The sequence below is a fragment of the Melanostigma gelatinosum genome, assembly GCF_949748355.1.
Source record: "Melanostigma gelatinosum genome assembly, chromosome: 20".
Lineage (NCBI taxonomy): Eukaryota > Metazoa > Chordata > Actinopteri > Perciformes > Zoarcidae > Melanostigma > Melanostigma gelatinosum.
The window spans coordinates 18,603,107-18,742,910 of record NC_136653.1 but is presented as its reverse complement, the minus strand read 5'-3'; the positions used below and the strand labels follow the sequence as shown (position 1 = coordinate 18,742,910).

At 42.1% G+C, this 139,804-nt stretch overlaps 4 protein-coding genes across 4 annotated transcripts in view; 3 read left to right on the top strand and 1 right to left on the bottom strand.

The window, feature by feature from the left end:
• LOC306794356 (uncharacterized protein) overlaps positions 1-3,655 on the top strand; it is a 47,921-nt gene extending 44,266 nt beyond the window's left edge. The window contains 7 exon segments of the mRNA XM_079292389.1: positions 151-279; positions 893-922; positions 924-944; positions 1,041-1,103; positions 1,606-1,803; positions 1,896-2,011; positions 2,113-3,655. Of these exon segments, the coding sequence (XP_079148515.1) occupies positions 151-279; positions 893-922; positions 924-944; positions 1,041-1,103; positions 1,606-1,803; positions 1,896-2,011; positions 2,113-2,314 (759 nt within the window). The 3' untranslated portion in view covers positions 2,315-3,655.
• A 14,946-nt stretch (positions 3,656-18,601) lies between these two features.
• On the top strand, positions 18,602-19,565 carry apoda.2 (apolipoprotein Da, duplicate 2; the record flags this gene model as incomplete). Its single annotated transcript, XM_079292388.1, has 4 exons — positions 18,602-18,730; positions 18,892-19,013; positions 19,145-19,233; positions 19,309-19,565. The coding sequence occupies 4 exons, from the start codon at positions 18,602-18,604 to the stop codon at positions 19,563-19,565; spliced, it is 597 nt and encodes a 198-aa protein (XP_079148514.1).
• A 35-nt stretch (positions 19,566-19,600) lies between these two features.
• ggh (gamma-glutamyl hydrolase (conjugase, folylpolygammaglutamyl hydrolase)) lies at positions 19,601-21,545 on the top strand (the record flags this gene model as incomplete). Its single annotated transcript, XM_079291805.1, has 9 exons — positions 19,601-19,670; positions 19,836-19,944; positions 20,029-20,079; positions 20,418-20,502; positions 20,580-20,718; positions 20,808-20,914; positions 21,014-21,104; positions 21,192-21,326; positions 21,430-21,545. Exons 1-9 carry the CDS (start codon positions 19,604-19,606, stop codon positions 21,543-21,545), a joined length of 900 nt encoding a protein of 299 aa, XP_079147931.1. The 5' UTR covers positions 19,601-19,603.
• A 1,805-nt stretch (positions 21,546-23,350) lies between these two features.
• LOC306794381 (A-type potassium channel modulatory protein DPP6-like) lies at positions 23,351-131,695 on the bottom strand (the record flags this gene model as incomplete). Its single annotated transcript, XM_079292416.1, has 26 exons — positions 23,351-23,919; positions 24,275-24,348; positions 24,428-24,500; positions 24,604-24,662; positions 25,278-25,377; positions 25,985-26,039; positions 26,550-26,744; positions 31,219-31,288; positions 31,555-31,662; positions 33,370-33,441; positions 34,855-34,973; positions 35,100-35,147; positions 36,244-36,335; positions 36,573-36,680; positions 36,782-36,820; positions 36,920-37,043; positions 37,529-37,626; positions 37,717-37,871; positions 43,990-44,110; positions 47,931-48,012; positions 48,926-48,978; positions 49,836-49,910; positions 50,388-50,482; positions 61,028-61,126; positions 67,791-67,905; positions 131,531-131,695. The coding sequence occupies 26 exons, from the start codon at positions 131,693-131,695 to the stop codon at positions 23,770-23,772; spliced, it is 2,544 nt and encodes an 847-aa protein (XP_079148542.1). The 3' UTR covers positions 23,351-23,769.
• Positions 131,696-139,804: the final 8,109 nt, after the last annotated feature.

Genomic DNA, 139,804 nt, shown 5'->3' with positions numbered 1-139,804 from the left:
TCTGGCCATGTTGTGGAACTACACACAAATGACACACCAGCAAGCTGTAAACATTTGTATGAGGACACACCAGGTAGCTGTTAGATCAGTGTCACAACAATAGCAACAGTTCCAGAGGTAAAGTTCTTCTCCTCTTTGTTTGTTCCTCAGCTGAAAACATTTGCTTCCCGTGAGAGGATGATGCAGCACACCGCTCGGGAGGCAGAGGGGACTCTGATGTACGTCACGGCCACAGGAAGTCTCTTCCTCAAGGTCTCCCAGGGATGGAAAGAGATCCAGGTACTGGCTTGGGCTCGTCTTGTGTATTTATAGGTTCGGTAAATCTGAAACCTGCAAAATGAAGCTGCAGCATACAGCTGCTCGTAAATGTTTAAAACGTAATGCGTGTATGTCAGAGCTTGACCGATGTAAATGGTGTAACAGCAGTTTCATTACTTTTCTGTTCATTACTTTGACGTTTTCATGGTCAGCGTTGCATTGAGTGAGTTTTCTGATTTGCCTCCTTTGCAACCTGTCTGAATCCATCTGGTTGTGTCTTATTCACTGGCTGTAAATCAGCACTCCAACATCACCACTGGCTTTTTGAAGGCCAATCGGTCTCTCTGTTTGAGAAGACGATCAATGATTATTCAACCACGGTGCAGCAATATTTGACGAAATGCTCTTCATTGCTGAGAACAAGGTTGTAAAAGTGAAATGCTCCCACATTCCTGAAGAATCAGTGAATCACATGATTATTCATGAACTTAATAAAGTCTGCGTCTGCAATGTAACAAACAAACTGGTTGTTGGGACATATTGTTTTTTGTTGTTTGTTGTTTTTGTACATCCAACAACATGAGGTCAAATACAACATAATCCATCCGATTTACAGTCAGTTTTGTCTCCACAGCTCGGCAGTCTGATCTACCTCTCCTCTCAATAACATTGTTCCACAAGATGAGGTACTTATTTTTATGGCTTTTTGTTTCGTAAAAAAAAAGTTATTGTTCTGTGTAGTATTTAATCCATTTAACATCTCTTTTCAACGATTTATTTAGCCCCGGGCTTCATATCAGATAAGAGGAGACACGATGGAAAGAATACGTTCAGTCAACGAAAGGGTGAGTGTCAACAAGTTTGTGTTATTTTATGTATTTTAAATCTCTTGATTTGGGGTTAGAATATTCAATATTCTGCCACATTGAATTTGCAGAGGAATGCTACGAAACATGAATTATTGATTATTATGTAACACATGATTCTATGAAACATTTAGGACATTTAATATACATTATCTCCACCAGGGGGATTGTGCGATCGGCCAATTGTATGCATTCTTGAGGGAAGTGAGAGAGTGAGGAAGGGAGGGATAGAGTGAGGGAGTGAATGAGTTTGTGTGTGAGTTTCTGCGTAAGTGAGTGACTGTGCACCTCTGTGTCTGTCCACAACTAATTTCACATTCTGCTGCATAATAACTGCATAATATTTTTGTGTGGGTGGTTCATGTACGTTCATCAATGCAGACTACCCCTTGCAGGGGTCACTCAAGATGAAATATTCCGGCTTCTTACCCGTATCCTAGAGTGGACTAACTCCGATCTGTTGCCTCCTCTCCCCCTCCAGCTCACCCTCGTGGCCTTGAACCAGCCCCACTCAGGCGACATGATGGGGCTCGAAGTAGCCGACCGGATGTGTTACGAGCAAGCCAAGGCGATGGGTTTGGCTCCAAACTACCGCGCCTTCATTTCTTCCCACAGGCAGGACCTGGTCCACGTGGTCTATCCCAGTCTCCGGGAAACTCTTCCAGTTACCAACCTCAGGGTGAGTCCGCTCTCCTGCTTTTTATCATGCAGGACTCCTCAACGTACAAAGAACTTCTGGCTGCATCCAACCCACTATGTGTCTTCGTTTAGGGGGACGTGATGTTTAGGAACTGGCGGTCAATTTTCAACGGCAACGGTGGGCCATTGGATGCCAGGATACCAATCTACTCCTTCGACGGCCGAGATGTTTTAGCTGACCCCTTCTGGTCAGTTAACGTGATTGACTTACTACTTATTTGTTTGTGTCTGTCTGTTGTTATTCTGCTATTTCCTGTCGTGTTGATGTTCTCTGTCATCCACTTGTCAGGCCTCAGAAGAGTATCTGGCACGGCTCCACCAGCGGGGGTCTCCGGGTGGTGGACAAACACTGTGAGACGTGGCGAGCGGACCACATGTCTGTCATGGGCCAGTCATCGAGCCTGACCTCAGGTCTGCTCCTGGGCCAGCAGACGAGGAGCTGTTCCAACCAGCACATCGTTCTTTGCATCGAGACCCACAAAAACCTTTAAACCCCCCCCCCCCCCATACCACTCCACCATGCCAGCCACCGTAAACGTTAAACACTCGGGGAAAACATTTGGTGCTACGTGTAGCATTTTGTGGTTTTAAAAACAGAGGACCACATTTCACGCAATTTCTTGGATGTTACAGTACAAATTGCTCTACTCCTTTTTCTGACACCCCTCCGTGTTATTTCTGAGGAGCGAGAATATTGTTAAGAGGCGGCAACAAAGCCTTGACAACAGCCAAGATAAAATCCTGGAAGGTAAACCAACAGAAAGTCAATACGTTCTTTCGTGTTGTGAAGCAATCCGGAAGATTTCTTCTTTTATTCAACCTGGTGGCACATAATGTAAAATGCAACATTGAGGCTTATGGAGGCTGCCAGTCTCCTCGGCAGCAGTTGTACATGTTCATGACAACAATGCTAACATCTCAAAGAGAATGTGGAATGATTCATTAATGGTAAAATGATACACGAAGCACCTTTAACCTTAATTCAAAGAAAGTTGACTCATTTGCAACAAGATGCATCTTTGTCATTTCACAAGAATCAAACAAAACAGCGCAAATGGCTTTTCAGCACATCGTCACAGTTTTGAGGTCTTTGTTGTATGAGACTGAAGATGCAACGGCTGCAGGAGTCTGCGGCTGTCTTTAAACGTGGCAGTTTTTCTTGGGGATTTCCAAAGACTTTTATGATGGAAGCATAAATAAATGGCTACTGTCACTGTTTTGTTTACAGGTTGTCATGGAGAGTGTTTTAAAAAAGTGTGTAGAGATGTTTTAAGGACAAGAAATCTGTTTGCGTAACTTACATAGTCCCTCGTCCAACAGTGGGAAGACCAGACAACCAGTGTTGCCACAAAGTCATTTTTGATGCACTGTACTTTATTTTGAAAAAAATATTTTGTAGTTTAACATCGTTTGTGTTGTAGCTTTTCATACATCTTGGTGATCTCACATCTTAGCAGCTCTTTCTCTCAATAGGCTATTTAATTTAAATTCAATGATTTATTTATACCGTCACAGCACATAACGTGAAATCAGATGATTAAAGTTAAGAATGTAATTTATAGTTTTTTTGTTTGTCAAATGACTGTTTCTTCTCACTTTTTGCCTCTTTTCTATCTTTTTGTACAGTTTTTTTTTTTACGTTTCCAGATTTCTGGATAATGGTGACAGCAGTCAAAATTAAATTCCCCCTAATGTAGTGATACAATTCAAAAGCTAAATATTTTCATCCTGAAAAAATAAGAATACAATAAAAATAAATTCCAAGGGGGAAAAGTCACATGTTTTTGTGTAAATATTGGTGCTTTGTTGAATAAAGTTTTCTCTTTTCATAATCTGCTCTTCTTTCATTCTCAATTCAGTGCAGAAAAAAAACCTCTGACTGTAATAGAACTGTTTACTGTTTGTTCTGCTGGACCAAGTTGGCCCAAAATATTATTATTGCGATTATTTGGTTATAGAGAATTAAGCCCACAGACGTTCTGAGCCGGAACTTTTTCAGCTGAAAAGTAAACTTTTCGTTTGTCCTCTCTGGACTTAAAGCACCATGACTAAATTGTCTCAAACCTACCTTTGGTATTTTCTTTGCAGCAATTTTGTGACACTTACTGATCATCATAGATTATACACCCATTCCAATACATCTGTGATATATATAAAAAATATATAGGCCATGTAAATCTACTAACTTCTCTCTCGTCTCAATCTTTCTAAACTCCAGAGAGAGAAACAAATATTCCGATTTATTCTTTCTCTGTCAATCTGTTTCAGTGTTCCAGCAAAATGCAAATGCAAAATGGAAAGCTTTTATTTTGAATGAAGTAGGCCGGAAGTGATGCAATCAACCCTGTAACAGCTGGAATGGAGACAGGCTACCAGCGTGCTCAGTGCTACTTCTACAAACAATGTTGTATACTATGACTTTTTTCGACATGCTATACTATGACTTTTTATGACTTTCTTCGACATGTTATACTATGACTTTTTTATGACTTTTTTCGACATGCTATACTATGACTTTTTATGACTTTTTTCGACATGTTATACTATGACTTTTTTATGACTTTTTTCGACATGCTATACTATGACTTTTTTCGACATGTTATACTATGACTTTTTTCGACATGCTATACTATGACTTTTTACGACTTTTTTCGACATGCTATACTATGACTTTTTTCGACATGTTATACTATGACTTTTTTCGACATGCCATACTATGACTTTTTTCGACATGTTATACTATGACTTTTTACGACTTTTTTCGACATGCTATACTATGACTTTTTTCGACATGTTATACTATGACTTTTTACGACTTTTTTCGACATGCTATACTATGACTTTTTTCGACATGCTATAACGATCACTTTTTTATGACTTTTTTCGACATGCTATACTATGAATTTCTTATGACTTTTTTCGACATGCTATACTATGACTTTTACGACTTTTTTCGACATGCTATACTATGACTTTTTTCGACATGTTATACTATGACTTATTTCGACATGTTATACTATGACTTTTTTCGACATGCCATACTATGACTTTTTTCGACATGTTATACTATGACTTTTTTCGACATGCCATACTATGACTTTTTTCGACATGTTATACTATGACTTTTTACGACTTTTTTCGACATGCTATACTATGACTTTTTTCGACATGTTATACTATGACTTTTTACGACTTTTTTCGACATGCTATACTATGACTTTTTTCGACATGCTATAACGATCACTTTTTTATGACTTTTTTCGACATGCTATACTATGACTTTTTACGACTTTTTTCGACATGCTATACTATGACTTTTTTTCGACATGTTATACTATGACTTTTTTCGACATGCTATACTATGACTTTTTTCGACATGTTATACTATGACTTTTTTCGACATGCTATACTATGACTTTTTTCGACATGCTATACTATGACTTTTTTCGACATGTTATACTATGACTTTTTTCGACATGCTATACTATGACTTTTTTCGACATGTTATACTATGACTTTTTCGACATGTTATACTATGACTTTTTTCGACATGCTATACTATGACTTTTTACGACTTTTTTCGACATGCTATACTATGACTTTTTTCGACATGTTATACAATGACTTTTTTCGACATGCTATACTATGACTTTTTTCGACATGCCATACTATGACTTTTTTCGACATGTTATACTATGACTTTTTTCGACGTGCCATACTATGACTTTTTCGACATGTTATACTATGACTTTTTACGACTTTTTTCGACATGCTATACTATGACTTTTTTCGACATGTTATACTATGACTTTTTTCGACATGCTATACTATGACTTTTTTCGACATGCTATACTATGACTTTTTTCGACATGTTATACTATGACTTTTTTCGACATGCTATACTATGACTTTTTTCGACATGCTATACTATGACTTTTTTCGACATGTTATACTATGACTTTTTTCGACATGCTATACTATGACTTTTTTCGACATGTTATACTATGACTTTTTTCGACATGTTATACTATGACTTTTTTCGACATGTTATACTATGACTTTTTATGACTTTTTTCGACATGCTTTACTATGACTTTTTTCGACATGCTATACAATGACTTTTTTCGACATGCTATACTATGACTTTTTCGACATGTTATACTATGACTTTTTTACGATTTTTTTCGACATGTTATACTATGACTTTTTTCGACATGCTATACTATGACTTTTTTCGACATGCTATACTATGACTTTTTTCGACATGCTATACTATGACCTTTTTCGACATGTTATACTATGACTTTTTTATGACTTTTTTCGACATGCTATACTATGACTTTTTACGACTTTTTTCGACATGTTATACTATGACTTTTTTCGACATGCTATACTATGACTTTTTTCGACATGCTATACTATGACTTTTTTCGACATGCTATACTATGACTTTTTTCGACATGCTATACTATGACTTTTTATGACTTTTTTCGACATGTTATACTATGACTTTTTTATGACTTTTTTCGACATGCTATACTATGACTTTTTATGACTTTTTTCGACATGTTATACTATGACTTTTTTATGACTTTTTTCGACATGCTATACTATGACTTTTTTCGACATGCTATACTATGACTTTTTCGACATGCTATACTATGACTTTTTTCGACATGTTATACTATGACTTTTTCGACATGCTATAACGATCACTTTTTTATGACTTTTTTCAACATGCTATACTATGAATTTCTTATGACTTTTTTCGACATGTTATACTATGACTTTTTTCGACATGCTATACTATGACTTTTTACCACTTTTTTTGACATGCTATACTGACTTTTTTCGACATGTTATACTATGACTTTTTTCGACATGCTATACTATGACATTTTATGACTTTTTTCGACATGTTATACTATGACTTTTTTCGACATGCTATACTATGACTTTTTTCGACATGTTATACTATGACTTATTTCGACATGCTATACTATGACTTTTTATGACTTTTTCGACATGTTATACTATGACTTTTTTCGACATGCTATACTATGACTTTTTTCGACATGTTATACTATGACTTATTTCGACATGCTATAACGATCACTTTTTTATGACTTTTTTCGACATGCTATACTATGAATTTCTTATGACTTTTTTCGACATGTTATACTATGACTTTTTTCGACATGTTATACTATGACTTTTTCGACATGCTATACTATGACTTTTTTCGACATGTTATACTATGACTTTTTACGACTTTTTTCGACATGTTATACTATGACTTTTTTCAACATGCTATACTATGACTTTTTTCGACTTTTTTCGACATGTTATACTATGACTTTTTTCAACATGCTATACTATGACTTTTTACGACTTTTTTCGACATGTTATACTATGACTTTTTTCGACATGCTATACTATGACTTTTTACGACTTTTTTCGACATGTTATACTATGACTTTTTTCAACATGCTATACTATGACTTTTTTCGACATGCTATACTATGACTTTTTTCGACATGCTATACTATGACTTTTTTCGACATGTTATACTATGACTTTTTTGTGACTTTTTTCGACATGCTATACTATGACTTTTTATGACTTTTTTTCGACATGTTATACTATGACTTTTTTATGACTTTTTTCGACATGCTATACTATGACTTTTTTCGACATGCTATACTATGACTTTTTTCGACATGTTATACTATGACTTTTTTCGACATGCTATAACGATCACTTTTTTATGACTTTTTTCGACATGCTATACTATGAATTTCTTATGACTTTTTTCGACATGTTATACTATGACTTTTTTCGACATGCTATACTATGACTTTTTACGACTTTTTTCGACATGCTATACTATGACTTTTTTCGACATGTTATACTATGACTTTTTTCGACATGCGATACTATGACTTTTTATGACTTTTTTCGACATGTTATACTATGACTTTTTACGACTTTTTTCGACATGCTATACTATGACTTTTTTCGACATGTTATACTATGACTTTTTTCGACATGCTATACTATGACTTTTTATGACTTTTTTCGACATGCTTTACTATGACTTTTTTCGACATGCTATACAATGACTTTTTCGACATGCTATACTATGACTTTTTTCGACATGTTATACTATGACTTTTTTACGACTTTTTTCGACATGTTATACTATGACTTTTTTCGACATGCTATACTATGACTTTTTTCGACATGCTATACTATGACTTTTTACGACTTTTTTCGACATGTTATACTATGACTTTTTTCGACATGCTATACTATGACTTTTTACGACTTTTTTCGACATGCTATACTATGACTTTTTTCGACATGTTATACTATGACTTTTTTCGACATGCTATACTATGACTTTTTACGACTTTTTTTGACATGCTATACTATGACTTTTTTCGACATGCTATAACGATCACTTTTTTATGACTTTTTCGACATGCTATACTATGAATTTCTTATGACTTTTTTCGACATGTTATACTATGACTTTTTTCGACATGCTATACTATGACTTTTTACGACTTTTTTCGACATGCTATACTATGACTTTTTTCGACATGTTATACTATGACTTTTTTCGACATGCTATACTATGACTTTTTATGACTTTTTTCGACATGTTATACTATGACTTTTTTCGACATGCTATACTATGACTTTTTTCGACATGCTATACTATGACTTTTTTCGACATGCTATAACGATCACTTTTTTATGACTTTTTTCGACATGCTATACTATGACTTTTTTCGACATGCTATACTATGTCTTTTTACGACTTTTTTCGACATGCTATACTATGACTTTTTTCGACATGTTATACTATGACTTTTTTCGACATGCTATACTATGACTTTTTACGACTTTTTTCGACATGCTATACTATGACTTTTTTCGACATGCTATAACGATCACTTTTTTATGACTTTTTTCGACATGCTATACTATGAATTTCTTATGACTTTTTTCGACATGTTATATTATGACTTTTTTCGACATGCTATACTATGACTTTTTACGACTTTTTTCGTCATGCTATACTATGACTTTTTTCGACATGTTATACTATGACTTTTTTCGACATGCTATACTATGACTTTTTATGACTTTTTTCGGCATGCTTTACTATGACTTTTTTCGACATGCTATACAATGACTTTTTTCGACATGCTATACTATGACTTTTTTCGACATGTTATACTATGACTTTTTTACGACTTTTTTCGACATGTTATACTATGACTTTTTTCGACATGCTATACTATGACTTTTTTCGACATGCTATACTATGACTTTTTTCGACATGCTATACTATGACTTTTTTCGACATGCTATACTATGACTTTTTTCGACATGTTATACTATGACTTTTTTCGACATGCTATACTATGACTTTTTATGACTTTTTTCGGCATGCTTTACTATGACTTTTTTCGACATGCTATACAATGACTTTTTTCGACATGCTATACTATGACTTTTTTCGACATGTTATACTATGACTTTTTTACGACTTTTTTCGACATGTTATACTATGACTTTTTTCGACATGCTATACTATGACTTTTTTCGACATGCTATACTATGACTTTTTTCGACATGCTATACTATGACTTTTTTCGACATGCTATACTATGACTTTTTATGACTTTTTTCGACATGTTATACTATGACTTTTTTATGACTTTTTCGACATGCTATACTATGACTTTTTTCGACATGCTATACTATGACTTTTTATGACTTTTTTCGACATGTTATACTATGACTTTTTTATGACTTTTTCGACATGCTATACTATGACTTTTTTCGACATGCTATACTATGACTTTTTTCGACATGTTATACTATGACTTTTTTCGACATGCTATAACGATCACCTTTTTATGACTTTTTTCGACATGCTATACTATGAATTTCTTATGACTTTTTTCGACATGTTATACTATGACTTTTTTCGACATGCTATACTATGACTTTTTTCGACATGCTATACTATGACTTTTTTCGACATGCTATACTATGACTTTTTTCGACATGCTATACTATGACTTTTTATGACTTTTTTCGACATGTTATACTATGACTTTTTTATGACTTTTTCGACATGCTATACTATGACTTTTTTCGACATGCTATACTATGACTTTTTATGACTTTTTTCGACATGTTATACTATGACTTTTTTATGACTTTTTCGACATGCTATACTATGACTTTTTTCGAGATGCTATACTATGACTTTTTTCGACATGTTATACTATGACTTTTTTCGACATGCTATACTATGACTTTTTACAACTTTTTTCGACATGCTATACTATGACTTTTTTCGACATGTTATACTATGACTTTTTTCGACATGCTATACTATGACTTTTTATGACTTTTTCGACATGTTATACTATGACTTTTTTATGACTTTTTTCGACATGCTATACTATGACTTTTTTCGACATGTTATACTATGACTTTTTTATGACTTTTTTCGACATGCTATACTATGACTTTTTATGACTTTTTCGACATGTTATACTATGACTTTTTTATGACTTTTTTCGACATGCTATACTATGACTTTGTTCGACATGCTATACTATGACTTTTTTCGACATGTTATACTATGACTTTTTTCGACATGCTATACTATGACTTTTTACGACTTTTTTCGACATGCTATACTATGACTTTTTTTGACTTTTTTCGACATGCTTTACTATTTTTTATGACTTTTTTCGACATGCTATACTATGAATTTCTTATGACTTTTTTCGACATGTTATACTATGACTTTTTTCGACATGCTATACTATGACTTTTTACGACTTTTTTCGACATGCTATACTATGACTTTTTTCGACATGTTATACTATGACTTTTTTCGACATGCTATACTATGACTTTTTATTACTTTTTTGACATGTTATACTATGACTTTTTATGACTTTTTTCGACATGCTATACTATGACTTTTTATGACTTTTTTCGACATGTTATACTATGACTTTTTTATGACTTTTTTCGACATGCTATACTATGACTTTTTATGACTTTTTCGACATGTTATACTATGACTTTTTATGACTTTTTTCGACATGCTATACTATGACTTTGTTCGACATGCTATACTATGACTTTTTTCGACATGTTATACTATGACTTTTTTCGACATGCTATAACGATCACTTTTTTATGACTTTTTTCGACATGCTATACTATGAATTTCTTATGACTTTTTTCGACATGTTATACTAGGACTTTTTTCGACATGCTATACTATGACTTTTTATGACTTTTTTCGACATGCTATACTAGGACTTTTTTCGACATGTTATACTATGACTTTTTTCGACATGCTATACTATGACTTTTTACGACTTTTTTCGACATGCTATACTATGACTTTTTTCGACATGTTATACTATGACTTTTTTCGACATGCTATACATGACTTTTTATGACTTTTTTCGACATGCTTTACTATGACTTTTTTCGACATGCTATACAATGACTTTTTTCGACATGCTATACTATGACTTTTTTCGACATGTTATACTATGACTTTTTTACGACTTTTTTCGACATGCTATACTATGACTTTTTATGACTTTTTTCGACATGCTTTACTATGACTTTTTTCGACATGCTATACAATGACTTTTTTCGACATGCTATACTATGACTTTTTTCGACATGTTATACTATGACTTTTTTACGACTTTTTTCGACATGTTATACTATGACTTTTTTCGACATGCTATACTATGACTTTTTTCGACATGCTATACTATGACTTTTTTCGACATGCTATACTATGACTTTTTTCGACATGTTATACTATGACTTTTTTATGACTTTTTTCGACATGCTATACTATGACTTTTTACGACTTTTTTCTACATGTTATACTTTGACTTTTTTCGACATGCTATACTATGACTTTTTTCGACATGCTATACTATGACTTTTTTCGACATGCTATACTATGACGTTTTATGACTTTTTTCGACATGTTATACTATGACTTTTTTATGACTTTTTCGACATGCTATACTATGACTTTTTCGACATGCTATACTATGACTTTTTTATGACTTTTTTCGACATGCTATACTATGACTTTTTACGACTTTTTTCGACATGCTATACTATGACTTTTTTCGACATGTTATACTATGACTTTTTCGACATGCTATACTATGACTTTTTATGACTTTTTTCGACATGCTATACTATGACTTTTTCGACATGCTATACTATGACTTTTTATGACTTTTTTCGACATGTTATACTATGACTTTTTTATGACTTTTTCGACATGCTATACTATGACTTTTTACGACTTTTTTCGACATGCTATACTATGACTTTTTACGACTTTGTTCGACATGCTATACTATGACTTTTTTCGACATGTTATACTATGACTTTTTTCGACATGCTATACTATGACTTTTTACGACTTTTTTCGACATGCTATACTATGACTTTTTTCGACATGTTATACTATGACTTTTTTCGACATGCTATACTATGACTTTTTATGACTTTTTTCGACATGCTTTACTATGACTTTTTTCGACATGCTATACTATGACTTTTTACGACTTTTTTCGACATGCTATACTATGACTTTTTTCGACATGCTATACTATGACTTTTTACGACTTTTTTCGACATGCTATACTATGACTTTTTTCGACATGTTATACTATGACTTTTTTCGACATGCTATACTATGACTTTTTATGACTTTTTTCGACATGCTTTACTATGACTTTTTTCGACATGCTATACAATGACTTTTTTCGACATGCTATACTATGACTTTTTTCGACATGTTATACTATGACTTTTTTACGACTTTTTTCGACATGTTATACTATGACTTTTTTCGACATGCTATACTATGACTTTTTTCGACATGCTATACTATGACTTTTTTCGACATGCTATACTATGACTTTTTTCGACATGTTATACTATGACTTTTTTATGACTTTTTTCGACATGCTATACTATGACTTTTTACGACTTTTTTCGAGATGTTATACTATGACTTTTTTCGACATGCCATACTATGACTTTTTTCGACATGCTATACTATGACTTTTTTCGACATGTTATACTATGACTTTTTTCGACATGCCATACTATGACTTTTTTCTACATGCTATACTATGACTTTTTTCGACATGCTATACTATGACTTTTTTCGACATGCCATACTATGACTTTTTTCGACATGCTATACTATGACTTTTTATGCCTTTTTTCGACATGCTATACTATGATTTTTTATGACTTTTTTCGACATGTTATACTATGACTTTTTTATGACTTTTTCGACACGCTATACTATGACTTTTTTCGACATGCTATACTATGGCTTTTTTATGACTTTTTCGACATGCTATACTATGACTTTTTTCGACATGTTATACTATGACTTTTTTATGACTTTTTCGACATGCTATACTATGACTTTTTTCGACATGTTATACTATGACTTTTTCGACATGCTATACTATGACTTTTTATGACTTTTTTCGACATGCTATACTATGACTTTTTTCGACATGCTATACTATGACTTTTTATGACTTTTTTCGACATGTTATACTATGACTTTTTTATGACTTTTTCGACATGCTATACTATGACTTTTTACGACTTTTTTCGACATGCTATACTATGACTTTTTACGACTTTTTTCGACATGCTATACTATGAATTTTTTCGACATGTTATACTATGACTTTTTTCGACATGCTATACTATGACTTTTTACGACTTTTTTCGACATGCTATACTATGACTTTTTTCGACATGTTATACTATGACTTTTTTCGACATGCTATACTATGACTTTTTATGACTTTTTTCGACATGCTTTACTATGACTTTTTTCGACATGCTATACTATGACTTTTTACGACTTTTTTCGACATGCTATACTATGACTTTTTTCGACATGCTATACTATGACTTTTTACGACTTTTTTCGACATGCTATACTATGACTTTTTTCGACATGTTATACTATGACTTTTTTATGACTTTTTCGACATGCTATACTATGACTTTTTTCGACATGTTATACTATGACTTTTTCGACATGCTATACTATGACTTTTTATGACTTTTTTCGACATGCTATACTATGACTTTTTTCGACATGCTATACTATGACTTTTTATGACTTTTTTCGACATGTTATACTATGACTTTTTTATGACTTTTTCGACATGCTATACTATGACTTTTTACGACTTTTTTCGACATGCTATACTATGACTTTTTACGACTTTTTTCGACATGCTATACTATGAATTTTTTCGACATGTTATACTATGACTTTTTTCGACATGCTATACTATGACTTTTTACGACTTTTTTCGACATGCTATACTATGACTTTTTTCGACATGTTATACTATGACTTTTTTCGACATGCTATACTATGACTTTTTATGACTTTTTTCGACATGCTTTACTATGACTTTTTTCGACATGCTATACTATGACTTTTTACGACTTTTTTCGACATGCTATACTATGACTTTTTTCGACATGCTATACTATGACTTTTTACGACTTTTTTCGACATGCTATACTATGACTTTTTTCGACATGTTATACTATGACTTTTTTCGACATGCTATACTATGACTTTTTATGACTTTTTTCGACATGCTTTACTATGACTTTTTTCGACATGCTATACAATGACTTTTTTCGACATGCTATACTATGACTTTTTTCGACATGTTATACTATGACTTTTTTACGACTTTTTTCGACATGTTATACTATGACTTTTTTCGACATGCTATACTATGACTTTTTTCGACATGCTATACTATGACTTTTTTCGACATGCTATACTATGACTTTTTTCGACATGTTATACTATGACTTTTTTATGACTTTTTTCGACATGCTATACTATGACTTTTTACGACTTTTTTCGAGATGTTATACTATGACTTTTTTCGACATGCCATACTATGACTTTTTTCGACATGTCATACTATGACTTTTTTCTACATGCTATACTATGACTTTTTTCGACATGCTATACTATGACTTTTTTCGACATGTTATACTATGACTTTTTTCGACATGCTATACTATGACTTTTTACGACTTTTTTCGACATGCTATACTATGACTTTTTTCGACATGTTATACTATGACTTTTTTCGACATGCTATACTATGACTTTTTATGACTTTTTTCGACATGCTTTACTATGACTTTTTTCGACATGCTATACTATGACTTTTTACGACTTTTTTCGACATGCTATACTATGACTTTTTTCGACATGCTATACTATGACTTTTTACGACTTTTTTCGACACTCTATACTATGACTTTTTTCGACATGTTATACTATGACTTTTTTCGACATGCTATACTATGACTTTTTATGACTTTTTTCGACATGCTTTACTATGACTTTTTTCGACATGCTATACAATGACTTTTTTCGACATGCTATACTATGACTTTTTTCGACATGTTATACTATGACTTTTTTACGACTTTTTTCGACATGTTATACTATGACTTTTTTCGACATGCTATACTATGACTTTTTTCGACATGCTATACAATGACTTTTTTCGACATGCTATACTATGACTTTTTTCGACATGTTATACTATGACTTTTTTATGACTTTTTTCGACATGCTATACTATGACTTTTTACGACTTTTTTCGAGATGTTATACTATGACTTTTTTCGACATGCCATACTATGACTTTTTTCGACATGCTATACTATGACTTTTTTCGACATGTTATACTATGACTTTTTTCGACATGCCATACTATGACTTTTTTCTACATGCTATACTATGACTTTTTTCGACATGCTATACTATGACTTTTTTCGACATGCCATACTATGACTTTTTTCGACATGCTATACTATGACTTTTTATGCCTTTTTTCGACATGCTATACTTTGACTTTTTATGACTTTTTTCGACATGTTATACTATGACTTTTTTATGACTTTTTCGACACGCTATACTATGACTTTTTTCGACATGCTATACTATGGCTTTTTTATGACTTTTTCGACATGCTATACTATGACTTTTTTCGACATGTTATACTATGACTTTTTTATGACTTTTTCGACATGCTATACTATGACTTTTTTCGACATGTTATACTATGACTTTTTCGACATGCTATACTATGACTTTTTATGACTTTTTTCGACAGGCTATACTATGACTTTTTTCGACATGCTATACTATGACTTTTTATGACTTTTTTCGACATGTTATACTATGACTTTTTTATGACTTTTTCGACATGCTATACTATGACTTTTTACGACTTTTTTCGACATGCTATACTATGACTTTTTACGACTTTTTTCGACATGCTATACTATGACTTTTTTCGACATGTTATACTATGACTTTTTTCGACATGCTATACTATGACTTTTTACGACTTTTTTCGACATGCTATACTATGACTTTTTTCGACATGTTATACTATGACTTTTTTCGACATGCTATACTATGACTTTTTATGACTTTTTTCGACATGCTTTACTATGACTTTTTTCGACATGCTATACTATGACTTTTTACGACTTTTTTCGACATGCTATACTATGACTTTTTTCGACATGCTATACTATGACTTTTTACGACTTTTTTCGACATGCTATACTATGACTTTTTTCGACATGTTATACTATGACTTTTTTCGACATGCTATACTATGACTTTTTATGACTTTTTTCGACATGCTTTACTATGACTTTTTTCGACATGCTATACTATGACTTTTTATGACTTTTTTCGACATGCTTTACTATGACTTTTTTCGACATGCTATACAATGACTTTTTTCGACATGCTATACTATGACTTTTTTCGACATGTTATACTATGACTTTTTTACGACTTTTTTCGACATGTTATACTATGACTTTTTTCGACATGCTATACTATGACTTTTTCGACATGCTATACTATGACTTTTTTCGACATGCTATACTATGACTTTTTTCGACATGTTATACTATGACTTTTTTATGACTTTTTTCGACATGCTATACTATGACTTTTTACGACTTTTTTCGAGATGTTATACTATGACTTTTTTCGACATGCCATACTATGACTTTTTTCGACATGCTATACTATGACTTTTTTCGACATGTTATACTATGACTTTTTTCGACATGCCATACTATGACTTTTTTCTACATGCTATACTATGACTTTTTTCGACATGCTATACTATGACTTTTTTCGACATGCCATACTATGACTTTTTTCGACATGCTATACTATGACTTTTTATGCCTTTTTTCGACATGCTATACTATGACTTTTTTATGACTTTTTCGACACGCTATACTATGACTTTTTTCGACATGCTATACTATGGCTTTTTTCGACATGTTATACTATGACTTTTTTCGACATGCTATAACGATCACTTTTTTATGACTTTTTTCGACATGCTATACTATGACGTTTTACGACTTTTTTCGACATGCTATACTATGACTTTTTACGACTTTTTTCGACATGCTATACTATGACTTTTTTCGACATGTTATACTATGACTTTTTTATGACTTTTTTCGACATGCTATACTATGACTTTTTTCGACATGCTATACTATGACTTTTTCGACATGTTATACTATGACTTTTTTCGACATGCTATACTATGACTTTTTTCGACATGCTATACTATGACTTTTTTCGACATGTTATACTATGACTTTTTTCGACATGCTATACTATGACTTTTTTCGACATGCTATACTATGACTTTTTACGACTTTTTTCGACATGTTATACTATGACTTTTTTCGACATGCTATACTATGACTAACTTAATACAGTGAAAATCAATTCTCAGCTTTGAAATTCACAATAAAACAGATCAGCAATAAAAACACTGAATATAACACGCAGGAAATTGTTTCTTTTTAGAGTAACATTATATAACGTCAACTGATCCAGTTGACGAGACTGGTGTCTCCGTCACAATACTATGTCAATATGACCATGTGGACCTGAGCTATCAGGGCTAGTGCTGCATAACCTCTTAACATGCACTGAAAGCTGGCTAACAATAACTGTGTATGCTGCTCTTTTGGTTGTAGAGTTTATGTCCGAGATGCGTTCAGAGTCTGACTTTTTCCAGTTGAAAAATGAACTTGTTTGCCCTCTCTGGTGGACATATTATCGCCATGTCTTACGACTTATTTTGGGTTATTTTTTCGTTCCTGTAATTTTGACACTTGTCTGACACGACTGTCTTTGATACTCTGATAGCTGGACGACAGTTTGAATCCATGGTAGCTGCTGTTATCTGTGAAGGAGCAAGGGCCAAAGGGTAAAGGTTTTGTAAACAGATCTTGAAATGTGTTTTCCTTCCAAAGGGCATGAAAAAAAACCACTTTAAACAAAAACCCAAGCTGTTTGTCCCACACTGATACCTTAGACTAGAGTACATGACTGCAGTAGAGCAGCGCGCTGTGCTGTTACTTTACAACATAGAAGTCTTTTTTCTTTTTTTCTTTTCAGAACATCTTTTGTGAGTCTTTTTCCCCACCTGGACATGAAGGCATACCAGGTACTGTAAGAATTTTTCCACCATTTGTAACATGCATCCGTCATTGGGTGGCCTGCTGTTGCACTCTTACTCTGACACTGGACCGTATTTAACCACATGAACTACTCTAACGTCAATGTGAAGGTCCTGCTCGTCCTCCTGACCGCTGCGGCAGCTGACGCTCAGTCGTTCCACCCTGGCAAATGTCCCCGTCCATCTGTTCAAGAGGATTTCGATGTTACGAAGGTAAAAATACTGTTAACTTACCTCAATAAAGGTAATCTATGAAGTGTTGCCATTCTTTCCATTTTGAGTATTCACTTAATATGAACAGAGCGTCTTATTGAAGGAGATGTCACGAAAACACAGCTGCTGATTAACAAGCGTTGTGCTTTTCTCCTTTTTAGTATTTGGGCACCTGGTATGAAATCGAGAAGCTGCCAGCTGTGTTTGGAAGAGGGAAATGTAACCAAGCTACATACAGTATGCTCGCTGATGGGACGGTCAAAGTTCGCAATGCAGAGCTGATGTAAGGACTGAACTGGCCTGCTCTCTCAATTGAGATTCATTTCAGCTTTCAGCATTCCAACGCATTTTCAGCAGGAAATGCATTTTCCAGTTGACGTGAGTCATACTTTTCTCCCATTCTTCTCTGCACAGGTCTAATGGGAAGAGAAACACAATTGAGGGTGTTGCCAGAGTTAAAAACGCAACTCAACCTGCTATTCTGGGTGTCAGCTTCTTTCAAGGTAGTTTTAAACTAGTTGTTACTGTTCTAATACAATCCAGAATATGGATTTATTTCACACCATCTCTGTGTCCAGGTGTTCCAGATGATCCCTACTGGGTGCTCTCCACAGACTACCAGTCATATTCTCTGGTGTACTCTTGTACTGACCACTTCCTTTTCCACGTTGACTTCGCCTGGATCCTGGCTCGCACTCGGGTGTTGACTGAGGATGTCATTAGCCGGTTACGCGATAAGCTGGCTTCTGCCGGTGTAAACGTAAACCGCCTTAAAGTCAGTGATCAGTCTGGGTGTGAACGGACCAAAGGTACGATATGTAAAAAAGGGGAATAAAGTGCTAAATCCCCGTGTGCAATATACCAGACGGCATTATGGGCAGTGATTCAACGCGTCTGCTGTTTTATTCTTCAGGCAAGAGGAATGACAGACCCGTCATTGGTAAGTCTATTCACTTAATTAAATATGGCTTACCTTGCATTTTGACATCGGCTAAAGCTTCCAACTAACTGTATTATTGTTTTAGTTTTCAAAAGTGAAAACATGTGAGCAGAAGTGGCATTACTGCCTGAACCGGTTAAACTAATTGTGTTTTTCTCTCAATAGGAATACTGGCTCAAGAAGTGCGTTCCCCGAAACCAAATCAAACGTCTTACATTGCCGCCTCTTACGTCAAGTCCCTGGAGTCGGCAGGAGCGAGGGTCGTGCCTGTCATGTGAGTTATCATCAGACATTTCCTTCACTGTCATTCCTTTACATAAGAGCTGAAACCTTCAACTTCTCCTTTCTATTTCTGCAGGATTAACCAGTCACGGGAGGAGTATAAGAAACTGTTCAACTCCATTAACGGGTAACTGGGTTCTCATATGTTCACAACCTCTGTGCTGTAGGTTTGGGGGAGTTTGTTTCAAAATGAATCATGAGATACAAAAGTATTGTTTTTTTTTCTTAATGTACACATCTACACACAGATGTACAAGGAAGCTGTCTAGTAAGCACCGGCTGAATATGTTGGGCATCACATGCAAACACAGTTTTATAACGTGGAAACTCACAAAGCGACATTGTCCTTAAAACATGTCACTGACTTCAATCACCACCTCCAAAGGCCTGTGGACATTTTCTATTATTTTGTCCAGCCCCCTGATAAGTATTTTTTTTCAGAACACTTTGTGTCTTTGTCATCAGGATCCTTTACCCGGGTGGAAGTGTCAGCATCACGTCATCTGGTTATCAAAGAGCGGCAAAAATCTTTTATGAACTCGCGATTAAGGTAAGTGTCAAATATGCTCAACTAGGTTTCAGTGTGCTGATGCAGGATGCATGTGCAGACTGTGTGTGATGTTTCAGGCAAACAAGAGAGGCGACTATTTCCCCGTGTGGGGCACCTGTCTTGGATACGAGCAGCTGACCGTTTTGACGAGTGGAAAGAACTTACTGTCACGTACCAACACAAGTGGTGTGCCGTTACCTCTGGACTTCATTAATGGTGTGGGAGTGGAGTGTTAATTGTAAAATATCATTTCTTTGAAAACCCCCAGCGTTGTTATTGATGATATTGGTATGACCCATTTCCAGGAGCCACAGACAGCAGGATGTTTAAAGGCTTCCCAGACGAGCTCATTGAAGATCTGGCTTCTGAGCCGCTGACAGCAAACATTCACAAATGGAGTTTGTCACTGTTGGTACGCCATTACTGTTATGATGAGAAAAGATGATCTAAGATCACAGAAAGAGAAAATAGTGTCGTTTGATCGGGTGCCTCGTCTCTCTGTTCCTTTCAGACTCATAACACAAACGAGGAGCTGAACAGCTTCTACAAAGTTCTCTCCACAAACACAGATGGAACAACAGAGTTTGTGTCAACGGTGGAAGGTAGTTCCAATGCAGCGTCACAGCAATAGAACACTGGAAGTAACTTTTATTTTGATCAGTGCTTTCTCTTCCCTTACCTCTCGGCAGCATATGATTACCCAATTTACGGGACACAGTGGCATCCAGAGAAAAATGCATTCGAATGGAGGAAGCCTTACATTCCACACTCTCCAGCAGCAGTAAAGACCACCTTCTACATGGCTGAATTCTTTGTCAGTGAAGGTATGAACACAGCCATTTTTTTGTTTTGTTCCTTGACTCAAATAGTCACTTGCTGCACGATGGAGCCTTTGTGATTCGTAAATCTGATTTTCTCTCCTTACAGCCAGGAAGAACTTTCACAGATTTGGACCCGAGGAGGAGAGCAAAGCGCTGATATACAACTACAGCCCTGTTCACGCTGGGCCCGATAGGGCCTTTGAACAAATCTATTATTTCTGATGTTTGTTTTCAACAGCTGATTCGTTACCAATTGAAAAAAAGATATAATTTCTTGAAGGAGCAATGTATGACATTCAAAGCAATAATATAGCAGCAAACAAACTATTTGGTAAATATATATCGTGGATCTGAGCAGAGAATGAAGTCGCTCTCCCTCCGTTTGTGTTGTTAGCAAGCTTCTCCTTGCTTTGTTGACATAGCCGGGCCGGCAGCGCTTGCTTTTAGTGCATGTTATGTCTTGAAAAAGTCATTTGCATTCATAAAGGGGCAGCACTTCTAACTCACACAGGGTCCGCCCCCTGCTGGACTCTATGGGTAATACTCTGCTGCAATCAGGATGTGCCTCGTGGGAGAATGCATGCTCATGATTGGAGAAGAGTATTACCCACATGGTCCAGTAGAGGGCGCCGCCTGTGTTACAGGGTTACAACCTTCTTTAAATGAAATTCTAGGAAAGCAACAGGTGAACAGAAATGAACAGTCAAATGTAACTTCCAAAATGCTTTATGCACAAATAACACTCGACACATATTGTTTCTTTTTTTCTATTGAGAATAAAATGATATCTGAAGAACATTTACACATCAAGCTGACGAGACTGGGATCTCAATCACAATACTACTGGAAATGTAATTTATGCAATCCAGTAAGGAACATTCAAGATGTCAAAGTTACCACGTGGAGCTGAGCTATCAGGGATAGTGCTGCAAATAACTTCTGAACATGCACTGAAACGTAACACAAATGGTCATTCAAATAAAAAAATAAATATGACATGTGCCTCAAGAATTCATTATTTCGTATGCCATGTGTGCATTACTTCATTTCAAAATGTTTCCCCCTTATATACAAGTGCATCATTTTGCAGGGTATAACACTCATCCTAACAGCTTCTTGCCTTCAACTTTGAAAAATGTATTTTCTGATTTAAATGACGCAGCACTTTCTTCGCCTCCTGTACCGTTCTTAAACATGACGCATGCAGATTCTGTACATTTTAGCGTAGTCATCATTGGGCATATTTCCAGGATGTTGTTCTTTGAAATTTCAAACTCTCCACAGCTTCCCAATCAAGTATTAGCTGTTGAAAGTAGCAAAGCTACTTTTTTCAAAATAATCTTTTTCAAGCTATATATGTATAACGATAGCTGCCATTTTGGGAAATATGCTTTCTTGCTTCGGCTTTGATATAAACACTGAGCATACAAACTAGTAGCAGGGGGAAGCTGGACAGAGCCAGGCTAGCTGTTTCCCCTTGCGTCCAGTCTTTATGCTAAGCTAAGCTAGCGTCATATTCAATGACCCGATATGAGAGTGGAGCCAAATTTCTCTAAGTTTATTTCCTACAAACTTGGCCTTGTTGTAGTTTGTTAGCAGCTGCAGGATATTTTTCTGACAAAGTAAGGCACAGTGACTAAAACAAGTTAATGCTTTTGTTCTTTGACAAAACTGGAGCGTCACAATAAAACTGTCTCGAATGATCATTGAGGAACCCATGGAGCATTTAGTCGAAGTGAATTCTGTCCGCATCGCTGAGATACAGAAATTGAGGCTACGAGATGAACATCGGGAAAGAACATGAATACCAAAAGAAAATATGTCCATAATTGCCGAGTGAATGTTTGTGTGCTATTTTACATACGGTAAGAACAATAGACACAACCACAGTCCGACATGAAGGTTCTTCACAACTTTAAAAATAGTAACATTTCCTGTATCGGCACAATTTCAGACAACCATCGCGAACACTGTCGACCAGTGTTCTTCACCAGGCGTCTGATTTTCATTGATATACAAGCCCATGAGTTATGTGCTGTAAGGTGTTCCTTCTCCTCACAACTTGGAAGTTTGTGTGAAAAGCTGATGCTTTGTCTCTGCTTCTCAAGGAGACTGCGCCCTGTTAAATCAATCAGAATACTCCACAACATCACGTCAGGTCACCAGTCTTTGTTGGCTCTCTGGAGGGCTGTTGGATTTGAACTCTGGGCAGAAGGTGTGAAGATGGGTGTAGGACTAGATCCGTCGTCTGCTGCAAAGCCAGTCTCAGGTTCAGGATGCCGACACGGGGGAGTCCAGATGCTAATTGAGCAAGAACAGACGAGAGTTGCACATTTTGTACAACTGTACGTCAGCGCTGTGCTTGGGCACGGGACAGGATGGAGGTTAGGAAGGCGAACGTATGGGTGGGAAGGATGTAGGGCACACGAGCCTCAGGGGGGCCGAGCTAACCCTCGTCTTCGCTCTCCTCCTCCAGGGCCTCCTCAAACACTCGTTCTGGTAGCCTGAAGCATTCCTCGAAGAAGTTGACCAGGGACTGGCTGAGGTGTTGCCTGGTTGCGTCACTGTGAATGAAGTGGCCTTCATCTGGGTAGATCTGGGACACAAAGAACAAGTGACTGAGACTGTATGGGACTCACACTACATTTCTATTAGTTTAACGAAGACATTCTAACTGACCTAAAGCCGAGTAAAGCAAAGATAAAGCATGTGTGCACAGTAACCCGTCCTTCGGTCACTAATAAGCTCCGATGAACATTCAGCAGCAGAACATTGTATCCTAATTGGATTGGTCCTGGTGTTAATGCAAGAGGCCCAAGAAGGTCTCATGATCTCATTCTGTGGAATGAAGGCATTGTGAGGGCTAATCCTCTGCCTGCTGCTGGATCCCGGAGGTTGGAGAATAACTGGATCAGCAGTAATTACAACGGAGTGAAAGTAAATCCACATACCTGTAAGGTATAGTTGGCCTTCTCATTGATGAGCTGGGCGATGAATTTCGCTGTATGTTGGAAATGGACCTTTTCTGGGAAAACGTAATGAGACACACGTCGACATGTCAAATATCTCTTCGCTTCAACAAAATGAATATGTTTTTGACCTACCATCAGCTGTTGGATGAATAATAAGGAACTTCTTATCCATGAACTGAGATGCTCTGTGTGCTAAATTTGCCATCTGAGGAGTGATGAGACACACAGCAACAAATTAGACCGAATGAGATGTTACAGTAAATATCACAACTGGAATTTGAAACATAACAATTGCAATCAAATCGTACCGTGTATGCCCTCGGATCAGGTTTAGGCAGCCCAAGGTATCTTTCTGAAAACGCAGATGCTACAAGGGAAACATGGCTTTGATTAATAATACAAACCTCAACTTCATATGAATAACAAGACTGATGAGTCGTTTCTGTCTCGTTCTTCGGGCCATTTTGAAGGACAAAAAGTACACGTTTCCAGGTTTTTCTCCATATTCAAATATATTCACTCATCTCCATATTCTTTAGTGTCAAAGCGTTTGCAGCACGTCTTCATTTGCAATTCCAAACTTATACAGTGTCTTGGCACGTCTCTCACCCCCTCGGGCAAAGCGAGAGAAATCAAATTGATGTGAAATCACTCCCACCGTGACGCACAGTTCCTCCTTAATTTGCAGTTTCCCCGACACAAGAGCACCGTCCCCCACCGTGCATCTTGCAGCATCACACTGAGAAGGCGAAACAAGCTCTCCCCCCCCCCACACGTGTATGAAATAGTCATGGAAATAACTTCCAGTTGCAGCGCTAATCTCTTGCAATCTCTTTTTCCTGTTCAATACATCCCGACAGCAGCAGGACTAATGATGCAGGGATACTGCCTTTGTTTATTACACACAGAAGAGACTACATGCACACAGACTACAGCTTTTAGAAAGGTAATATTCAGATTCTCTGCAAAACAAACAGCTTACCGTATAATTCAAAGTCGGTGATGGGTGAGAGAACAGCGCCGCACTTCACAGAGGATTCCACGCCACTGACCAACAGGCTGGTCACATAGCCTCCATACACCTGAGGTACAGCCAACGTGCACGTTATCACCACTTCTGGAATGTATCTAATTTAATTACTGTACTGAACTCATGAAAAGACTTTTCAGAAATAAGGTGTTCTCACTACAGACAAACATATAGAATATGATGCCTTGTTGTATATTAACTGTCAAACAGTTTATCAAGCAGTTCAAATGAGCACAACCGTAAATATCTACAGCAGTAAAATGCAACATACACATTATAGCTAGACAGTTGGTAACATAAATACACTTTTTTGTCACATTTGCTCAAATTGTCACTATATCCAGACAGTACATGAGACTGATAATCAGGTCTCTCTGCCTCCTTTCAGTGCTCCGAATGGCATTTGGAAGATTTCGTTGCATCCGAAAGAAAACAACCAATCAGAGCCTCTAACACTGCTGGTGAAGCTCTGTTAATCTAGGCTGCGCTGATCAAACACGAATCAAGATTCTGTCACTGCATTGCCTATTTCTCGCTTCAAATGTTTTCAGAAACGTATTTACCGTGAAGCCGTAAAATGAGAAAGTTGAACTTTACTGCCACTGTTACTGGTACAAAGACATGCATGGTGCTTTCAGGTACACACAGACTGTTCTTACCTTCCCAAAAGCTCCAACTCTGGTTTTGTCAACGTAGGACTCTTTCAAAATAACACTGCAAGAGATAACAAAAAAATCGGTTCTAGTTGGGAAGAACATTTCTATTTTGACTTTTGTATACACTGTGTCAGCATAGCAACTGGAGCTTACAACATGTTTTCACGACTTCACAAGGGACTTTTGATTAGAATACTACCATAACAACGACTGCTTCAACATCTAAATGCTAAAAATAAGTAATGTAAAAAAAAATGTTTGCATGACATACTTAGATTTGTTGAATAGCAATTTATAGTTTAAATAACTTGTTTTAAACTGATTTTAATTCATTTCCAAATGGAACAATTCATTCTGATTGAGATACTCCATTTGGGGAATCGATGTGGCTTCTCATGTAACACACAGATACTGCTTCATAAGCCGTAGGGAATAGTCTAATGTCGGTGCATGTCAGTGGTGTTGGAAAGCATCGTTTAATAATTGCGATTTCTGGCGCCCAAGTAGCTATTTATTGCATTTTACCCTGATGTCTGTTAAATCTGTTAAATATGAAAATATGACATACTCGAGTGCTTCCCGCTGATCCTCTTCCTCGTACATCCCCAGTTTCTTCTGGATCCGGTGCAGCAGGTTGGTGCCCTGGAAGCCGCTGCCTCGTCCGTCACAGCGCACCACGATAGCGCCGAAGCTGCTCACCAGCACTGTGGCCCAGTCCATGTGGAACTGCTCTGCCACCATCTGACCACCAGGTGTCCCATCGCTGCACACACAAACAAACACAGGCAAACAGATCAGTGGAGTCAAGACTGCTCGATGCAAAGCAATGATTCCCTCCAATTATATCACATTATCAATACAAACGTTGCATAGAATGTATGGCATACTTTGACTTTTTTCGACATACTACACGATGACATTTTATGACTTTTTTCGACATGCTATACTATGACTTTTTTCGACATGCTATAGTATAGCATGTCGAAAAAGTCATAGTATAGCATGTCGAAAAAAGTCATAGTATAGCATGTCGAAAAAAGTCATAGTATAACATGTCGAAAAAAGTCGTAAAAAGTCATAGTATAGCATGTCGAAAAAAGTCATAGTATAACATGTCGAAAAATGTCATAGTATAGCATGTCGAAAAAAGTCGTAAAAAGTCATAGTATAGCATGTCGAAAAAAGTCATAGTATAACATGTCGAAAAAAGTCATAAGAAATTCATAGTATAGCATGTCGAAAAAGTCATAGTATAGCATGTCGAAAAAAGTCATAGTATAGCATGTCGAAAAAAGTCATAGTATAGCATGTCGAAAAAAGTCATAGCAGCTATACTATGACTTTTTTCGACATGCTATACTATGACTTTTTTCGACATGCTATATTATGACTTTTTATGACTTTTTTCGACATGTTATACTATGACTTTTTATGACTTTTTTCGACATGTTATACTATGACTTTTTTCGACATGCTATACTATGACTTTTTCGACATGCTATACTATGACTTTTTTCGACATGCTATACTATGACTTTTTTCGACATGCTATACTATGACTTTTTTCGACATGCTATACTATGACTTTTTTCGACATGCTATACTATGACTTTTTATGACTTTTTTCGACATGCTATACTATGACTTTTTATGACTTTTTTCGACATGCTATACTATGACTTTTTTATGACTTTTTTCGACATGCTATACTATGACTTTTTTCGACATGCTATACTATGACTTTTTTCGACATGCTATACTATGACTTTTTTCGTCATGCTATACTATGACTTTTTTCGACATGCTATACTATGACTTTTTATGACTTTTTTCGACATGCTATACTATGACTTTTTATGACTTTTTTCGACATGCTATACTATGACTTTTTTATGACTTTTTTCGACATGCTATACTATGACTTTTTTCGACATGCTATACTATGACTTTTTTCGTCATGCTATACTATGACTTTTTATGACTTTTTTCGACATGCTATACTATGACTTTTTTCGACATGCTATACTATGACTTTTTTCGACATGCTATACTATGACTTTTTATGACTTTTTTCGACATGTTATACTATGACTTTTTATGACTTTTTTCGACATGCTATACTATGACTTTTTTATGACTTTTTTCGACATGCTATACTATGACTTTTTTCGACATGCTATACTATGACTTTTTTCGACATGCTATACTATGACTTTTTTCGACATGCTATACTGTGACTTTTTTATGACTTTTTTCGACATGCTATACTATGACTTTTTTCGACATGCTATACTATGACTTTTTTATGACTTTTTTCGACATGCTATACTATGACTTTTTTCGACATGCTATACTATGACTTTTTTCGACATGCTATACTATGACTTTTTATGACTTTTTTCGACATGCTATACTATGACTTTTTCGACATGCTATACTATGACTTTTTTCGACATGCTATACTATGACTTTTTTCGACATGCTATACTATGACTTTTTTATGACTTTTTTCGACATGCTATACTATGACTTTTTATGACTTTTTTCGACATGCTATACTATGACTTTTTTCGACATGCTATACTATGACTTTTTATGACTTTTTTCGACATGCTATACTATGACTTTTTTATGACTTTTTTCGACATGCTATACTATGACTTTTTTCGACATGCTATACTATGACTTTTTTCGACATGCTATACTATGACTTTTTTCGACATGCTATACTATGACTTTTTTATGACTTTTTTCGACATGCTATACTATGACTTTTTTCGACATGTTATACTATGACTTTTTCATGACTTTTTTCGACATGCTATACTATGACTTTTTATGACTTTTTTCGACATGCTATACTATGACTTTTTTCGACATGCTATACTATGACTTTTTTCGACATGCTATACTATGACTTTTTTCGACATGCTATACTATGACTTTTTATGACTTTTTTCGACATGCTATACTATGACTTTTTATGACTTTTTTCGACATGCTATACTATGACTTTTTTATGACTTTTTTCGACATGCTATACTATGACTTTTTTCGACATGCTATACTATGACTTTTTTCGACATGCTATACTATGACTTTTTTCGACATGCTATACTATGACTTTTTTCGTCATGCTATACTATGACTTTTTTCGACATGCTATACTATGACTTTTTATGACTTTTTTCGACATGCTATACTATGACTTTTTATGACTTTTTTCGACATGCTATACTATGACTTTTTTATGACTTTTTTCGACATGCTATACTATGACTTTTTTCGACATGCTATACTATGACTTTTTTCGACATGCTATACTATGACTTTTTTCGTCATGCTATACTATGACTTTTTATGACTTTTTTCGACATGCTATACTATGACTTTTTTCGACATGCTATACTATGACTTTTTTCGACATGCTATACTATGACTTTTTATGACTTTTTTCGACATGTTATACTATGACTTTTTATGACTTTTTTCGACATGTTATACTATGACTTTTTATGACTTTTTTCGACATGCTATACTATGACTTTTTATGACTTTTTTCGACATGTTATACTATGACTTTTTATGACTTTTTTCGACATGCTATACTATGACTTTTTTATGACTTTTTTCGACATGCTATACTATGACTTTTTTCGACATGCTATACTATGACTTTTTTCGACATGCTATACTGTGACTTTTTTATGACTTTTTTCGACATGCTATACTATGACTTTTTTCGACATGCTATACTATGACTTTTTTATGACTTTTTTCGACATGCTATACTATGAATTTTTTCGACATGCTATACTATGACTTTTTTCGACATGCTATACTATGACTTTTTTCGACATGCTATACTATGACTTTTTATGACTTTTTTCGACATGCTATACTATGACTTTTTCGAGATGCTATACTATGACTTTTTTCGACATGCTATACTATGACTTTTTTCGACATGCTATACTATGACTTTTTTATGACTTTTTTCGACATGCTATACTATGACTTTTTTCGACATGCTATACTAAGACTTTTTTCGACATGCTATACTATGACTTTTTTCGACATGCTATACTATGACTTTTTTCGACATGCTATACTATGACTTTTTCGACATGCTATACTATGACTTTTTTCGACATGCTATACTATGACTTTTTTCGACATGCTATACTATGACTTTTTTATGACTTTTTTCGACATGCTATACTATGACTTTTTTCGACATGCTATACTAAGACTTTTTTCGACATGCTATACTATGACTTTTTTCGACATGCTATACTATGACTTTTTTATGACTTTTTTCGACATGCTATACTATGACTTTTTTCGACATGCTATACTAAGACTTTTTTCGACATGCTATACTATGACTTTTTTCGACATGTTATACTATGACTTTTTTCGACATGCTATACTATGACTTTTTTCGACATGCTATACTAAGACTTTTTTCGACATGCTATACTATGACTTTTTTCGACATGCTATACTATGACTTTTTTATGACTTTTTTCGACATGCTATACTATGACTTTTTATGACTTTTTTCGACATGCTATACTATGACTTTTTTCGACATGCTATACTATGACTTTTTATGACTTTTTTCGACATGCTATACTATGACTTTTTTATGACTTTTTTCGACATGCTATACTATGACTTTTTTCGACATGCTATACTATGACTTTTTTCGACATGCTATACTATGACTTTTTTCGACATGCTATACTATGACTTTTTCATGACTTTTTTCGACATGCTATACTATGACTTTTTTACGACATGTTATACTATGACTTTTTTATGACTTTTTTCGACATGCTATACTATGACTTTTTTCGACATGCTATACTATGACTTTTTCGACATGCTATACTATGACTTTTTTATGACTTTTTTCAACATGCTGTACTGTGACTTTTTTTGACATGTTATACTGTTATTTTTTGATGACTTTTTTCGAAAGTGAAATGTGATATCTTTTAACAGTTAATATTACAGATACCCTCCGCTTATTATCTGATTATTCGAGACACGGGGGGGACAGTAGAGGACAATGCAGCGATTATTAAAATGAATATGCCAGATTAAAACTCCAGGAAGTCTCCACTGATGAGTCTGCACTGCAAATGGAAACACACTTTCTCTCTGCAGAAGTGTGTGTGCACCAAATGTACTGTATACAAATGTGTGTGAAAACATGTGCTCATACTTACACGAGCAGGAGCAGCGGGTAGTGTGCTGTGTCCACAAAGCCGGCGGGTTTGAGGATCTGCATTGACAAGGCTGTGATGCAGATACAAATAAGTTGGATGCCAAACGCAACACAGTAAACTACACAATCAATTCAACGAGCCCCCTTTCATTGAGAAACTCAAACATATATTTTGAACCTTATATATATATATATATACCTATATATATATATACCTATATATATATATATATATACCTTATATATATATATATACCTTATATATATAAGGTATATATTGTTGTGTACACATAAGCTGTCCATCAATGTGACTGTGGCTCTGACACATGATACATACTGTAGTCATCCATGTTGATCTCCTTGTACTCCACGGTGGGCATCTGCATGGAGTCCAGGGTCAGCCTCAGGTGCTCATTGCTCTCCAGTTTATGTACTTCTGCGATGCCTGTGGACAGCAGGTGAATAACCAATGAGACTGCAGTTGACAAAGTTTACTCCATCTGTTTGGCCGGAGCTTCAAGTCCAAGTCAGAGTTCTGAAAACTAACAAACAAGTCATGTTACAATATTCTCTCATCAGAAAATTTAAACTAAAATGTAATCAGCTTGTATTTAAATAAAAATCACTTTCATTATTAGCATGACCGTGTTTCCATATATATACCAAGGACCACCTATAAGCAGTTTCTACAGTTAATGGGTTTAGAGTGCAATGAAATAAATTATTCATTTTTGATGGTGTAGAATAATGATTGGAGCTGTGCATTGATATTCATACGAGAGAGCAAATCCATCAGAGCCTCTTGTCCTCCAAAACTTTTAGCATGAACTCCAACAAAATACAAAACCAGAGAAGAACCAGACGGCACGACTGCAGCTGAAACTGTGACCGGGATCCGCTCATGGCAAACTCCATGCGTCAAAAGGTTGTCCTGAAGAGGGAACCAGCTGTACTTATCCAACAGCTACAGCTGGTTTATGCACCACTAACGTATCACCCGCGCTTGCCATGACTGCTGGAGTCAAAGGGCATGTAGCGAACGTTGTATTTTAGGATTGGTGTGTGCAAATGGTCCAAAGGCAGCATCCAGGACGGGAATCCACACACGGCTGCCTGTACTGACAAACTGACAGGATGATGGAACTTCAATTAAACCTTCCGAGAGGCAGCAGAAGAAGAAAAAGAGCTCCGTCTGAAATATTGACTGAAGCCAAACCAGTGTGTTTCTGTATGCATGCAGAGAGTAATTCTGATATGACTTTAACTCCATCAGTGCTCAGTGTATCCTCGGAGTCACATGCAAAGCACAGCCAATGTTACGTTGCTTATCGTCTGCTATTAAAACAAAACGGTTGCATTGGCCACCCTAGCAGTATGGCTGTAGAGATGGCATTGTCTGCCAGTTGGTTGGTCCACTGTTTTGATCAACTATTGGATGGATCGCCATGAATTTCAGTTCACACATTCGCACGGGGCTTTCAAAGTAAAGTGACGTAGCATAAAGAGCGACAACGTTTCAAAGGGAAGGGGACGGGGGTGGCTGAACGGGTCAAACAAACACAGGACTTACACCAAAAGTGTGAAACCAAAAGTCAGCGTTGACTGAAAAGTGCTGTCGAACGGAAAGGAACAGTATCAATCATGGTACCCTGATTGCAATGTGACACTTAATGAGCGTCAATCATCTTACTGTCAATACAATACAATACAGCGAAGAAAAGCCTTTCAAACAAACAACAAACTCACCAGCTCGGTGAACATGTTCTTACAAAAGCACCATTTAACAGCCGACACCATGAAATAATCTACGGTAATAACATCAAGAAGCCTTTTAACATAATCAGGACAGGGACATCATATTGGTAAAACACAGACTGACACACACATGCGCCCTGTAGTAATCAAATCAAAGTTTCCTGATATTGACGTTGGGCAGGTCATAATTTAATGAGGACATCCATCGTGGGGAGTAATGTGATTACTGCCGTCACGCTGGACTCGGCTTGTAGACCAGCAGTGCACAGGTGGTCATTCTGCACTGGAAACACTTTTCGATAAGGTCATTTTCTGCTACTGCGTACAGGGTCACTCGTGATGTCTTCAGCATAATCCACAGTCCAGAGTCAATGACTCACTCAGCGTGAATACTCACTCTCCCTGTCTTGCGTCTCACTCTCCACGTCTCTCTGCGTCTTGTAGACGGCTACGAATGGGATGTCCCGTCCTGAGGAGGAAATCAGAAAGTTTCATCATCGTTTTAAAGACATCTGTGAAAGAAATCAGAGAAATTGGAGGGAGTAGGGACAGCAAATGAAGTGATTGATGCACTTAGAAAATTGGGAACACAGCGCAGGAAGATTGTGGTTGCGTCTGGTAGAAAGCGCAGCGGCTGATCGCTCACGCCCCTTTGTTTCGCCCTCCCACTCTCTCTCCTCGTGGTAATCATATCATAGCCTTCATCACATAAATTCTTGGAGGTAGGCTGTGAGGAGAGGGGTGCATTATAAATGTATGTATGCGGGACAATCGGCTATCGGTGACTTCTGGGGTGAGCAGGGAGTGTTTGATGGCATTGTGGTCCTTTCCCTGTTTGATCTCACTTCAGTGGCGATCACTTTCTGAGGTTCAGAGGTGACTGACAGAAAAGTGTCGGATCAGTGATTAAATATTGAAGCTTTGAGTCGGACTGAAATCAAAGAAACATGAATTGCTTTGTTTCTGCAGCAGTGTGAAGACAGTGCTACGACATTTTGACATCTTTCTGATCTTAAAAAGCTCTTTGCCTGTTCTTTTGCTATTGTCATGGCCAGCACGGCATATACAGATCAAGGAGGTAAGGCGGGTCACCGCAAGATGGAAGTTTTTTGTGCAAAAACTAGAGAATAGACACACAAAGATTGGCTCTTAAGATACAGAAATATGGAGAAAATAAAGACTAAAACATAGGATAATGCTGAATAGTACTAGTAACCAAGTACATTTGTAAAAAAATACAAGTACAGAAGTACAATTGTAACATACTGTACATGTACTTTACTTGAGTCTTTCCATTTTATGCTACCTCATACTTGTACTACATTTCAGAGGGAAATGTGCTTTTATTTCATTCCATTTACCAGCTAAAGCTATTATTTATCAATTTATAAAACACGACACATTGTTATCGATTCAACTTTTGAAAGCAAGACTTTTACTTGCTACTCTTGCTTAAGTAAACTATACGTTAATACTTATTCCACGACTGCATTAAACACATTTAGACTTACAATAAAAATACAAATGTACAGCAACAATAGAAGTGTCAGTAAGCCTGTCTTTGTTGTGCTTAAGACCTTTATCTGACATCCTCACCTGTACACTATAAGTCTTCCCCTTCAGGTTATCAAGTCCCTACAGCCGTCTGACAGTAGGAAGAACTGCAGCATTACATCGGCAGCCTCGAATAAAAAAAAAACGGCAAAGCCAGCGCTGCAAAATGACTGTCAAACTGGTCGGCTAATATCATTTCCTCCCTTGATGAAGCCAAATTGGACGAGTGGACTTCTTTGTGAGCCATTTTTTTTGTCACAAGGCCGAGAGTTGAGGGGGAAGACAGAGGGATGGATAGAGTTTAGTTAGAAGATCTTGCGTCAGCTACCTTGGCAGTTGAGGAGGAAATAGCTCATGTTGTGACTGAAGGAGCCGCTGACGTAGTCACAGCTGTCGGACAACGCGCAGGACAGACAGCGGCGGTTGAACGAACCAAAGGTGTCCGCGCTACGGGAACAAAGAAGAGGTCGTTTCACTTTTTAAACATTTCTTTGTTTTTTATCCAAATGAGCAAAATGTAATCAAAACAACAACTGCCATTACAGAAAACATAATACAGAGAACAGCCGTTACCTGTACAAATGTCTTCGCTTTGGACCGTCCTCAGTGCTCAAAAAGTATCTACATTAATAGAGAAAAACAGAATGTCATGGTAGCAGAGTTCAGCTCAATCATGTTAAAGAAAACCCACGAGGAACACACAAGCGATGCCCCAAATACTCGCTGGAATAGTTGTTTCATAAATGAATGATGGGGGGAAAAAGGGGGGATGAATCTTTTTTAGAAGAGAAGTAGGCCAAATCTTGCCCCCCCTTGGGAAAGAGGTTTTTGGGAGTTTTTCAAGTCTCTTCAAACACTGTGAATGAGTAACTGTGTTTCTGTTTGTGTGCGCGAAATGCAAGTGTGTACATGCGAGATCATGTTTGTCGGATCACAGTTGCCTCGTGGCCCCAGAGTGTGGGGGTGTGAAATTATCCGGGAGTGACGGGGATGAGTCACAGCAGGGCGTTTTTTTTTTTACACCGAGCCTATTCGAAGCGGTTTATCGCGTGGAACCGTACGAGCCGGTGGAAGAACACAACGCTCTCCGCAACAGACGATAAGTTTAGTTGCTGTCTCCAAATGCAGCACCGGCGCTTTAAAAAACGACCACGATCTTGACAATAAAAAGGGCCATTTGCCTGTTGGACAGCAACACTCTCTCTGTCTCTGTCCGTGGTGCTGAAATATTTAACTCCTTAGCGCTCGCCAAAAACAAGCAAGTTTCTCTGAGGCAGTAAAAACATGTACATCGAAGTTCTAAGTTGTTCTTATAACCTTTAGTTCAATGGTATTTCGTTCAACCTTATATTTTGGAGTGACCAACACATAGTAGACATAATTAACACTAAAACAAGATCAAAAACACATTTTTTTTTACTGTTCGACATAAGCGTTCTGCTCGTGTCAACTATTTCCTCACGTTTCCTCATTAAAACAAAGTAGTTAACGTCAAAGACAACAGAACAGGTTTACTGTGAATGCACCTGCGGGCCAAATCTGTCGCGGAATGACAAGCTTGACAAAATGACCGCTTCCAACCATGTGACTTTTGTCTGCTTATAATTAAACAACGTGTACCGACATAAATCACTGCAGAATTACGATGTACTGTTGCTTCTCGCTGTGCGCGTGCGGTGGTGTGTCTGGCTGCTGCTGGCGGTTTGTGGGTGCTCACATCAATTGGCTGTCCTCATTGTAGGCCAGGACTTGGGTGACATCCCAGTCTCCAGATGTGATGGACTGCAGTGTGTCAGTACTGGTGTTTGGCTTCGGAGATAAGCAGAGGAAGTAAAATAATCAAGACAATAAAGATGCTGATTTTATAGCCTACTGAATAAAACAACACAGACAAGTGAGCTACAGTATGTTCGTCTCACCAAGTATAAAGTTCAGACTCATACCCCTTAAAGCTCATAACACACACTTTTGAATAATACTAAAAACGCTGAATAGTAAACATGTGATGGATGTTTGCTGACTCTAAACACATAAGTGTTTTCTTACTTGGGAGATGGACATGGAGATGTGGAAGAACTTGCCCCTGCCTCCTTGTGGAATGGCACGGGTGAAGAACAGCTTCAGCCCGTCTTTGGAAAACAGAGGCTTCTCATTCTGAAGACACGTTGAAGATTATTTTAATGTTTTACTCAACAAAACATAGAAATAGCACCTCAAAAAAAAGGGTTGGTAAATGCAATAATTGTACAAAATACCTGTCTGTGCAGCCATCCTTCACTTTCATCCTCATGTTTCTGTAGAAGCAGGTTGACAGAGTTGAGTAAAAGTAATGCAACATCCCAGAATGCCTTTGAGAAAGCGACATACAGTACACGTAACACACACACACACACCTTTGTGCAGACCCCCGTTGTGGCCTCACACAGTGTGAGTATAGAGATGTTCTGGGCTCTGTTCAGCCAGTTGATGGCCAGTTTGGTGGTGGTGGCCCATTTCACCATGGTCACGTAATACTCACTGACAAACACAAAGACATTATTAAACACTAATTACTCCGTTTACACTGCCAGGCCTGCGAATCAGCATCGTCGGAGAACGAAGGACAAATCGCTTTGACAAAAATGTTGGAAAAAGTTTCCATTTCCTGAAAGCATGTTATGATAGATTTTAAAATGGGATGAAACATTAATGATATAATGAGCCACAGCGAAGGAGGAATTAATATGAATATGAACAGAGCGAACGGGGACATTAAACGTAATGGAACTAAACTTGGGATCACATGACGTAAAAGTGCATCACTGGATGAATCTTTGCAGGACACAAAGTAAATTAAAAGATGTGGCTTCAGAAAATGAATACATTGACAGATATTACACACACGAGAGAACATATGACTATGAATTAGATATTTAAATTCACAAAATAAATGCATGTGGTGTAAGATTTGCATAATTTGACTGATTGGAGCGATTGATTGGTTGACAGTTTGCATGCCTCACCCCATCCTGGGATCGTCGGGTCTCCTCATCTCGATGGTGTGAAGGGGGCCGTTGAGGTTCACAACATACAGAGTGATGACTGGGTTCTCCTCACCGGCCTGAACGGGACGAGGAGGGAGAAGACGATGGAAATGATACGACTTCTAGAATCCAAAGAAAATATCCAATAATCCAATTAAACTGTGCACCTTCGGGTAGTGGTACTCTTTCCCCATTGGGTACGGTGAGCCCGTAAACATGGGCAGCTCCATTCTGGGCACCAGGGTGTCATTGATGGTGGCGTACGCTAACCGGGCACCATCTGGAGACCACCAATGGGCAACGTGGGACTGGAAGATCTCCTCTGGAAGAGTGAGAACAAAATGACCATCAATCGTAATGAGAGCGAGTAAAAAATGAAATACAAACTCACACAGCAGAGACAGAATCATACTGCTGTTGGTATTAAGAGGTGTTATGCTGCATCGTTGGTATTAATCTTTGTATTGCGTTGCTCTCTGTTCACAGAAACTCAGTCTCACAGAAACGAGTCTTGCATGAATCATACGTGATTTATGGCTGTAAAGTCTTAAAATATGCAGCTTAAAAAGCATCACAGTGTCAAAAGGACAAAACATACAGTAGCTGGTACCAGAAGATAATGCCAGTTCATCACAAACTATTTCACAAATATATACAAATTAAGTTTTATATAATTCCCTCCATTAAAAAGACAATAATACTTCTAAAAAAACGGCAATGTGCCCCGTCAGCAATACTGTATACTAACTCTTGCCTGACCTGTTTGCTATATTTGGATTCACTCATTCACTTTGTATCTCTCTCTTAAACCTACACAGAAAAACACACAGGGCACCAAATGTTCAGGTCATAAATCACGACGGCGTTTAATCTCAGCACAGCCGACCGACCAAAGTAGAACTCGGCCAGATCTCCTAGAAACCAACCGAACGGCAATCTCTCACCAGGTACAACTACACCGTGTAGTTCACCGTGTAACGACCTCCATCGCTTCAGCCACACACACACACACACACACACACACACACACACACACACACACACACACACACACACACACACACACACACACACACACACACACACACACACACACACACACACACACACACACACACACACACACACACACACACACACACACACACACACACACACACTCCTCTGTCAACACACAGTGAGTTGTTAAGAAATTATGCAAATCAAAGCTCACTGAGGGAACTTTTTCTGACAACATGGAGCACGGCCGTCTCCATACTTCATTGTTGAGTCTGTGGCGACGGCGCACACGGCACTGAGACAGTTCCACTTCTTGCTACAGCGTGCCACCAGCTACATTTATAGCAACTTTTGCAATTAAAATTTCATGAATGTTGTTTATCTGTGGGACTGGGTGCTCGCTTCGGGGAATTAACAGACATCAACGATACCAATTAGCATTTTCATTAACTGTGCGCGCTTGGTGGAATCACTTGATCTGCAGCGTCATTTGACGAACACCCTCAGCACAGACGCTTGTGTGCATGTGTTCTCTCATGCACGCCACACATCTCTGTGCCAGTGACATGAGAAGAAATGGGCTCAATGGTTGCATTTAGTCCAGTTCGTCTTTGCACTTCCTGCCTGCCTGTTGCGTCCACCTGCTCCCTGCTGGCAGAGCTCAGTGGGGAATGATTGGATCACACTGTCTGATGATGAACAGGGCAGCACAGGACGACATTATGCTGCATTTGCAAATGGTAAAAAAAAAAAGAAAGAAATTTCCCGCATGGCTAGTTCTGCCGCTGACTGCTGATTTCACCAGCAGCAGCTTAAAACGCTTTCCACGTGGAGTGGAACCGCCGGGGCTGTCCGATCCGCTCGGCTGGGGGACGCCCAGTCACCTCGACTGGCCAATGAGAAAGCAGTTGTCTTTCTAAAGGTGTCCTGATATGTGCGCAATAACAAAGGAGGGTGAAGGGACAAAAGGGAGAGAAAGAAAGTGAGTGTAAGTGAACTACTTCTGATGAGCCAGCTCTCACTTCCTTTCTCTTGAGCGTCTCTTTCTTTCTCCAGTGATGATTACCAAGGTGAGCTGTCAGGGGCTCATCTCCTCTCTCCGTGTTCTCCATCCTGCTGCGCAGACTACATTATTCACTGAATAAAGGGCATTATTAATGCATGAGAGTCAAGTGGCGAAGGAGAAATAATGAGTGCAGATACGGGCAGAGTGAACTAATGAGAGAAAGAGAAGAAAATCAAACCTTGCTCGTGGTATTTTGTTCATTTCTTGCAATTAGAAGAAATACAAAAAAATACATGTGCCTATTAGACGAGGCATATGGTAGTATTGAAACAGAATAGTGTGGACAAAATGATCAAGTAGACTGTTCTTGTATGAATTATGGTCATATGTCTCCAACAGAGGGCAGCAGTGTCACATCGCACAGTCATAAAGTAGAGCGGCACTATATCACAGAGAGAAACGCAGCTTTTTAGTGTCGGACCACTTTCCTCCTGTGTTCTGAATACTCACAGCCTGCAGTCCGCCCCAATAACCAGAGGCAACAAATGCATCAATCCTCCCGTCACCTCTACCTCAAAACAAAACCAAAGCTGATGGGGAACCGTTGTGTTATTTAACTGTCATAGTAAAACAAACTAAATCTACATGGCATGGCAAAATCCTTTTGAAGTTGAAATGTGACAGCAGGGACACCGTCCTCCCGACTCACTGACGAAGCAGGTTGGTTCCATGACCTTTCCACCCAAGATGCCGAGAACATGTCGGTGAAACAGCTGTTACTATGAATACTGTCCCGTTACCACTGCGCTGACGGTGCAAGTGATAATTGAGCAAGAATAGAAAAGCACAAGGCATGAATGTGAGATTTAGCTGAGCATCTCCAGAGTCTGCACTTCGTGGCTCCACCTAAAGAGAACAGTGAGATGATCATGATATGTCTGTATGGGGTCCTTTCCATAATGTTGCCAGACACAACAAGCACTTTTAGTGGACACACGTTGGCGGTGAGTAGTTGACCCGAGCCATTACATCTTAGTCGTTTGGCGGCTGCAAACTGCAGCTTTCTCCCTCAATACTGGACCAATTTCAGAAGCTGTTCGTCACTTAGATACATAAAAACATGTGAACCGGGCGTCCAGGTTGAAAAATACTGCCGTTCCCCTTTAAGCTGTAAACTAGAGGAGGGAAGAGAAGCATTGGAGGATACAGCCCCTGGGGATACATTTATCCTGCAATGGTAGCACAGACCTTTGGTCACCCTCTCTGCTGCTAAGCCTTAATGGGGCACTCCATCAATTTTAAACATAGAATGATGTTTACTTGTCATGAGGAGTCCTACTTCCCCCTTTGAAAGCAGTAATGTCTTATGTGGCTCTGGAGGGACATTTCCATGGTTGTATTTCAAAAGGTTTTAGTTTTATAGCACATTGGGCAATGAAACACATTTATGCTGCATGATTTCTCCAGACAATTCAAAATGCAAGCCCTAAAGGTGTTATCTACGATGTTGATCAAACTGTCAAGCACACTTGAGTTACGTCGGGACAGTTTAGTGTACGAGCAACTCTAAAGCAGTGTCCTACAACGACAACATCACAGAAATAGATTTTGGCGTCGTCTCGTATCTATCGAACAAAAACATCTGATTCAATTAATTTCATGCTGAGAAGACACGGACTTTCCCAATTCAGATTTGTGTCACATTCTGGCGGCAATGTCACTTTAAAAGTTCAACAAAACTATTTCCAACTGTGTGTCTCACATCAGTTTTCAGCTTGCTTTCACAAACAAACCAAAAACAACATTTGTAGTCCTTTTTAATAATCTGTTCCTTTCCAGCGCACGAGTGTTGATTATGTGGTTACTCCGGGCCCCGCAGGCTCAGCCACAAACAGAGCGATAAACAGACACAACCCTGCGAACAAGCCTCGCGACGCAAACAGCCATCGAGCCAAACATCTATGGGGGCAAACATGAGTCAAATCAAAGCGACGGCAGCTTTTTATCTCGGCGCACCAGAGCCCAATGAACAGCTGTTTCCTCGGGCCGAGTCGCACTGCAGGACGCGTAAGTATCAGTGCAGCCTCGATAATCACACGGCCGACAGATGACGGAACACTCGAGACTCTCCTGAGGCGTTTTGGACTATTACACACAGCCGACGGGGGTCTCGGCTGTGTCTGTTTAATTTCATTTTCTTCTCTTCTCTCATCTCTCCTGCATGCACACTACAAACACACACACACACACACACACACACACACACACACATTCGTGGATTAAGACAGCAATGCAAGCTGGCGGATATTCAAGCCTGGGAGATTATTTGCCAACCTTTCACCCCCCTCAACACCAACTCTGCCGCGCGGCGACAGCCAGCGCTCCAGAGCAGAGCCTCGGTCATGAGCATGGAAGATACTCTGCCCCGCAGTCCCGCTGACGAATGTAAACGTCACACAGCCTACGCTCCCCTGCAGATGCTGGCATCACTACTGGACCAAAGCCAACTCTATTTACAGGCTTACGGACATTTATAAGACAGTAAAGGGATTTATCAACAATGGAAATTACAGGCACTTTAAGCATATTACCAAAAATTGTCATATGTCGAGACAGGAAACGGGATAAAATCCGGACACCATGGAGAACATGCCCAGACAACAAGGATGTCCACATATATTTGGCCGTGTAGTGTATCTCAATAGCTCTTAAGCCTACTTTAGCAGGAAGCAGAACCCTTTACAAGTCAAGCGCATCACAGACTACGTTGAATCAACACCTCTCTAAAACACTTTCAACACAACCTCAACATTGTGATCTTGAATACGAATAATTGGTTGAAGCCTGATATTTTGGGATATATTGCATTTAATTGAAGAATGAAATATTACATGATAACAGGCAAACGAATAGAGTAAAGATAAGCACCAAATATTCTACAATATGACATCTTAAGACAATGAAAGGGACTGGAAGAATGTCAACATGCCATCACATCACACTATCTACGTGCAGGAAGGAACAAAACACAATCCTGTTGCTCTACAACTCCCTCTTATCTCAACATTATGAAGCTGCTTCTGTGTTTTATCTCTCGGTGAAAGATTTTTCCCGGAATAATGTTGAGTGTAAATTACCAGGCCTTCAGCAGCGCACAGATACGTGTCAGGGGGGTTAGACACTGTAATAACACTCTGATTAATGTTTAAATGCCTGGGATTGTATATTGCTCTTGAAGGATGGACGTGGTTTCAAATGTCAGCCCGGCTAATGCGGAGATAAGAGGATCCGTGGGTTGACAAAATGAAATTAAAACAATCCAGTCGCGGAGAGCGAAACTGACACGCGGCTCTCATCCTGGTGCGTTGGGGACCTCAGATAACCTGAGATGTGGCAGCCAGTCACATCATCAAACAGACACGTATGCTTTTATGGTGTCACTCGAGGAGTAACATCTCGCTGTATGTCGTGGGCTGTCTCTAGTTCTGCTATCTCCCCATCTCCCTCTCGCTCTGTTATTAAAATGCAGCTCCACTGGAGCAGAGAGTGCACCCAGCGCAGCGGATAGAAATCCATTAGTTGAGCGCTAACATGGCAGCCGTCCCGGTTTCTTTTTTTTGGTTGACTGCGAGGCACACAGGTGAGCTTTGATCGGCGGCGGCGACGCTCTCAGAGCACCGTGACATCTGTGTCAGAGTGTGTACGACACACGCGCCAGCGCTGAGTAAATGCAAATCAACCGATGTCGAACATTCATTCATTTCCGGGGGGGGGGGGGGGGGCTGTGTAAAGCATCGACAGGGTTTCCACTTTTCATTTACCTGCAAGAAACCAAATGCGACTAATGAGGATGCAGCCCCTGGGGATCGGACCGTCTCATGTCATTACTCGCTCATACATGGTGAGCGTGTTGACATTAAAGTGATGGTATAGAGGGAGGAGAGAGGTTCACTTTACTTATTTTCCTTATTGGAGTGACTTTTGAGACAATGGTCACCTGATGAGAGGAACAGTTCGGCATTTTGGGATATTGACTCTCTCACAGAGAGTTAGATGAGAAAATTGACACTCCTCTCATGTCCGTTGGTTTAACATAAGGCTCTAGCCAGCAGTGGTTAGCTTAGCTTAGCATGAAGACTGGAAACAGCTACTTTGGCTCTGTCAAAGGCTGAAACAATCCGCTCGACAACACTAAAACTATTTAACACCCGTACAAAACCCAACGTGAATAAATGACAATTTGCAGATTTCCGTGGGGTTATGTGAGAGATTTAGAGCAGCGGGTTAACAGAGTAATGCTCACTGTTCCCACATTTCCTGTCTGAACATCTTGCAAAAATACTGCCATGCCTCTGGAGGTAAGTCCCCATGTAGTGAAGAGAACTTTAAAGGAGTCGTTCAACATGTTTGACAGCAACAATGTGTCCCGCCTTACCTTCATACAGCCAATCACTGAGCCCATTGAAGATCACGCCCTCCTTGCCAGTCGACACCAGACGAATGGAGCGGTTGTCAACCCTGGAGCGATAATAGATGTTGTTCTCAAAAACGAAGATCTACGTGAGCCAGAGGGAGAGAGGGGAAGTACATTACGTTTGCGTGAAACACATCACATGTTGGAAAAGGCAAAACCATCTTCAGACAGACTGGAAAACCCACGACAAGAACTTCTGTTTCAAGCAGCTCCCATCCAGAAAAGCATGAAATCCCTTCCAGCTGATACGAAGGTTGATCTGCACCTGACCCCGACAGGGGATTTCATTATGGCGAATGAGCTGTTACATTACTATCAACACTCGCAGCAGAAAGCCTGCGGGCAGTTTGGTATTCATACCGACACGTTGTAAGGCGGGTGTCATGCTATCACAGCTGAAATCAACCCGGGGGTCAAAACACACAGAAGCCTTTTCACCTGTCACACACAAGAGAGTGCACATTTTGGCAATGGTACCTTTTTATTAGAGAGACGCCAAAGAGTTTTGACAAAAGGAAAAATACGTCAATACGTCAATTTATGAAAAGATGGATAACCTTGGGACCAAATTGTGACTTTGATGCTCTCCTCTACAGGGCCTCCAGGCTTTTCAAGACAACAGAAGGTCAACAGAATAATAGATCATCATCACCCACGGTGAGCGTGATAGGGCGGGTGGGCTCTTGGGGCCAGCATTTAAAAATGTTAATCTTAATGCCATGCTGAAATCAATCCCAGGCTATTACAGGAAAGGGTTTGCTCGTGATCTCAAGGGTTCGGGAATCTGTGGGCCTCGAGTTGCTATCATGAGATCAGTTTGTGAAGGATTCTACTGGACACGTTCACACTGAGAAGTCTAAACGTTGGGATGGTGTGAAGTCCGATACCGCAGCTGTCAACGATCACTGAAAGTTTCCTACTTTCTACACTGTAAAAAGGATCAACACGACACGAACAATCTTTTACTATTACACCATGTCTCAGTCTTTTTTCCATTCGGTATACACACTTGCATAAGAACTAACAAGCTGGTTAAAAGTGCCTCCGGTGAAGCCTGCATCTCTTTAAAAGGTAACACAGAATCTGTCACAATTAGTTTTTCTTGAGGAGTTTGGAGCTGGGGGCCCACGTGGTTTGGTGTCACTTTGGAGCAGATGGAGAGTCCCTGTATAGAAGCTAATGTAGGCCACAGCACAGAGAGAAGAGCTGGCCCTGTTCTCTGAAGGAAGGAAGCACTCAGCCAATGATGGCTGGGATCCACATTCATCCTCAGCGAGAATATTTGGACCAAACGATACAGACTTTGGGCCGGTGGGGACAGTGCTGTGCTACTGAGACCTCGCCAACACAATGAGAAAATTCGTTATTTTACACTTCTTTTCCGATATAATGATGATGCTGTTTGGGTAGGAGAATGTAAATAAACGTGAAGGTTTCAGCAACATATTAAACCTATTAAAGTGTTCTCAAGTGGAGTCACGGGGCTACATTTTTTGAACAAATATCTGCAAAGCTGATTAGAGTCCTATCAGCCTCAGCTGTGTTTCATGCTAGTCTGCACAGTCTGCTTACACTTTCATGGTGAGCTTGTTAGAGGCCGAAGTCAGCATTTAGCTTGAGTGCAGCCTTAATGGCGGTGTGCTCTTGTGCCTAAAACGCAGCAGAGCAGTGGTGCAGAGTGGCCTGCGGCGAGGCGAAGGTGCAATTAAAATGAAACGCTACGGCCGCTCAGCGCTGCAGCTCTTTCATTCTGTGGCGAGGAGCGGCCAAACTAAAAGTTGGAGATTCATTTCACTCTCGGCGGTAAATTGCGGTCGGAGGATACCGGCAGCCAATCAGCAAACGGACTCCTGTGACATGTTGGCCTCTCAAACAGACGAACACGCTTCCTGGCTGCAGAGAAAAGCGTAATTATTGCTTCTTTGTGCAGCTACACGTCTCTGCAAAATTGAGATGCCACTGATTTACCGAAATACGCTGACTTTTTAGTGTGAAAATAGCTTAACATGTGTCTGGACAGCTGTGTTTGGGAGTGTAAATATGGGCACGGATGTGCTCATTCTTATGGGAAAGTACACGATATTTAATTAAATACAGAAGGGATTTGGGAACAGGATAGCAGGTGGGCTGATTCATGTATATTAGATGTCTAAACATGACAGTACATGCCTTGGCTTGCACACAACGTTAGCTTGTTTTAGCTGACGGACATCTCTCACTTCAACCTCCACCTCTTCTACAGAGGACATCTGAGCCTTCAGGGAAACCAGCTGCTGCTCAGTTTCACGCCAACATAATTCGCCTGATGGAAGTAAAACCACTTCATGACTAATGGCGGGAAACTTGAGGCTATATCTAGACTAGCGACTGTGTTAATTAATCCACTGAGGAGATAACAGGTAATTAATGGCATTGTGCTGCAGAATGTTATCACTTACACTCTGTCTGCCCTGCAAACCAACAGACTGGAGCTCATTAATGCTCCGACAAGTTCGACTGTGATGATGGAGGCGGAAAAATGACTCATCTCGGAAGAGTTGCAAAGGACCATTGCGTCTTGTGATTTGAACAATGGCGTTTAATGAAACGTGTTCACTGTGACATCTCGGTGAATCGTTGGGATGATTTGAGGGACAAATTCGTTTTTTGCGTGCTGCTTTCAAGGACTCGGACGTATACCATACCGTTGACATGAGGAAACGCTGCGTCTGAAATGTGAAGGTCATCCGAGTCCTGATTTGGAGGCGGGATCCTACGAAGTTTCCTTCGTATATCGAGAGCGAATTTGTCCTTAAGGGCCAAGAACGCCTGTGAACTTGTCAATTGGTCGAATGGAGCTCTTGGGTAATGCTGGTCAGCTTGTAAAGGCAGAGGATGTAACGTAAACATGTCGTGTGTGTGTCAGGTTTTTGTGTTCAGGGGGTGATCAGTAATCTCGTAAATCTATCACATGAAGTGGACCAATGGGAATGTCACTGGAGGATGTAAATGATGGAAGTCGGGCATTAACGTCAGCGTTTATTCTTCTGGGCAGCCCGGCTATCTTGTCAACCAGAGGGTGTTACAAATAAATGGAAGTTATACGATCACATTTACCATTAAACCGATTGCCCGTTTGCTAATTGTGTGTGTAAGTGAAATGTCACAACTCAGACTGTGACCTCAGGTGCGATGGAACTTACTCGGCCGTTTAAGGTTCATTTCCTGAGCTATCTGACTTTGTAATTTGACAAGGGACACTTGAATGCACCATTCATTTTGTTTTATGTGCTTGACCCACCTTCATGGGCTGCATCCGTCAAAGGAATCGGCATCTGTATAAAGATCGGCATTGGCATCTGCACAGGATTGCCAAAGAAGTAACATAGAAGCTGCTCTAATCGACCTGTTTTTAAACTCTGCAGTTCCCCTCAGTTCCTCAGTGCTTTAGCTTCTTTCTGCTTCGTGTTTTAATTTCATGGTGGATATGCCATATCAACTCCATAAGTAATGATTTGTCAATGCTTCCCCCAAGTAGCCAAAAAAAAAAATCAATGAATGCAGGTTTGAACAGGAAACACAAGTAGCGTTTACACCCCGCTCATCACTCATTCCAACTCCTCCCATTAGTGGGCCGCTGTAAATCCCCTGAACTCATTTCATACCATCTTCCAGTACTTTATAAAGCAACATTAAAAGACACTGCATGCTTGCAGTTTGACCATATTTTACACTTTTTGCACACATTAACGTGACTCCACTCCAGTGTGGACGGTGTGTGTTCTAACTTGTAATCCACATAAAGACAAGTTTCAATAGCTACATGTTAGGCAGTACGGATGGTTTGAATCTTAATTTTGAACCCATCATTGGTCAGCAGGCAGAGGTGAGTCAAGCGACTTCATGGACATTGCAGTTCTTACCAGCTGCTGGTCCTGGGGTCCCCAGCCCGCGTACTGCAGCTGAGCATTCCTGACCTCTGGTGGGTTCAAGTTCCACGTCGCCCTGGGGTGCACAGACAGAGGAAACAACGCTATCAGACGGAGGTGCAGACACATACACACAGCGAGTGTCTGCTCCCAGCGCTGCTGCGGGAGAAGAACAAGTGTAGCACATCTGAGAACAAAGGTTTAAGTGTATCCATAAATACCGGCGCTCGATAACAGTGTCACCTCTCCTCATTGGGAAAAGTGCTGCGCAGTGCAGGCTGCAGAATTAGAGGTGCCGCTGCATCTATGTCTTTGTCTGAAGCCGGGAACGAATGAGGTCATTAGCTGAGGTCTGATTGTTTGCACATCACCACGAGGTGGCAGCACACAAATGGACTTGAGTGCGAGAGCTCCTGACAGTGCTGTCATACTGTGACCTGGTGTGGAGGTAATTCAAAAGGTAAATAAGTGAGGTGTCATAACAGAACAGCTGCCATAACATGTACCGGCAGCTAATCAATACCGGTTGATGAAGCGCTATAAGTTCTGGCTTCTTGCTAATGTGTGTCATGATTTTGTATCGCTTGTCAGGAGTGGGAATGAACATTTTCAGCTACTTTTTCATGTGTTTTTAACAAAAAGGAATGAAGATCAGAGAGGTGAAATTGCAGCAAAGACTGCAGACTTGCTATGCTTCAGTAATGTTCCTTCCTCCAGGCATTTTAACTCGCCAGATGCAAGATCTAGATGTCACAGCAAACCCATTGCCACCTGCCATTTGAGGTCAGACATTACTTATCAGCCCTTTCACCTCACAGAGCGGTGGAGAATTGGAAGTAAACAGTTTAGTTGGTGTCGCAGGTGCTTTGTAGGAGGGAAGTTGTTAAAGCAGGTGGGTGCTCACAGGCAGCAAGGTCAGGTGACGCATTATTGGACAAGATAAGGAAATTCAACATCAATGGAAACACGCAGGCTTGTCGCCTACTTACGGAGTATCCAGACTGCAGATGATGTAGAAGGCCGTGTAGGAGTGCTGGTACACCTGGAAGAATAGGCAGCAGGAAAGGATTCAAAACAGTAAATGGACGGACGGTTTGTTTGTGTATTAGTATGCAGCCGCGACCCCCACCACATGTTACAGAGATGAGGTGTGCGCGAGTGTGCTTTATGTGCTGCCATGAGCGTAAAGCAGGAACGACTGTCATCCATCAAGGCGATGGGAGGTTTAGATGGAATAATGAATGCAAACAAACGCAGCGAAACACACTCGACATCTCTAGAGCGTCGTAATATGTTCCGTTCATCTCAGGCAACAACACAAGGTTATCCCCCTCCCAGCATCTTTCACTCACCAACAACGGGCACAAACTCTCCGTCGTGACTCAGTGGCGGAGCAGAATGAAGTAAACACACATACATCAGCTCGCAAAATGATTCAATACATCTTATCCACCTATAGTAGGAGCTGAAACGCACGCTTTGATGCATATCAGGGCGTTGGCAGAGCTCATGTAGTCACGGGACACTTCATTGGGAATTGCCCAGAAATAACAAATTCCCAGCCAACACTTCCTGTTCCTCCCGTCGAGCTCGTCTCCCTCCCTGCAAGCCCGTTGCAGCGCCGAGGGGTTTGTTTGTGTTCCTGCCTCCCTCGCTACAGTTCCGCTCGGCTGTGCTGGACCCCGCCGCAATCGCTGACAGGCAGCGGTGTGCGACAGGCCTCCACAACCCGCCATGATTACTTTCTCCCCCCTCCCTCCCTCCTTTCTCCCCTGCCTTTGATGCACAATATGTGAGCATACACCCCCCTCCCAGCCCCCACCCTACGGTGGAGGCTGCTGACATATTTGGCTGTCAGTTTGCGAATTCAAAAAACAAGCAAACAAATGAGAAGCTCACCGGTGCAACGTTGTAGGCCAGCAGCACATGCTTCATGTCGGGAGACACCTCGTACTTGCTGGCTTTGTACATTTCCTGAGAAGCAAAGGCAGATGTAAGCAGGGGGAAAAAAGATGAAATGATGAGACCTTTAACCATGCGTGGTATTTTTTCATTAAACTAGTCCTTAAATGACTGCGTTTGACGGATTGCTCGGCTCCTGAAGCAAATGGGAGTTGCATTAATCTTTGCGCTAGGGCTTGGCAATTTGATGGCGGACATAATGTTGTGTGTCGTCACCCAGGCCGCCGCACTAATGCTACATCTCCATTTCCATCTCAACGTTACCCCCACATAACCATGCCCTGAGTGTTAACTATGCAGTTCACATTCCACAGCAATAGTGGATAATTTGATGAAGCTTTGTAATGAAAGAAAAAAGAGCTTTGGGTGCTTTGATTTGCTGACTCTATAAGAAAAGTTTTAATCTAATTCATTGGCAACCATGGGCAGTCCTTTAGTCCTGTGATTGTGAGAAAGTAAAGAGAGAAGAAACGATGACAAAAGACTTACAAACTTCTTGTTATGCACCAAGATGGTCTTTTCGTCAGTGTCGACGTTGAACTTGACGACGTCGCCTTCACGATTACGGTATAATAGCTCATTACCTGCAAGGAAAGGGAGAGAAACAGAGCATTCGATTTCAGATGTTGTTGGAGGGTCTCATTAATTAATCGGCTACCTGAAAAGTGCAGCTTTTATCAACAAGTGCAACAAAAAGGAATGTTTGGTGGATTCAAATATTGAAGCAGGGCTTGGATAGCAAGGCTGTGCAGTCACTCGTACCACGATTGTGATCGCAATGTTGTCTTCAGCAATGTATCAAACTTTATCGGTTTGCAATTATACAGCCTTGTTATATGTGAAGGTCAAATCAAGTGCTCCCAAGTCAATTAAACCTGTTTGGCCAGTAACAGGCGTAGTGTGATCGAACACCTTCAGCTTCCAAAACACAACTGCAGCTGCAGGTCAGGCTGCCGGGTGGAACGCTAACTGTCACTAAACATCCAACATGACTTGTACTTTGTTTTAAAGAGAGTATTGTTGTTACTTTAATTTACAGATTTGTTCATTTGGAATTAAAAAAAAAAAAGAAAATGGCATCAACAATAGCCCCTTTCACAGAGAGATTTTTCAATGCCGCCAAGAAGAAGACCCACCAGAATGTGGGTGACATTTTTGTCCAAAGGTAAACGCCAGGTTTAACAACAGTGCTCGAGAATCTGACCTATCCGCCAACGCACAGCTTTCAATTTGCCCGAATGCGAAAGCACAAACACAGTGGGCTCAGGCCACTGGAGAAAACCCTTGAAGGGAGCCATGATTTGAAAGATATATGAAAGTTCAGACAGCTTCTCATCCATCAGGCTTTTATCAGGGAAGGATACGTTTAATACAGCAGCTGCCCCCTTTCACCTTCAATCTATCTGTGCTCCTCTGTCTTATTGCTTTTGTGATCCATAGGCGCATGGGCAACCACTCCATTTGGCGAGGTAATTAGAACCCAGAGATTGTTATGCAGAGTGCTTTCTATGTGCGAGCATATCTAATTGACCATTAGAGGTGACAAAATTACCATCACAACGGCTTTAATTCAGAACGTGTATAGGGAAGAGCAGTTTCAGACATTGTAGATTGGCATCGCCAAACGCCCCGTCAACAGCTCGTCTACTCGTTGAAAACCATCGGCATACTCACAAGTCTATACAATGGACTCCTCCATGGAGATCTAAGGAGATAAATAAAAGATTGCTTTTTTTTTTTAAACATGCTCCATTATCTTAGTTTGACTGCGTTTGGCATCTTGATAAACGTTCTACTTCTATATATGAAATGGTAATCGCGGACGATGGGGCTTGAATGCGTCGAAAGAAAGACACCATGGTGATAAATCGGTGGTCAAAGAGATTGAGTGGACTTTATCTTGCTTCGTGACTCACTCTGTTCAGGCTTCATTTTAAACTTAGAGACTCGCATCTCTTTAGGGCACCTTTTTTCCATCTTTATTACTCACTGAATCGCTGATCTCCTTTATCCACACGCCCCACGACACCTCAGATCTCTCAAATCCTTCCAATCGCTGCCCCTTTATATGCCTCCTGCTGAGTTCATCATTTCAGACCTAATCATCCCTCCTTCACCTCTCCAACTCTTTGTTTTCTGCTCTTTCAAAGGCCAAGAGCCATCTATCCTTTCACAGCACCCTAAGGCATTATGTCTTCCCTTCAATCTATCTCTTTCTATCACTCGCTCTTTTTCTTTCCCTCTACTTTAACTCGCTGTGCATTAGCCCAGGGCGCTGTTTTCTGCTCTGATCTATACCTTTCCACGGCAGTATGTCTTATTAATACAGCCTGTTGCCCTGGGCACAGCCCTAACCCAGCTTCACATGGAGGCAGAGGGAGCACCGGGAAGAGGGAAGAGTGGGAGGGAGAGATACGAGGCGACACACTCCAATGAGACAAAGAAAGAGAGACTGAATCAAAATTGAAGAATATTTATGGAACAGCCTTTTATCTGTGAAACGATAAAAGTTTGCGGAACAATGTTAGCATTCTTTTTAGGTTTGGCTGACACTTTTTTTTTTTTGGAAATCTGATCGTGGAAAAGAGCATACGCCTGGATAAATTAGAATTGTTTCACTGTACGAGTTGTGTGAAATGGATGTTTCACAGCAGCGCTGGGCAACCTTTTAGATGTTTCGTCGCTCTATTTTATTGTTAATCAGCGTGAATCATGAAACCACATCCAATTTTAAAATTCCAACGGATGTAATGTCATTCCATCCTTATAGGCAACATGCAGAGCAACATTAAAAAAAAAAAAAACGTTTCTCCCATAATCAGTACATCGTAATTATATATGAGATATATCCCACCACCTTATCTGAACCTCTGATCTCCACTACATACTTCTACGAGATTTGTGCTAGTACCGGAACGGTTTCATCGTACAGTAGGCCTCATTAATGCTGCAACCCAGCCTTTTTGCCCCATGTGCAATATGAAGGCTTAATTAGCCCGACAGAACGGTGCAGAAAGACGAGTTAATCGGCTTCCACTTCAAGGAAATCCACTCCAGTTTCTTGAAGTGGAATTCTACTGCACGGTAACGTTGCTCATTCTACCGTCTTCTCATTCCTCCTTCACCATTCCCACTCAACCCTTTCTTGAAGGCTCAACTGTGGTCACATCATTCAACGCAGTCAGTGTTCTCCTGAGTGTGTTGGGTTCCCGTTGAGATGGTTCAAAGCACTCCACGGGAGCACGGTGAGAGTCCTCAACAGCTACTTTCTAGCAGAAAAAGTAAGTGGCTGATCGTCTGACTGATCGTGGAAAAGAGCATACGCCTGGATAAATTAGAATTGTTTCACTGTACGAGTTGTGTGAAAAGGATGTTCGCACGGATGAGCAAAAAAATATCTTTACAGTGAAACTATTTGACTGCTGCTATGTTAATGCTCTTAATGTTGTGTAGAGAACCATGAAACTCAACAACAGGTCATTGGTCTGTTCTCAAGGCTCCAGATGACGACTGGTCTTATGAAAGCGACACAAGCTACAGGGGAAGAATTATGGTGTCTGTCTGTGAGTAAATGAAATGAAGTCTCCAATGCGGTAACACAGTCTTAAATCTTTGCCACCCATTGGCTTAGATTTGCTGTGAAATACAGGTTCATAAAAAATTCAATAGGTATTTTAATTAAAAAGCTCCCCCTTATATATGTCTGGTAATTTACTTTCATTCGTAGATGGTTCTTGAAAGGGAATTACACATAATACCGTGTGTGTTTATTTCCGCTGTCCTGGCGACACCACAACATTTGAATTGTATTTTTGTGCAGCTTGATGAATGGGCATGCAAATAGATGAATGGCAGCGCTAAGAAATGAGAGGGAAGTATGAACCTGCTGACAAACCACCCAGGGCTGCTGCCAACTCGCTGCTGCTGGCCAGTTTTCACGGCGGAAGTCATTTATGTTTATCAGGAATGCCAATCAGCGGGCGCCTGCTGGTTTCATTACTCACTGCCTCTCTCCTGCTTCTGAGTTCACCATTAAGGTTGGAAAAAAAATCATGGCACATTGCACAGCCATTTCTGTTTCACGCTGTTCAGCTTCTCAAATATAGATAATTTTTTCTCTATTTCATTATTTGGTTTATTTATACGTTCCATGCCTTAAGGCACCAGGGGTCCAAGCTAAACTCTAATCTTAAAAGAGCAAACTATTGACATACCTCCATCACATTTGCATTGTGTTCAAAGGAAGGCACCCTTCTCACTAGACCGTCAACATCAGGGTCCTGGAAATATCTAGCTTTAGAAATTAGAATCCCTCTTTGATAAAGATGACTGAAATATCTGTGATGTTCCACCCTCCTAAAGTAAAAAGAGTGAAACCAAAACCTTCAAACTCACTCCTTATTGTGGACTGCAGAGCACACTCTGACACAGAATGTGCAGATAAAATCCCCTTTGACATAAAGCCATGCTCATAGGTCAGCTTGTTTTTTTTATATTGCATCCTCTGAATTCAAGTATCGGACAACATAAAACAAAACGATTGATCGCCACTTGACCAGGCGTAAACAACGCAGAGAGCCAGCAACAGCTAAGTCCACGGTCCCGGGGGAAGCAGCGCGGCCCAGGCGAGAGGTTGCTGTAAAAGGTCCATAATCCAGCCATCAAAGAAGAATAACTTTGAAACCTGCTGTGATAACACCATGGATATATCCAGGGCCCCATGGCCCCAAGCCAGAACAATGAGTTTGCTCATCTGGACTTCCCGATTGGTCACAAATAGCATATTATGACAATAAAATCGTGCTTAAAATGAGTCACAACCTCAAGATCGGATCCCACCTGTCCCAGAACAAATCCCTATCAGTCTATTACCCCTGAAAGCAGTTGAGTAGATAATTTGCCAAACATTAAGTCCTCAGAAACTCACCTTGCTCATCTAACGCCGTGTTCCTTCCAGGATGACTCCCAAGGGAGCACGCAAGTGTTCTCAGAACCCCCCCCCCCCCCCCATCAACCCCCCATGTGCTTTATTTATGATCCGTCACCTCAATTTGCTATTAATCCTTAAGTCATTGTGTCATCGTTGATTTGACTCACTGCTTCTAAAGGTGACGGTCATTTGATCAGTGTCTGCCAGCTGATCATATTCTCCTCATAAATCCACGACCTCCGTTGCCACTTGATCAGTCCGCATGTGCTCTTGCTCCGTCCTTTCTTTGTGCGTTAGTGTCGCCGTGGTGCGTTTCCTTGTATTTGCATGCCTAACTTGAAAAGACCCGCTCCCGCTCATAGTAAGTAAGTTAATTAGGGAAGCTGGTGCCCGTAAAATATCAATTAAAACAACAATAATCATGACATTTAACATCACAGCAGGGATCAGACTCTTATTTTAAACAACGGGAAACACTTGAGTCTAATTACGTAAGCTCTCCAGGGAGAAGCCTCACGGGTCAAATAATCATTCATAATTCCTGAACAAATGGAAAGAAACAGTTCTTAACTCCAAGGTGTGGCTGCATAATATCTAATCAGTACAATTCGAAAGGTATCTCTTAAATGATCATTGATGATGCAATTTGGCAACCCCTAATATCACACCTGATGATAGAAGTTCCTGAGTTGTAGCCTGTACTTATGCACGGTTTCATTTATCTAATGAGCTGAGTGAGATACGGTGAGGGGAAGAGGGAAACAGGCGGGTTTATTTATAAGGCCGATCTGTGATACGTTCCTATTCCTAGATTGAATTAATGTCTTATATTTAGATACATATTTAGTTTATCTTTGTCGAATTTAATTTCCTTTGAAAATGTTTCCTTTCTCTTTTTGGTTTCCCTAATATCTCAATAAAGAGGATCAAGCGATTGCCGGCGTGTGTTTGTGAGTGAGCGTGCGCCTCTGTGTCTGTCCACGGCTAATCTCGCTCCCCTTTGGGGGGCCAGTTACTGATGCATGCTCTTGGACCTCCTGTGGTTGCAGTGACTCACATGTTCTCATTGACTGCTGACTCCTCACTGACCATTCTTGACCGGCCTCCGGTTCAGAAGAGGCCACGGCTAAAAGCATCGCCGACCGGCAGCCGGACAATGTGTTTGGCGAACCGCTAACACCACCACCAGTGCTCACACACACACACACACACTGCTGAGTGCATCGTCACTGCTCCGTGGGCAGACAGCTTGGTGAGTGTAATCATCATTCATCATCGTCATTCAATCACACGATACAGCAGTGGTCATTGCAGACACACCTGGTGGAGATCTGGACTCCACTGAGTTCACCTTTCTAGTTTTTTATACTGTTCTCCATATGCAATGATGTATCTTTTATTTTACAAGTTTCATGTTTGTGAATGCAAATGAACGTGGTTTTGTGGTTCTTTTGTGTTCATGGAAATGAGCATTGACACAACGGTGTGCTGAACGTATAATCTTTGGCTCTATAAAAAAATATATATTTGAAAGATTATTCCCAAACCATGTGGATTCTCAAAAAAAATAAAAATACAGAGAGCATAAATGGATGCGTTTGTAGAATTGCTGTAACAAAATGATCCAGCAGGCGTCTTGCTGTGAAGGGACGCTCACACCTCTCTGCTGCGTTACACAAACACAGCTAAGCTCGGAGCTCTCAGTGGTAAGACTGCTAAAGTGAATTCAAAGGATTGTAAGTCCATTTCACGGCCTGGCTGTGAATGCCATGTGCAGTCGGCATTACAGGGATGTGGATTGTAGACACACTAACTGGATACCCAGCTGCAGTGGAGATGTGTCTGTCTAAACAATGGCAGCGATACTGAAATATTACATCATGCATTTAATGCCTTAACATCACAGATGCCTCTGCTAATAGCACTGGGAAAGCTCAAGTATATCACAAACAAGCACTACGGGTAAAGTATTTGGCACTATTTGCAGCTACTGTAAGGAGGACGAGTGTCTTTGTGCAAGCATGTGTCTGTTTTTCTGTGTGTGTGTGGTGGTGGTGTACTCTCTGTCTTTTCTCCTCTCTGCAGGCAGAAACAGACAGCACAGTTGATGCTTTTTCGGCAGGTTTGCTTGTTACAGTAACGTGGGACTGTGGTGCTCTGGGACTGAGCTGGCAGACAGTGGAATATAATATATAAAAGCCTGGAAATACTTCAACTGCTGCCATAATAGACGGAACAGGCAAGACAGGAAATAAATAAATAAAAACTATTATTCAGCTGTACACACCACAAATGCCAACTAACAGAATAACCTTAATTAGTTCGATGATTATCATCATATATATATATTATACAGTGGCAGAGATTGAATGTAACATTAATACGCACACTTTCTTGAGTGTGTAATCCGTGTGTTTAGTCACCTTGGAATGAGCCTTTTATATCTCCCGGTCCATATCCTCTTCTCAGAGTCCGCTGTGTTGCATCGCGTGTTTCTACAGGAGCCCAGAACGGACAAACCAAACATTGGCACGAGTAGTTCTCCTACGCGGCACATGACGATAAGTTCATTGTCTCTGTCTCGCCGGGAGACGGACGTAGTCTAACTTTGGCAAGATTCTTAAAATTACTGAAATAGCTGTTTTACAATTTTGGTTTCTGAAAACGTGGATCAAAGATGACATTCAACTCTTCAGATGTTGCCTTTACGCTAAGAGACCGCTGAATCTGCCATGAGACACAATGACGCAAACGTATAATTCAGAAATCTCCTTCTCTTTTTTTAAATTCCTCCCTGGGAATTAAAGCACTCAACAACATCAGTATATTGTGAACGCGTGATTCCATGAAAAGAAATGTTGTCGCACCATTTCTGCTGCTCTCCGGTGGTTGAAAGGGACGACAGAATGTGTGGCAGGACACCCCCCCCCCCCCCCCCCAGATTAAGCTCTGCTCACTCTCTCTGTAGAACTGGGCCATCTCGAAAGGGGACGTATGCTTCATATAATGTTACCATTTTACCAAAGCCGATTGTCTGTGACACTGAATGAACGCTGGATGCTAACAGTGAGCGTGTGGGGCTACTTAGTTACGTCTCATTGGTAAGAAAAAGATCAACTGCAGAAGTCCATTAACAAATGGCGTTCACATCATTCCTCATGTTGTGTCACAGGAGCAGAGCTATGAAAAGTCAATAAGGGAGCGAGACAACTGGCTGATCGTCGCCAAAGTGACTGCTTTACACACGCATCAGAGATGAGGTTGAGAAGAGGTTGTGCATCGTTCAGAAACAAGGTAATCCCAACATGCTCGCATACGTGTACACACACCGACACAACAAACATCACGAGGCTTCAATCTCAATGACATTCACAAGCCCCCCCCCCCTTTTTAATGTAGTCCAACTTGCTTTACGAATGGCTCCGCCGTCCGTCATATTTAACAAACATCAACGAGACGAGAGGCATCGTGGAGGGGCAAACAAGAGGAACGTGGCCATTAACATGGCAAGCAGCTGCTCAGAGCGCCTGCACTGCGTCCCGCGGGGCTCGGCTTCACCTTGGTGGTGTGAGAATGATGTTGATGCCGTTCGGAAAAAAAACAGGCATATGTGAGATATCAGCTGTGTGCAATTACCTAACTGGGGAGGCTTGTAGCGGTGGCCTCGGAACATGATCGGACTACTGATGCACAATGCAGTTTATGCAGATATACATCACAGAATGCATTCGGTTGCTTTGTCTATGCTACTGGCTTTGGAAACACTGAACTCTCAAGTAAATGACTGAGATCTGGGAACAAGTCAGACTGGGCAAGAAAAAAAAGCAATCAGAAAGTTTGCAAACAAGCCAGACCAATATATGCAAATGATCCCAATGACTTCCAAGCACTGAGGTAGATTTATATATGGAGAGAAGACCACTGGTGTTCTGTTTTCAGTGAATCACCTACATTTCAGATTCTGGTCAGATATTGCCCCTTTTTAATAAGATTGTTTCCTTCTTTCTCTGATTTCATTTAAATGATGTTTCTGTATACCCACAAGTAACTTAGTGAGTACAATGTTATCATAGACACTCAGAGAATGATGGCCGAAACTACTCAAATAAAACCAAAGTTTTGGGCCAAATTATCCTTTAGAATGATGATCCATTGACTGCGCAGAGAGGGATCACTGTCACTGCAACCATTGTGAGCATCAGCTAAAGAGCACCTAATAATACAATATATCCAAGTTAATGCTGTTGGACAAGACATGAGGAAGCAATTTTTCCTGGTAAAAATAGCCAATATGTGATCATTAAGGATTCTGGAGGTTATATTCAGTCTGTCTCCAGGGAATTGATTGATCGGTGGAGACAGCAGGGGAAGGAAAAACATAAAACTGGGCTAAATTAGGTATAAAAAAAATTAAATTTCAGTCCCCAAACCACCCATTACTGCAAATCCTACAGACAGCCCTGAAAGCATGCAGGTCAGCCGAGCACCGGGTCTGGTCAAAATGACACACTAACAAAGTCGAAATCATCAGCTGATGGATCACTCCCCCTTTCTCTCCTTTTTGTCAGCAGCGTCTAATGAGGCACTAAAAACACCTCGAGATCAAGGATTGAACTGCCAACAGCACAAAAAGGAGGCGATGAAAGAGCGGCCTGCTTTCTAATGACAGGCCTTGTTTCAGCTGCTGTATGGATTATTACAAAGCCTCTTTCTCCACACCGTCTCTCTGTTCTTTGAGCATCTTATAAAACAGCTTCAGGTTAATAAGGGAAGTAAAACATCACCACAGTTCATGATAATGATCATATAATTCAACCACTAGTTGAAATATGCTCCCGATCCCCGTTTGAGCTTTGGCTGAGAACACAACAGATGTTACCTTCCAGATGTGTACAATACCACCACAGTGTGGGATGTTCACCGAGGCTACAATTCAGCCACGCGAGAGACGTCTCATCCCGAAGCACACATGGGGACCCGTAGCTCAAACACACCCTGAAATCAGACCGTCATCTGAGATCCAGAGTAATGCCGACTTCCTGTCACTAATATAATAAATACGTGTTTTCAGCTTCCTAATCACAGTCAATAACAGAGGGGCAGGCTTTGCAGCTGTGCCGCTTCTAGGAGCCATCTTAGATGCTGTGATCGGAGGAGACAGCTATGTTGTGCACGAGAGAGGACACAATCCGCTTCATTAATCCTTCAGCTGGACAGATCCCTCACATCTCGGAGCTGTGATCAATCTATTCGATGCCGCGCTGAGACGGCTGAGGCTGCATCAAGTCGTTGTTTTTACCTTGATAGAAAATAAAGTATATGATTTTATCTCATTGGCTCCTGTGGTGCCGTCAGTGTTTGTACTGTCGCAGACCCGCTGCTAAAAAAAACAAACAAGCGTTTGAAATTGGCTGTAATGAATTGTAACAATAGCTCAACACTGGCATTGATCACAGGGGAAAAAAGAGGGCTGTGGTTGCAGGTAATTGGGTAGTTATTGGAGCGTATGGAATAAATCGTTTGGCGTAATGATAGACAGCAAGGACACACACACACACACACATACATACAGCAACACACAGCTGTGCAAAGACAGAGGAGGGACAAATGTAAAAGAAGACAATGAAAATAAACATTTTAGTAAAGTCTGTGGCGTGACACACATTTTCTTTTTTTTGTAATTTGTTATAAAGCTAAAAAAGAAGAAGTCTAAAGAAGAAGGTAAATATATATATTTTTTATTTCTCTGTCGGGTCCTTTCCATCATGTTGTCAGACACACACTGAGCCTGTCGGGAGCAGAAACGCTTCCAGTGGACGCACATTGACGGAGAAGAATCGCCTCAAGCGATCACATTGCAGCCTGTTTTGCGACTGCAGCGCTCTCCCTCAATACAAGCAATTTAAAAAAGAAATGTTCTGCCCATTAGTCACTTAGACACAAAAACATGGGAACATGTTTTCCAGTTTAATAATTACCCGTTACCCTTTCGACTAATCTTATCAACGAGAAGAGAAATACAAGGTCCCATGAAGACCAAGTGCTTCCATTATAACGAGCGGGATGCCAATAGATGAGACAAATACCCGTCTGTTGCTCTTGCGATGCGTGAATGAGAATATTTCAAAGCAACGTTTTGATGCACGTGTTCAAATCAAACTCTAGTTCATTGAAATGTGCATATAATGGGATTACTTACTGCTTATCCATTTGGCGTTGGGGTCGTGGACCTTGAAGTCTTTTCTGAAGAGGTCTGCAACAGTCACCTTGCTCTTGAGGGCCAGCTGGTCATCTTCACCTGCAAAGAAAAGAACTCAACGTTCATACAAAGAGAACTGAGCATCTCCTTGTGGAGCAGTTAGAGTAAAATACTACATAGCACCTTACACTTGTGGGTATTTATATTGTATATGATGTACTCTCGACACTTTTTTTATCAACAACCGTGTGTCTCAGCAACGTTTGTTTTTGAACGGTTCATTTTTTAGAATAAAAACTGGCTGAGACAGAAAAATACCGGAGTAAAACAAAGCATTGCCATGACTCCCACAGGGCTTCGATCAAGACTAGTGCGGCTCCTCATCATCAGACCAGACGAGCGTATATAAAGCAGATGCCTCCCGCAATTTATTTCAGCTTAATTTCATCCATCAATGCTCATCATATCCTGTTTCCTGCTCCATAATATGACTCGTTTCACCTCCAGATACATGGAGGGAGGATAACATATACCAGGAGCTTCTGTGTCTCTTACAAGAGCATTCTAAGACAGAAGTTTCATTTCCCTAAGTTTCCGTGTAACATCGAGTTCAAAAACAATAACTGTCCCCTGCACAGGTACACATTGACAGGACATGGCAGTTGATGGACATTGGTCGGGAAGAGGATGAAAGCTGTGATATTGTAGCTCCAGGACTCTCTTCCTCATGTGTGATGTTTCATGCCTCTGCTAAACCTGCCAGCACACATGCTGCAGCTGTCATTTCATATGTCAGGTGACATTTAGTGTGGCTGCAACATCATAAATGTTTGTTCTTTCATGATATCGAATATCTAATGAAGTATAAACTAGAGACCGTCTTGAAATGGGATCACACCAGCAGATAGCCACACACTGTCAAAATAAGGGATCAAATAAGGTACTAGTTACCAGAAATAAGTGCTCTTGCAACTTTCCTCTTTCCATGGTTGAAAGGCCCGAGCATCAGGAGGTACAGCATCGTGTGACACTTTCTATCGAAACCCGAAATAATGAAAATGCTTCTCGGCGAGTTTGACGGTCCATAAGGTGGGATGTTTTATGATTGCTCAGTGTGAGAAAATTCTGGAACATGCATTTTACATGTTTTAGCCGACAATGAAATATAATGGCATACACTTTACATCTCAGCAGACCATTTAAAAATATCACACTGCACTCTAGGATCTCAAGACTGGTAAAAGCTTTTGCTTTGAACACGCAGCCAGTGATTTCACTCCATGTAGGTAAGGCATTGTATCTAATGATCAAGTGGTGGAGACATGAAATGTGTGACATGGCTGCCTGGCAATGTGTTTTACCTTTTACATGATGCGTTCAAACGCTGATATCGTGGAATGACCGACCGTCATCACCATCCCTTGAGCCACGTCGCTCGTGTGGCTAGAAACTATTGGTCGTGATGCAACGGTTTATATGACATCGAACAAAAAGATAATTTGTCCTTTTTTTCGTGCGTGTTCCTACAAATGGGCAGCAACACGAGCTATTAGTGTGCACGTGAAAGCCCCTGTGGTGTTTAGGCAACAAAACTACTTGGTTTGGGTTAAAATAATACAAATACAAAAGTGGCGTTTTTTAAGTAGGGAAGTAATGTAACAAATAAATAAAAATTTCAGTTATAAAGTGGCGTTACTTCAGTTACGTGACAAATAAGTCAAATTCTGGTTTCACACAGGACATGAACAGCGGCCTCCTGAGTGAAAGTCTGGTGTTCTCTTTGGATGGGTATCCACCACTACCTCCTCCCTACCTCACCTGTCCTGGCTCACCATCACTTGGATTATACGAGTCGATTTTGTAGCTTTAATGCAAAGTGCATTATTATGTTTAGCGATGAAAAGTGTGTGAGAAAACCCTGAGTGGACTATGTGCAACAATTCCACAAGCTTTACAGACCGCTTTATGTAGCACGGTCAAAAAAAACAACATCATCCAACACAGCGTATCGTACTCTGACCAGATGAAGTCACAACGATTGATCAAACTAGGATCTAAGGGAGAGGTTTTCTAACTGCTACAGCGCCACTGAACCACAAATTAGAGATGCGAATGTTCTGTAGTGAAGCTCAACTGTGACCACTTCCCCTAATTTTAAGCGGGGGCGGTTCAGACAAGAGTCTGGCAACGTAACGTGACACTGAACATCTTCCTCTTGTCATGTTAACGTCATCACATTACACACTGATGGAAAAAGAATGATGTCAGCCTTTGGATCGATGTGAGATCTCAACAACTGGACGTAATCAAACGAGTCTGAGATCTTACATCAGGAAAAAAGGAGCAATATCCACACTTTAGTGACTCCAAATGTCTCAAGAACATCTAAAATATCAATCACAGATCATGGAGAATACCTTCTCTGATCCACACTGTCTAGAAACTTTATCTGCTTTTTATCTTCAGGCATTTCATCGACAACAGCGAACACGATGCGGCTGAAAGTAAGACTTCTTTAAGAAAGTGAACAGTGTTTATCTTGTTGTTTGCTGCTATAGTAATGTTCAGAATGCCTTCTATAAAACCTTCAACGAATTAATGATTTAGTTGAAAGGACTTAATTCATTCATCCACCAGATACAGGGCTGAACTGTCTTGGTTTGGCTTCAATAGAATTCACTGGCTGGTGTTAGGATGGAAGAAATGAGAGCTTATTAATACGAGACTCGACCAGTGACGGCATGAATCTAATCCCCGTATTAAGCTGTTAATAGTTCATGTGAGATCAGTGGTGTCTGAGAACATATCTTTGACTCAAGGGTAGGGGAAGAAAACTTTTTGGCAAAATTCAGAGTTCCCCTTTTTTCACCAATCAAAGTGGTTTTAAATTGCAAGAACGCAACAATGACTTGCATCATCCTCCCGAATGTGTACGTCAGCTGTGTGTGAACAGCGCGCCGCATATTGCGCCTGACAGATGGACGGGCACCGACTGATTCTCAGTTCCTCCCTCGATTTCATCACGAGGGACAAAAACACCTTTGAAGGCATCTGCTCGCGGCCTCCTTTGAGTTTTCAGCGTGATTATCAGAGTCAACCAAACTGTGACTACAGACTGCAAGGGAACTAAACTGTGCACGGGAAGTTGCAGCCTCGCGTCAGATGGCGAGGCTTAGAGGGGATAAATGGTGATTTTTTTTTTTAAATCAGTGATGATAGCCAGAATCATGGATTTACCACAGAGGAGGATTATACACATGAGAATTTACATAAAATATGATATCTTTATATATATATAGCACAATCTCTGAAAGGCAAATCCATTTCCCGTTAAGTATGTCTTTATCTCACCCTCGCAGAGTGCTGTGACCGTCGGCAGAACCTTTGAATTAGTCTGACAAAAGCCAGGCGTCGGCCCCAGCAGGGTCAGCTCACATGAGCAGTTTATATGCTAATGTCACACAGTTCAATACAATAGAGTTCTGATCGAACACTGAACCCGGCAATTTGAAAAGGAAGTTTGAGTGACACGGTTAAATACAGGAAGTCAGCGATGTTGGCTACAAAGGAAAAGGTTCCTATCCAATCATACTGTGCTTTTGCAAGTATGTCATTCTAAAATTGGATATTCATAAACCATAAAACTAGAGGCCAATACAAAGTTAAAAGGACAGTCAATATTGGACCGGTATCCACAAGGTGAACAGAAACACGACGACAAATGAATGCGAATGTTGCTCTGTGTCTGCTGGATGTTTAAATGTGCAACACACGTTCACGTTATCAACTGCACGAGGAGAAAATATGTCAGATACGTTAAATAGACGTAACTTACAGTAAAATAGACTGTAAAGCCGGGTATGCTTTAGGGGCGTGGCTACCTTGTGATTGACCGGTGTTTTCAGTTCATAGAAGTTAAAAAACAATCTTTATTTTAATTTAACAATACAATTATAATAATTATAATAATTATTATAATTATTATATAAATGGATTAATAATAATAATAATAATAGCAACCGATCAGTGACTAAAAAGCATTCTTAATCAGCATATTTTTTACTTAATCAATCGGGGCATCCCTATTTACAACAGCATGTGTTAGGAAATACAATTCACACAAAGCATACCTGAACAGTATGAATAAATAAAAAATTCATAAATAATATAGGTAAAAAAAAATGCTTTGATCATTTTCTTTCATCGCATAACTTTATATTCCTGAGATCTTGTCTTTGTAGGTTGGTAAATAAATAATGGAATGCACCAGAGTCAGAGCCTGCAGGTGATCAGGGAACCTGTATTATGTGTGATATCAACTCCTGCACTATATTTCATGTCATATCCTGAATATGATCGAAACGAGGCCAAGAATAAAAACTGGGATAGCGAGCGTCGACGTACCATGCTTTGTCGAATGCTACAGAAGTAGCCATGAGAGGGATCGCACTCAGCGTCGGCTCCGTGCAACGATCTCTGTGCCTGCTTGCATTCAGCGGCACACAATGATTTAATTAAACAGGTCATCTCCCCACAGTTCCAGCGAGTGTCACTCTGTCAGTCAGCCTGACATCCCTCAGTCTGAGGAATACCTGTGAACATCTGACCCAGTTGTATTGATGTAGAGAACAGACCAACCTCTGAGCAATATGGAGCTGTCAGTTACAGCAGACACAGGTTGTCAGAGAAGGGAAAGGGGAGCAAAACTCTGTGGGGGAGCAAAACTCTGTGTGTGTGTGTGTGTGTGTGAGAGAACAAAGTGGTTGTCAGGAGCGGTTAGAAATGTCTGCCTGTCTGGCAGGGGAGCATCCATCAACAAACCCTGTTAACTGACCGGCAGCAACACGCTATCTCATAACTCCTCACATGAGCCGTGCAGCTACAGTTTGCAGTTTCAGGTGCCCTTGTTCCCAAAATGTTTCACCTTGATGTGTCAAATTACATCAAAATAAGTTGCTCTGAATAACTGCTGAAATTAGCATTCGAATAGGAAAAATGTACCATTCTTTCCCCGGCCCATTTGCACTGCAAAGAAATGCTCAATGGGAAAGCAGCTCATTCTAAAGGTTTTTATTATGGTGCATTTACAATACCTGCCTTTAATTATTTTCCAGGTGGTGATTCAAGGTGGCACAACTGCCTCGGTAAGATGTTTGTTGAAGTGCAAATTCTTCTTTTTCCAACAGATAAGTGGCCAACCAGTAACTAAACATCTCCAGTAAGCGCACAGTTGTGTTATGAGCACGTGAGAATGAAAGGCCTTCTTCCCACACTCACCATTTTGTTCACAATCATACAATCAAGTATGATTCAAGATGTTGAGCACATAGTTAAGGAAAGCCACATCACTGTGGTTTATTCACAGTTCTTCTCAAAAGGAGAAATGTTCCCTCCATTCACGTGTGCATACAAAGATTTGGGACATTTTAGTTTTTTTACGAACACCAAGTGCAATCCAAAGTCATGACTTCAGTTATTAGATCAAAACCACTGAGATGTGCATTGTGCAGAAGGTCCAGCGGCTCAAGAAGGGATGATATTCAACATACTCTTCATGGCTGCCCATAAATACCCCTCATATGTGATTTTTGATCAACTAAATCTATGCATTACTCTGCTGCTAAAACAGCCTCCACTTCTCCTCTTCTTGGGAGGATTTCCACAAGATTGTGGAACTTGGCGGCAGGGATTTGCTCCCATTCAGCCACAAGAGCATTAGTGAGCCCACTGATGTTGGGCGATAAGGCCTGGCTCGCAGTCAGCGTACCGCTTCATCCCAAAGGTTTTGGGATGAGGTCAGGGCTCTGTGTTCTTTGTGGTCCTGACTCTGTGCTCGGGGGGCCTTTACTTAAGATACAAAAACTGTTGCCACAAAGTCGGGAGCACACTAAAGCACCAAAGACCAAACCTGGAACCGCCCCAGGCCGACAGTTCACACCAGTGGGTGTCCTGGGCGAGGTAGATCTTAAGTTCCAATGATTAACTACAACTAGAAGTGTCAATCTTTCAACAACGATTTTCTATATCACTGCACATGGCTACTTTTTCATCAATTATACAAGCAGTCAAATGTAGCTGAAGTAGCATTTCATCTCCGACACCTGTCTGGATCTCTAAGGATGATGTAGAAAGACACATCATTGAATTTGGTTTACATTAGCAAACCTCTGCTTTGCCACTACGGCCCCGACCTCCTCGGGAAACAGGAACTGCAACATGTCACAAATTCATAAACAAGGGAACAGTGATGACTGTCTTTGTAACTGAATTATAGAGCACACACACCGGCAGTTGTATTGACGGATTTGGCTCTGGCAGCACAGATGGCCGATCGATTCAACTTTCATGTAAATGTGCCAACAAAAAAAACACTCCGACATGAAACTAAGACGCCTTCAAATCACTAAGGACATTGTAGTCCAGGGAGAAAAAAGCAAAGTGCGCGGTGAAAAGAAGGACTCAGTAAGGGAGCCAGACGGGGACGCGTTCATGAAGAAAGCAATGTTGCGCAAAATGCACACTGAATGTGTCCGTTGCAGCGGAAAAGCGTGGCCAGATAACTGGGTCATCACAGCTGGTGACACTGCAAACACTGCGTGAGCGCTACGGACCGGACACAAGGGCAGATACACTGACATACACGCGTCACTGTTGATCGTGAAACCTCACGGGCATGTCTGTGCATAATAATAGGCGTGTGAACAGAGAGATGCGTGGTGCGTAGTGGAGTGATCCCCCCCCTCCCTCGGCCTGCGGCGTGTACCTGGTGTCAACAGGATGACGGAGGTGACGATCAGCGAACAGATGACCAGAATGACAAGGAGGGCGATCGCTATTCCCTTCCAGTTCCTCTGCGGAGGGTTACTGCCCACCAGCTCCTGCAGAGAGACACAGAGAGGAGGGGAGAAGACACGGTCAGAAACAGTACAAAGGAAAGACTGCTGTGAGCCAATCAGGGCACGACTTACAAAAGACGAGGACAGAATGAAAGAACAATTGAAAAGATCAATGTGGGTGACGTGGGAAAGGAGCAAAAGAGAGAAATGAGACCAAAGAAGAAAAAAAGAATCAGAGGTGTGAATGGCAGACTGTTGAAAAAGGAGCGATGTGGGTGTCAGTCAAGGACGAACGTGAGTCAGTCGCAGTATCTCGGTTCTCAAGGAGACATGCTAGCACCAGCAGCAGCACCAGGAGAGGGGGGGGGGTCTTAATGAGCCCAGCATCAGCAGCCATCAACCCCAAACGAATGTGACAGATACAAATGGAGCCCAGGACACGCTGGTGAATCGCACGCTTGACAAAAGCTCGGCAACAGCAGAGAGAAGAGTCAGGAAACACGACGGAGAGCTGCAAGTAAGCCGGAGGGGATTCTTCTGCCCAGAAACAAATTTCATTTCAACATTGTCATGAGTGAACACTTGATTCTGAAGAATGAAAATGTCACATAACAAAGTAGAACCACAAATGGGGGGGGGGTCCCGAGCCCACATTACGAGTGGAGGATTAATAAGTTCTGAATGAGTTTACAGAGGATAGAAAGCAGCAAGCACAGCGTGTGCTTCGACCTGTGGCTGGAGCGTTAATAAATACACGCTGAGGCTTTAACGCAGCTGAATGGCTGAGCTACGAAGAAAACCTTTTAGTGACCTCGTTCCCACCTTAATTGAAGGGAGCTCAAGACATCATTAGCCGGCAGATAAGAGCGGGGCTATTTACCAGACTGCCCATTACACATATTCATTACATTAGTTATAGCCTCTGCCGGGGCCTGTGTGTGTGTTGTGTATTGCTGTGTTGACTTTCAGTATTGTTAAAAAACTTGTTCACAATAAAGAACCAAATATCTCTATCACAGTTACTCTTTTTTTTGTTAACAAATGGAGGAATAGGTGTTCAGGATTGATTTCTGCAAAATGAACAGATCAATAAACAAACTACAAACAAGCTCAGTCAAGGGTTTTGTGCCAATGGGACTGGTCTATTGGATTAAATACTGTGTTTACGTCTGATTACACACATAAAGTAGCTGAGGGAGCTAACGACAAACATGTCAGCTGTTCGGTATTTCACACTTGGTACACGCCAACGAGTTGTTACTCGCAACATGTGCACAGCCAATGTTTGCAGGGGTGGCGGGAGCATCACGAGATACAGCACGACCAACGTAATCCAGCACCTCCAGATCCATCGAGCCGAAAGCATTGACGAGTTCAACCAATCAGAAAGAGGGGACTTGTCATGCAGACTGTTACCGCAACATAAAAGCCATTCAGTAGCTTCAGCTCATTCAAAATGCAGCCACCATCCAAGCTCCACCTTCACCCATATAAGGTAGGGCAGCCTGAATGCAGCCCGGGAGGCGAAGCCCAGCTCCAAAAAGCCTGCTCAGCCCTTGTTGCACCACTCACAGCTGCTCATCAGGGTTATTGTTTGGGATTCTACACAGACTCTAGAACACAGTTCAGCGATGACATGTTTGTGCAAAAACAAAAACAAAATCTTTGATTGTTTTTCTGTGAATTATTTTCATTGTTCTACAAAGCATCATGGTCTTTTGACAACGAACACTCCACAAACTCCACATGTAAGAGCATCCCATGCATCTTTTTAGTGCCATTTTATATCCACCACTGCAGAAGTACCTCCACTTCACAACTATTCGACTATCATAAGTTGTTTTTCATATTTGGAGTCCAGTGCTCCACGTTCTTTGGACTTGTGTTTGGACATTCTTGACTTTAATTATCAAAAAATGTATTTTCCATTTCTGGGTGTGCACACGGCCCTGCAGCCTCATGTCCTTTCATGGCGATTGCCAGGGAGTGCATCTACGCTGAATAGGATCAACTGGCACGAGCTTTCAATTTACCAACACTTCTGTGGTTCAAGAACACGTCACAAATCTGATGTCGACTTTTCTACGGACCTTTCTTAAGAACAAATGAAAGAAAACATCGATGAATGAGGTCCATTGGCTCTCAAACGTCTGCACTGCCTCCCTGCTCATTACAGAATGGACTCTCAGATCCTGAGCTATAAAACTCTGATGATATATCTGGCATGTTGACAGTTTATCAACCGGGATTAATTCCTGCCATCTAATTCTAAATATGGCAATGGAGCATTCACTACCCAAAGCACCTGCTGAATTGCGGAACCTGCGGAACTGCAGCACCGTCTTCCTTGAGGAACAAATAAAAGACATTTCTGCCAACACTTCCTGTGTTGCATGTCTGCTTTAACCTTTAAAAAAAGTTGAATAGCTTTGAATTGCTTTTGTATGAGATTGTAAGCCGGAAATAAAATTGTACAAAATATAATGGCAAAAATATTCAAAAAACGGAAACTAAAGTCAATTTTGAAGAGAAAATAAAGTCGTCATTTTAACGAAGAACGAGCCATGAGAAAGGCTGTATAGCGTGAGTAACTGCTCCATTTGAGCTACCTTTATGAGATGCTAAACTGGAAATGAAGGCTCGGCCCATCTTCCATTGTCGCTTTAATAGCTCAAACTAAAAGACTTTGTGCAAGCGTATAAGCTACATGCGCTCTCACCGAGGAGGAGATGACAATGCCTCTGGGCTTCAGTGTTAGTAATGGTACAGGTCATTAATTCTGATTCTCAATGAACAGTACTAGAGCTAAAGCATGCAGAGTATCTGCTGTATAAATAAGGGCCCGTGTGCATGTCTTCCTTTTTTCATTTTCTGCACGTTCATGCACATTTCCATCGGTTTAATTATACAATACAGAAAGTCAATTGTGTTACATAAAGTACCACATTGTCATGAGGCATGCGTCATAATGCACAACACCGGTGGAGTCGTAGAAAGAGACAGTACAGGGGACTTCTAGAAAGCCTGAACACACCATGGAGGCACGGAGAGGGAACGTCAACGGACTGCAGCAAAGAACAGCGTATTTGTTCTGCTACAGTTAAAGCAACAGATTGCAATGAGTCAGACAGCTTTTTAATTCATGCACTCATCCAGAGCGACGAGCAGCCAGGGGTTCGGCGGCTCGCTCACTGACGCTTTGACAGACACACGATGGCACATGCTGTTAGCAGAAACCAGTTGGCATCGAAGTGGATCAAATCTGTAACCGCGCGTTGGGTGCAGACTCTCCGACATCGGATGCAAATCATAAAATAATTAGAGCGATGTCTCTCAGCATGACAGCTCTGATGTTGTCTGATACAACGCTGAGCAACACAAGTTGACAAGAGCAACTGCTGACATTTTTAAACTTAAATATGCGTGTCATTTTGGAAATAAAACAATAAAACAAATGTCATTTTAATATAATGATATACTAAAACTGCTTCACAAACAGTTGACTGGTTGAGATTAATGATTATATAAACATACTCCATGCTTGTAGTTTTAATTACATTGACTTCCCGTCTTCATATACTTAAATTCTCCAGAAGAAAACACAGCGCAGATGTAATTTCAGCCCATTTTCACAGAGATGTGATTGCATTCGTCAAATCGAGGGATTTGGAATCTTTGCTTCTTTGATCATCCTCAAGCGAACTTCGTTTTTGCAAAAAATATGAGCAGATTAATCTCAAATCAAAATCCTCTACGGTTGTTGAAGTGGTTTTAGGGACAGATGGATTTCCTCCTGCGTCCTTTCTCAGTCAGACTTTTAATCTTTGAGTAAAAGATTTCTAAATCAAGCGCCTCTTCCTGCTCCGCGCTTCACAGGTCGATGAACATCGACGGCAATGTGATTGAGTCCAAACCCAATCGAACAATGTCGTTGTCATACAACATGGAGCGGGAGTAGGGCTGTCCACAAACAAGCTGCCTTGTTTATTACTCACGGCAGGAGAACTCATTTCCAACTGGTCAGTGTGTGTGTGTGTGTGTGTGTGTTGTTCTTGGGCATCTTCCGCCTGGTTCGTTTGATTTGTGAGTGAATCTCTTGCAGTCCATTAGCGAGATGGTGGGAGGGCGCCACCGCCAGCTGACCTCTCTCTGCAGAGTTTGCACTAAATCACATCTCTGTAAAATAGCACATAACACCCTCCGCCAGAGGATGAGTCCGTGAGCGTGGCACGGAGCTGCCGTAACATCGTGGGAAGAAACCTGAAGGAATGTTTATCCTGATAGAAGTTGCATATGTGATGAGTCCACCTGGAACCAATTACCACTGCCAATCCCATAACTCATAATGTATCTACTTTTCCCGACATGTCTCTTAAAAATGATGTTCCCATACATACAGTGACAATGCATTTTGAAATATGTTTCAGTGGAAACATATTTCCTTTGCTTTTCATGTAACACGTTTCAAATGCAGAGCAGGTCAAGGTGGTGACAGGTCCACCGTTGTACACCGTTTGTGTCCCGTGTGAATCAAATACATATGTTGTCCAAACATAACCAGTAGCTGCCTAAAAGTAACCTTTCGGTACCTAAATCGAACCACGTTCTTGTTGCAATTCTGTTTCAATTTCATATTTTGTGCCAAACCATTAAGTCTTCTTACCAAAACATATATTCTGTTGCCCGAACCCAATGGATTCATTTTGTTTTCTTCTGTTTAAAATTTACAACCATGTGTATAAAACTGCTTCAAACTGCGACCGTAATCCAGGAGGAAATATGTTTCCCTCGAGGTAATTGACGGTGCAGTTTGGCTGCAAGGGAACGTACTGATTTAGACGACAGGGTTGACTTTACACTTGATTTCTGAGGAGCTATGGGCAAATTGCCCATTTTCATGCAAGTAGCCGATCCATAGAGGCAATTCATCTCATCGTTTCCCTCGTCACTATGGAAACTGGAGATGAGAGTTGTTTTTATCGTTGAGCATCCCCTATAGCTGTAGATGAGCACGACATGGCTAAACAAGCGATGCGGCACACACACACACACACAAGGGGAAAGTGTTTACGGCCCGGCCCTGATGCATGAATCTTTATTTTTCTATTTTTGTCAGCACTGCACACATAAGTGTTCTTCAGGAAACGAGAACAATCATTTCATCACTTTTCCTGTGGCAGTATGTGTCTACACATCTGTCAGGGGGAAGCTAAATGTATCCGCAAACGTTACTGTGGCTCAGCCGAATCAAAGATTTCCCTTCATCTCAAATATAAATAACAGCTGGGGGGGGGGGGGGGGGGGGTCTAGACCATTGTGCTTAGACCACCATGCAGGTAGAAAATTATGAATTGTGTGGACAGCCTTCCTTGCTACCTTTAATGACACATTCATATTCAAAGGTAGCAACAGGAAATGCTCAGGCATATCATTAGCGGAGTATCTGAAGTGACTACCTGTGTGATGTGCCGTCTCCCTGAGGCACGAGCAAGTCCCAGACCTCTGACTTAAACTGGGTCTCCATGGATCGTCAGTGAAATAAGCTCTGTAGCTGAAGTCAATGGCATCGCTTTCAGGCTTTTCAGCCTCACTCGACTTTAGAAAGAGAATCGTACGTGTTAAACTACACTTCATGTGTATAAAAGGACAGTTCAGGCCATTGTTTGTACCCTCGCAGTCAAATCAGCTCATTCATCTTTTATTCTGTTTGGCTGGGTAACCTTCTACAAGTCACGTATACACTAATTCCTATTGACACAGAATGTACAGACAATTTAATGCTCTGTAGGTAATTAGTGGCTAATTCTTCTGTCAACTTCAGTTGTACAAAGAGTGTGCCCCATCAGTCGAGTAGGTGCTCGAGACACAAAGAAGCAAATGAGAAAAGATAACTTGGCAACAGTTAAAGGACTTGTTGAAAGTGACTGTGCTTCATTCAATCAGCGTGGCTCAGCACACGGCTTTTATCAGGGTGTTGAACAGAATGGTTAAAAGCACAGCATACTTATACTCGATATGCAAGACAGGGTGCCTGTGTCTCAGTCAATTATCCAATGAGAACAAGATCGTAAATGACCAGCCTCTAAAGGATGCAGCACGGAAACCTCCCTTCTCTCTGCGCCCGTGGTTCCTCGATCTCTTCGGTCAAATAAGGGCAAAAAAGTGTACAATAAAAGTACTACCACTCAAAGAATAACAGAAAAACAAAAGAATGTTGACAACAAGTCCACATAGCTGAACAACAAAATAAGCAGTCTGTATTGTAGTCTAATAGCTTTTCAAAACTAATATGACCATTGCAAAAAAGATGGATTTGGGCACTTTTCTATCTTCTACTTCTAACAAAGAAACAGCCCAAACTTTTAGGCCTCGGTTATACTTTCTGCAAGTAAAAGCTGGTTTGATGACGTTATGTATTCTCATGTAGCCCCTTGTTAGCAAACGCCTTTTTTAAAGACACGTAAAAGCTTCAAAATTGACCAGAGTGGTAATTACTGACATATTTTATACCACAGAACAGAACGTTAAAATCGTCTTAATTTTTACATTAAAATAATGTGAAAACAACTTTAAAGTGCAGACTCATTTCCTGGTCTAAGGACTCATTCGTGCTCCTCTCTTGTAGCACTCTGTAGCCGCTCAAGTTACTCTATGAGACGCGTGTTTGCTGCTCAGGCTTACTCGACAGCGTGTACCAGCCTGTGAAGCATTCTGCATGGAAACTTTCCAGCTGCAAACTAACAAGAAAGTCATCTGAGCCGCCGTGGAGGAGGAGAGTTGGGGAGGATACAGAAAACCAGAGAGAAAGCCGGGCAGGAGGATTTCACTGCATGTCCCTCGGCCCACACCCAGAGCGATTGGTATTCAGTGCGGCCCGGCGGCAGTGCTGCATCTCTCAGGATTCACTGAAAAGTATCTTTCCTTCTGTTCTTATCCATCAGCCTCCAGCAAAAATAAATTGCCGTCACGGAAACAATATGCACCGGCAGACGCGCTCGCTTCCTGGAAATGAAATGCCCCACAACCCACTGCTTCCAGGCGCAGGGGTCTAATAAAAAGAGGCTGCTGCTTGCGTCGATGTTTACCCGGGCTAATGTATTCTGGCCTGCTGTTTTTTATCGCTTTCTGCGACAAAAATGTGAACACTCATGTAGAAAGAATAGACTTCCAGCCTCTTATCGCTGGCATAATGTTTGGCTGAAGTGCCCTCACAATGAAAAATGTATTTTTCTTTTCTAAAATAAGATGAATATTGTTCAAAAAACACTTGGTTTCACCTCTATCCTGCAAGAGAATAACATCAACCGCTTGGGGGCAGCTACTTCACTTGTAAGAGCAGTCACGGTTTCTCTGGAGATGTGAGGAGCAGGACATTGATGGGTCATTTCATGTGTTATGAACACTGCAGCATCCCAGTGACTACAGCACTATAGTATCCCAGTGACTACAGCACTACAGCATCCCAGTGACTACAGCACTACAACATCCCAGTGACTACAGCACTACAGCATCCCAGTGACTACAGCACTACATCATCCCAGTGACCACAGCACTACAGCATCCCAGTGACCACAGCACTACAGCATCCCAGTGACCACAGCACTACAGCATCCCAGTGACCACAGCACTACAGCATCCCAGTGACTACAGCACTACAGCATCCCAGTGACCACAGCACTACAGCATCCCAGTGACTACAGCACTACAGCATCCCAGTGACCACAGCACTACAGTATCCCAGTGACTACAGCACTACAGCATCCCAGTGACTACAGCACTACAGCATCCCAGTGACCACAGCACTACAGCATCCCAGTGACCACAGCACTACAGCATCCCAGTGACCACAGCACTACAGCATCCCAGTGACCACAGTATCCCAGTGACTACAGCACTACAGTATCCCAGTGACTACAGCACTACAGCATCCCAGTGACTACAGCACTACAGCATCCCAGTGACTACAGCACTACAGCATCCCAGTGACCACAGCACTACAGTATCCCAGTGACTACAGCACTACAGCATCCCAGTGACTACAGCACTACAGCATCCCAGTGACCACAGCACTACAGCATCCCAGTGACCACAGCACTACAGCGTCCCAGTGACTATAGTATCCCAGTGACTACAGCACTACAGCGTCCCAGTGACTACAGCACTACTGCATCCCAGTGACCACAGCACTACAGTATCCCAGTGACTACAGCACTACTGCATCCCAGTGACCACAGCACTACAGTATCCCAGTGACTACAGCACTACAGCATCCCAGTGACTACAGCACTACAGCATCCCAGTGACCACAGCACTACAGCATCCCAGTGACCACAGCACTACAGCGTCCCAGTGACTATAGTATCCCAGTGACTACAGCAATACAGCGTCCCAGTGACTACAGCACTACTGCATCCCAGTGACCACAGCACTACAGTATCCCAGTGACTACAGCACTACAGCGTCCCAGTGACCACAGCACTACAGCGTCCCAGTGACTACAGCACTACAGCGTCCCAGTGACTACAGCACTACAACATCCCAGTGACCACAGCACTACAGCATCCCAGTGACCACAGCACTACAGCATCCCAGTGACCACAGCACTACAGCATCCCAGTGACTACAGCACTACAGCATCCCAGTGACTACAGCACTACAGCATCCCAGTGACTACAGCACTACAACATCCCAGTGACTACAGCACTACAACATCCCAGTGACTACAGCACTACAGCATCCCAGTGACTACAGCACTACAGCATCCCAGTGACTACAGCACTACAGCATCCCAGTGACCACAGTATCCCAGTGACTACAGCACTACAGCATCCCAGTGACTACAGCACTACAGCATCCCAGTGACTACAGCACTACAGCATCCCAGTGACCACAGCACTACAGTATCCCAGTGACTACAGCACTACAGCATCCCAGTGACTACAGCACTACAGCATCCCAGTGACCACAGCACTACAGCATCCCAGTGACCATAGTATCCCAGTGACTACAGCACTACAGCGTCCCAGTGACTACAGCACTACTGCATCCCAGTGACCACAGCACTACAGTATCCCAGTGACTACAGCACTACAGTATCCCAGTGACTACAGCACTACAGCATCCCAGTGACTACAGCACTACAGCATCCCAGTGACCACAGCACTACAGCATCCCAGTGACTACAGCACTACAGCATCCCAGTGACTACAGCACTACAGCATCCCAGTGACCACAGCACTACAGCATCCCAGTGACCACAGCACTACAGCGTCCCAGTGACCACAGCACTACAGCGTCCCAGTGACCACAGCACTACAGCGTCCCAGTGACCACAGCACTACAGCGTCCCAGTGACTACAGCACTACAGCGTCCCAGTGACTACAGCACTACAACATCCCAGTGACCACAGCACTACAGCATCCCAGTGACTACAGCACTACAGCATCCCAGTGACTACAGCACTACAGCATCCCAGTGACTACAGCACTACAGCATCCCAGTGACTACAGCACTACAACATCCCAGTGACTACAGCACTACAGCATCCCAGTGACTACAGCACTACAGCATCCCAGTGACTACAGCACTACAGCATCCCAGTGACTACAGCACTACAGCATCCCAGTGACCACAGCACTACAGCATCCCAGTGACTACAGCACTACAACATCCCAGTGACTACAGCACTACAGCATCCCAGTGACTACAGCACTACAGCATCCCAGTGACTACAGCACTACAGCATCCCAGTGACTACAGCACTACAGCATCCCAGTGACTACAGCACTACAGCATCCCAGTGACTACAGCACTACAGCATCCCAGTGACTACAGCACTACAGCATCCCAGTGACCACAGCATCCCAGTGACTACAGCACTACAGCATCCCAGTGACTACAGCACTACAGCATCCCAGTGACTACAGCACTACAGCATCCCAGTGACTACAGCACTACAGCATCCCAGTGACTACAGCACTACAGCATCCCAGTGACCACAGCACTACAGCGTCCCAGTGACCACAGCACTACAGCATCCCAGTGACCGCCCAGTGGACGTTCAAATACACTCACCAAGTTCTCCACAGTGGCCCAGTGGACCCTCGAGGAAATTCATTCAGAATAACACAACACCTGTGATAAAGTCTCCGGGTACACGCGAGCCATTTCCATCCATCAACTTTGCTTGTGTGGCCTTTTTGTTTGGCTTTGTTTCAACCCTAAAAAGTAATTCACCACTCACCATCAATCTGGCCACCTGTTGTTGCTGCTGCAACACCAATTGTTCGTGCCGTTCAGCTGAAATTGGGAGTGTGCGCTTTGCATGTAAGAGTGGCGACTTACTAGTTCAACAGAGCTTTAATTAAGCGCTATATCTATCCAATGATTGTATTATTTTGTGCTCAGCGTTCACTTCACCGTATAGCTACATGTTACATGAGCACGTGTCCGTCATGTGTGACTGAAATCAACTCGATCTGAAGAAAATGTTCTACTGCTGGACTCTTAGCAGTTATTACAGCCTTCTGCACTCAACAGAGGATGAATGCACGTATAGTACAAAGTGCTTTTTGTATGTGCAGTATAAGCGAGCTGTGCTTTGAGCTCACTTGTTTCCTTTGTATCCGAGTCGTTCGTACGTTCCTTCAACAAAATCACAAATGGCTAATTGCTGTTTGTCGCTTAAAACTGTACAGGCGTTGCGCTTGCGTCACACATTGCCTAGCGACCACATCTATTGGCACAATGGTCCAGCGAGCAATTAGCAGCGTACAAATAACAGCAAATTCAAGGTCAGGGCAGTTCTTGCATCACGGAGACATTAATGCGTTCACGAGCAATATCAACTCTCCAAAGCCACCGTTGAGACGAGACGTGACAAACTCCAACATGGCTGAAAGCACGAGGTTATAGAGCGAGCGTGTCCATCAGGTCACTTCAGGCCTGTTGTGGTTTCTACATAACCACTGTGATAAAATGCTTCATGGATCATTACAGCCGACTAACGGGACATGTGCGTGATTACTGTCCGGCTCATCAACTTCAGCAGCAACAACGATAAAAGCTCAACAGTGTCCCCTGTTACTGTGAACAATCCACCAACGTCTGACAGAGCTATCTCAGAACCTGAGTGGAAAACCAAAACTAACTGCCTGGCCAGATGTCAGGCAAAGGACAACTTCCTCTTCATTCGGCATTGTCGGTGGACCGACCCATTCAAACCTCTCATGGCACGAGTAGTTCTCCAGCAGCGTTCAGTTAAGTTGGTTACCTCGCTGAGAGGGTTGGAGGTGAGCAGCCTGTTGCCTCCAGCTCTTCATCTGACAGCTCACTGTGGCTACTCCGTCATTTTTCATTTCTGTAAAAAACATTAAACCTTAAAGCTAATCTGCTGTTAAAAAAAAAGAGTTTTTCCAGACCCATTTTTGATGAATGACTGCGGTAAGCGCTGACCATGGTAATACATTGCATTTCCTGTGACTGCTTAACAATTAAAGCCAGCCCGTGTTTTATCAGGTTCTAATGTGCAGCAACAGGAAATGATCCGTTTGCGTTATGCAGCAGCTTGTTTGCTTCAACCAGAGAAACAAGGAAAGAAGAGGACGGCTATAACAAAAGCAGGATGTGTTGGTGCCTCACTGCCTGTGGAGGTTTTACAGATGCCAGACCAGTCTCTGGATACATGCCGTTTGAAGGTAGACAGCTCATCACGTTTTCGCGGCATGAACTTGACCAGCTGAGAAGGAGAAGAGCAGGACTACAGACACACTTCCTGCCGCCAAGAGGCAAAAAAAGAAAAGTTGTGTCGTGTAACTTCTAATCTCGAAAACATTTTATTTTTCCTGCTGCTGTTTTCCTGATAAGCCTCCTTTGATCTTACTGGAACGTCACACACATAAGTATGAAACCTGTAGATGTGGAAGGTGGTTGTGGAGTTTGTGGTGTGCGTCTTCGTGTACAACACAGGCTGTGGTTTGTTTTGATTCAAAGCCATTAGAGAGGGTCGCAATCACGATACATGTCACGCAGGGAGAAGCAAAAAAGTCCAGAGAGACATCTAAAACCACTCCGGCGGCAAAATCCTCTGTCCATCTGCTGTACATGCTCAGTATCCTCCAAACACATCACACATCAAATCATGTCTCAAAACACTGCTCCGTATGCAGCATGCTTTGGATCTCACAGTTGCAAGTTGTAAATTTACACGATTTGGTGTTTATTTACAAGCTATGACTAAGAAACACAAAAAAGAAGAAGTTTGCAATTCATAATTCCTGTAACAGATCAGCTTTTTATGTAATGTTCCGATTCGTAATGATGTTTCAAATTCTGCTTTGTCAAGCTGCGTGTTTTAAATACATGCTGGTGGGACTCTATGTGAAAGAAGTCACGGTTGGAATTTGGTAATCTGTGCTTTTCTTTTTGTGCCAGAGATGAAAAGAATGTTACAGAAAAGAAAAGAAGAATTCACCTTCAGAAATCTGTGAAGGTATAAGAGGCAACTAGAGTGCAAAGACGTTTCACAAGGTTTGTAAATCCAGATTTACATCTACAAAAGGTGTTGACAGTAGCATACACTCGAGGTACAGTAAATCAGAGTCCACCATCCTCCAACCTATCATACTGCTGCTGAAAATCACAAGCAGGCATAATAATCATCCTGTGCCAATAGCTCAACCACTCCCATCAGTACAGTTTAATACAGTCTCTCCACGTTGCCTTTCCGTATACAAAGCTCGAGACTCCAATTACCGGCAAGGAGAATGCGCCGAAATACGGATAAGTCCCAAGCGAAAGCAACCAATGAACCAGTCGCTGATCGCGGCAATTGTCGGTCGGAGGCATTCGGCTCTGACGGACACGCTTCGTGGGCCACAGATAACGAGGCCCTGATACCGAGGCTCGCAGATTGTCAGACAGTAGAGTTGACCAGATGCAGACTGATGACGGTGTGACTCACACAACATAGCCCTCCACCTCACAGACATTCTATTTGAAGATAAGCATAATTAGCATAATTAGCCAGGAGACAAGATGTACTGCAAAGCTCAAGTCACACAATCTAACAAACAAAAAAACGACAACAACTAAGTGTCTTCTCAGTGTGATGCAGCCTTTTTGTTTTAAATTAACATCATGAGGAATCAGGTGGAAAATGTACCAAGAGACAATTGATTTTTCCATGAAAAAGATGCTCTGCTCCCCTTTCTTCCTCTCCCTATCTCTGCCCTCCTCCCTCCAGCTGGCTGCTGCCTCCCCCTGAAAATAGCCCAGAGAAAGTGCTCTCTTCTCTGACAAGCAATGAGCAGTTTGCTCTCCTGTCAAGCTACAGTGGAAAGAAAGGTCGATGGTGTGTCTCCTACGAGTGTGTCGGAGAGCAGAAGAATGTGTGCATTAGCGCCCGCGGGTGCATCCAATCTGAGCAGGGAGACGGAAGCGGTGGTCAATCTTTTTATAATGAAGATAATGTGTCAGTAAAGGGCCGCTCACAGTGTAAGAGGCTCTGGGACTCTTCTCACCAGACAAACAATGCGTTTAAAACTATTTTGAAAGATACTCTCCGACAGTTAGATGGCTCTAATTATTTAGATATAGCTCCTGATCTGGGAGGCGATTGGTGTAGCTTAGAATTAACACTGGATGCTAAGTGTTAATGTTAAGTGTTAATGAGTGAGCTTTAGAGAATTTGGTGCGTGTATTTTTCAACGGATGGGTTTACACTGCAGTTGTATTTTAACCATAAAGGCTTTCTCTAACTTTAACCACGACCGTGATCTGTCACTGACATCAACCAAAAGGTTTTAAAAGCAAAATATGCTCGAATATACTCGTATTTCAGAACAATCCTGAAGTTTGTTTTCAACGCTGACAAACGAGACATTTTTCAAACTTTTGTCAACAAAATCAGAAGGATCAGAAAGATTGTATCGATGATGCACGAATAAAGAGTGGCTCATGTATTATGGTATAATATTCAGGAGGACAATGACTTCACCTATAATGTGTACTTTTATCTCAAATGCAGGCTTTGTGGAGGATGAAGAAGGAGATCCGTTTCTTGCTCTCTCAGACTGAAGCACGATACTGTAGCCTCAAAAGTATATCGTCAGACATCTAAGAGTCTCGAGTCATTAGGTTTGGGTGTGTGACTCTCCTCCTCTCCTCCTTTACTACAATAAAGAGGAGCAGAGTGGTGCGAGGAGAATTGCGGGGTAGGTGATGAATTGAAGGTGTAAGGAGGGTAGAGGAGCAAAGCTGCAGTTTGAGAGTCTGAGATGGAGTTTTACGCATGCCATTCAATTACAATGAAGCCTGCGGGGGATTGGATGCGCCCGTGTGAGCGCGGATGTCAATATGCACAGAAAATCAGGCTAACAAGGTTTTAGTTCATGCGGAATGCCTCTTAGACCGGAGCCGATAGTGGATGAAGTGGAGGGCTACAGGGTGAAGCTATCGATTCTGCTTCGTCAATTTGTCATCTAATTATGCCAGACTGCAATAGCACTGTTTAAACTTAGAGCGGAGAAGTTGTAATTCAATAAAGGTGAGTTTACTTGACCGAATACATTTACAACTTCATGTTGTGGCTTAATCACATTTACCTTTGGCCAGCCCTAATTGCTTCACATTCGGGTACACATGTAAGTTAGTGTCACTCATAACACCAGCCAGACGGGGAAGTAAAACTATCTACAGCTCTATCGTCCAAATAATTAGACCTTATGTAAAGTAATTGTAATCAAAACTAACTCAAAGCTTTATGCCGAGTATGCTTTTTAAACATGTGACGATCAGATTTGAGGTTAAAAAAAAAAAAAAGAGTTGTAATGAGTTGTAAAATGTATTTCCTGCCGTTGACCGTGATGAAGTTGGTTAGCGGGCAGTTTTTAAAAAATGAAGCACTTGGCACCTTTAAGCACCGCTGTGACAGCGCCAGCAGGAAAAAAACAGAGATAATCATGAGTGAAATGATAGAACGTGAACTTTTAAATCCATTCAACTGTCCCTGAGAGCACAAAGGCTCGCCATCAACTTATTGGAGAGTTGTCAACCAAGTCGCCAAACGCACTGCCCGAGAGGAACAGAGCAAACTATTTCTCTACGCACAAAAGAAAGCATCGATCTCATGAAGATGGATTAAGCCTCTGCAGCGTAGCTGTCGGCTGGATTTCTAAACTGGAGGAAACGACACACTGAACATTGGAGGGTGGGTGTTGACACTCAAACATGCGTTGTTGTCGATTAAAGAAAGGCCGTTTCATAAGCGATAAGGTCCGTGTAGGTTATGCAGCATAAACATGCAGAAAGCCTCGCACCAAGCCGGGACGCTGGTGGTCAATGTAATGGTTTTGTAGCCATCTGATGCTATAAATGCAGCACTTCTTCTGATTTAGTCCGGTAGGAATTTAGTTTGGTCATGCCCTTGAATGAAAAGGCTTGCACTAAAATCTAATAGCTTGTTGAACCAGCCAGCCCACAAGCCATTCTCTCAAAATCAATGTTGCCACTGCAATGGGCAGGAAAGACCATTACATCCAGCCCCTCAGAATCACACACACACACACACACACACAGTGATGTGTTCAGGAGATGCATCTTCCCCGTCGCCTCTCAGGTCCGTGTGGCCAACACACCTTGTTTTACCATCCAGACGCAGTCTGCATTCAGGCAGCGCTCCCGGTGAAATCTCCGGGAATAAAGCGGGAGGCTGTTGAGTCGTCATGCTCCTCAAAATGGCAGCGTGAAAATGTCCTTCTGAGTGCAAAATGCAATTCCCGCCACAAAACAAAAAACGTTCTCAATCGCAGGCGGTGTCATCAAAGAAGCCATCATTCAACAGCGATTTAAGTCTGACAACAGCGAGGCGTTGCATGATTCAAAACAGATTTCAGTTTGAGCGGCACTCCTCACAACTCAAACAGTGCAGTAATACAAATACTTTATTAATACCAGCAATTGGGAGAGAAGGCAGATTGTCCTACGAAAACTCATGTTGGACAGCAACAGCATGCTCGAAACAAAAATCGAATTGGATGTTTGTGATAAATGTTTCTCCTTTGAAAACATTGTACAATCCAGCACACTGTCGTCATTTTACTGTGAATATATTCTGCTCTGCTTCGTATTTGACATCCTTAGTTAATTCAGAGCTAACAACCATGACACCAGATCACAGGCTAGGTTTAATTTAAATGTCCGTCATATCATGAACTATGAGCTTGAGAGCATTCAGGCGCTATGTACCTTACTTGAATGAGCTGCAACACAGAGAGACACTCATTCCTCTGACGTTAAAGCTTCACAAGCTGATATTTCTAATAATAGTTGTGATTGTTTTCACTGCTTGTTTTGAGTACCGGTAAATGGATTTTGCATATGTGATCGTGCGAATATGCAATTTGTTCTCAGGTCCCTCTTGCAGAAGAGATCTTGATCTCAGATGTCGTGGCTAAATGGAGGCTTAAGTACCCTCACTGAAGGGACTCCCTGGACGTCTGTTATCAAGGAGGGCAGCATCAGAAGGGCCCCGAGTCATTTATGCATTTTTAAAGGGGGGTGAAGCAAAGACTCCTGAAATAAAAATTTGGGAATTTAATATCAAAGACGCATGGAAGGAATGAGGTTGCCTTGGAATCTGATCTTCTCCTGGAAGGCTGGCGACTGGAGACCAAATACAGGCCCCGTGCTCCGGTCGTAATTGGGAGCTTTATTGATTTCCGGGCCTGTCGTCACGCCTGAGGTGACCTTTTGTTTGAGAATAATTGCTCTATTAGAGGGTTTATTCAGGCACCTGCTGGGTATCTCAGACACTATTATTGTCCAATAAGAATCTGCAGGCAGTAAAGCAGTGACCCTCTTTTGATATGTGGGGTGGACAGAGAGCGTCTGACTTCCTGCACTGCAGGGGCTTTATGAGGTTATAGAATACATTGACGTCATTGCATTGCTTTATTTCAGAGAGGTTCATACACAGAGCAAGCCAGCGAGAATGAACTGATTTGTTGCAAATATCCATGTAACCCTTCCTAGAAAATACAGTGTGATAAAACCAGCATGAGCAGCCTCGTTCTCAACAACTTTAAATATGAGCGATGGCTTCTACCACTGCTGAGAGAAATGGAGCCCCGTTAAAATGCAGCAGGGGTTCTCTGGTGGGTTCATCCCAAGTGGGATCAGAGTCAACAGAGAGTTTGAAAGGTTTACTCAGGGAACCTTCTCAGACTGTGGTGGTGTTTTCGGGTGGTTTTGCCTGAAGCGCGGTCGCCCCTCCGTCTCATCCGAGAGAACTGAAAGTCAACAGGAAGTCAATAATTCAACAAAAGAGCAAAAGAATACGATTTCTCTGAACATAACTATTCTTTATTTATACTATTGGGTCAAACAAACATCGGCCAACCTATGTGCTTTTAAATGAAATATGTGTTTGGCAGGCGCAAAGAAAGTACAATACAAAGAATATGAGATCATACCGACGAAGTCTTATGCCATGCCTATACTATATATTTACATCACTTTAATCACAATACATTCCATGTCTAGATGTGGAAAGGGAATAAAAAGTACTCTTCAAATGTAAGGAAGAGAAATCCAGCTCTTAGAGGAAACATCAATAAGGCTTATAATTCACATATATTATTAATCCTTGTGCCTTAAAGGTGCAAGATACGGGACTGAGAGCCTTTCGATTGCCTCCCAACATGGCAAAAGTGTGCTGGAGGCTCATCGCTATAACGGTGCTAACAGTGAGTTTTAAGGTAACAACGGAGACTTGTGGTGTTTAGTCCCGACTTGATTATTGCACAGCTTGGAACTCAAGTTCACGTTCAATGAAAGTTCTCTGGCTCTTCTTTTTTGTTTGGTTCAAAACCAAAGAATCACCTTCATGGGAGCATTTGCATTATTTTAGAATGGCCGTCTTTCCTGCTGGAGTTGGGGCTACATGGGTAATTATTAGGGCTGGGCCGAATATTTGGAAGCGTTATTCGAGGGCGACAAAAATGCACAAACACAATATTTGTCTATCAATTCCTCAAAAGATATTGCATGCTTGCACATCTGGCATCCCTCCTAGTGAAAGGGTGCCCTCAAAATGAGCTCCACATAAGCAGGAAACCTTAAACATCCACACTGCAGGGGATCTAACAAAAGGGTGCGAATGCTCCCAGGCTCAGTGATTTCATCCTCACACACCCATATCCTGTCACACACCGACACCCGACTCAATTCATCATCCGCAGTGTTATGAATGTATTTCGTCTTAAAGCACAACATCTGTTTCTTATTGATCACAAACCTACAAGATCACATTTCATCCACAAACAGCAAAGTTCAAAAACAGTACATTTCATGAAGATTACATTTCATTACCCTTTCATACCACAACTCCATGACAGTTGACATTCATATTATCATTATTATTAACTTACAGAAACATTGCGCCCAATAAACCACCGGCTTCCACATTATTTGTCTCTCTTTCTCTCAAACACACACACACAGCGAGCAACACAGTGCTTAAATAAAGGAGGATGTAATCTAGTATTGCTGACACGTGAGGGCCCTTATTGTGTTGAACAATAATCTTGTCATGTCGCCCAAACTTCCTAGCGGGTCAAGAGGTAAAAGGCGGATGAACAGGAAGAGTCCAACTCTCCCTGAGTATCCATTGCTGAATTGTCCATGTCCCGTCTGGCATGTATTCATTACGTCTGGGCAGAAACGGTTATTACTCACACTTGACTGTTGCTTGTTGTGCCATTACTCTTGCTTGCTTTGTTGTTGACAGCACAGCTACAGAAGCCTTTTCAAAAACTCACTTTGTTTGTGACATAGCTGGAGCTTGTCACACGTAAAACATACAAACATTCATTGAAAGGCAGCACCACCAGAAACATGAATTCAAATGTTTTAAAGCTGCATTGGAAATCATTTTTTGCTTCCAGTCAGTGTGAACAGACGGAACACGCTACCGTTCAATGGTCTTTGTGCACTGACGCTCTCTAATGCATTCTGTCACCACTAGCAGACACTTTCTAAGTGTAATGAAATAGATTTTCAGCATGTTCTTTGTTCCTTATTGAGGGAAAACAATCAGTAAAGCTGTAAAAGAAATGCTCTTAACTTATTGAAGCCAACGGTTCTCTCTCGCAAGAGCATGTCATCCAATCGAAATCCTGACACAATGTAAGAATACACATGATGTTACCTCCACAACAGAAAACCCCCACAAAGTACGTCTGTGTAAAGACGCAGGCTCGTCACAATACCTTAAACACATTGGACAGATATTCCCATTGGGATTCAACAAATGAATCTGAAAATGAACCTTTACAGCAAGCGTTAACTCTAAATTGACACAAATAAAAGCTTAAATTGAACTAAACTTGAAATAGAGTTGACCCAAAGCTAACCATGAACAGTATCTTGAAAACAGTATCTGGAATAGCAGTGTTTTACAGCCATCTCTGGCTTTTAAGCCTGCAGGCCGTGATGGACCACGAACACCAAAACCAAGAAGCAACAAGTGGTGGATCGAGTGAAGCTGTGTGATCTGTGTTGAACCGCCACGGACAAGGAGTGCGCCAGTCCGCCAGAGTGATCAAGCGACAGAAACAGACACTGTTTAAATCGGTGAGCTTCCAGCGGGTAGGCGCCTCAGCATCTTCACCCTCATCTGATTAAAAACGACCTTCCTGTGTTTTTACCTCCTCCTGTACTTGTGCAACAACACTGTACTCATCATGCAAACTGTTCACATGCACGCCAGTTTGTGGCAGAGGAAGCCCAGCTTATGCACCAATCTGATATCACGTTATCTTATCAGCCCATTTACACTAAACAGGAACAACAATTACAACACATGTCACTCACATCCCGAACAGCACATGCCGCCTAATCAGCACTGCACCTGTGCATCAGAACGTCTCTGTTGAGAGTTGCACAAACCCAGAAGCGTTTGGACGGGTGCTAGCAGACAGTGTAATGTTAGCCAGAGCTTACACAGGACAATCTATCAAAATAGAATAAAAACCCTCTTATGGCATTCATTCCATGTATTTGTTCAAGTTTTACAAAGGGTTTAACCTGAGCCAGGAAACACAACAATGATATGCCCTGAGGTCTAAGATGCCAATAACTTAAAGAAACAAATGTTCTCTACTCGTAGTGGAATCACTCAGGTACACTCACTGTTCATTTAGATAGCTCAGCAACTCAGGGATAAGTGCAGCTCAACACAAATGTGTTAAAAAAAGTCCCTAAAAATAGCCTTTTAAGGTTACACCCAGGGGTACGGTGTTTTTGTTCTTCCTCTTCTCTGAAAAGATAGCAAATTAGCGAGTGGAAGAGAACCTGTATTTCACTGATATAAGCAGGTAGAGCTTATAATTCAGTGGCAATTGACAGCACCCTGAGGATCACTGGAATGAGATAATAAACCCCCGAGAGCAAACCCAGGGACTGTGCGGACTTCTAATATCCTACTTCTAAAGGGTAGAGGAGGAAGATTCAATCATGCTGTGTATAACCGCCACGTAGAATCTCTTACCATCTCTGCTTGTTTGTAATACGCAAATGAATGATACATTTCACAAGGCTGATTACTTAAGTGGGCCATTTGCGTGTGGAATATTTGTCACTGTCAAAAAAAACAAACCTTATGGATAAGTCTCTATTTTGTATTCGATTTGTCAACATGCACATTCCATAAGGCAGCATTTCTAGAGGATGAAAAGACAATGAAAACACTTAAAAAATGTACGCGGGGCCGACTTTCTGAAGTAATTAGCATCCTGCGCGGCATGCCAATTCCAGCAAAGCGCAGTTGTACCACATTTCAGCAGAACAATAACCAAATCAAAAGCCCCAATCAAGCTCCCCCGCGGTGTTTGATGTTCGAACAAAGTCGGACGCTCATTTGCTGGAGCACTCTGAAATTAGGCCCGCGTGCTCTCCCATTAGCTGAGCATTTGATTCAATTTCAGTCCCGCATCAACAAAAGGAAAAGCGTAAACAAGATGGAGACAAACTGAATGAAATACTATGACTTCCCCCTCACTCATTTTGTCTGTTTTAATCTGTGTGAGTGTGTTGCCTCTGTACAAAAGCTGCATACTGAGCCACAGCCTCTCCATAGAAACTAAGCTGCCGTGGGGCGTTTGGAGTGTGCCCAGCAAATGTCATGATGAAAGTCCCCAGATAGCAAAACTCATCTGGCCCATTGTTGGGCCACATAATTGTGTTTCTTCTGGCCCAGTATACGCCGGGTCCTCGGCCCAAAACTGGCCAATATACAGAATGACTGTCGGATGAAACGTAAGTGGGCCTGACCTGGCCCGGTGCGTTTTAAACACATTGCAAAATGCTGTGGCCCAGTTCTGGCCCACATACTGCAACATTCTAACTTTTATAATTAACCCCAGCTTAACCGCACACCAGACTTAAAATGCTCATAATCAGTTATTTCTTGAGCGGTGACACCAGTGAAGATAAATGCAGACATAGCATATTTTAAGGTGCAGCAAAAGCTGCAGTGTGGGTCCATGTAATATCAAATCAATGACAAAACCTATCATTCATTATGACTCATGTTTACAGCTCTTTGTTTGTTCAAATTCAAAACTGTGAACTGGAGCAGTTCAACTCAGCTAAAGCAATGCTTTGTATTTGGTCAATCTGGAAAGTTACCTCCAGTATATTTGTACATGCAAGGCTTTCTGCATGTACAAATATACTGTAGGTAACTTTCCAGATTGCATATTTGCACTGTGTATTGATCATCACTAATACTCATGAAAAGTACTACATTAACGCTCATTTCTCACAAGATGTAACATAAACATAAAATTCAAGTGCAGTCTTAGTATAATTATCTGCCTCTCCTATGTGTTCATTAACATTTCAGTTACAATTTGAAATATGCAACTAATTCTCTTACTGTCACCAACTCTTGATGCGGGTGTCTCGTGGCAGCTCCCATTTGTTTTGTGGCCTTCGCAGGCTCCATGAATTTGATTTTTTCTGACAGCTTAAATGGACAAGACAGATGTCACCATTGTTTTATTTTCCTGACCACTGCAACTGCAATTTGAGTGAGTCCTCCATCTGCTATGAGTAAAACTCAACTCAAAATAAAAGCTAAAGCTACATCTGATTGGCCATCTGCATCTGACTCTCCATCATCAGACTGATGAACCTGTGAACCCTCACAAACATTTATATTCACGTCACCTGTCTGGCCATCTGAGTCTGCATCAGATTGATCAAGCTGACCTATAACCTCTGCATCCTCAACATCTCCTTCACTCTGAAAAGATGCCATCATGGCTCAGATTCTTTTTACAGCTCGCTTTCTCACTTGTCTTTCCATTTTTAGAGCCTAATCACTGTCACTAAATACTCACTAAATTGCCTAACCTGATAGTACCTCGGCGTCAAGGACAAAATGTATGACCAAAATTGCAGATGTGCACTTCATTTTATTTGTGAAGTTTTAAATCATATGAGAAAAGACTTGCGATCATTTTTGTAGTCTGCCTACTGAGTTGCATGACTAGACACTTTTACATATTTAACGATACATGTACAGCGTTCAATGAAATTTTCGATCTGGAAAATTATCATATTTAATGTTTAAACTACCTGCATTTTATTTTCTGTAACTGATCGGTGTTGAAAATATCCCGAATCCTATTCCTAACTATAACAAACAATCACTGGCAGAACGTCTTTCCCTCTCGCGCCAACTTTCCACAACAGGCCCACATTGTGTTACTACTGGGCCGGTGTCGGTACATCGTATGCGGCCCTCACCCTGACAGCAGGATTACATTTGATTTAAGTACATTTGCCGCCTAATTTGTCAATGCCCTCAACCAAGAAAATAAAGCGATTATCATGTAAAAGTTAGCGTTTTATAATATGTCATGCCAAAGCCAAGTAGCCATCTGCTTACTTAATACCGTAACCTTCATTTCTGATTCACATGTATTGAATTTTCCTGATGGCAAACAAAATAATCGTGAGCTAACCGGTGTCTCAAACGACGGTCAGTTCCTGGCAGACGCTCACATTTTGGCATGACACCGGCAGGTTTTAATGAGGTAGTGAGTTTGACGTATAATCAGCTTCTAAAATAAGAGCTTTTCTCAATGAAAAATGTACAGCCCCTTAACGGACCTCCCCTCTATTTCGATGAGAAAAACTCATTCCGACTCCTAAATGGAAACCCGACTAAGAAGTGAACGAACATTAGCTAACATGAGTCGACCCTTGCTAGCTAACGTAACGTTAGTTGTTGGTAAACAAACTAGGTAGATGTGCTGTTTTATAATTTGTATTTAACTGGCAGTTGGTTGGACAAGACAATTGTATTTTGTGAAATGTATACATGAGTGCGTCAATTCGGGACAGGCTTTAGTTAAAAACAATGTCATCTTCCCTGTTGCACCTTGCGTAAAAAAATGCCGGGTGATCGGTTCTGGCCCAGCAACGACATGTATACTTCACAGCAAGTTGCATTCAGTCAGTGTTGTGGGCCAAAAACTAACAACATAGTCTTGGGCCATGACCTATGTAACAACCTTTGGCCCATTAATAGCTTTACTACCAAAATATTGTAATGCTACGTCCACCTCTGGGCCAATTCTGGCATATACACAGATAATCTGTCCGTCAGTCAGCAGACACTGGCGGAGGTCAGGCAGAGTCGGCCCAGAACTGACTGCTCTCCGGGTCACTATTTCAGGCATGGCCACTAAACACCACTAAGGAGGCATGTAATGGCTGCCAATATTTTGAGCGTGGAAAATCAGCAGGGGGTTGACATTGTCGCCTCTGACCAATTCCCTTTTTACACAGACTGTGTTTTTTTTTCATAGCCGGAGGAAGCTGGAGCGGGATGCATGCCGGCAGATGGGCAGACCAGCACTGCGCTGACGGGGTGACTGTCAGACGGATGACGGCGACGCAGGCTTCTCAAGTCGAGAAAGGCGGTGTTGCAGTGGGCCTCCTACTTTTCACGCTCCCATCACCTTAATGTGATGAGCTGTCACATTAAAATCCTCCAGTTGGTCAATTTGGAGCGCCGTCAGTGTTCCCCGCCGGTGAGAATTATTGCAGCCATAACAATAACACTAAAGGTTGGAGGCGATAAATGTCAGCGGGAACACTGGTTGTAAGACTGTGCCAGGCTCTGCAAAGCAAGCTCGTTCCTTTAGGCCTGTGCCAGGCGGAGATGCCGAGATTTGGACACCGCCTTTAGCCTCCTGCAGGAACTTGTTGTCCATTTTTATTTTTAAGGAAAAGACACAACACTGCAAAATGAGTATTTTAACAACCTATACCAGACGCTAAAGGCAAAGTTAATGGCATTCCAAGCTCACCACAGCTATGTGCATCACTTTGAGCTGTCACCCCCCCCCGCCCCTCCCCCTCGACACGGGTACAAACAACCCCGAGCATCATGTCCAATGTAGCTCTCCTAATTCTCATCTGAGCCTACAGGCAATTACCTGCTTATCGTTCGTGACTCGCTCGCTCTTCTGAATGTTTGTCACGACGCGGAGGTGGCGCCGAGTCGACAGCGGGACCCCGAGGGGGGGCGACGTCGAAGCCGGCAACGCTCAACGTTTCAATTAGAGGCTCGGCGGAACACGGCGGCTCCTGATCGCTCTCCTGCTCCACAGCTCTGGGCTCCTAATTACAGCAGGTCGACGGGGCCAGAAAACACAGCTCGAAACGGACCGAGGCGAGGCGCAGATAAGCACCCGCAAATGAAGACAAGAACACGAAGACATTTTAACGTACACACTGATCCGAGCACGCTTTGGATGGCGCATAGACACAGATACGGGCTGACACTCCCCTGACAGTCTGAAGCATGATTAATCGCAATTCCTCACTATTTTCACTCAGTATACAAAATGTGTTTGCAACCACTGAAGGGGGAGATCTGTTGTATAAGCTCCTGTCGCATTCATTCTTTTTTTCCATTAACTGTATTTTATGAACTGTTATTATATGTGTTTGCAAATAACAAAATACAGTAGAGACTGGCCCTAACATACATACATACATATAAATATACATATATATATTCTGAAATTAAGTATTTCCAATGCATTTGGCTTCTTTACCTCCTTCTGAAACTGTGCTATTCCCCTGAATACAATGGCGAGAGGAAACAAAGCTTTAGTGTGAGATTCTTGGCGAGACATTCATTTATGGAAATATGACCACTCAGGTTGATCTCGAGAAAGCTGAGCAGAGTTTAACGGGATCTATATGCATATCCTGTGCTGATTCTCATGGCTGTGGGACACAATTACAATACAACAAAGGAAGACACCTGACTGGAAAAATGCTGACCTTTTCCTAAATGAAGCCTTCTTACACACTGTTTTGGAAACCCCTCCTGAGGTGTGTTCACTCACACACACACACACACACACACACCTGATGTCTACACAGACCATTAGCGAGATGGAGGATTCTCATGACATTTAGTTTGACCATTGCTCCAAACACTGAATATTTATTGCTGTATTAAAGAACCCTCCCCCCCCCCCTTTCATGTTATAAGTCATTTTGGGAAAGAACATTTAAATCATGACAACAATAATGATGAATCGCTGTGGTGGTTGCCTGGCTGTCTCGCCTCTAATCACCACTTCAGGCGCCTAACATCACGGGCTTGATTGTTCATAATTGCCCTTAAGATGAACTACAGCAAAAACATTCGGGGCATTCAATTCTGCACTAAATCCATCTCCCGTTGCCTCTTATCAGCCAAGGGCAGTCGGCAAACAGGAGGAATTGACCCATTATCTATTTGCATTCCAGAAGTGAATCATCATGTCACTCTTTGCTTTTCCAAACCTATTGTGGCCTCACTGCTTATCTCTCTCTTTAAGAGGTGCTGCGCTGCAATGGCACGATGAGAGGGAGAATAAAAACAGTGTACGTGATAATAGCTGATGCCCCGACACCGTGTTTGATTCACCCGAGTGCGCAAGTAAGGACAGCATCAACAATATGTCTGATAGATAAGGCGTCAGATCAAAACTGTCCATTCTCAAAAGGGAAGTAATGTTATCGTATCTAAATCTGAGTGGAAAGCAAGCTAGAACCAAGAGAACCACACATTCTACTTATGCAGAGGAGACACAGGGATGAGCTCTATATATAACCTCATCCATATGAAAAGCTGCCTCTTGGGAGGCGGGTTAACTTTCTATTTTTGCACTTAACATTTTCAGCATTTTGCTTACACTCTTTGTTTTTCACTGAGGGAGAAGCTGCTGGTTCAGACTCTACGTGAAGCTTGGTGACAACTCGCAGGGCAGGATGACAAACTACTGTTCCTGGTCAGCTCACCGCTAACCAGCTAACCAGCTAACCAGCTAACCAGCAGGGAACACCCGAGTGCCAGTCAGTCACTTCAGCTCCTTTTGTATTTTGTCTGTGGTGCATCCATTTCCTCTTCCTGGCTATTTGCATCCATTTCCTCTTCCTGGCTATTTGTTCACATCATTTGTACATAATTTGATTCAGTGAAGAGTTATTTATTGGATGAAATTGTTTTTTCTTTAAAAGATCATCGACTCTTTGTCTCATGACTGCAAAACCATTCCGCTTTTATGGAGGAAGTCAAATAAAAGTGGACGGTTCAACACGGCTAACCTGAGCTTCCACTGTCCTGTCACAGCGCTATCTACAAATTCACTGTCAAAGTTGAACAACAGACCACTGATCACATTACAAGTGAATTGGCTCGTGCATCGACATTGATGACATTAGACAAGCTGATGAACAGTAGAATACAAAGAAGAGAAGCTCTGAGACACTGAAACGCCATCACTGCTGCACCGCACAGGCTGCAGGTAAGTTCATGCAGAAACACTAACGCCATAGCCGGGTCCTCGCAGATGATTGCTCGACCTCCCGCTGTGTCTCGTGTGCAAGTCGCTACTTTAATTAACATCTGCTTAAGCACTTATCACTTGAGCTATTCATCAGCGGGCCACTGAGGCAGCAGCTCTTCCACAGCGAGGTGAGTGAAACCAAACACGGCTGATTAAAAACCACACTACTTTTCTCAACGCAAACAGCAAAAATGTCCAAGTCATATCTCATCAATTCCACAATATTTAAAGCCTTTCACCATCTTAAAAGACAGATGTTCCCGTCTGGCTTCTCCCTCCTGTCGATAATATTACATTCAAGTGAGCATCTTCACATTTTATCAGCTCATTGCTGACAGGCAGCATTTCAAATCAATATTTGATCAAAATTTGACAAGTAGTTACTTAGTAAACCAAGGTTATGTCTTAAAGTATCTTAGAGCAAACTTAGGAATGTATAGCAGATGAACAAATACGCTCCTAGGAAGTCCTGCACTTTTGTGAAGGGATTTTAAACCCTCCTCCTCCTGAACTTAGAGTACCGTAATGTCCGCTATGCCGTAGTCCTTCTCACTTTTAACTCCAATGTTGGCCTGCTGGGGATGTGAAGAGCCCCGTGCTTTTCCTGCTACATGACGCAAGATACCTCTAATACGTATACCTAATCGGCATATTCCAACATTCTCACACTTTTTAAGTTTCCTTTTGCAACAAAACTATGTTCCTAGGTTTAGGCACTAACACCACTGTGTTTGGTTTCGGATAAGATCGTTGTTTGTGTTAAAATAAATATGTTTTTTACGTAAAATGAATGTGATAAGGTAAATTAAGTCCCAGTGTGTTTGTTTGAGCCACCCTTCCCACCCGACCTACACAGACGTTCAAGCTATTTGAATTAAGTCAGATGTCAAATACTGACACAAATTGGTTTAAATTGTTGATGATGGAGCTGAGACCAGTTAGCATATTGTATCAAAAATATGTTGCAAAATACTATGATTAGAAAGCAACACAAAGATACAAAGTGAGTAAGACTTGCCACCCTACCCATGCTCTGGCCTGTCTGTGACTCATTCCCTTCTTTGGCCCTTGTTCTCTTCAGGAACACCCGCAGGCTGCTCGGCTCAGCTGTTTCTCAAGCTGCTGTCCCGATTTGGGGTTTCGGCTTTGAATCTTCCCCCCAAAGTGACTTACTGCTCCGCTACTATGAGATGCTACCAAATCAACGTTAACAGGGCAGACCTTGCTTTGCAGCTCGGCTCTCACAGTATCTACGTCTCCCCCTTTAGCATGCATTACCCGCCGCTGCTTCCCTAAGTTCGTGAGTCACACAGAATGTGAAAAAGCTGGAACTGCTTCCCCATTAAATGTTGGGTGCTGTGATCCAGCTTTCAAGCTCCGACTGACTGTGGGAAGTAACTGAGAAATCAGAACTGGGAAAAAAATTCCCCAATTACAATCGCTCACAGCACATATCGGTTTACAGAGCCAGCTGATGCTTTTTTCTCCTGGACACGAGATTTACTCACTGCTGTTTCTCTTTGTCATTTTTTTTTGTCCATTTCAAGCACCAGAATATAATTTCAGCAAATACTTTGTGCCAACTTTACACTTTCCCAATCACAGTACTCCACAGTGTTCCAGCACCCAAAGAAGGGAGTGTTTTGACCACACAAAAAAAGAGCTACATGAGATTTAATTCAGTCCAAATTGTCTCGCCTCCGACAGTGCATTGCTCCACCCTTCCCTGACTCGACCTTTCACACCTAGAGTACCTCCACCCTGTCGCAGTAATGAGTGCTAGTGGTGTGTCTCTCTCCGTGTGCTGTGGCAAGATGATTACTGTGGAGCGGTTGCTATCTCTGGTGAGCTGCCCTCTATCTCCGTCCTCTGTCCCCCGGACCACAAGCCCGGCCAGCAGACCATCAATCAGGAGGCCACAACAGGACCTCACGTAGTCACAGCGGCTGTGCATGCTTGTGTGCATGTCTGCGCACGGCAGCTGCAATGCGTGTGCCTTCCCGCCTGCATGCATGCATGCATGTCTATATGTTACATTGGCGATTTTACAATCCGATAGGCTTGAAGCAATTTTTCACATTGCTGAAGCTTCACGCCTGAAGAAAATCCCCTGACAGCCCCATTTGCTATTTACTGGAGTTGCTGCAGGGTCTCTAATCTAAGACAAGTCTCTACGTCCTTCAAGGTGGTCCTGAGCTCACGTTTTCTCGAGGATGGATGGACAACTTGAAACCACGATGATGATCTCTGGCCACGGCTGGCATATGCAGGGTGGGACTGGCAGACCTTTGACAGTCTGCAGCTAAATCACAGCAGGCAGAGATTGTCTGCTTAGCAGGATAAAGCAGAGTGTCCCCCTCACCTTTTCTGTCATCTTTAGACATGGAGGCATGGCCAATGTCATCTAAAGTTACAGTTTGTGTTGACGGACTGACTCCAAACGAGGAAACTTGACAAAATGAAACCTTTTCCTTGCACATGAGTGACAGCAGACTGAATGTGCAACAGCAGGATAACGGCACGTTACCACGCTCGCACACTCACAGATGACTTTCAAGGTCTGGTGCGGTTCAGTTCAAGGTCTGAAAATGAGATGGTACTATGGTAAAACAGCATCGTGACCGAAAGTAGAGTTATCTTTCTAGTTTTAAAGCAACTATGAAATTGTATAATATGACAAAACTGAGCAGAGCATTGTCCCCGCCATGATGCTGTAAAAAGAGAGTGCCTGGGTCTGCTTTTATAGTTGTCATATATCATAAAGGGATACCCTTTTCAAAATCTGGAAAAGTTAAATTCATATTTTTTTTCTAGTCCATAAACTTTACAATGCCTATGGGAACATAAAAAAAAGGATGTCAGTAAGTACAAATTTGCATTATTGTTGAAACTCACTGGCTCCACACTGCAAGATGAGGTGCATTATCTGTCAACCATGGCATAAACAGAGCACAGTAAAAAAAATTGTTATTTTTGGGGGCTCATAAAATATATCGAGATTCAAAAATAAACTCCATGATTTCGGCCGTGAGGTAGTCGGGTGGACGGATGCTCCCTCATCACTGACTGTGATGGAGGTTGCAGAGCCACCCTGCACCACACTGACATGCAACAGTGTCTCCAGCCTTCACACTGAGAGACAGCTGCGCTTCTCTCAGGAGGTCACACGCTCTGCGGGCGATGGATTCGACAGGTAGAAGCAACATGACACGGTGATTTAAATACCACTTTAACTGGCCTCTTTAATATGTATATACATAATGCACAATCTGATTCAAGTTGGGCTAATTGAGCTGATTTGCGTGCCCTGTACCGCAAGGTGAATGGCGCACACGCACACACACAAACTGCTCGTTGTCTCTCGTGCGTAAAGTCACAGAATAATGATCACAGCATAATAACGATGACGATCACAAGCGAGCACGAGACTGTAAAAAAAAAAAAAAAGACCAACAGCACGGAGCCGGCTATCACTTCCAACTGACTCCGAGTGCAAACGTGTTGAACGAGCAGAGGTTACCACATGAGTCTTTTCTGGTGCATCGTTCCACTAAAGCGCTGCATGTAAACATACTGTTCAGAGTTGACCGAGCGACAGCAGGGCGACACGGGTTCACGTTGATGTTCATATGAGAGGGCTCGTCGGTACCTGTTCTTGCTGGTGAGCCGTTTTCGACGGTGCGCTGCCTTCCTTCGCCGTGGTCATGATTCCCCTACAGCTGGGAGAAAGCTGTTATTTCCCCGGCACGAGGAGGTGAAAAAAAACGAACAAACTGCAAAATTCAGATAAAGATACACCGGCGCAGCAGAGAACCGGCAGAAAGAAGAAGAAGAAGAAGAAGAAGAAGAAGAGGAAGCTGTTTGACGCGCTCACAGGCTGCGTTTGCAGCGGCCGAGGTGTGAAATAACAAGTGGTGGGAAGGATGGAGAAAAGGCAAAAAGATTCACAGTGGAGGCGAGAGAGAGGAGGAGGAGCAGAGAGAGAGGGAGGGAGAGAGAGAGGGAGGGAGAGAGAGAGGGAGGGAGAGAGGGAGGGAGAGAGGGAGAGAGAGAGAGAGGGAGGGAGAGAGAGAGAGGGAGGGAGAGAGGGAGGGAGAGAGAGAGAGGGAGAGAGGGAGGGAGAGAGGGAGAGAGGGAGGGAGAGAGGGAGGGAGAGTGAGAGAGAGGGAGGGAGACAGGGAGGGAGAAGCCGCGCATATCTTCTTTAAACGCTTGATGCGGGACTCTGCGTGAGCCATTCAATATTCCACAAGCACCGGCACCCACATTGAAATGAAATACTTAAACTTTAATGCTAAATTCATGAGGAATATAAGCTCATCAAATATTAATGTGCAACCAGAAGGACATTGTAACACTGTTTCAATCACAGTCTCACACCGTTATGGTTCTCATAGTTTAATCACATTCAATAAAAGCCCGTCTCTTTAATTGAGGTCCCTTCAGAGACAATGTTGTGGTAAAAAAAAAAGTATTTTTTTGTATTCCTGCAGAATTTCGGATGGATAAATGTCTGTGTTATGTAACTTTCTTCCAGCAATTAACAAAACACGAATGTGCTGCTGCACTGACGCCTTATAATGGTACAGGAACACTTAGTGGGTTAAATGCAATGCAACAGGATTCAATTGAACAGCTGCAGCAGAAGTAACAACACTGAGTCAATAGCGAGGATGTTTTGAAATGATGTTACCAGCGTCCATACAAAGTCATGAACGCAACGGCGAAGAAGTCGCAATAAAGTGGAACTGCTTTTAACAAGGTTCAGATTTGAACTAAATCTTTGAGGCCAACATATATAATTAGCATATTCAGTTTACTGCAGCAGCGCTGAGGAGAAGCTCTTGTGTTGTCTATATTTCACGATAAGAACTTGACGTCTTTTCATCGGCTTGTTCAGTTAATTACATCTCCAAAAAGTGTTCTACAATCCCTATTAAACACTGCGAGCAAATTACTTACTTTGGTTTTCTCTGAGATGTACTTCATGTTAATTAATACCGTGGTCTCCAGTTTGACTCTTTATATTGCAGGTGTGCGACCCAACGTGCTGCACTGCTAATTAAAGTAAGGCGGCAGCTCGGTAAAGTCAATTACACTGGAATCCCAAATGAACGTCTGCGGTGTCGCTTGATGTGATCGGCAGAGAGCAACGGGCGGGAAAAGGGCTCGTCCTTCAAAAAAAAAAAAGCAGCCTCAAAGGATCAAATCCAGCTTTGAACGACATATCACTGTGTTGTTTCTGTTTTCTGACTCACTGTCACTCACGACTTTCAGTTCTGCTGCTGACTTGTCTGCAACACTTCTGTTTGCCACACCTGCTTATTCGACAAAACCAAGAAAATAGGTGCACGCCAGTAGCCGTGTGGTGCTTTGAGCTAAATGCTAACATCCTCACAATGTTAAAAAGCTGACTTTTTGTTAACTATATTTACCATCATATGTTAGCATGTTGCATGCTAAGATTTGCTAGGATCTTAACACAACTTTTTGGATAAACCCATTTGCATCATTATTAAAAGTAGAGCAACGGACCACACGCAAACCTTCTGGATCAAGATACTACGCAAAAGCCAAAAGTTGTTTGAGACATTTGGCACCAGAGGTAAAAGTCATAAGGGCCCATCTAGTGGGAACTATAAATGTCCGTAAAAAGGTTTCTATGTCAAGTATGGAACTATTTTTGAATAAATTGGCTTGTCTGAATCTGAAGTAAAGCAAGTTGTTTAATTGAAGCATTTTTAAATGTTTGTGAAATAAAGCCACCAAACCTTAATGACTGTTGTCATTCTTGATGTATGAAAAGGAATGACAGCCCACCTACCGTCCACTTGTGGCTCAAAACTACATTAGCAGCCTTCTCCAACAACTCAGCCTGTGTTTACCGTCAAGACTGGTGATGTATGACACCGAAAGGTTTTCTCAACAGCCAATCAATCAGCTGCGAACTGACGACGGCCACTCTGGGCCACAGCCCTGTTTGGCTGATGACGGATGCGGTCCGGCCGCGGCAGCCGAGAACACAGTAACCACCTTATCGAGGCTGTGTTACGATCCGAGTCTACAAACCGCATGTCTCTGATGATGACAAATGGACAAGGAGCGGCAGTGATGGATGCTCCTGGGGGGGGGGGGGCTCTGTTTAGATACACATTCCTGGAAAGTCAGGAATTAACTGACTGATTGTGCCAACCTGCCTAAGCCGTCCACTCACTCCTGCCTCATCATTTCAGTGCTAACGCTAAGCTAGCAGCAGACATAATGAAGTTCCTGGAAGCGCTTTTGCCCAATTTAAACTTCAACCTGAATCAACGCCACATTATTTTGTCACCGATAATAGATCTGTAATTACTTGAAACAGAATCACGGCTTCTGGGTGTTGATTGCAGATAAAACAATACATAATTGCTCTTGTCAAATCTCCAATTAACCTTGTGATATTTGCGTCTGGCATTTATATTGAGATTGCTTCAATGCAGCCGAGAGGTGGACTGACTGACTCAGAAAGGTCTCCGATACTTATTTACATGCGTATCCTCGTTAAAATAGCCTCCATAGGCTGAGAAGAGAAAGGAAACGGAGAGGAATCAAAAGTCAATGAAGTGGAAGCTCTGAAAAGTGAATGATACTCCTCTGATCCTCCAAATTGAGGGGATGAGTTGAAAAGGGAAGTGCTGCTGGTCTGACTGCCACGAACTAAATGTTGCACAGATTGAAGTCAATTTCTGTTTTCTTCCCTTCATTTTATTTGAGAAGCACAAACCAAAGCAAAGTCCAAAGCTTTTAGTTTCCGCAGAGCAAACATCCTCGAGCGCTCTGCGGCTGTACGGCATTTTAATTGAGATATTTGGAGACCTAAAGCGTTAAATCCCTGTCAACACCACTGGGTCTGAGAGGTACATTACATGAAAATCTGGTGTGTTTGGTGAAGATAGAAATCACAGCCAGGCAGAGCGGAACAGCGCAGTGTGTTCTGAGAAAAGGCTTAAAACGCTCAAATAAGATAACTTCGGCAAATCAAATATATGATTATTTTAACCAAGTACATTGTATATCTGCACCCACATGCATAAAACACGGTCCCTATTTGGTTTTTAAGCTCATGCATGCACATATCCACATCCATAAAATGTGTCCCAACACACCCATTTGTGGAGAAAATGGAATGTTAAAAAAGAAAAGTATTTTTCGATTCATATCCCGCTCCACTCGCCCAGAACATATTCTGTCATTGCACATGGCCAAAGCCATCCATCAGTGTTGCATTAATGCTGACATCAAACCCTTCTATGCAGCAAGCCCCCAGTGCAAAGAATAGCCAGAGGAACAAGTGTAATGGGATGTTTCAAAAACAAAAGTTGTCCAGTGCACCCCCATGGCATGCTTTGATTAAATACTTTAAGGGGGTTTACGTGTAGGCGGCAGTGTAACATTTTATGCGGGAAAAATCTGGTATCCTACAAGATGGAGGACGCCTGCTCACAACATATCAACATCGGCCCAGAGCGAGGCGAGGTCGAGGATGGATCAGTGATTGCTGCGGCGTTGACACAGAGCAACACCAAAAGGCCTGGGATTCACACTCTGACACTCGGCTTCCTAGCAGGTGGCGCGTCGTAGGACTGTGTGCGCCTCAATTTCCCCCACTCCTACTTGTCTGACAGATGATGGCGAGCATCGGGATATTGGGAAGAAGAAAAAAAAAAAAAAGTAATTACTTTTCCATCTCTCCTCCTGCTCCCTGTGAATACTCTATGTGAGGTCTTTACATAACTACAGCTCGGCTGCATCATCCTGATGGAGAGGGGATGCATCAGGATGCAGTTTCTCCTCTCCACTTTTGTTTTTTTGCCAGGTGCGACTCGCCAGCCTTCTCACCACTCAGCCGTGAAATGTCAACAGAGCCAGATTCCACAACCGCGCCGCTGACGTCTGTGCTGGTGAATGAGTGTCCGTCCTTATTAGGGGTGCTCTCTATGCACGGTGTACCCTCTCTGCTGGAGAGCCAGACTGACTTTACATTTTTAGATGCGTGTGATACTTCTCGGTACGTACGTGCTGAAGCTTCTGACAAACTGCAGATATGCAACCAAAGCACTGGATGTACAGTGTAAAGCCCGAATTCCGCACACATTTATCCACCGCTCTTCAGGTTTCACGGTTCTATTTTTCTCCCTGAGCCAACGACAGTCTCAACAGGTGTCGCGTGGACACCACCTCGTTTTTTTTAACAGGCTCCATAGTCATGGCAACAGCAGGTGCTTCGTGCATTAAATGGGGTTCGTTGAGGATGGCTTTGAGTCAGTGTTTTATGTTTTGCATGCTTTAAAACTGAGAAAAGCTTTTTGAAATAATCTTCAAGCCTTTTAAGACAAAAAAACTGATAAATGACTTTAGTAAGCAGCACAAATCCAAACACCCCAAAAAAGACATAAAAGCAAAGCAATCAAAAGAAATCTAACGCTCTTTGAGAAGACGACAAGTGGCTGATTCAGCACCCCTTGAAGGACCAACACTTGCTACGCCCGGGATAATAGCTCGCCTCCAAACAGCACCTGCTAACACATTTAGAGCGCCACTAAAAGGCCAGCGTACTATAAGACATTTCAGCACCAGGTAAGAAAGGACAGCTCCCGATACTGATCCAGGCGCCATCAAAAGCTTCACTGTGCTGAAATAGATTTCAGCACCACTTAATGGACAGCTCCAACAGTGCATTTCAGCGCCACATCCTGAACTCCTTTCACTGAGAAGAGTGGGCACGGAGAGAGAAACACCGGCACAATGGGCTTTTTCCCTCTGTGCACATGATGGTGAGTGCAGAAGCCAGGAGGAAATTATCTTGAAGAGGCATCACATGTCATTAGGCTCCCATCATCATTATAAATTGACACGGCTGGGGAGAATTCCTTCTTGTATGACAGCTGTTCATAATGAAACACCATCATTCTTTATTGCAGAGCTATTTTATATTCTACAGGCGTCAGCCTGTAGAATATAAAATAGCGTAAAATAGCGTCACTAATGGTAGTAAAATATATGTTTTCAACTCATCAGTTTGCTTCTTTATTAGTGCAATTGTAGTTCACATCACAAATATCTCAAATAGAGCTAATTCTGGCAATTTTGTGGGTTATGGGCAACCTCAACCAAACCAAAACTGAGGTTTACAACCTGGGGGTCAGGACCTTTTTGCTCGCATCGCTATTTATTTGTTGTTCAGCATCTGTGATGAAAAACAAAAAAGTGGTTTCGCATTAACGTAATATAATGGGGTTCAGAGAAAGCATAAACAAAGAAAACAACACACCCTGCCTCCTAATTATGTGCTGCTGGGTCCGGCGTCATGGCAGTGTGCTCCATTAGAGTGTATTCAATAAACAGTAAGCCACCAAACTGTACGGTTCAGCAGTTTTGCTTTTCTCTGTCTGAAATGAGAAATAGAACTGTGACTCCAAATGCTGTATGCATCTCTTTTATTCCACAGAGGCATTAAGATAACACCCAGTTTCTCCAAAATGAGTCATGGGCCCAATGGTTAACAGTGACTGACGTTTAACTGCAATCATGCTGTGTCTCATTATGCTCCTATGTTTGAAGATGTGGCTGAAATAAATAAACAAATACATTAAAACAGCAAGAAATCAAGAGTTTTTACCACGAGAAGTCATGTGTATTATCCACAACTGCAGTAGTTGAGCTGGAGCGTGCTGCTCTCTCAGTCTCCACACCGTGATGAATCACAAGTCGGGGGAACATTTGTCACAGCGGGCCACATGTCCTTTCATCACACCAGGTCTCCCCCCGCCCCCCACCACACCCCAGGTCTCCCGCTCGCCTCCCATTCCTTCAACCTCCATGGTAGTTTCGTTCCTCACAGAAAAGCTTTGTTGTGAATTTGTCACTGCCGGAGCTTCCAGCCTGCGTTAGCCATGCCCTCGGGTTTCTAATATGGTCAGGAGTGCACGGTGGCGCCGAGATAGAAGCGGAGCTCGGAGGGGTCGCTCTCTAACCCCGCACAGAAGAAGAATAGACGGTTAGGTGGCGAAGCTTCTGACAGGTAGGACACTGGTGCGCCACGGGGACATTTGAATACGGAGACTTTACGGCCATACGCCACACTGAAGTAATGTTTAGTGTGCACCAGCACTGTAGAGAGACCAATAAAAAGGGACAATGGATCTTGAAGATGAGGGGGACTTGGTGATGCCCAGGGAGGGAAACACTGTAATTGGATCTTCTTTTATATATACGCCGGTACCCATATTCTACTTGACACATCCCTCCGAGAAGCACAACCTACAAAAGCCACCCTCACCGAAATATACTGTATGCGCCTTGTTATTTCACTCCAGAATAATACAGCAGAGGCGTCGCAGCATCATGGGGGAAGTCGGGATCCAAAAGTAAAGTTGGCACTCAGGTTTCCGTCTGCGTCCCAAAAGGCAAGAGTCAAAACAGATCGGTACCTTCACATTGAGAAGGCAATGACTTTGTCTGGAGCTTTGAAGATAGAACAAATCGGCCTTGATCGCAAGCCGATTCAAGCGGTAATTATAGAAGTAAAAGTGTTCCAGATATGCAGCGTTCACCCGTGGAGTATTCATTGGGATGAGGTGAGGATGATTTGAAATATTAAAGGCGAGATTGCGAGCAGGGGGATACTTCCTCGAAGCAGGCAATAAAATAACTCATTAAAACTTCTCGTCTCCAAAGACAGAAGATAAGCAAACTGGGTGAGGAGGGCGGATTCTGACAAAGACAAACCAAATAACCTCGACGGCAGTGATTCCTAATCACAATCATTCCTTTTATCAAGCTTTTTCTGATTCAATGTCAAAGCCCCCCTGCATATCAGTGACGACGTGGATTTCAATAACAATAATTTCTTTTCTGGATGGGGTTGGTAAAGTGCATATGGATTTGTGTGGACAGGCATTCTCAAAATGACATCTATGGAGAGGTCTGTACTGTATGAATAGCCTGCTGACATGTTGACCCGAACTGCATACCAGTAACGACCAACGCACAGACTTATTAAAAGACAATCTCAGGTTCAGTCAAGACATGAAAATGAATACAAATGGTGATGGCTTTACATTCAGACATTAAGAGTGACATGCATTTGAAATGTTGAAACAGGATGTCTGCGTGCATTTCATGTATGTTATTTTGTTCTGCTAAAACTTGGTGGAGACGCAGTGGGCTGCAGTTACACATATCAATGTGGAGAATGTCTCGTATGTACGGCGTGCAGTATCTGAAGGTCTTTTTAAACTCTAAGCATAACTGTGACTGTATGGTTAAATGAGTTATATAAAGTGATATTACTGTAGGTGAGGATGTATGGTTTTAATTAGTTATTTGTGTTGAAACCCATTGAACATCAAAGATGAAGTTCAGTCTTTCTTTAGGCGTTACCACCTTATGGCCTGCTACGTACATCTGTAGAGCTGGGTTCATACTTGAGGTGTGTTTTAATATGTCGTTCACTGTCATGTTTCACCCTTTATTGATATAAAGTGATGGGGTGATGTGCCTATGCTCAGACGAGACATACCCGAGAGGATCAAGGCAGCAATATATATATATAACCATATTATATATTCTCTGTATAGTTTTTTTTAAAGACATGTTCGAGCATAAAATTGAACGGACCAAATGACGTCTGAACACACGTTTAGCAGCTTCTACTGCCTGCTGGATAAGATCAGTGTGGAGTCCTGTTTGCTCTGATGATTAATTGCTGTATAGTTGCCCAATATAATTGAACACAACGAGCTGCTTTGTTTGCAGCGGGACAGAACACAGGGGAGGTGGTAGAGGAGAGAGCAACTCTGACTGCCAGGAGCCAGTTCTCTCTCTCTCTCTCTCTTCTCTCTCTCTCTCTCTGGCAGTACTCGTCCTCCTATCACGCAACAGGCCAGCTGCTCGATTGCCTGAGGTGGACGACTTGACCTTCCACTGTTCCCCAGTCAGGGACACAAGCTACGGAAGGATTTCCGATTGGCCGGCGGTAAAAAAAAACCCGGCCTAACTAATATACTTGAAACGGATTCGTGAGCAAATGCACTCTGCGACAAATATCGAGCCTGGCAGGCAGGGCTCTGCAGAGCAAAGGGTGAGTCGGTTAAGGACAAGAACAAAGTGTGACATCGGGAGACGAGAGGAACAAATGAAAGACTGACGGCGAGAGGGAACAAGAAAGGAAGCTTCTGGTAGCAAATGTAGTGTTATTAGATTCTCATACAGCAATGCTAAATGCAGTGAATTCATGAGCAGACATTTTATTAGGATAAAAAGGTAGTTTATGTTCCAGCATAAGGCCCAGAAATATATCAACCAGTGCGTTTAAGGACAATAAATGACACGAAGGTAAAAACACAACATGGCCAAATGTTTATGGATGTATGTGATTGTTGAACATCCCATGCGAGAGCTATTGGTATTCATATTCTGCTCCACACTTCAGGCTATCCACAATATTTTGGAACCTGGCAGTAGGAATGTGCCACAGGAGCATTCGTGATGTTGGCCGTGGATGTCTGCCTGGCGGGCAGTTCTGTTCATCCTAAATGTGTTGGATGGGGTTGAGGTCAGGTCTCTGTGCAGACCTTTCAAGTTCTCCCACACCAACCTGGGGAAACCATTCCATTGGCATAGTATGCTATGCTGGAGCTTTAAGATTTCCATTGACTGGAAGTAAAGGGCCAAGCCCAGACCCACACCACACAGATATGTGGACAAGAGCATACGTCTCACTTGTAGATAGAGAAGTTGGTAGTTACTAGTGTGGAATAGAAAACATACTGTAAAGAAAGAGAAAAAGCAATCCAGAGCTGCAGAAACAAGGAATAGACGCACAGAGCGCAAGCATTGCAAGCAAAGATGAACTTCCCAAACATTAAAGGGGAAGGTTAAATCGTCTCTCTTTCACTTCTGGAATACAAGACGCAGCTCAAAAACATCGCTTCTTAGCAGCAGCAACCAGGTCCAACGAGAACCAGAGAGAAAACCAAAGAAAATGCTGCATTGGTGAGAAATCGATGAGCGATCATACTCCTAACCGTTGTATCCTTATGGATTTAAGTGTGTGCAGCTGAATCTGTAAATACTAAGTATACACATTCTTGTTTTTACAAAGGAAATAGAAGATACCTTTCTACATTTGTAGCAGTTCCTCTGTCCAGTAGCAAAGTACCAAGAGTATGTACTTATATAATCCTAATGTTTCCTGTCAGTTCTTGCGGTGTGTGCTTGAAGGCAGGATGACACGGTACATTTCACATCACAGTCTGGCAGCTCTGAGCTTTCGGAAGGAAAAACAAAAACATCATGGTCATAAATCATAAACTCATATTTGAAAAGTAGAAAACTTCAGCTACATTTGGACAGCTCTGCCAGCCGTCTGCTGAGAATGACAGCGCGGAAATACCAATGTACTGCTCGTGTCAGTGAGCAAGGTGTACTTCTGGGTGGGGTGCACTCAGACTGTCAAATCAAAGGGAAATCAAAACAGCGCATGGTCGGTTGATCAAAGTGTCAACGAAGGCCTGTGAGACTTCGCCGCTTCCCGTTGAGCAGAAACACAAGCTGTTAGAGCGAAGACACAAGCGTCTGGGGAGGACAGCAAAGCTTTCACATAAATGCTTTCCACCGCCGATACAGAATGATGGCCGGGGAGGAGATGAGAGAGATTAGGCTGTTCTTGTGTGTTATTTATCACATGAACAGTTGAGATTCGATGCTGCTGTGCTTTCATTAAATCATGCTCATACACTCTTTAGCGATCGCTTTCTCTCTTCGGGTGAATGATTTGGTCTGCAGTTTGGTGAAAGATGAACTACTGTGAGTGTGCAGTGTTAGCATCACTCCTGCTGTGGAATTAACATTCAAATAAATCCGGATTTAATGCCTCACCTGATGCCCTATCTTATAAATCCAAAGGGAGAGCGGCTAGAGGAAGATAAGCTGATTTTGTTGCAGAAGGAGGTCTGGCGTAGTGAAATATGCATGGATGGGTTTATAAACGTGCATACAAGGAGCCCAAGGGGTCAGGAGGCTTCATTAGGAAGAGACAAGTTATTGTTGAAAAGATAATTGAATGACAGCAGAAAGATGTGAAATAACTACAAACTAAGTCAAAACCACAACAAAGACAGTCAAAGGGACCACAAAGAGATTCAACGTGATTAAACCAGGAGAATAAACAACTTCAAAGAAACGAAAACGACTACAAAGAGATGCAAACAACTAAAAACTGGCATGAAAACTACAGCAGGCGCAAAACATCCTGAAACAAATGCAAAACTGCCACAAACAGAAGACTAAAAGAGACACAAATCAAACACAAAGAGACTGAAAACAAATACAAAAAGAATACCAAACCACTCAGAACATCTACAAACCACACGAGAAGAACTACAAAAGACTAAAAAGAACCACAACAAACTCAAATCCAATAGAAAAAGACACAGAGAAAGAAATACTTTCATGTTCTGACATGATAGCCAGACACACTACTGATCCCTGGCTGGAAAGACTTCCTCCTTGATCGCTCTGACAACGACAACTTACCATTCATGCAATTATGAAAATGCCATTCGGCAGCTGCGAGACTGTAATCAAGAAAAGGTTTTTGCAACCGAAGCCCAAGTGTTGGTTTAAATAACCGGCCAGGGTTTGCAGGGTTGATTCAGTGACACAGCTGAGACAGGAAGTCCACCTCCCACTAACCCTTCCCATCAAATGGATGCAAAGCTTCAGCGGGAGAGCAGTAATTAGTAGCCAGTGGTGGCAGAGAGTGCGAGCGCATCATGGCACTGCTGGGAGGTGTTTGGCCCACCCTACATGTTGTACCCTAGACGCCAGGCTGCAGCTGTGCTGGAGGATCAGAGAGGGAAAAGATTTTTAGAGAAAACAGAGGTAGTGGATTAGCTCTCGGATGACAATCTTTCCATCATTGCTGTTGAAACCGCGTGATCGACATGAAAGAGAGCGTCATATCGCATTCTTCCTTTTACCGCAGAAGCATTCAACATACGGCATTCGGGTCGCTGCATCCTGCTGTCATTGGGGGAGCGTTCGGGAACGCCAGCCCTCCCTCTGAACCATGTCTGTTTGATTCGTCTGAGGTCACCGTGTTATCACCTCTCGCCAGTTTCATCACCAGGCCATTACAGCTGTCGGCCTTCCCAAATGCTGCTGTTATCTGTCGCAGTACAGTCAGCAGCCAGGACCCTAACACCTTTAGTACACACACACACACACACACATGCTCACACTGGGGGGTTAGACAGCTATAGCAGTTTAACGGCATTTGAGGGCTTTTATTGAATATAAATAAATAGGGCCTAATGAAACCCTTTTTTTGGAGGTGTTGTAGGGGCCGTTTGAAAAAGGTGACGTCACACACTACCACGCACCAATCAGCATTTAGAGCATTCAAACTTGAATCTGACGACAGTTGTTGGGGATAGTATGATCTATATGGGGATATAACCATAGACTGAGGTAGACGTAGTGGTCGTGACCTCCTCCATCGCTCGGTGCACTGCTGTTTTGAAGGCTCGAGTTTTTGTGTCCGTCGCCATCTTGTTTTTTTGCAATCATTGACCAGTAGTGACCACATTTGGACTGCGCAGGAGTGACGTAGTGACGCCGTCTATGGCTCTGGTAGCGGTAGCAACCTGTCAATCACAGTGAGCCCCGCCCTAAAGCATCCCCTGCTTTATGGTCTGTTTGCCTCTAAATGGACCATCATTTACAAAATGAACATCATGAACATCATTGAAGAAGACTTGAAACTAGCGATTGAGACCATAAACATATGTTTACAATGTTTACTGAGGTAATAAATCAAGAGAGAAGTCGAGTCATTTTCTCATAGACTTCTATACAATCTGACTTCTCTTTGAAAAGGGAGCAACCTGTCCAAACCATCTATGAAGCCATCTGCGGCTTATAACGAAACAAACGTTGGTGGATTACTGGTTTAAGTGTTCCCATTTTATGCAGCGACATAAAAAGACGTGCACAGCTTGCAGTCAGAAGCACCTCTCAGAGTGAGCCCAAATTAGTCCAAAACAAAGCCCTACAGAAGTTCGATCTGTGCCAAACACCCACTCCACTCCAGAGGATGTAGAGCCAGAGGACTCAGAACCACAGCCGGCTACACCAAATACGTTGTGGCTTTGTAGAGATCAGGCAGGCAGGGTGCTATTTACCAGCCTCTGCTGAAGTCTCTCTCATTATACTGCTCCTATTAAAGCACCGTGTTGCCATTGTTAACTCGACACTTCGGAGCGTCGTTCCCCCTGTCCCACAATATGTTCCCTAACTTTCTACAGCTTGTCTCATTGTCATACAACGGAGGCCGTTGAACAGACAAATGTGCCATTAGCAATGCAAAAAAGAAAGAGGCTTTGTCATCGAAGCCATTATGACATAAATATTTGATTACAACATAAAAGGTTTCTTTTGTGAGTCAGCCTGGCCATGCATACAGAGAGGAGATCTGAGTCTCAGTGTGGCAGTACACCACAATGGGTCAAACTATTTTAGATTGGCATAAAACCAACGTATTCTTTGGTGCTTATTAAATATTAACAACGCTGCTGCTAAATCTTATAATCTACACTGATTACTGCGGTGTAGAACCTTGAAATCTGTGCAAGTCCACAATGCCTAATGAGAGCAGAACAGCAGAGTTGGGAAGTATTCATCAATTTCTGAGGTCCATATCTCGCGCTGCTTGTGGTGTGTGTGTTGAATGAATACACAATGAAACACAATACACACTCCCAAGAACATCTCGTATCTAAGAAGTACACTCAGTGAAGCAAATTTCCTTTTCTGAAATGAACCACGCATCAACACGCAGCGATCAACACGCAGCGATCAACACGCAGCGATCAACACGCAGCGATCAACACGCAGCGATCAACACGCAGCGATCAAAGGCATTTATTCGTCGACGGAGGGAGAATGAAACTCACACTCATTATTAGCACGGCGCGTTCACAGAGAATCTCATTCGTGCTTTGACAAACCATACGAGTGTCGGAATCTTGAAGGAAAATTCAGTAGCTTAACAACATTCATGTTATATTTAGAGCTTTGTCCAACTATGAGCTACGATCACATTCAGCTCACAAACATCGTTGCTCAAACATTCCCACACGAAGACTTATTATTAGAAAACTCAGTAACAAAACAGCTGTAAGCGATAATGAAGGGGACCTTTACACTAATCACTCAAACTGTTCATTATGAAGAAGATACTTTCCTGGTTCAACTTTAGTCAACGCAGAACTATACATGTACTTAGAATTGCGCAATGCAACAGAAGATGATATTTTTTGAATGATGCGGAAGATATCAGCCACAGCATAATGTTAGCTCACTGAATCCATTACACTTCCTGTTTGTATCCCCCAAAGACTTCTGGGAACTCAGGACTGACAAAATCTATTAATATCAACTACTATTTTTCATGCTGGACAATCAATGTTATTCAAAAGGAAAGCCCACAGACAGAAACATGACACGCACGTACTAAATGACACTGACATCGGCTTGGTGTAAATGTACCTATTACCTGCAGTTTGTGTAAATACACAGCGAGGCACGCTGCACGTCGCCTGAATGACTCGTGCCTGCTCTCCTTAAAGGTTGAAGGAGTTGCCCTCTAATACATTTCTCTGCAGTGACCAGAGTCTCCTGTTCATGAATAATAAAAAGGGTCGCGCTGATCCCATTCTTCCCTCAGACATCCTCATCATCTGACATTTCACACTGCAATATCACTCTCAGTGAAGCACAGCAGCCGTCTCAGACCTGCACAGCGCGTCACCTCCAAGTGAGTTTTCACGCTGGTGTCACTTAGAGGCTAAGTGACTTTGCATTCATTTGCTTTTAAGAATTGGATCTTCGTGTTCGGCAGCTTTTATAAAGTCGGTGTCTGCGAGAACAGATACATGCCCAGAGGGAGGACCCGCTGACACCGAGACGCGTCGATAAAGGGCGGCGGCTTCTTCAGAAACATCTTGGCAAAGCACTTCTGGCTGAACAGCGCGGTGCACCTGTGGAGCACGACCGCGTGTGCAACAGGCCGATCAAATGTGATTGACAGGACGAGAATGTATTCAAGCAGATGCAATATATAGTTATTGTTACCTTGAATTACATACTTCATCATCGTTAAATACCGCTAATATCAATCCTCCTTCTGCATTTGCCATCGTCCAACTGTTCCCCATACGGCTCTGGTAGCTGCAGACCATAAACTCATGTTTACAATCTTTACTTAAATCAAGAGAGAAGTAGAGTCATTTTCTCATAGACTTCTATACATTCCTGCCTTCTTTTTGCAATCGGAGGAGTTACCCCCTGCTGGTCAGTAGAGAGAATGCAAGTATTAAGACACATTCGCATTGGCTTTACTCTGCAGAACCGGAGGTTGCCGCCTGTTCCTACCACACGAAACAGGAAGGAAGTGGCAAAGTAGTAAAGCCCGCCTCTTGCTGTATTTGTTTGGCTGCTTGGGCCACGTCTAACATTGATAAGTGGTGCGATTTCACACCTTTCAATGAAAAGTTGAGGATATTTTAAGCTCCATGGACGTCTAAACAAACGTTAGAAAAGCATGATGCGGAGGAGGTCTGCCTCCTCATTATAGCTCCATCAATACCCCCAGACACAGTCAAGTGGGTTGGGTTTCTTTATCCGACCACATCTTCAGAGTGAGGTTGAAAACACAGTGTGTATAAATACTGTATGAGGCTATAAAGCACCTTGTCTAAGTGGGTCATAAATTACCTCTACGCATTAATTCTCAGAGCCGTATCAGCTGAGTTATGGCCTGTACCTCAAAACAGGTGAAAGGACAACACCCTATAACCCTTGTAGCTAAAAACAAAAGAGATGGATGTTTTAGGTATACTGGTGGGAAAGGATTCTGGGGTCTGTCCTGGTCGGTAACAGTGGACCATGTGTTTTGTGGTCTTGGAAAGCGGCAGGAATGCGGCGTACTGGGGTAGTTGCTACAAGCCATCTGGTTCTTGTCTAACCAAAGTGAGAGCTATAAGCCACTGTACCCAGAAGCTTTGGGTAGTGACCGAAAGCGGCCAAAATGAGCTTCCTTCATAGGGTGGCTGGGCTCAGCCTGAGAGACGGGGTGAGGAGCTCAGACATCCGGAGTGAGTTCGGAGTAGAACTGCTGCCCCTCGCGTCAGAAATTCCCAAAAATTTGTTGATGGATTGCTATAGATTTTAGTCCAGACCTCTCTGGATGATTTGTAATCTCGTTGGACGATCCTCTGACTTCACATTCAACACTAGGTCAAAAACCCATTTCGTCCAATACTTTGGTTACTGACCAAATACCTGCAAAACTAATGGCTTCAGCCTCTGCTGTGTGTTAGTACATCATATGATCCGCCAATTTATTTTAATTAAGACCTTTAAAGTAGTTCATTAAACATAAAATACATGAAATAAAATTGATTAAAAAACAACCATTGGCTTGTTCTCCTGCTCTGAGAAAAAGGAGAAAACCAAAGTCACACTGAAATAGCATTTGCTCCAGATTCCCTGCAATCAGACACACAATACCTTCCTGTCAGCTCCACAGCTCCAGCAACAGATTGAGAGAGTTATGAAGAATGAGAGCTGGACAGGAAAGAGGAGGGAGTGGGAGGCATTGATGAATGAGGGAAAATGTTTTGTTTCATGAGCTGATGAAAAAAGACAAGACAAAAGGTACAAGGCAGACTACTCTGCACTCTGCTACAGCCAAATTACAGAGAGCAGCAATGCATAACATCCACACATCCGGGGAGAGAAATGGCGAAAACACAAGTTGGAATTGCAAATCAGTATATGTTGGATCATCTGCTGAATACAATGTTTATCTGAGGGAATATTAGTCCCCGTCCTGGTTAAAACTGGCTGCAAAAACTACATTTCCAGAGCTGAAGTACATACCAAAGTATTTTATTTCTAGGGGAGAGGGGTGGCTTCACAGACTGGTAACCTTTCCTTTGAATCCAAATATTCTGACCCCGAGTCAAGCAATGACTTCAAATGTGTCTTACACTCACAGTAGACGAAAAACTGTCACCAGAGGTGGGCTGGTCTCCTGTAAAGAGATGGAGAGTGGTGGGGCGGGTCTGAGCACTGACGCTACATTTAACTGAGCTGCATGCCGGTTGGTTGCATTTATATCTGGTTTTTCTACCAGTTGTCCCCAGCCCCTCCCGTTCTTACATTCTCCATCTACACCAAACTCAGAGACATTGTAAATCATTCAGCAAGTCTGGACTGGACTTTTTGAACTCTGGAGTGTTTTCACCGCTGTGCTGTACTTCAGGTAATCAGGGTAGTTATAGGAGCGCACAATAACTGCTCCAAGACAAGCCCAAGTGCAGCCCTAATTTCTCCTCCAAAGGGCTGAAAGCATACTCAAAAAATCAAATACAAAGTGGATAATTCGCTCAAAAAGGTGCCTAGCAGAGCAAAACACAAAGTACAAATTTAAAGATGATGCCAAATTCATTGGAGCCTCCTAACAAAATGAAACTGCAGTCTAAAAGACAAGCTACACGATATGTTCAATAAAGGAGCTACTCAGGTGCTCCAGTGGGTTGAATTAAAGAGGCCTTGTTACATTCAATTTGGACAATTTGATACGAGGGAAAACCCAAACAAGTCCAAAGGTTTCCAGTTCTTGATCGACGTAGATTGGCTGCTGTGAGGACTGAATTGTGACCTTTCTGTTGTAAGACATGCAATCTAACTGCACAGCCACCCTGCAGCCCTACACACGTGCTGCATCAACACCGTTTTCTCATGTAGCGTGCTGACATGACAGGGCTACAGAAATGATGATAAAACACGGAGACATCTGGGTTTTTTCTTCCTTTTATTCAAGGAGCCATAAGAGAGAAACTGCACATGAGAACAAAACAGTTTTTAAGGTCATGATGGGGGGAAAAGCCTGCTTAAAATGTTTAATTTCAATAAATGAGGAACAGAAAACTTTGATGACCCTGGAGTGACTTGCATGCTGCTTCAGCAACTTTGAATATAACAAGATTGTCTTTGACTGGTGGGAAGGGGAAGCAGTGGGGGAGGAAACAACAAGTGCTCAAGACGCTTCAGTGCAGAAAACTGGACTGACCCGGAAATGGCTTGCATTCAACCTCACCGACTCCATGAACCTCCAAAGGAGACAAAGAGAGCAAGATCCTCACAATAACGCCTTGTGAGATGATAGTTGATCTGACAACCGTAGAAAGGCCTCTAGACATCGGCTCACACAGCTTCTGGGTCTGAAGGGGAGATTAATGTGTCGTTGCGGTGGATTGACTGAGAAGAGCGGAGAAGTTGTAGTTTCTGTTAAAAAACAGAAGACAGTGTGAATGAGTGTGAGCATCACGGGCAGTTTGAAGCCGTTGCTGAGCTAAGGCCAAGTGCAATCATTGACTGTCCAATCTGTGAGGAAGAGCCAAGTGATGGCTTGAGCTATGTAGTCAAGCCAAAATATGTGGCTTGAAGAACGTCCTATACTTATATGGAGGACATAAAGGACTCTTCTACCGCTGAGTGAAATAGTTGCATGTCTAAGAGTAAGAGAGAAAACTGGAGATTTAAAGAGGTAGTATTGAATGCTTTAGAGAAAAACATATTGTGAAAGGAAACTAGATACAGTAATCGACTAACACATATTGTGAAATTGCATAAGCGTGAAATGGAAAGTCAAATTGAATAGACGAGGTGTTTGTTTTCCCTTTTTCATCCCCCGCTTTTCTGGGAAAAATGACCCTCAGAACATTGTGCTGTGAGAAATAAAGCAAAATATTTCAACAGTCAGATACTTAAAACAATAAAACAAGTCAAATAATAACCCTCTGTGGTCCGGGACATGTTTCTTTCCTGGAGCCGAGACATTCTTAACAAATACAAATGTGTATAAATTCAGTACTGACCATCACTGAGCACCAGTCTTGGGTTTCCCTAAGTAGCCAACTACCCCTTAACTAGGAAACCACATCAATATGTACTCTTGCTTTCGAGCAAGACACAAAAACACTATCTCTGCATAATGTTGCTTCTTGTCTGAAGACAGAGTTCACCACCTGTGGATACAGGTTTTACCTTTTTTTGTTTTTTTCCTGTCCTTGAAAAGGGATTTATTTGGTTTAGGTGAAAGGACAAAGCTTCCTCCACACGCACACAAATGCTGGAGGCCAGGAATGTTCAGCACAGCATCAGAGAATATTATTGAGCAGGATGTCAGGGTATCATTTGGAAAAAAGGCAGAATTTTTACCGCGGAGATCTCAACGAGCTGAGGAGAGCCAGTTGTTGTGCGGAGCCGTCCTGATCGACACTCAACAGAGTGGAGCCAAGTGGGGTGGAGAGCCACAGCACAGATCAAATAGTGGAGAGGAAAGGTCGACAGTATGCGATGGGGAGAGTTTAGTCTGCGCACACATGATGAGTGATGGAGATTAAAGCGAAGGGAAAGCTCGTGGGCATTGGAAGGCAGCGAGATTAAGGTTGTCTGGAGGAAAAGAAAACAGAGCTACGGAGACGACAGGGATCGAGACACACTCCTGATTTAACGGCAGCTTTCATTCTGAGGAGCCGCCCAGTCACGTCGCCCAAACCACACGCATCTGTATTCAGCGCTCGACTTTGAGCAGAAAGAGTCCATCTTTACCCTTTTCAAGCCACCCTCCTGGGGGAATGCAATGTTGACTGGCTCGAGCGGGTGCTCCAAACAACCCGCGTAGCATTTTGGTCCTACCGCTACAGAGCATCGAGTTTCATTAGGCTCTCCCCCTCTCTCGGGATAACCTTTAAAGAAATAAGACAAACTTTGAGGCTGGCTTTTCTCCGAGGCGAGCGAGTGAAGGGGACTTTTCAAAGGGACCAGAAGTTGGTCTTTCACAGGCTCATTAGACTGTTTTGCTATAGGAGCAATAAGGACAAGTCTTTATTCGCAATTAATTATTTATTATTATTATTTATAACCAGTGAAGCTTTTTAAATGACATTGTAAAGATATTCAAGAAAAATGGGCTTTTTTCTAAACACCAGTAACCTACCCTTCCCCCTCTCAAATGATGTAAAAGATGAATAAACCAAGGGCAAACATGTCTCTCTTTAATCTTAATCAAAGCTCCAGTATGCACACATCTGGATAGTTTGCTACATTATGTGCTTCACCGATCGTTCCCAAAGCTTCGAGCAGAGTTCTGACTCTACAATCAATCTCACGAAGCTCTTCAGCAGTGATGCACTTCACATTCTCTACCAGGTTACATGATCTTCACACTGCATACAGCGGGGTTTGTTTTTGACTTGCTGCCGCACACAAACACACATGCAGCAGCACATACACACATACGACTCACCCTCCACAGTCTCTTGGCCGACTCCACCCTGGAGGGTTTCCTGTGACGGCCCAGCGGTGTCCCCATCGTGTGATCGAAGATCATCATCAAGTCGCAGTACAGACTCGCTGTCCCGAGGACGCTGTAGCTGCTCTGCAAACGAGCCACTGTCTGCTTTGACAGCCCACCAGCCTTTCCCATTTAGGCAGCAGCTGCCACACCCAGAGCCATTACACCGTGTACTTCCCAGAAACTGCACGCAAACACAAACAACCGCCAGGCCCTCTGTCTCCAAACCCTGCTGCACGGCCCGCACATTAACGGGCTCCTAATGGAGGGCGGAAACCGTCACGGCCAAGATCAGCTTTCACTCTCTGCTGGGAGGCAACCCGCGCCAGGAGAGTCCTCCTGAACAGCAACTGAACTTATTCAAATTGCACGAGGCCCTCCTTGTTCTTATCATCGGCGTCACAATACGATTAGAGGGATTAAGCTAAGAAGCGAGAGGAGTGCCGAGATACAGATGCAGCGGCGGGAGTGTGGGAGGGGGAACAGATGTAATTCAACACCTCCATATGAGAAGCTGCTGAGGGAACAATCAGTGCTCAGCTGTTTATTCAGCCATTTCATCCGCAGCACGGCGGAGTGCACCAACAGGTAAACGGCTGATTTGATAGAGCATTACATTCACATGTTTATTTTTGTTATTTATGTTTTATGTTGTATGTAAGAACTGTGGCCAATGAGCCACTGTTGAATATATGAAAAAATGAATTTGATTTTGGGGATTTTCCCAGGTGAACCTAAAACGTACTGAACCGTGACCCCAAAACGTCAACGATGAACCGTGAATGTTTTGCCTCGTTCCACCCCTTCAATCACTGCATGTACACAGAACATGGACGCGATCAAAAGGCAAATTAACCAAATCAAGCTCAAGATAAACGAGCAATTTCAGAGGAAAATTAAGTGCATAAAAAATGACACAAACTCGTTATCAAATCTATTCATACACAAAGTTCACCGTAAAATGTTGCACGGAAAAGATATGCCATCGCCAAAACTAGTCGTGAAATAATACATAAAACCATCGTGAAAGCAATTACTTCGCTATCAAGTCTATTTTTTTTTTATTGGGTCCAGATGCAGAAGTGATGATTCATCTCAGTTGAAGCCTCATAATAACAATCTCACCCTCGTCAGGAACAGATCTCTCATCATGGCAGAGGCAATAAAAGATGACAAATCTGCTTTTGATGTCCGCTGCGACATTACGTTGCCCACATGTGTAAGAGATGAGACACTTCACATTTTCCAAGAGCTTAGAAGATACTTTTTTCAAGTGAGGGTTTGTGTGCAAATTTGTTGGTGTTTACACATTTGCAATATTTGCCCAGTCGGGCGCGACTTGATTGTAAATAATGAAAACCGCCACGCATTCACTCAAAGCCGTGATTTGCATCGGCTGCCCACACATGCACAGATGTTTAAAACAATAGTGCTTATCATTCAAGCTAAAGCTGCCAATTGAGGCGAGCCTGGATATAATTAATCTACTGAAACCCTGTTGATATGAAAACTTCCTTTTTGAATATTTGATCAGAGGCGTCCAGCCCAGAGGCTACTTGTGACAACAGTAAAACGTACATTAACCAGTTTACAATAACAATATAAACCCTTTAAGACAACAGCAAATGCACATTCATGCATTTCCTTTCTCTGAAAGCAAAGACAATCAAAGAAGTAATAAAGCTTACGCCTGTAACAAAGTCTCTGAAAAAACGATGCTCATTTGGGGAATTAGACAATATGTGAGAGAACGTTAACCCACTTCAGAAGCACAGCCTGTAAGCCTGATTCAATAAAAAGCTGTGCGCTAAATTGACTGAGTCAGGATTACAACCCTGGATCTAAAGCTTCACATACCTCTGGTTACCAACCAGCTATAGGATTAGTGCACCAGCAGCTAAATCGGAGGGAAAAACGTCGTGTTTCGTTTATTAATCGATTTATTTAGTGCATATGATGAAAACAAGCTGGCTGTTTTTGAACTTCAATATTACGGCAGAGATTAAAACCAGTTGTTTCTTCTTCAAGATAAGTTTAAAGCAACGCAACTTCCTTCATTGCACACGGTTGAGTTTATGACATGCTATGACGTGTTAAAATGTAGTGTAAGAGAGGCACAAAGCTAACAAAAGTTAACTGACTCAGTCGTGTCAGTTGGTATCTAAAGTTTGCTATTAGTTCATATTGGCTAACATTAGCAACGAGAAGCTAATGACGGACCAATTGAGGCCGTAGCAGCAAAACGCCGGTGTGTCAGAACTGGAGAAATAGTGTGAATCTAAGTTGTAAGGGAAGACTTCTTTGGACTCAGTGCATGCAAATATGATTGAGCACTCGGCTCGGAAAAGGTTGTTTTGACGTACAGGACATTATTTATCAGCAGTGTGTATTATTCAGTCCGACAACCACTGTTGCAGCCCCATCCGAGGCCTTCAACGGTCAGCGTAAGGCTGACAAACAGTGACGGATAAAGCGTGCCGGCTGCATTCTGCAGCTGCTACATGGCTGACAGCCCCTGAAAGGGATTACTAATGGATCAGATGGAGCAAAAAAGACAAAACTACTGCAGGCGGTGTGGGAACGCTGGGGAGGCCGCGGCCGTTACCTGTCCGTTTGACGGGAGAGAGAGAGGAGAAATAAAGATCGGGGCTCAGTGAGAGAGAGGAAAGAGGAGAGGAATGGAGGAAAAGTGTGTACGAGAGGAGAAGAGGAAGGAGAACGAATAGGAAACCCTGAGAAAGTGACACTTTGGACAGACTCAGAGGCAGCGCAGTGCACACTCAGCTTGCCTTGGGAGGACATATCCGCTGGGATGGAGGGGAGCCGTTGGGTGTATTTGCCTCCAACCTGCAAACACAGCAATGCCTCTGCGGTACCTCCCCCCCCCCCTGAAGCACAGACACTGCAGCTCTCAGGAACGGTCATTAATGTCGTGTCCGGGCTTCATTTCCCGTCAGATCAAAGGTGACGAGGGGGCCGCGGCCTCAAGGCCAAACACGGAGTCAAAGAGCACTTCTAAGCGAGAGCATGGAAACGTTTTGTACACACACACTTCTATTTGATTTGCTATAATTCTTTATGCTCATGATCATGCTATTGCCGTGTGGTAACGCCGTTGCCAGAGGGAAACATTCTGCCAACTCGTCAAGGACTCTCCAAAACACTACATTTGAGTCAGCTGCTGATAGTTGTATTCGTGAAACGTGTTGTCGGGAAAATAAAACCCTTAACTTAAGACAAACAACAAGCACTCTACCATTAAAAGGCAACAACTTAGCAAATGCTTTAAGGCCAACACTCTTATCGTTTTGGACAATGATTAATAGAATGAATACAATTCATTAATATTCATAAAACAGCAAAGCTAAAGGCAGAATGCACAGCAACAATCTCCATCATGTCAATGTGTGTTCATTACAGAGGTCTAAAAGACTTTTTTCTCTTAGAAAACAAATACAAATTAACTTCTTTCACAAATTGTGTTGAATTAAGTGTGTTTTCAGTGTACCAGGAAGCATATCCTTGGACTAGAAAACTGTGTCCTTCCTATACATATGATATACAATATTTATGTTTGACGGTGAGTCAATGGACCGCCAGCATAATGTCGTCTGCTTCTCAGTCTTTTCACATCCAGGAGTCCATCGATAGAAGCTGAACTCATTTCACAAATAGCCTTCCATCTGCTATTCCATCAACTTATTTTCCATTTCTTTTGTTCAAATAAAGTTATTTTTTCAGTACCGGAGAGTAATTCTTCACACATGTACGGGGAGGTGAATTTGAACACGGCCTCTCTAAGTCCTATAATGGTTGTACGGATTTAAAACAAATAAAAAAAGGGCCGAGGTCCATTTAAGGACTGTGTCTCATAAGTTTATATCACATGAAACTAACAATCTGCGTGTTTTTGGTGGCGTAGAATGAGAACGGACACAAACCAAACACTGGGTTCTAAAGAATTCCTTTTGACTTTTTAACATCACCTGAAGGCCATTGTAGTTCTCCGACACAGAGGGGTATTCAGTTTGTTGCTAGATGCCATTAAATCCTACACACTGCTCCTTTAAATCAGCACAAGAGCATCTTTATGCGTTTATAAATGCTTTACTATTACGTTTAGCCATGAGCATTTGGTTCTATCATCTGTTAAACGTGACATCTTCTAAATATTGGAAGGACGATGCAGTCCAACCCACTTGCCAAACAGATTGTGATGTTGGACACGTTCAATGTTTGATGACAATGTCTTTCAATGAATTTGTCCCATAACATCTGCACATGGCAAACAGTTTGGTTGAGCTTTGTATTTGCGTGAGGCTATGTACACGGTTATGTCACGGTTAGGGATTTCAAAACACTGTGATTAAGGTGTGGAGAGATACTGTGGGCACAGGTGAGGGACAGGTGTGGTTACGCAAGAAAAAATGCGTAACATGGTCAGAGAAAGTGAAATAAAATCAATATCACAATGCTCCCTGAGCTAGAATGGATTAAGCAAAAAGACTTCAAATATTCCTCTTGGAACAATGTATCAAAGGTGAATTTCATCCTGATGCAGCAATATAAAATAACACAATCACACTCCGCTCTGTCACAGATAGAAGGCTGAACTGCCATGTTCAACTCCGAGCAACCTGACAATGAGAGACGATCCGTTTGCTATTTTTAACCCACCCCTTGTGCTGCGGAGATGAAACGCAACCCTTCTGCGTTTCAACATCGTGAAAAACATGTCAGGGCGCCCCTGAGATTTGAGTGGAAAAAATAGAGGAAAAACAGCACAAAGGCATGCTTTGTTCAGCTGTGGATTGTTCCGTGTTGATGTGGAAACCTGTGTATCTGCCACCAGTCATTACCTGCGGGGGAACTCTGGTCTCTGTCTTGTAGAATGGTGATTTGTTTGAGTGCTGAAATGAGTATTATCCAGACAGACGGACGTTCCAGGAAGAGGTCCAGACCGATAAGTGGTCTGGTGTCAGATGACACGACCTGAGCCATTCTGTGGCATTATGGGCCTGTGCCATACAGTTCATTCCAGGATGTTTTAGCTGTGCTGACTAGGCTTCGGAGGTACGACGAGATTATTCAATTATGCAACGTCCGTTATGAATTTTGCTATATATACTCAGTCCATCTTTTTCTCTTGCTTTCGCCATTTCCTTTACCCCTCTGTGGTTATGGCTGTCGCAACATTCCCGTCTCAGGCCATGAACTCCACATCGCTGGCCTGTGACGAGAGAATAAATCCACGAACGCGAGCCGCTACTGTTAGTTCTACAGCAGCCACTGGTCCACAGCAACGGCCTCGGCATGTGCAGGCAGCCAACCCATGAGCACTCACTCTACTGTGAACTATTTACAGTGTGCGTAGATAAAGACACCGACAGCAGCAACAATGACACAGCACTGCACACGCAAGTAGTGTTCAGTAAAAACTCAAAAAATGATTTCATTTGCACAGCACTGAAAGTTTACAGCCGTCAATACTAATAGCGATTTTCTGAAACGGTCGTGTAGATAAGTTTAAATGATGCTTTTTGCATCGCATTTCATTTGCTTTTTTCGAGCCAGAAAACAGCATCAATTATTTATAATGGAGAAAAGTAGCCGCTGCTAATTGCTGCCGTCTGCCTAAGTTGTTGCTAAACGGAGGACTCAAGGAGGAGACGGGGATCGAACCGTCAACGCTGAAGTTAATGGACGACACACCGCACCGGCTGAGCCGCAACCCACAGTTGTTAAAATACGAGATGTTGGAATGGCCGAAGATTGAGATGTTTATATTATAATACACCTCTTCAGGAGAGATATATCACAAGGAAACAGACAGAATTATGTTTCTGGTAATGTCATTTTACCGCGCAAGCTTAATTAATCAAAATGTCTTCTGGCTGCAAATGCATAATGCTCATCTGTATGTGGGTATGTTCCTGTTCTTCACGTGTGAACCCGAGTGTTGTTTGTTCACACATATCTGATACGGCTCAGGAGGAGGCGTTGAAATCTACCTCAGTGTGAAATGAATGCTAATGCCCAAAGTTCATGCACTATTTAAAGGGGACAACCTCACTTGTTCAGAGCTCGCCCACATACATTTGAGTATCTGGAGTGCCTACCGACTGTGAAATAAGATGAACCACTCGGTTATTGCACATTTAAAGCATGCAAAAATGCTCTAGTAGAAACCCAAAATACAATTATGGACCTGAAAATGAGTACGATATTGCTCCTTTAAAACTCTTCGATTTGTCATTTCCTTGTATTTCATTGTAACCGTAATTTAGCCGGTTGAAAATGGGTCAAAGACGTTCAGACCCCATTTCAACGCGTTTTCACCAGAAATCAACGTTGAAATCTGGGTTGGTGCTCACTGGGTTAGATGTGAGAGGTGAGCTCTGCATCGCAGCTGCTTTGATGATTGATTTCTTTGTGTCTGCTGAAAGTTGGAGAGATGGTAAGTGTCTTTGACCCGCAGACAATTTATGAAACTACCCGATTCATTTCCCGACAACAAACGCTTTTTCGGAAACGGCTTTGTTGAGCTTGCAGTATAAAAACCACGAGATCCATCAAACACTAACATTCATCCAAAGCCTTCACCTATAATGAGGGCATACCTTATTACCCTGCCAGTGTTGTTGCTGCTTCCTCCATTGGACTCGTTGACCGTGAGGCACAGTCAGGTGATGTACTTCCTTCCATCCAGCTGTACTGATCAGATCCTCCAGTCTGCAGCAGGCTGGGTCACCATCGGGTTCACCATTCATCTCTTATTACATTACAAAAACACTATTCAGTTATCTGCTTCTGGTTTTGATCAAGTGTCTCTCTGTTGGCCCCTTTGCCTTCAAGGCAAACGCTCTCTCTCGTCCGTCGCCGTCCCCTTCGTCCCTCTGTCTCTGTACTTTCCCTTCATCATCCCTCATCCCCTCTGTATCATTGATTTAACCTCACTTTGTACGACTGGCCTTCTGTCCCCGCAGACACCGCTTCCAGAACGATACGTTACAGCCTTGGACATGACACACCTCACTCTGAGACAGGAACAGGACAGCCTCTAGTGATGCACCGCCGGCACTTCACGCGAGGCTCTCAAACCTCTAATGCAGCTGAGAAATACTGTCTGATGTCAACATTCCTATAATACACTGCTACATTTCATATGCAAGTGAGCCGTTTCCATAACTTTGAAAGGGTATTTTCAACATTTAAGCTCCGTCAAATGTCAGAAAAGCTATAAGAAGACTATTTTTGGATCCCGGGAGCTCAATACGCTTGACGGATTAGCTTTGATTCACTGCAATATGCTTTAACTTAGAGAAGTACTCTGTGTCAAATCATATGAAACAGACTTTTATATGAATTCATGAAGATTAAGAAAAAGGCATTGATACACATAAGGACCGCTTCTTAAGCTCGAAACAAAGCGTAAACGAGCGGCTAATTTAGGATCCTCAGAGCGAGGCGCCAACTCGACTCTTTTGGGAGGGCCAGACCTAACTGCATCATATAACAGTCAACTCCTGTGTTAAGTTTGATGCACTACCGGTCACACTTTTATATTTAAATCACATGTTTGTTGTGCACCAGCAGGAATGCTTGAGTTATTTGCCTCCCTGCTGCTTCCTCCCTAATCTTAGAAATACTGCGTCCAGTAATAAATAATGACTAAATCAGCGCTCCGCTTTTCTGACCACAAACAGTGAAGCGCAGCGCAGCCCTCCCGGCCCGGGCTCGTGTGTTTGTGCACGCAGCTACGTGCACGTGTCAGAGAGACGGATAAGGTGGAAGAGCTCTGCTTAAAACCCAGAAGAGGAGCATTTCGGGGACTGCCTCCGCCTCCTCCAGCTCCTCTCCCTACAGTGGAATCGCCCTGTTAAGAGGGAGGATATGAATTCATTTTACGCTGCGATGACGCTATTAATGCCCACCATCTATTCTCGTCAGCTGGCTGCCAGAACAGCAGCGGCACCACAAAGAGGAATGCAGCACCGGTTGGGGAGTTGCAGACGTCAACAGTGAGACACATGACGCCACCGTGGTATTGATGGATGGCCTCTTTTTCCCCAGAGTTATCTAAAGCCTTTCCTCCGTTTACTGACCATTTCTTGCTCCATTTCTACAAAGCACAGCTTCCAAGGGACATGACAGAACTCTAATAGGGGCAGGGGAGAGTTTTGGTAGCCTTCTGAGAGGACTATTTTGATTCAAACTGCCATTATTTTACAAATGCCTTCAGTGAGTGGTACGGGATTATCTTATGCTGCTACCCCTCCCTCTGTGCTCATCGGATTATTGCGAGACAGAGAATTAAAGCGGATGCAGAGGGAAGGTTTCTGCCATTCATTTAATCAGAGAGTCCTTTTTCTGCAGTTCTTGGCGTGTTATTTGTAACGGTCCAACCATTATAAAACGATTACTGCACATAAATACACGCACCCACCCAGAACAACTTTGACAGGAACACATTCAAAATCAACTGCAGTCTCTGTTCCGTCCAATGACTTCCTTCGGCCCGCCGTGATTGGTCTTCGCATGAGGAGAACAGAGCTGCGCACAGTTGTCCCGCCCCTTAATGTGTACCTGATTGGGTTGGCAAGAGCTTCTCGACGATAAATAAACCATAATGCCGTTTCACACCCGTCTGGCTCCATAATTCATCATCTGGGGGTAAATGGTGATAAACATGAAGTGTTCAAGGGTTCAAGGGTGAAGGGGAAATTACCTCGATGAGGAAACAGAGCTGGGGTTTCAAAGAGGCTTGTCACTGAAGATTTAGACAGGAATCAAGTGAAGGCTCGTGTGTGTGTGCATCTGTGTGTGTGTTTGGCTGATGGATAAAACAAAGAAGGAGAAGGTGTGTGTGCATCAATGTGCAGCAGTGGATTTACCCCACGGGGGGGCGGGGGGCTATTTGATTAGATTGTAATGAGTTGTTTCACAGGCTGGGAATCATCATCAGAGAGGATTTCAGACTAAGATCTCTATCAAATGTATTGACAGAGAAGGATTTATCCCCACGATGGAGAATAAGTCAAGCTCCTGCTGAACAAAGGCAATAATGAGTTGTTTCAAATGCATTGTCTGCTTAGAGTCCCCACATATAGAACAAACACTGATCAGTAACCAGTAATCATAGGATCGGAAGTTCAAACTAATCGATCTGACATGATAATATTGTGATCCAGTGCCTCTTGGTCTCGGTGACGAGAAATTCATGACATTGACTGCAATTTCCGCGATTAATCAAGCGGCAACATAAACTGCAGTTCCTAAAATGGTCAATCCACACAGACCATAATGTTCAAATGCCCTACTTTACAGCAGAGACAAACATCTGGTACTCGAGTAATCTCGCTCACGGCAACTGTAGGAGGGGTCGCTTTGAGTGACAGGTGGCTGTCGTACCAGGTCGCTAGCTGCTTGCTGTCTTTCTCTGACGCATCAAGCTCCACCACCGCTCCACCTCTTCACCAATTTTCAGAGCCAAGATGGCAGAAACCAATGGGTCACGTCAGGAGGACTATGTCCATATTTTACACGATCTATGCAATTAATATGTCTGAGAGGACGAGTTTTGGCATTGGGGGACTTGGTTGTATTCCAGCCAAGCAGATGTGCAACTTGAGTTTCACTCAGTTAAAAAACTTGGCACAGAAAAAGGTGTCCTTTAACAGCCAAGTGTCCTTCAGCGGGACAGCGAACCCCAACCCGCACCCAAATTACGTCTGATGACGCATTCGCCAAATGTCTAAACTGCAAATATGACTGTGATCTTGGTGAGAAACTACACAGCAGAACAATAAGGCAGCAGGTGCTGGAGATGGGAGGAAAGAGTTGGGAATAGACCACACGGCTAAAGAATGAAGGTATTTAACTCACACTTTTATCCAGTCATGAGTGTAGTGAAGCAAACATCGACAAGCACACATTAATAAGCGACACAATATGATAGCAGAGAATGTGCTGCAGTAAATTAAGCCTTTTGTTGCAGAATGAGACACTCGTCTGGTGTTCTTATCCGCCACTAAGAGCCGAGTGTGACGGAGAAGTGCTGTGCAGGGAGGGAGCAGCAGCTGAGGAGAAACGGGCGGATGAAGTTTTGAGGCGGCGGAGCGGGGCTGTGCGGCGGCCCCCGTGGGGCGGCTGAGTGACTGAATGAGCTCTTCATCCCAGTGGGCTCTACTTCTCATCCACGCAGCATGATATAAATGTCACCTCCACCACACTCTCATTAAGTCCACACAGCTGGATAGATGCCAAAGCTTGGATTGACATTAAGAAGGCAGAGTAAGAGTGCTCTACAGATATATGTGTGGGTACGATGTATATTGAATTGGTAGAGGAAGGTCAGAACAGCTAAACAAAACTGCACCAATAAAAGAATAGAACAGAGATCACGTGATCACAACCTTGCCCTGCGATAATCACGACAGAGGCCTGTACTCACACCTCTCTCAGTCTGACGAAGCTCTTCTTCTATCCCCCGCCACGCTCTCAGCTTGATGAATAGGGACTGTACATCACTGCTTGTATTGATTTTAGATCATGTCGGAGTTCTCTCCACCAACAAACACAAAGACAGGGCCGCAGGTCAATAAATCAACCTCATGTTATATTCATGTACACGTCAACCAGCGTTTTACCTCCTGCGGTGTATACTGTACCGCACTGCAGTCGCTGAGACACAGATGTTTGGGTACAGAGAACTTTAAACATGAAAGCACACATACATATATAGAAATATAATGCTTAGGTGGAGATTACCAATGACAGAACGTGCTGCGCAAACAAATGACCCTTGAATTATTATTCTATCCGAGTTATTCACACAGCAGAACTCCTGGACAAGTTATTTCAGTTGTATGTGCCTTTATTCGGCCCGTCATGCTTTAATGAGTCTCACGTTCTACATGCAAAGAGAGCTCAGTGCTCAGAGCGCACACAGGACACGCAATCAAGTTCCACCTCTGTACCGAGTCAAATCACCGCTCTGTGTTTGAGATTAAAGAAGCTGAAAAGATCAGAAAATGTTGCTCATTTTACAAATTCAACATTCTATTGAAGTTATTATGAGCGACACTGTTACAAATACCAGTTACTGGTCTCTAGTTGGTTAAAAGCATATCTTTAGCATAGACAGCTTATTGTTAACTGAAAGTTATTGTCACTACTTCAGAGATGATAACAATGACGTCACATTTCAATTTGCAGAACATCTTGGTGTTCAGCCTCCTAAAGTAGATTTATGTCTGTTTACAACGCGAGTGCTGCAGAGGACACAATAATGATCGTGAGACTGCTCAACTCTTTTATTAAAGTCAATGTTGGAGTACAATGTCCAGGAAGAACGCAGAGTCAATTTGTCTACAGAGAAAGTCAATTTCCCTTCACTCCTATCGAATATGAAGTTATATTGATACATTTCTACAGATGACAGCCTGTTGGAGGTGTGTTATATTTCCATTGACATTGTCATCCTACCCGGCCTGTCCGACAGTTTCTCAACGGAACAATGATCATTGAAAATGACAAGCTCCAACACCAGCCAAACACTGACGCACGGAGTTTTGAGTTTATTTTGCAGACAGAAATGACAGCAGATACAAAAATATCCGATGCTCAAGTCAGACCCACAGATTAGCGTGTAAAATCACAACGCAACACTTATTTCCAAACATCAAATACACAAAAGTCAAGCTACTAGACACAACATGCATTCCAAAGTTATCTACCTCGAATATTTCACATGTATTGCTTTCAGCTTTTTGGCTTTTGCGATAAACCACTAAACCAGGCCGAGCATTGCATAGTCAAAGTGGCACTAGAGTAAGGCTACAACCAGCAGCTTCCTTCTCCTAAAATTAAACAATCGAGTGGAGCGAGACAGCAATCTCAACTCGCTGGCTGATTTCTTCAGTGTTCCCGTCTCACCAGGGAGACCCTGATCCATAGTCACCCCACACTGGTCCCTGGTTCAATACAGTCCATTCTTATTTTCTGGTTGTCAAATGGAGCAAGGAACCTGGACTTGTCCAGACCATACTGACCAAGCTGATTTTGGGGGCAAAAAACAAATACCAGAAGACTGCTGAGAGAAACAACAGCAGACAGCAGAGGGACAATGGCATCCATCGATCTGAAATCCACCTAATCTAGAAGATCTATCCATCATCTGTAACCACTAATCCTTTACAGGGTTATAGGAGGCTGGAGCCAATCCCACATTGGACAGGTCGCCAGGCAAGTGATCTAGAAGATCCTATACAATGATATTTAGAGTACCTCTTGGGTGCCCAGTATGCTAAGCAATAAAAAGGGAACTTTTCTGTGTCGCTGTTTTGCTATCTCGGATGTGAAGACTCTATTGCTCAGTTTGCAGATGGAACCTTGTGATTCAAAGTCACACTTGGGCCTTAAATACCACTTATAATAATGATGGCAAGGATTCAAAAAGGTCAACGTAGTCACAACAACAGACAACAGACTGTTTTATAATATCTGGAGTAAACGGACTCATAAAAACAGCCCCTTAAAAGCTCTTTGCCATGAGTTACTGTTTCAGCACCATGGACAGCGACAACAGCGGGCGACTCCAGCGTGCGTCACTGTTTCAGCACCACGGACAGCGCCACATGTCTGCTCGAACACTTGGCAGCGGTTTCAGCCTCAGGCAGGTGCTTTGGACAACAAACACGGATTCAAATACCAAGGTGACCCTGCAGAACTGGATGACATTCAACTAAACAGTTTAATATCAATATTTACAGATATTGAGCATATTTGGAGAAACAAAAACAAGAAAAACCACCCAAAAGAGAGATAATAAGGTGGATCCTGGGGAATGTCGTATGACATGATTTAAACGTTAGTGCCACTCATTCCAAGCTAGACTTAAACAGCATCGGAACACGTGCAAAAGCAGCGCACGATCAGCGTCTAAACGTGTTAAAATAGTGACGCGCCATTAGGTGACCAGACAGCGCTACTGAGCGCATGCCGCTTTACAAGAGACGCAACTGACGCGTCACTCATTGACAGACAAGCCAACCAATTGATGCATTGACGCACAAGTTTGCCAAGTTTGCCTTTAAAATTGGGGAGTTGTAATGAACAGCAAAGGGGCATTAAGTAGACCCGTTCTTTCGTATACGTTTAACATGAATACGGCTATATCGTGCTATTCCAGAGTCGATCACTGCGTAAAACTAGTTGGTCCCAACATGAAACCGGACAAGCAAGAGGTGACGGCAGCGTGAAGTTTCTTACGTCCTCGTCCTCGCACTGCTGACGGTACTGAAGCCGGGGTCGCTGGCTCTCCGCCGCCCTCTCCCCGTCCACACCTTGCCCGAGGAGATGGCTCGCCTCCGGAGGGCTGGGGAAGGATTTGTTTGTGTCGATCTTGCCGGTTAATCTCCGATACAGTGACGCCATGTTGACTGTTTGTCACACAAAAAAAGTCTCTCAATAAATGCAACAACAAAAAAAGTCCAAGTCAGAGGAGGTCAATGAGGACGGGATGAGGTCGTTCGATTGGACGATGCCCTAGTTCAGCTGGAGAAAAACAAAGACTCCAAGCTGAGGTCAGGATTCAGATCACGTACTTACAGGCTCGCTGGTCGGCTTTCACCGATGCTGCAGCGACGCGGCTTCCACACTTTCACAACGTGATGCAACAAATTAAATAAAAACAACGGAGTGCGGGTTACTGGAGAGACCGGTAAAAGCTGTCAGGATCCGGACCCGTAAAACGGAGAAAGCCAGCCACAGCGAGATCCCGACTCCCTCTTTCCCTTCCCTCGTGGCAGGAAAGAAAGTGACCGCTGATAAACGTTCGGGGACTAACAGGTCTTTGCATTACAAATGAGCACAGAGACCTGCAGATGTGCCCGGACAGCTGCGAGCGACGCAACGCCACATTAACAGATCAGATATCAGAGGTTCGCGGTCGAAACTTATCATGAGTTTGCAGATAGAGAGGAGCTCAAGTATCTCTGTTAGTGTCTCATCAGTGCCTCCGTTCGGGTCGACAGATGTGTGGTGCGGAGAACAAGAGTGCCCCCATGTGGAGAAAGAACAACAGGATACAGTTGACAGGCATAGCACATTTTAAAGGAGCGAAGTATTATGCACCATCAAATAAAACAGATGAATTCATCTGACATCACTCAGAACGGTTTTCCACATTTTGTATGTTGTTTTTTCTCTGCAGGAGTCATGTGACAGGTGACACTCATTTGTTTTCCATTTGAAGGTAACTTGCTGTTTTATTTTCCTAATTCCACTAATTGAGCAAGTTACTGCTGGCGATTTACAGTAAGGACAATATATCATACATGCAGTCAGGCTTAAATAGGTCAAAGTGAACTGATGTGCATTAAAATGAAGAGCCAAATGAAGTGTTGCTGCAACCTTAAAACTTCCATTAATGTTAAACCTTGGAGCTATATGGTGCACAGCATGTAGATAGGGTTGCAACAAATGCTCATCTTCAGCATCAATAATCTTCCCATTGTCTGTTTTGTTTGAAAATGTATATATAATTGCAGAACCCAAGAGGACATCATCAAATTATTTGTTTTATCTGACCAAAGATTTAAAAAAGGTTGACTGTCAAATATGACAAAGAAAAGCATCAAATCCTCATATATGAGGAGCTTGAACTGCTGAATGTTCAGCATTTCTGCTGGAAAAGGGACTAAAATAATAAAAAAAATTGTAAAATAGTTAATCAACCATTTCATCTGTGTGTGGAAATGAGTAACGGCAAACTACTGTTACATTGGAGTTTCCAGACATTAAAAGCATGATGCATATGAATGATGTGCCTGATGCCACATCACTCATATGTATTTGTAATCCCATCAGAAGGAGAGTCATTTTATACACAACAGAATCTGTCATCTGATTTGATGTTGTCTGGCCTCAATCACATACCTCACTCCGTGTACCTAACAAGCTGAGCATGCTGGGAGTTGAGCCTCTCGGAGTTAAAAACGCAGAACAAGTCATTCACTCATCTCAAACCCATAACAGACACGTCCCAGGAACAGACACAGCTACTTTGTGGAGAAGCTGAAAGCAAAGATCCTCCTGCTGTACATCCCCAGCCTACCTACAGCCAAACATCTCACATCTGCTCACATTTACCTTTCAATCAAGCCGACTTCCTAAACAGATTAAAACACACCCTATACCGCTGCATGGTGCGATCACTCAGCTGCAAACCCACAAACACAGATAGCGCAGACTCCAGCTCCGCCATGCTTCTGCAAAATATAATAACATTGATTTCCAAGAAAGGTTTCATGAGGGACAGGGGGAAAGAAATACTGCCATGTGTTTCTGCACATCAAATCCATCTCAGACTCTGGCAAATGCAATTAAATTTGCCAGGCACTGTAGTGATGTGATTAAGAAGGAGGGAAAAAAAAGGCTGGGTAGCAAGATTCATCAAACTGCAGAAACTCCTGAGAGTACTGATGCAGTACATTTTAAGGTGGACTGAATATGTGGGTGAACATCTTCAAACTGATGTTAATAATGTCAAAAATAAAAAGGTAACTCACTTCCTGGACCAGCAGTGCGGTCTGTCTGGGCCCTCATGCAAAATCACCTTATTAGATTACCCCATCATATCGATTGAGGTCATCGGAAGCACTAAACTAGATTCTTTGCTTCCCTATGAAGAGTTAAATGCAGCAGACTGAGGCTCTCTGACGCCTGAGCACATTGTAATTGGAAAAAATGTTTATCTTCTGCTCTCTGCTTAGTTCTCCTTAGACTGACAGTGTCTGCTGTATCATAAACCTCTAGCTTAAGATAAACATCCACGTAGCTGTATCATAAACCTCTAGCTGAACCTAAACATCCACATAGATCAAAGAGCACAGGAGAAGACAATTGCAGGCCATATATAACCTCGACATAGAACCAGGCCTACTTTTATTGTTGCAGGGAATACACCAGACATTGCCTGTTTCAGCTGGTTTCTCTTGTCTGTGGGCATGAAGGTAGCATGCATGAAGATGATTTTCGGGTACTCCTCACAAGACTCTGCGATACGTGTCTGTTGAGAACTGCTCTCTCTTTTGCTTGCAAGCAAATAAATTGACTATTACAACTTTGATCCTTCATCAAGACTCTGTTTCATTTGACATTGATTTGAAAACACTTTACACTTTTCTCCCGAATAGTTTAAGAAATATTCCACAACAACATCAGGCCTGCAGCTGGGCGGCAGAGGGAAGAGCTGTGCGGTTTAATCCCTGCCGAAGTCTTCCGTTCGTGGGGAAGGACGGGCTGATATCAGCCGAGTGGGGCCGACCTCCAGAGGACAAAAGCAGCAGAAGAAGTGGGCATACTGAAAACAACCACGATGCACTTCATACAGAAGCACCTGATCTCAGAACAGGACAAACAGAGGATTTAGAATATCGCCAGCTGAATGTTGTTTGCACACAGTTCTCATTGGGTTGCCATGTAAGCGTAATAGTAAGAGACAATAACTACAACTCAAACAGATATCCAGTAGTTCAATTAGGAGCCGTGGGCAAAGGCTGCCATCTGGTGGATGAATGCAGCTTAATTTGTGTGCATTTACTTCTGAATAAAAAAAGATGACTGTGCTGCTGAACTAAAAACATCAGTGTTGCAAATGTCATGCTAAAATCGTAAGCACGGCCATGAGTCAAGTGCATCTCTTTCTGTTCTGTGTTGTGACGGTTTCTCTCGTCACGCCGCTGTATGTGCCTCCCTGGACAGGAAGTACTTCGGAGGCGGCGGTCACCAAATCCTTTCCTCCATCATGAATTGAAGGTGGTGCGGAGGAAGCTGCCACAGAGAGGTAGCAGGCGGAGCTGTCGGGTAGAAGTTGTGTCACTGCCGGCACAATTCAAGTTATGGGGCAGCCAGACAGCAATTAATGTGGCCGAAGGGAGGCGGTCAATCATCCTGACAGGCATTAAGTTACACGAGATGAACCAGAGGATCGATATCTTTGATGTCGGACGGCGTAAGAAAAATGCTGATGATTTAAGGAGAACAAGATTTAAAGGGTAATTTCAACCAAGTTGAAAGAAAGCATACTCTATTTCCTTTTACGACACCACAAGTAGCTTTATGTCATCTTATTCCACACTGTTTATCTGTCTGTTCCAACTCTGAATTATTATTCTGTTTACACTGAGTGAAATATTCAAAACCAAGAATCCATGTTTCTTATGTTTGCACTATTCCAGTAAGTGGCGATATTCATGACGTCCTAATTATACTCGACCAGCATTTTTAAAATTAAATCAAGTTATGCGGGTCTGGTACAACAATGTTAGGCTGCGGGACAAGAATATTGCGTCGCTGGTTTTCAAGGGCTTGGCTGCTGTCATTCACAGCCTGGTCTCACTCCCAGGAAATCAAATACAGACACGGGCATTTATTATAACAAACTCTCAGAACAATGAATATCATATGAACAGCTAGATGTCCTCTCAGGGTGGACAGGACTGTGGTGGATGGGTGTTTTGTGTGAAACAAAGAGTTGAGTGTCGCATTACTGTGAATAACAGTGGAAGGTTTTGTTCGAGACTATTTCTTTCAGTGGAAAGTAGTTCAGGTAAAAACTGAATCTCAAACCTGGACAAATGAAACCCAGACTATGGGTGCTTGGGTGAACTGATCCTTACAATAAATAAATAAGGGAAGTCATATGGTGTTGCCCCTCTCATTAAAGGGACAGTGTGTAAGATTTGATGCCATCTAGTGGTGATGTTGCAGATTGCAACCAACGGAAAAAAACAACTAAATCCTACACTCTGGCCTTTTAAATGCACACATACTACTTGAGTTAATTAGTCCACCAGGGAAACAGAGAAAGGCAAGTTTGACCTCACATAAGAAGAAGAATCCTCCTGTTGAAGCTGTGAAGGGAGCAGGCGTTCACAGTGGGAGCAAAGGTTCAGGTGAGAGAGAAAAATAAATGAATAAAAGAGCGAGAACTCATGAATTCATACCGTGGTGTCTCATTTCTCTGCTGTGGTCCGTTTCTCACTGAGAATACTATCATAAACCTCCACCTTCAATCCCGAGCTTCACAGAGGGGGAGGATCTATCTGGCCATTACCCGGGATACTTGGGTCTGTTGGACTTCTACTTTATGACAAGAGAACCCAATTTGCAGCTGCAGTCGTTTTACACACCCGTACATCTGTCCCTAAGTATTGCCAGCCTATAGGTTTCAGCTTCACATTAAAAGCCTTTCTCTTCTTCTATATGTGTGTGTGTGTGGGGGGGGGGGGCTGTAGAGGCTTGTTTTGAATGACAGGAAGAGATTGAAGGTGCTGGAGCTTGACGCCGTTGGACTTAAAATTAAATGGCCAAATTAATGGGTGCTGTCACTTGCCGCTGTGAAACCACCTACCCGCCTCAACACCAATGCCACGAGTACCTTTTTCTTCTGATGGACACCTCCATCTGCCCAATGCCACCGCGCCAAATCTCTCACAAAAAACTTTGGGAAATGACAAATAGCAAGAGGGGGGGGGGGGGGGTAAGTTTTGACAAATCGTATTTCACTCATTCTGCAGTTTTATGACGCGTCTCTATAAAGTGTGGAATTCTCCGGCAAAGTGACGTGAAGCATGGCAAATTGAGTCCCAATCCCATTTGAAATGGGCCAGATAAAGTCTCCAGCAAATGTAGAGGGCTCGAGTGAGCGGGGAGGAGGGCTGAAGGGGAGGAATAGAGAAAGAGCCTGGCGTGGAGATCGGGAGTGAACGCAACGGTGGGCGAAACATCAAGCACATAGGCCTACAGCATAAAGTGTGAGAGGCACAAGGGTCATTTGCAGATGCATAGCTAGGAAAATAAACTGCATTTCAGTCCTCGCGGGCTTCTCTGTTGACTTGGATCCCATTTCCCAAACGGGGCAAGCAGAATGATTCCACGTATGGTGGAGATGGCGGTCCGAGTAAGAAAAGTCTGAGGGTTGATTCGTCATTCAGGCAACAAATCCACTTCGCAGGGACTATAAGAGTCCAAAAGCTCCAAAAGTCCCTAAACCTAGCAAAAAAACCACTGACCGCCCGGCCCTTCAGGCCTCCCTCCAAATGATCATTATGTTCGTAAACAATGACCATGGCTATTGTCAGTACTCACAGCTGTAAAGCTAGCAGCTTGTGGACAAATCCGGTGATGCGCAATGAGTGCGCAGGCAGAGAAAGACGCCGGTAGGTAGACAGGCTTATTACAGTCCTTTAGAATCCACAGATACCTGATTATTTATTTGTCAGAGCATTTGATTCATTGATTGTTGTCCGAATGTGAAAAAATTGTCAACATAAATCAAAAAAAAGAATTCTAAAATACATTATCCACACAAGCTTTTCGAAATGTTAGGATGCTAATACGCTAAGCTAAGGTGGTGGCATGCTAAACATCTGCATGCATTGTCATTGGGAGAATGTTAGCATGGTGATGTTAGCATTTAGCTCAAAGTGAGACATTAACGTGACTGCAGACTCTTAGTCTCGTCTCAACACGCAGTTTTCCCGGTTTCATTTTGCCCTAGTGCAGCTTTGAGCTTGTTGAAATCATCTTATTCCTCAGAGCCAGATCATGTTGACACTGAGATTTGATTTTCAACTTCAACATACTTTATTAATGCACATTTATCTCAAATTCGGTCTGTAGGTTTGAACAATGTTTGGCAGCTCAGCATCAGCCCACCAGTGCTCTTGCTTATGAAAAGAGGATTTAATAGTCCAGTCACTTCATAGAAAGACACGTAGAGTACACGCACGCACACACACACACACCTCGAATGTATGATGGCGCTTTATTATTACTACAACAAGCTGCTGCCGTTATCTGATGGCTTTTTAATTTGTTTTACTTGAGGATTCCAGTCACATCTTGATGCCAAGCGAACTGGCCAGAGCACGTTAGCCAAGACTTCAATTAACACACAAAAAAAATCTATACATTCAATTCCACATTAGTCATTTCTCCACTCAGCATTTTCTTTGTTATTCTGGCTGGAAAAGTGAAAAGGTTGCATGAACGGCAAAAAAAAAAATAGAAAACTGTGGATTTAAAGTAATTATTGATTTATTTGAAGAGAAGTAGGACTTAAATGCCACAGAGGAGCGGCGCCAGAGACAAATGTCCACAGAGAAAATCACTTATTCATATTCCAGCCTTTGCTGTGTGTTGCAGTCAATCATCTGTCATTTCAGAAAGAATCAATACTAAATCTCGCCCCTTTTTTGTAATAAATCCCCCTTTTTTTACTGAATTAATTTGCCACATAGCACAGAAATATTTCTTCACGTTGTATGAAACCTGAGAGGAATTTGTAAGGTAAACCAATTCAAGTGTTTTTTCCAATAACATTTGTGTCAAAATGCCATTAAAATACTTTAAATACATTCCTGCACTCTGCTACACCCCCCCGCTCCTTACTTGGCACGTACGTAAAGCATCTCTCGTGTTTAAAGTGAAGATTTTCCATCAAGGATAATAGTTCATGAGCTGGAAACCATTATAATGTAACGGAGGGGTTGGAATTAGGCACATTAGCTGGGAAATGAGACATCTCAACATTGAGTAGTGATGTGTGGCTTCTGCCCGGGGAGGTACGAGGGGGGAAGTGGGGGAGCTTTATGTTAAATCTGGGACATCCAAACCCTCAGACAGGCCCGGCTGCTGCTACTGGAAATATGAATCCTCCGATGTGCGAGTATCAAAGGGCTGACCCGGGGCCCCCGGTACCCCCAGGTCCAGAGCGAGGAGAGCACTGGATCCAGTACATCACTGTTGAAGTGCACTGGTGGCGACTAGTGGATGAAACGTCCTGAGACCGGGGGATTCAAACTGAAAGGCAACACAGAGAGAGGATGGAGGGTGAGGCCTGTCAAGATATGAAGCAGCATGACGCTTGAGGGCAAGGACTTCATTTTTACATTTTTTGTTGTTGTGAGTGTCACTGAATCGAGAAAAAAAAAGCAAAATAAATCACCTGCACAGCTGATTTTGACTATGATCTACAATGCACTGCCCTTTTCTAAACTATACCCGTTGCTGATATCAGATATTAGCATTAATAGGACAACTGCAGCTGAGATATACACCTCTACTTTAAGAAAGAGCCCACTCGTGATCATTTGTAGCAGACATTAGTAAACAAACCGGGTCCTCTTCTCCTCTTCGTTAATGTTGAACAAACGCATTACTTTTCTCATCCTGTCTGTCTGAATACACCCGTATTCACCCTCTGTCCTTAACGCTCCGTTTTAGCTCCTGTCTCTTTCAGCCCCCCCCCCCCCCCCTTCCTGAAAAAGCTACGTCTGCTCTGATTGGCTTGTGAGAAAAGTATGGCCCACCTTTGCAAAGGTACTTTTCAAGGCGTAAAGATACTCAGATTGAGCCAAATTTGAACATGTTTTCTGATCCAGACAGCCCACAAAAAACTGACTGGCTTGTCTTATTTCACGGTCTGTGGGTCGGTAGGCACTCCGGATACCCAAATGTACAGTCACAAGCACTGAA